The 123,748-nt window shown below is 48.5% G+C and overlaps 1 pseudogene across 1 annotated transcript; it reads right to left on the bottom strand.

The window, feature by feature from the left end:
• Positions 1–5,081: 5,081 nt before the first annotated feature.
• Positions 5,082–107,614, bottom strand: LOC311188293 (patr class I histocompatibility antigen, B-2 alpha chain-like; annotated as a pseudogene). The gene is made up of 6 exons: positions 107,576–107,614; positions 107,376–107,517; positions 106,899–107,174; positions 11,374–11,650; positions 5,477–5,531; positions 5,082–5,109 (listed from the first exon to the last, which is right to left on the bottom strand). The product of its transcript is annotated as a patr class I histocompatibility antigen, B-2 alpha chain-like (transcript).
• Between the last annotated feature and the right edge of the window lie 16,134 nt (positions 107,615–123,748).

The following is a 123,748-nucleotide window of genomic DNA, read 5'->3' as shown; positions in this document are numbered from 1 at the left end:
ACTGTGTCCTGAACTCCTGTACTGACAGGAAAACAAGCATTGTCCAGACAGAAGCATGGAGATATATATATATATATATATATATATATATATATATATATATATATATATTTTAGAAGAGAAATGATAAATCACTAACTGGCTTTGAGCAGATGTCCTAGATGATTGGGGTGTTGGGGGGGTGACTTACCTATGTGTGTCCTTGAGTGTTATTTAAATGTTCTTGTATGTGCATGAAATATGCTTTCAAAAGTAAATTACACTACATTACTCAACTTATAACACTCCTCACACATCACGAACAAATCACGTGTTAAGACCAGACTGGCACGTGTGTTACCAGTGATGGACCCGCACGTCACAGTCGCCAAACTCATGGTTTCCCTTTGGGTTCACTCTGGTGTTGTCTGTTCTGTGGGTGTTGTTGGACAAATGTACAATGACCTGTGTCCATCAGAGTATTTTCACTGCCCATAATGTCTTCTGTGCTCCAATGAAACAAAAGCAAAAAAAAACCCAAAAACCCAATGGAATCACATGAGACTAAAAAGCTTCTACATAGTGAAGCAAACTATCATTAAAATGAAAAGACAATATTGAGTCAGAGAAAATATTTGCACATCATCAATCCAACAAGGAGTTACTATCCAAGATCTACAAAGAACTCCAAAACACGGAAACAACCCAATCAAAACAGGGGCAGAGAAGCTAAATAGGTACTTTTCTAAAGAAGACACACATGTGGCCAACAGGTACATGGATACATGTTTATCATCATGTGCTGTCAGGAAAATGCCAATTAAAACCACAATGAGTTACCACCTCACACCTGTGAGAATGACCCGTTGAAGGGTGTGGAGGGAAAGGAACTCTGGCACATGAGGATGAAGTCTGGTCCTGTTAGCGGGCTGAATGAGGGGTTCCCAGGGCCCTCAAGCCTGTACACTCTACATGGGATCTGCATCAGCTACCTAAAGATAAAATCTAACGCATAACATCTTTGTTATAAAAGAACTTGAACACAATGAGTGTGCAATAGAGAATTAGTGTGTAATAGGGAAAGAGAAGAGAAAGAACATAGATAAATAATTCCCAATTAAGCACCCAAAGCTACCCGTCCCCTCATGGGTAAATGTCCAGCCAAACAGGCTTGGCTCAAAGCAAAACCACTGAGGCCCAAAAGCCTGCCACAATCTATGGCACCTACTGGTGACCCATGGGACAGGGGCAGGAGGGGCCAGGCAAGTCTGGAAGGACAAGAGCAATGTCAAATCCACATCAAGATAACAGCTGCCATTGTCAGGCTCCCCTGGGTCTCTCACCCACATCTCTGTCTCTTTCACGTGTCTCTGACCCTACATAGGTCCTCACACGTGTGCTCACAGGCTGCACCTGCAGAACTTCCTCTTGCACCTGTGCGTGTCCACAGGGCGTCTGTCCTGAAATCCTCCATGTTGCTTCAATAATGATATATTGTATCGCCTCAGTACCCAGGACTCATAAGTATCCTTTTGCTTTAAACTTGATTCCTCATTTTCCCTCTATATCAACATCCTTTCAGTGAGAAGTTTGAAGTGTTTGGGGAGAAACAGGAACCCTCTGCTACATGGTCCCCCTCCTAGAGGATGTTGTCATCAGGGCTCACGGCCTTATGGTCACATCTCCTAGCGCACAGCCCTCCCCGGGCAAGGACTGGTCATGGGAGACAGACTTACAGCTTCCCGTGGCCTGAACTTTTCTCACCATTTGGCTCCTGCTTTTTCCATGAGGGCCGAGCAGGAGGAGGGGAGTGTCCAGCTCCTCTCCGGAACCCTCAGCCTCTGTCCTCCCTCAGGCGTCAGGGCATGAACAAGGACAGGGAGTCGGGGTACCTGCTGTGTCTAGGTTCTGCCATCACTGGCCTGATGCTCTTTTCATTATTTACCCTCATCTACAAAATAAGAATGGATTTGAAGTTCTTTTTAGCTCAAATCCTAACACTCTGGCAGGCATGGATTTTGTTTTTAAGATTTATTTAATTATTTTTAAATGTATGTGTTTATGCATACAAAAACTGGGGAACAGACCAAAGGTGGGGGTGAGAGGGTTCACCAGAGACAGCGGGGAACAGAACAGGCAGAGTGACTGAAATACACTGCTGAGGGGAGTAGTGGACAAGTCAGCAGAGGTCTGCTGGGCCATGTGGGTATCTCCATGGCCAGGGATTGAACTCGTGCTGCAGAGACTGCGGACAGCTTCATAGGTTGCATCTTAAGCCCTTGTGCCACTAGGAGGCCCAAGATTTATTTATTCATGCTTATAAGAACTGGGGTACAGGGCAGAGGTGTGGGGGGTAAGAGGATTCACCAGAGGCAGTGGGGAGCAGGACAGGCAGACTGACTGAAATACACTGCTGAGGGGAACAGTGGGTGAGACAGGCGAGGTCTGCTGCACCATGTGGGTTGCTCCCTGGTCGGGGATCTAACTCGTGCTTCAGAGGCTGTGGATGAATTCACAGTGCTGTGCTTAACCCCTTATGCCACCAGGGAGGATGAGGCATGAATTTTTGCAGCTTCACTTGTCACTTTCTCAGGCCTGAACAGAGAAGGGGGGGTCAAGTGGGCACAGGACACCACACCCTGCAGCGGGACAGTCACCAGTTCCACTCTCAGGTTATGTTAAAACAGGGCAATGTTGGGGACAGTCACTGTCTCTGGGTCCTCATCCATGTGCTCACACTTGCAAGACAACACTCAGGCTCAGGATGTAAAAGCAACAGGGTTTATTAAAAAGGGGAGACTGCAAACAAGGAAGGAGTGTCTAAGCCCAGAAATGGCCATCCGTCCTACCTCAGACAGTGTCCTCAGTGTCCACCGGTCCAAAACAAAGGCTACTCACACAAGCTGTGCTATGACAGCCTGGAGCTGGTGACAACAGGTAAGCAGTGGAGCAGGATCCAACTCCCGGTGGCAGCTGGGGGTGATCCCAGGTGGGGCTGCTCAGGTGACGCTGCAGCAGCCAGCAACGGCTGTCCAAAGGCCGGGCGGACAGCACCAGACCCATGACTGGACAGTGCAAGATGTGATAGCACCAGGAGATGGTGCCCAAGGATGAGAAGTGGTGGACAGCTCTCAGAGGAGGCCAGATACAGGTCAGCAGTGCTGGTCAGCACTGGTCCAGCAGGCAATGGTGCCAGAGATGCCAGTTTACATCTTAATCAAGATGCCATTGTACCAACAGCAAACAGCCTTAGAGAGGCTGGGCATAAGCCACCAGCAAACAGCCCCTTTAGAAACCCTAGGGACAGCCTGAAGATGTTCTCTGCAGGTGGTGTTAGAGCCAGGGCCAGAGGCAGGTGTAGCCATCAGGTCTCAGAAAGGTCTCTGGAAAGGTCTCACACTCTGCAGAGGGCTTGGCAAAGATCTTTCTAGGAGTACCGACAAATCTGACCAGTAGCTGTCTAACAAGTGGCTCAGGCTGGCTGCTGCTCTGGCTTGTATCCTCTTCAGGGTGCCACCTTTCAAGCTTGATTGGCCCCTTTATAATCCCAGCTGTTTGGTTGGTGCCAGTGGAGCTCCAATCAGATTGGTCCATTTAGAGGCCTGGATGGTCTCAAAAACCTTGAATGGTGGGGTGCTCCCTGGTGGTGCAGGGGTTAAAGATACAGCACAATCAAGTATTGCCAGCCACTACAACGTGAGTTCGATCCCTGGCCAGGGAGCAAATCCACGTGGCACAGCAGACCTCTCCTGTCTAGCCCGCTGCTCCCCTTAGCAATGTATTTCAGTAGATCCTCCTGTTCTGCTCCCTACTCTGACTCTGGTGAATCCTCTTACCCCCAACACCTCTGGCCTAAACCCCATTCTTGTGTGCATACGTAAGTAAAAATAAAAATCTCTTTTAAAACAAACAAACAAAACAAAAATATCTTGAATGACACCTGTCAGAGCCTGAATCTGTTTGGTCCATTACAATTCTGGCACTGTGTTCTCAAATGAAACACCTGCCCATGTGTCAGATGCCTGAGGTCAGATAGTCTCACCCTGGAGTGCGGGCTGCTGTCACTCAGATGGCATCAAACAGGCCCGTAGGCTGCACGCAGTAAGGTCCCCTCTCCCCCCAGCATCAGGGATCACAGTGGGTGTGGGCTTCAGCAGGGCCAGATGCTCACCTGAGCATCCAGAGCAGGCACCCCTCTATCACAGCCCACCAGGCTGGTCTCCCACCTGCCACAGCACAGCCCAGGCCAACGCTGCCAGAGCTCAGGGAGGCCCACAGACCGCATGCTGAGTTTGGGCCTAGAATGCCATGGGCCTCTCTCCCTGTGGCTTCTGTCAAGGCTTGCTACTGAAGCGGGCCTCAGCAAAGCTGTTCATACCCCACCACTTGCACCAGGCTGCAGGGATCCAGATTAAATGTAGAAGCAGGAAAATGACCCCTGGGCAAGTCTGCTCCCAGAGGACAAACTGACCAGAATAAAACTAATCCTGCTGTTCCCTCTTGTGGTGGCCCCTGGCAGCGTGGACAGCACACAGGGACCTCGGCGGATCAGAGAGTCACTCAGCTGAGAGCAGGCCTGGCAGAAGCTGTGGCCACAGGAGACGGTCCTAGCGGCCTCCTGTCTCCAGGCAGATGCTGCAGGTCACTTCTTCCAGGAGGGGTCCAGTAGTGACCCCAAGGCCATGATTGTCCTGCAAGGTGGGTGAGGAAGTTGAACAGGGAGGGCAGAGGAGACGCTCATGGAGGAGGTGACCACACCTGCCCTTGTCAGACCACAGGAGCCTCCTGCCTGCCCTGCACACTCTCACCATCTCCAGTCTCTGCTCCTCACGGCGCCCCAGGCCTTTCTCAACATGGACCCTCAGCTGCCTTCTGTGCTCCCCACACCAGGCAGGGAGGGCTCACAGGGCCTGGCATCACCTCCACTTTCTCTCCCACCTCACCTGCCTAAAGCACCAGATCAACATCAGGAGGAATGTTTTTTAATTTAACTTGTCAGTAGAAGGGCGCCTGGGCAGGTAGTGGGCGCCCGTCACTAAGAGGACCCAACCCTCACTCTGGATGTTTCCAGTGGATGTGACCACACTGAGGCCTCAGCCCCCTCAGGTCAGAGACCCTTCCTCATTGCAGCTGCCACAGCAGGGGGGCCTGGGTGGTCAGAACCCTGGGTCGCCCAATGTGTGGCCTGGGCTGCGCTTCTGAGTCTCACTCCCCACAGTCATGAGTTACCCTGGGATCATGGTATCTGACAACTCACAGGGTGTCGTGGGTTAAACTGAATAATTCATGCAAATGTTTCTCTTATTTTCATTGTTGACTTTTTTCCCTTTTTTTTTTGGTTGTATTATGAAAACTCAATTCAACACTTTCTCCTTCTCCCAGGTGTTTTTCTAATTGCACAGCCTTGTTACAGCAACAACCCAAATAAAAGATCTTTTATAGTAAAAAAAAAAAACTTCCCTCCAATCCCGGTAGCAAATATCATAATGATACTTACCTTTCCGTGCTCTCCTCCGGCGCGGCCATGCGGACAAGCAGATGCATCCTGAACACTAGTGGGGAGAGGCGTGGGGAGAAGCAGCCTGGGTTTGACCTGACATCCTCTCCCGGCTGCGCATGGAGGGTTACGCGGGGGAGACGGGAGAGCCCCAGAATGAGAAAGAAACATTAGTTCGCCCTCTAACATTACATCTTCCCCTAAGAGCTGAGGGAGACCCTGGTGGGTCCTCTAAACTTGAGCAGCCTGTTCAGCCGCCATTTGTGTGATCTCAGTTCTGCATTCCTGCACAAAGTCAGAGCTGCCTGGTCACTCAGTCACGGGAGCCAAGCATTACAAGGTGCCTTGCAAATCTTTCAAGAGAGAAAGCTTGATCGCCCTGGGAAGGTGATGCATCACGAGATGTGACAAGGGAGCCCAGAAGCTGACCAGGGGACCGCCTTGTTGATAAGATTAGGCCCATGGTCCAGAGTCTGGGGTCTGGTTTCAATTCCAACACTTGGTCATCAAGCAGATAAGAATTATCTGGCAGACTCCTGTCCCCCTGAAGCCCAAGATGACATTCATTATTTCACCCATCCTCCTCCTTGTCCTCCTACCCCACGTAACTGACGCTGTATGATTATTCTAGCAATAAAAACGGCCCGGATCTTCCTCTTCCGCAGCATCCTGCATCATGTAGCCTGCTCCACGACGCCCGTTTCTTTATCAGTGTGGTGTTGCCTGACGCAACAGACCCTGCTCCATCTCCCTCCCTTCCTGGACTGTGGACAAAGGCTCAGCTCAGGAACTGGGGTGACTCGGCTAATCCTGCCCCTGGGCCAGGCCAGTGGGGGACACACATTCCTCCCTCCCCCTGTGTGGCTCCCTCCAGTTCTGGTCTAGAGAAAAAGTAGCTGAAGCTCATGGAACAACCTCATTTTGAGGCCCGTGGGTTTTCTATGGTGACTCCAAAGAAGATGAACGTCGGGGACTGAAGATGAACATTGGCGACTGGGGGAGGGAGCTGTCAGGGGTGAAGTTACCACCACATCCTAGCAGGGGCCTGGAGCAGGGGTCCTGCCCAGCTCCTTACACCTCAAACCAACCATGAGATAGTTCTAAACCTCAGCCTCTTCTTCAGGTCCAATGCCTTTTCAGTCCTGCTTGGAAACTGCTTCTCCACAGAACTGCATTTACTGAGGTGTTGTTCTCACACTCTTTACTCTGTGTGCGATTTCAATTCATTCATTCTGGGGCTTGATGTTAATTGTCTTCCCATCATCTTGTGTTGTATATCCTGTCATTCTTGTTACACACACACACACACACACACACACACACACACACTCCCCTCTCCTTGGGAACCAGACCCTCACTCAGCACTGGGGTTACTCTGACCCTCTGTCTCTGGTCCCCTCAGAGCCGCCCTCTCTGCAGTGTCTCTACTCAGCGGGGTCTGAACAACCCCAGGAGTCCCTGCACCTCCTGCCTCTGACCTTGTGGGAAACCAGCCCCTCAGCCTGCATGACAGTGACTGCTGGAGGAGACAATTTGCTTTTTTTGTTTCTTTTTCCCCTCATTGTACTACTCAGTTGAGGTAACATTGCTTTACACACCGTATGTGTTCAGAGGCCCAGGGTCACCCCTCTTCAGATGTTTGTTACCACATCACGCCTACCATAAGGGCACCCACAGTCTTCACCATAGTCCACTGGGTCCTCTTCCTACCTTGTTTCCTGCTCTTACCCCCACCCCATACCTTCAATTCCAGAGTCATATTTCTTGAGTTTGTTTTGGTTTAGTTTCACCTGTGCCTGCTTTGTTTCTTTATATTCCATATATGAATGAAATCATCCAGTATTTAACTTTCTCCTTCAAACTTATTTCACTTAGCATAATCCCATCCATATCTATCCTTGTTGCAAAGTCAGTATTTTTCTTTTTCATGGCTGAGTAGTATTCCATTGTGTATATGGTTTGTGTTCTTTATCCCCTCACCTGCCGTTGGGCACTTAGGTAGTCTCCATTGCTTGGTTATGGTAGACAGTGCTGCAGTGACCATAGGAGGCGCATATTCCTCGGAATTAGCATTTTACGTTCTTTGGATAAATACCAAGGAATGGAATGCTTGACCATGGGACAGGTCTATTTTGAATATTTTGAGGAAACTTCATTTGTTTTCCATTGGGGCAGGACCAATGTGCTATCCGTAGAAAAGAGAGGTTCCAGGTTACCGCCCCACCCAAGGAAATGTGGGGCTGAGCAGGGATGAGAAGCTAAGAAAGAGGAGGAAGACGTGGATTGAGATGAGGAAAGAAGACTGGAGGAGGCACATGGAGCAGAGAGACATGTGAAGAAGCAGCCAGGCTTGTTCCTCAGGCTTGGACTTGTGCCAGGGAATTGGGGACACAGAAAGAGACATGTGAAAGAGACAAAGACTTGGGTGAGAGTCCCATGGAGACGCTGACAATGGCAGCTGTTGTCTTGATGTGGATTTTGATTTTGCTCTTTTCCTTCCAGACTTGACTGGCCCCTCCTGCCCCTGTCCCATGGATCTCTACCAGTAGGTGCCTTACCCTTGTGGCAGGCGTTCGGCCCGGTGGGCCTGCTTTGGGCCAACCCTGTTTCTCTGGGCATTTACCCATGAGGGGACGGGTAGCTTTGGGTGCTTCACTTGGGAACTATTCTAACTATATTCTTTCTCTTCTCTCTATTGCACACTAATTGTATTAAAGTTCTTTTCTATTGAAGGTCTTAGGCTTTAGAGTATGTTTTGTCTTAATTCAGATGATGGCAGATCCCATGTAGAGTGTACAGGTTTGAGAAACCCTGGAAAACCCTCATTCTGCCCACTAACAGGACCAGACTTCATTCCCACCCACCATGTACCAGAGAGAGTTCCTTTTCCTCCACACCCTTCAGTGGGTCATTCTCACAGGTTTAAGGGGGTAACTCATTGTGGTTTTAATTGGCATTTTCCTGACAGCACATGACAAACATTTATCCATGTACCTATTGGGCATCTGTATGTCTTCTTTACAAAAGAATCCATCTAGCTCCTCTGCCCTGTTTTTATTGAGTTGTTTTCTTGTTTTGCAGTTCTTTGGAGGTCTTGGATAGTAACTCCTGCCAGGGACCAGCCTCCGGCAAAATGTCGTGTCAGGGGTTCCTGAAAGATTAGACGGCTTCAGCGAAAACGAAAGGACTGAAACTTAGGGGCTGAGGGGAAGGGAATGAGGAGACACCGACACTTGGTGAGGTGCTAGTATCTTCTGCCGAGAGGCTCAGCAGGTTCTTTATTTATACATTTTTTGCAAGCAGTGAGATGACATTATCATGTGCACAGAAACAAAGCAGAAACAATCAGTGCATCTCTTATTCTACGGGCTTTGGGCCACTACGTGCTCTCATAAGAAGGCAACTTTCAAGGCTAATAAAAAACTAAGCCTTACACTAGAACTCATTGTTTCAACCAAACAATAACCTAAGACAGTAGATAGCTGCCAGTACATCCCTATCAGCCAAAGCCTAAGCAAGAAAAGACCTTTTTTTATTCTCATGGCCTTCACAGCAGGAGCTGGCTGCTACTCAGCTATCAGAACTTTTTTTATTTAGAAACTCCTAACTCAAATAGCTTCATTTAAAAACTTCCCCAAGAAACTTCAAGGGAAGGCAAAAGAAGGACCCACTATAATGATTGTATTGTAATGCTTGTCAGGCATGTTCAACAAACCATCTCCCATTGTCAAGTGGGCCAAACTGCCCAACAACTAATTTCTAAACAAACAATTTTTCGTGCTATTTACTTACAGTGTGCTGATACATATAATTTATTGCCTAATATACTTTCTGATAAATTTTTCTCTCTCTATGACCAAGAACAAAAAGCAAAGGGATGCCAGATCTTCAGCCCCACACGGTGTGAGGCCTTTTCTCTTAGCTGCTTGTCAGCATCCTATCTGGCTGGAGCAACAAGGCCTCCTGCAGCAAACTTCTTTTTGGATTGATGGTGTGCAAATATTTTCTGCAACTTGATATTGTCTTTTCATTTTAATGAGTTTCCCCCACTATATAGAAGCTTTTTAGTCTCATGTGATTCCATTGGTTTCTTTTTTGCTTTTGCTTCCTTGGAGCACAGAAGACATTAGGGACAGTGAAAATACTCTGCATGATATTCTCATGATGGACACAGGTCATTATACATTTGTCCAACACCCACAGAATGAACAACACCAGGGTGACCCCTGAGAGAAACCATGACTGTGCAACTATGATGTGCGGGTCCCTCACTTGTAGCCCACATGCCAGTCTGATCTTAATACGTGATTTGGACATGATGTGTGAAGAGTTTTATAAATTGAGGAATGAAGTGTAATTTAGTTTTGAAAGCATATTTCATGCTCATGCAAGAACATTTAAATAACACTCAAGGATATGCATAAGTCAGTCATTCCCTTCCATCCCCCAACATCCCAGTCAGCCAGTATCTGCTCAAAACCAATTAGAAGTTTATCTTTTCTTTTCTAAAAAAATATATCCATGCTTCTGTCTGGACAATAAGGCTTGCTTTCCCGTCAGTAAAGGAGTTCAGTCACAGAGTGGGGGGAAACATTTGCATATTACAAAACTGATAAAGCACTGTATCAAGAATTTACAAATAATGCTTAAAACTCAATGATCAGCAAGATATAACCCAATTTTAATAAGGACAAAAAAATAGTGTTATAAATATAGCAAAAAAAAAATTGACTTCCAGGCCTCCCTTGGTGGCGCTGGTGGTTGAGCGCAGCACTGTGAGGCTGTCCGCAGCATCTGCAGTGTAGGTTAGATCCCGGCCAGCAGGCAAGAATCCCACATGGTGCGGCAGACCTCTCCTGTCTCACCCGCTGCTCCCCTCAGCAGTGTATTTCATCAGTCTGCCTGTTCTGTTCCCCACTCTGTCTCTGGTGAATCTGATCACCTCCCGTGCATCTGGCCTGTACCCCATTTCTTGTATGCATGAATAAATAAATTTTTTAATTTATTATATTTTATTTATTATTATTTATAGACATAGCAACTTATGTAGACATAGAAAAATAAATATATGAACAAATGCTCAATATCACAGTTAAGAACAACAGTGACACCATCACCCTGCTGCCCAGGGTGCGCACAACAGGAGCCTCATCGGGTTCATTGTAAAAGATCCTTAGGGGCTGAGAGACACATCAGAGCCATAGGCACTGTCGCTGCCTGGTTGAGAACAAAACAGAACCTGGTCAGAGATGAGACCACAGGAAGGACTGATGAGGGTGACTCCCCCATGGAGTCCATCTACACTGTCCCCAGGGGCTCAGGGATCAAACCCCAGATCCACACTTACCTGCGGCCTCAGTGTAGCTTCCTCCTTGTCCTACTGTGGGAAGAAGCATCATGGGAGACCAGGGAGCAGTCAGGTCAGAAGACCTAAAGGAATCTTTTAATCCTGCACAACAGGAAGTTTTCAGAACTGGGACTAAAGACCCAGGTCAGGACTGAGAAAAATGAAGAAAGGAGGTGAGGGGGGTCTGGACCAAATGCCCTCTGGGCAACACACATGTGTGTGGATGGTAATTCCCATTAACCAGGCAGGGCAAGTTCTCCCTGGGATATGAAAGCCCCCAGTGGACAAGATCCCCCACTCCCTTCCCTACCTGAGTGCTTCTTCCTCCACATCACAGCTGCAACCACTGCAGCTACAGTGAGCACAGCAACAAGGAGAACCAGGCCAGCAATGATGCTCACGGTGAGGATGGAGGACTGAGGAGGGGGCACTGGTAGGGAAGGGAAGATCATACCCTGAGCTCCAGACCTTATCCTGACCCTCTGAAGGGCTCCAGAAGGGCTCCTGATGGCCCTGAGAACAACATCACTGCCCACATCCTCCTCCTTACCCCATCTCAGGACTTGGGGCTCCAGCAGGCCTTCATGCTGCACGTGGCACGTGTATCTCTGCTCCTCTCCAGAAGGCACCACCACAGCTGCCCACTTCTGGAAGGTTCCATCTCCTCCAGGCCTGGTCTCCACCAGCTCCATCTCCTGGGTGAGGTCCTCCCCATCTCGCTGCCAGGTCAGGGTGATGTCCGCAGGGTAGAAGCCCAGGGCCCAGCACCTCAGGGTTGACCGCATACTCAGAGGTGGGGTGGTGGGTCACACGTGTCCTTGGGGGTTCTGAGGTGGTAAATCAGAAAACTCACTTTGTGTTTCCTCCATGGACACTGAAGACTCCTCATGAGACCATCCTCACAATGGACAAGACAACTGGCGTGGCAGGAATGACAGGGGTGAAGGATGTCCTGAGCAAACTCCATACAGGCTTTGCGGACTCCACCCCCACGACACTGGGAAGTACAAATCCCATATCACCAAAGGGAAGGTTGGGAGGACCCGAGGGTGGATTTAAGCAACTAGGCTCTCCATTTGGGTATTTAACTGGTCATGTGGCCGGGAGTCTCTGGCTTGGCCACGAGGCGAGCTAGGTTTTCACCACCTCTGTGGGTCACTGGAATCACAGAGCAGCAGCAGGAGGGCTGCGCCCCCCATCCCCCAGGAAGCGCCTCCAAGGAGTCCCAGCGGGTGGGTGGGGGCTTTGGAACTGGAGCCGCGGGGCTGTTGATTGGCTGCTCTGGAGACCTCCAGGCAATGGGGAGTGAGCCCTGGGGTGAGTCACCAGTATCCAGGAAGGAGGACCTAACACAGATTGTGAGAAGTGAAACTGGGGAGATGAGGAAACCCCAACAGTCAACTTCCAGTCTGGAACAGCGCTCTGGGGACTGAGACCTTGAGAGCCACACCCCGAGACCCTCCTCTCCTGCACCAAGACCTTTGTCACACTATTGCCTCCCTGAATCTGTTGTAGAGCAACCCCGATACAAAACGGGGTGCCTGACTGTGGGTCCTTACCCGCGCGCTTAAAAGGACTTATCAATGCTCTACTGCAGGCACACGTGAAAGGTTAATAAAAGGTTTATTTACAAGGGAAGGGGAAATGAGGAAATATACAGCTCTGGGAGAAAAGCGGGAGACAAAGTTTTAAATGAGTCCTACCCGATCCGCCGATCTGGAACCCCAAAATGGCGCTCTGAGAGCTGGCCGCCAGCCAGGAGCGGTGAAGCCGGGAGGCGAGCGATCGCGAGCCAGAGAGAGTCCTAGGCCCACGTGTTTGGTTTTTTATATCCAACCTGGCTGCCCAACTCCACCCTCAGGTCCCAGCCACTCTCCCCTTGGTGGTGATGGGATTTGTCTTCCCCAATGTCCTGATGGTTTTAGTCTGGAGTGGGGGTGGAGTCCACAAAGCCTGTATGGGATTAACTCAGGACATCACTTCCCCCTATACCCGCGCGCTTAAAAGGACTTATCAATGCTCTACTGCAGGCACACGTGAAAGGTTAATAAAAGGTTTATTTACAAGGGAAGGAGAAATGAGAAAATATACAGCTCTGGGAGAAAAGCGGGAGACAAAGTTTTAAATGAGTCCTACCCGATCCGCCGATCTGGAACCCCAAAATGGCGCTCTGAGAGCTGGCCGCCAGCCAGGAGCGGTGAAGCCGGGAGGCGAGCGATCGCGAGCCAGAGAGAGTCCTAGGCCCACGTGTTTGGTTTTTTATATCCAACCTGGCTGCCCAACTCCACCCTCAGGTCCCAGCCACCCTCCCCTTGGTGGTGATGGGATTTGTCTTCCCCAATGTCCTGATGGTTTTAGTCTGGAGTGGGGGTGGAGTCCACAAAGCCTGTATGGGATTAACTCAGGACATCACTTCCCCCTAACAAATCCAGGCCAGGAATTGGGTCAGTGATTCTCAAACATTTTTCTTTCAGCATGTCTCTACAGTCTCATAAATCACTACGGATCCCATGTATAATTTTTTCATGTGGGTTATAGCTTTAAATATTTACTTTACTAGAATAAAACCTTTCAAAAGATGTTATTATGCTGGGAGCCATGCTACTCCTGTCGTCTTGTTATAGGGCAGCCCCGATACAAAACGGGGTGCCTGACTGTGGGTCCTCACCCGTGTGATTAAAAGGACTTATCAATACTCTACTGCAGGCACACAGGAAAGGTTAATAAAAGGTTTATTTACAAGGGAAGGGCAGATGAGGAAATGTACAGCTCAGGGAGAAAAGTGGGAGACAAATGCGCCCTACCCTATCCACCAATCTGGAATCCCAAATGGCACTCAGAGCTGGCCTCAAGCCAGGAGCCCTGAAGCCAGGAGGCAAGAGATAGTGAGCCACCCCAGGCCCATGTGTTTGGTTTTTTATACCAACCCTGGCTGATTAACTCCACCCTCAGGTCCCTGCCACCTTCCCTTTGGTGGTGACAGGATTTGTCTTTCCCAATGTCCTGATGGCTTTGGTCTGGAGTGGGGGTGGAGTCCACAAAGCCTGTATGGAATTAGCTCAGGACATCCTTTCCCCCTAACAGTCTGACAAAGGTCCAGGCATGAGGCAGATTCCTGAAAAGTCAGGAATCTCTTTAGTGCCTAGAAATAGGCACTAATTAGTGACTCCTGCTAGAGTCTCATTTGTTTATGGCTAGTTTCTACCATTGTTAAAATACGCATTTAAAAGTAAAACTGCAAATGCTGTTTGATCAATTACTGAATAACCAATCTGACAGCAAATGGCACTGCATAATTCATTGATAACATTGGTTAGTTAGCATACAAATTCTTGACACAGGAAAAGGGGGAGGATGCAGATCTTTGAGACTGGCCCAGGAGAACAACCAGCCTAGCAGGCTGCCAGTCCTTGTTTAGATATGCCTGTTAAGGAAGCAAGCTTGTCTTTTACTGACATTTCCATGTCTATGGCTCTTTAACAGGGAAAGATTAGCTTTTCCTTAACAGTTCCCTTTCAGTGACAATGGGTATGGTAGCTGTTGGAGTATGCATTCATGAATAAGCCAACAACAATTTTGTGACTGGTTAAGCTAATAATCTTGACAGCACAAATAATGCACTTGGGGATAGTCAATGTTACCACTGCTGATGTCACATATTAACCATTCTGAGAACCAAAAGCTATAACCATCTCAGGCCCTGCCTCTGATGAAATATTTGTAGTTCCCTAAAACAACAGTCAGCAATCTTACAGAAAAAGGAATTTTCCCTTGATCTTAAAGTTAGATATGAAAACTAGGCTGATTAAATAAGTAGAGGAGTAATAGGTTAGATTCTGTTAGATTAGGAGAATTCCTCCCTTAATTGAGAGCTTGGGGCTAGTGAAGAGTCAGTGCGGCTTGTCTGGCACTGATGCCCTCCATGCCCTTGGTGCCTTAATATTGAATCAGTATCTTATTAAAACAATATATATTAGATGATGATTTCTGTATAAAAGCCTTCTGTTTTTTGCTTTAATCATATTGTTACAAAGCAGCCCCGATATAAAACGGGTTGCCTAGCTGTGGGTCCTCATGTTAGGGGGAATGGATGTCCTGAGCTAATTCCATGCAGGCTTTGTGGACTCCACCCCCACTCCAGACCAAAGCCATCAGGACACCAGGAAAGACAAATCCGGACACCACCAAAGGGAAGGTGGCTGGGACCTGAGGGTGGAGTTAAGCAGCCTGGGTTGGTATAAAAACCAGACATGTGGGCCTTGGGGGGCTCGCTCTCTGGCTCGCCTCCTGGCTTCAGGGCTCCTGGCTCGCGGCCAGCTCTCAGAGTGCCATTTGGGATTCCAGATTGGTGGATCGGGTAGGACGGATTTAAAACTTTGTCTCCCACTTTTTTCCCTGAGTTGTACATTTCCTCATTTCCCCTTCCCTTGTAAATAAACCTTTTATTAACCTTTCGCATGTGCCTGCAGTAGAGCATTGATAAGTCCTTTTAAGCACACGGGTGAGGACCCACAGTCAGGCACCCCGTTTTGTATTGGTGTTATAGGTCCCAGCAACCTTCCCTTTGGTGGTGATGGGATTTGTCTTTCCCGGTGTCCTGATGGCTTTGGTCTGGAGTGGGGGTGGGGTCCACAAAGCCTATATGGGATTAGCTCAGGACATCCTTTCCCCCTAACATTGGTGCTGCCCTGTAACAGGATCACGGGGGTTTCTTCATTTTATTCAGCAATTGCTACCCCCTCCTGATCTGCGCTTTCCATGTGGGGTTCCCTCTGAGGTGAGACATCTCCTCAGGGGAACGATCTCTCCTATTTCTTGGAGGTAAAGAGGACAGCGGGACGCCGCCTTCCCCTTTCACTCTCCCGCTCGATTCCCTGAGGATCGGGCCAGGGACACTGGGACTTCGGCCTTCCTCCCCCACCCTCCCTTTGAGATCCTAATAGGGACACTCACTATGGAATCAACGGAATCCCACATTCTGGCAGACACCCCCTTGGGGTGCCTCCTAAAGGCCCTGGGCCCTCTACATTTAAAGCCGGATGTGAGACCTAAGCACCTCATTTTTTATTGCACCACGGCCTGGCCCAAATATGAACTGGACAGTGGCTCTAGGTGGCCGGAAATGGGCTCTTTTGACCCCAAAATTCTAACCGACTTAGACAACCTTTGCCATAGGCAGAAAAAGTGGCCTGAAACTGCCTTAAGCCCAGGCTGTCTTTCTCTTGCACTCCACCCCTTCCCTACCTCCTGAAAAACTGCCATATTTTTAAAGTCTCGAGACTCCTCTCAGACTCTTTGCCCTCTCCCAACCCCTCTTCTGTGTCCTTTGATCCCCTAAATTCTCTATCTTCTCCTCCTCCAGCTCCCCAATCCAGTCCCCCTGCCACTTTCTTTTCACCTCCCAGCAGCCACACCCTCTCTCTGCTTATCCTCTTGTCCCTCCCCTTAGGGAAGTGGGTGGGACTGAAGGAGGAGTTAGAATCCATGTTCCTTTCTCTGTCTGACCTCTCCCAGATTGAAAAGCGTCTTGGCTCTTTCACTACCTACAACCAAAAATATCGTTTTCTTACCCAAGCTTATGACCTTACAAGTCATGATTACATGTTATCTTCTCTTCCACCCTGACCTCTAATAAAAGGGAATGTGTTTTTAGGTCTGTCCAAGACCATGGAGATCAGGTCCATTTGACTGACACAGCCATGCCCCCAGGCTCTGTAGCAGTTCCCAGCCCAGAACCGGGGTGGGACTACCAGAGTGACACAGGCAGGACCCCAGGGCTGGGCTCACCTGTCTCCTAGCTGGTCTCCAACGGGCAGCACCTAAACCTATAAGCTTTACTAAGCTCACAAAGATTACCCAGTCTGCCTCAAAAAACCCTGCTGCCAAAAGCAGTAATAAGAGGAAAATATATAGCAATAGAAGCTCACATCAAAAAACAAGAACTCAAAGAAAAAACCTAATCTCAAAGCTCAAAGATCTAGAAAAAGAACAACAAAAAAACCCCCAAAACCAGTAGAAGAAAAGAAATAATAAAAACCAAAGCAGAAATAAATGGAATTGAAACTGAAAAAACAATCCAAAAGATCAATGAAACCAAGAGCTGGTTCTTTGAAAAAATCAATAAAATAGACAAACCCCTAGCCAGGCTCACAAAGGAAAAAAGGGAGAAAGCACAAATAAACAAGATCATCAATGAAAGAGGAGAAATCACAACAGACACAGCAGAAATCAAAAGAATAATCAGTAACTACTATGAACAGTTATATGGAAACAAGTTCAACAATCTAGAGGAGATGGACAAATTCCTACAACTCTACAATCACCCAAAGCTAGATAAAGAAGAAATAGAACACCTAAACAGACCAATTACAAGCAGCGAAATTGAAATGGTAATCAAAAACCTCCCCAAAAACAAAAGCCCAGGACCTGATGGATTTACAAATGAATTCTACCAAACATTCAGAGAGGAATTAGTGCCTATCCTTCACAAACTCTTCCAAAAAATTGAGAAGGAAGGGACAATACCAAACACGTTCTATGAAGCCAACATTACACTAATACCAAAACCGAACAAGGACAACACAAAAAAGGAAAACTATAGGCCAATCTCCCTAATGAACACTGATGCAAAAATCCTCAATAAAATTTTACCTATCAGAATCCAACAATGTATCCATAAGCCCAGTCTCCCACCTGACCTCTCCTCATCCTGTAAAAGCCTGCTTCCCCCTGACAATGTGCTTGGCTTCACAGACCCCGCCTTGGTTCCCTGAGGTCTGCCCTGGGCACAATAAATTTTACCTTCCTTTGAGAAATGTAGCCTGACTCTCCTTTTCTTTACCGCTCCAAACCTTTCAACTACATATTAAATAGATATAGTGTTGATTACTCTGGGATCAAGTTATCAAAAATCATGTTTTACTTTTTACCACAGATCCCAAAAGAAAAAATTGGTCCATACTGTAAGTTGTCAAGTTTATAGTAATAGGACTCAATTTTCCATAATTCTGGTTTTCTCTGGAAGTTTACATTTTATCAAGGCAACAAGTGCCCTCAGTTGATTTTTAAAAGGGACAGACTCACGTTCATTTTCAGGAAAGTGTCTGCCAATTCAATTAGTCTAAGGAACCATGGTTTTAGCCATTCATACTTTCAATTAAAAATGATATTGCCTAAAAGAAGAGGCGAATTCACGTCATACGTTTTTTCCCCCTGGGACACGGCCCTTTGAACTGTACCAGACGTGCCTTATGTGCACTTCCTGGTCATCACTTCAGACCTTTAAAAAAATGTGGATTTCAGGATGATAAATAGAAAATATGCTTTCATGATTTAACTAGGACATTTTGAAGTGAAACTGGTCTGGATTTTTTTTTTTCCTGCAAGAAAGTGGTGGTGAAAAATAACTACAACTGCAGTTGGTACTATAATTTCCATTCTTACTAAGTTTTAACTTAGCAAATGTCAAAATAGTGAAAGGCAAATGGTATCTAAGTGATGTTATAAAAATAGTTTTGACCTCCTGGATCAAGTCTTACTGACTTGAGGAATTAAACATCAGATTTGGTGGCGACATTTGGGTACACCAGGCACAAGGTAACCAACAAGTGAGTGAATGCCAACATCTGGGTAGACATTGTCCAAAACCTTGGTTGACCATTGAATCACATGGAGACAAGTCAAACCCTTTAAGACCCAGCATGAAAATGCAGCAAGTGGAGACTGAAGCAACAGAGCAGGGGCCCAGCTTTGCACACTGCAGGGGCAGATTTTACCAGATTCTGGCAAATGTCCAGCGTCGGTGGGGGAAAAAAGAAATCCCCAGAAAAATGAAAGAATCCAGATGTGTTAAATCTTGTCTTTCATGTATTTAGAATTAAACCTGCTTTCTCCATGGTGCTTTTTTGAATAAAGCCTGACTACTCTCTACAGGGTATCGACATGATTTTCCTTCTTTGACAAAAGAATATAAATATTTAGTGGCCAGATGATGGAGAATAGAAGTTTTTCAAATGTCCACAGGTATTTTTATACACTCCAGAGATCAAGACCAATTCCCCTCCTGTGAGTCCCTGGACTTGCTGGCTCCCTGCTCATGGAAGAGGCTGGGGCGCCTGCACTACTTCACAGTGAGGCTCAAAAGGCGTCTCGATCTCCTACTTGATCTCTCCTGCTCCTCTCTGGGGGAAAGACATTTGCTCTGCTTGGTGGGCACTCAGATAAGGAGATGCTCACATGGTGAAGAACTGAAGCTTTTTTCCAGCAGCCACGTGCATGAGCCTCTATGTAGACCCTTCCATGTCCACCAAGCCTTTTCTTCAGCGTGACATTGTGATTGCATAATGTGAGGTGCCCTGAGCTGGAACCACCACTGGGGTACAGGCCAGAGGTGTGGAGGGTGAGAGGATGCACCAGAGACAGAGTGGGGTACAGAACAGACTGACTGACTGAAATACACTGCAGTCATGTCAGGAGAGGTCGGCTGTGCCATGTGGGTAGCTCCATGACCGGGGTTCGAACTGGTGCTGCAGAGGCTGTGGACAGCTTCATAGGTCGTGTCTTAACCCCTTGCGCCATTAGGGAGGCCCATAAATAAATACATCTTAGACAACAACAAAAGAAATCTTGGAGAAAGAAGTTATGAGTGTGGAAGCCTTGGGCTTGGGTCCTAGGTCTGTGTCATGCTAAATATGGGAATGTTGCCACTCTTGCCTGTAAAATGGGACATATAGAGTCTTGGTTGTCTGCCTCACACAGGTGATAAGAAGATTAAGCTTAAACTTACAGTACTGTAGAAGTGAACTATATATTGCTTGCAAGAGATGAAGTTTCAATATAAAGACACACTGAAGGTAAATTGATGGAAAAAGATAACCTATGAAGATAGACATCACAAGGAGATTGGAGTGGTTCTATCAAAATCAGCCATAAAAGATTTCATAATAGAATTCATTGGCAATATAGAGAACTCCCTCAGAATGATAATATCTAATAGAGTGAGAAACTCCAGAGTATAGCTAGAAAGGAGGCACGTTGCCTGACTGGGGTAGGGAGAGGGATCAAATATAAAGGTGCAGCTATTGACAAGAGCAAAGATATGGAAACAACCTAAATGCCCTAAATCAGATGTCTGGATCAAGAAGATGTGCCATATATACACAAGGGAATACTACTCGGCAATCAAAAAAGATAAAGATGCCATATGCAGCAACATAGATGGAGCTGGAAGGGATTATGCTCAGTGAAAAATAAGTCAGAAGGAAAAGGAAAAATAGTGGATGGTTTCACTTAGAGGAGGAACATAGGGAAACCATACAAGGGATTGGGGGAAAAGACAAAACTAGCAGCAAACTATACATTGGAGACATTCATCTGGGGAGAGGGAGGGAAAGGGATCAAAATGGGAGGGGAGAGCAGCAGAGTCTGTGGTGATGTTCCCAGGTGTCCTGGTGGAGGCACTTTCATGGGGACAACACCTGAGAGGGGAAATCAAACACTGTACAAAAATGAAGAACAATGTAAAAATATATAAATAAATTTCAAAAAACAATATAAAGGAGCAGGAGACATTTTAGGATGAGGGGGCTGTGCTGTCTGTGCTCTATGTCTGTGCTTCCAGGAGTCTATTTATTTAGAATATTTATTTATCTATTTATTCTATTATTTATATTAACCTAACTGTCCATCTATAACTGGTAAATTTTATTTCATGTAAAGATCTTAAGAAATAAAAGCGGGGGCCTCCCCAGTGGTGCAGCGGTTGAGTGCTGGGTTGCAAAGCTGCCCGCGGCCTCTGTGGCGCCGGTTCGATCCCTGGCTGCTCTCCGGCCACAGAGATGGGTCCCACATGGCACGCAGACCTCTCCTGCCACCCGCTGCTCCCCTCAGCAGTGGACTTCAGTCCTTCTGCCTGCTCTGTTCCCCGCTCTGGCTCTGGTGAATTCTCTCACCCTCCCACGCTTTTGACTGTACCCAGTGCATGTATAAACAAAAAACAAACAAACAAATAAATAAAAACATAAAAAAAAAAAAAAGAAATAAAAGCGGGGAGAATGAAGACAAAGTAAATACACTAGAGTTAATTAAAAACAGAATTCATTGCTAGCAGTTCTGTCCCAAGGAATGTTAAAGGATTTCTTCCAGGCCTCGGGAAGTGACAGTAGATGATAACTCACACATTAGAGCAACAACTAGCAACAGAGACATGCAGAATACTCTTTTTTTGTAGCTTGTCTTAACTTATTGAACAGATATGACTGCTTACATTTTGTGTTTTACAGTTTTATTTGGCTTCTGTTTATTTTGGTTTAATATATATATATTACACGAATAACATTAAGATGGTTAAACAGAACTATATTGCTGTAAATTTCCTATATATTATGGAATGTAGTTCAATTAAGTAGATATTGAAAATGAAAGATTTAAGTATTTACAACAATAAAAAGTACTGAAATAAATATATCTAAAGCCACAAGAAGAATTAATTTCACAGAAAACTATTTGCTTGAATCAAAGAAAGGCAGAAAATGATGAAATGGAATGAGAAAGATGCGAGGCAATGAAAAAATAAACATCAAAGTGATAGACTCAAATCTTACCATATCAAATACTGGATGGTCTCACTCATAGCAGGAATTTAGAAAACCTAAATAAGGGATCAGGAAAAAGACTAATTGCAATAAAGTAAAAATCAAAATCAGCAAGCAACTATAAACCAGAGACACACTGGGGAGTGGGGGCGGGAGGAGGGATTAGGGTCAAAATAAGGGGGACGGGAATTGTATGGGGAATATAACCAAGATGAAAATGCACACATTTTGCAAAAATTAAAATGAGAAATGATGTAAAAATAGATAAAATAAAATAATAATAAAAAATAAATTAGGCACTGTGGGTGCTCTAGAGGCGGCCCCCTGGACACACAGCTTTGTGGCCTGAGAGGCTTGGGTGGGGCGGAGTCCAGACCCCGCCAGGAGGGCTTGCGATGAGGCTGGGCTCAGGGACTTTGGCCGCTGGCCTCACAGTGACTGAGGTGATGGGGTCGCGCTGTTCCTTCAGGGTTTCTCCAGGGTCCCCCGTTTGTTCTGCTCCCTGGACCCAACACCAAACAGAGCTCCCACCACCCGTCTTCAGTAAAGTTGTTATTATACTGAAAAAAAAGCTAAATCCTAATCAAAAGCCTGCGATTCTCTGGCACATATTAAAAAACTAGCAACAATAAATGTTGGCGAGGATGTGGAGATAAAGGAACTCTCCTGCACTGCTGGTGATGGTCGGGTTTTAATGGAGAATGTTGGTTATAAATTGATGGAAATACATTAGTGGAAATAATTCTAAATAATTTAATAAGAACTAAAAATTAAATGGGGAAACCATGTGGTCAAATCCATAGACATCTTTTAAGAGATTTAAAGTACATATTATACTTATGATGTAAGTTTTTATATTCTTCCCTCCATATTTAGGTACTGTGACTTTATAATATCTCTAACATTCCTGGAGTGCGGAATTGGGGAACAACCCAAGTGAATGTCCATGAAAGTCAGGTGTCCATGCCACCCTCACTTTAGTTTCAGAGCCAAAGAGTCAAAAATATTGTTATAAAAATTGAATTTCTATGTTCATGCCTGTCATAATATTAGGACCAAAAATGAATAACAAATGGAAGTTTAGCAATAAGGATTTTGAAATTCATCTTAGTTACAAAATAATCATTGTTGTGATTTGATGGAACACTTAATACACACTGATAGAACGCTAAGATCAGTCATGAGACATTGTCAGGCTGATCATAGAAATCTTCCCGTATAATGAATACATTAAAATGGCATAATTTGTGGAAGATCCTCAAATAACAATGTGTTTTCTCTCACCGAGTCTCACCCCGGCTGACAGGGCAGTGGGACATGATGACTTGGGCCCCGTCAGCATTAGTTGTCATGATTTACAAAGTGAATAGTTTAACTATGGAGCATTCATTCTCCAGTCTAATATGAAGCTTGACATCTAAAATTTTCCAAGTGTGAGTGGATTTTCCCCTGCAAATGGCTGGGGGCAGATACCTGCAGTCTGGGGGGAAAGTTCCTGCTGCCGTCTCCTGTCTCTCTCCTGAGGTTTTCCCCATGCACGGGCAGAGGGCGTCCCGGCCTCTCACTCCATGGTCGGGGCTCCTGGGGACGCCTCTGAGCACTCACAGGATGTTCCACCCCGTCCTGCTGCTGCCTCATGGACAGAGCAGGGCCTCAGTGCTGGGCTATTTGAGCTCTGGAGCTGGTGTCTGTGTGTTGGATACTGTTCAGATTCCAGCCCTCAGGGATTCTCCTCCAGAGGGGCAAGTGCAATGTGTTGTTGTCATTGACTGTCTTAATTGGCGTTGTCCTATAGCACATTCAGAGACCATTAGTGCACTGAGTGTGCCAGATGAAGTTTTATTGCTTTGACCCCTGTGAGGACTGGATTGTGTTTCCTCATCCTCAGGCTCCAGCAGCCTCCATTGACCAGAAGGGGGAACCTGGTGTGGCCCTGTTGTCAGAGCCTCAGATAAGCCAAGTCACAGGGAGCAGGAAAGTCGCCGCCACCCCCTGTGAGCCCTCTTGGGCCTGGCAGGTGGGGACAGGCATGTGGAGGCAGGAGGGGGAGGAAGGGGGCAGGGAGGGAAACCAAGAAATCGCCCGGGAGCGAGATGGGGAAGCACTTGGATCTTCTGACACGGGAATTTGTTCGTGTCTCTCAGAATCATTTTATTCAAAAATGCCATTTACTCTCACCACCTGTGACTCTGTCATCATATTTGAACTGTTGTCATGTGTGAGGGAAGCTTGTGTTTATCTTCCAGTGCGGGTCAGTCCCAAGGCAGCGCTGTCGGTGTGTCCTCGGGGTAGTCTGTGACTTGGCTCTGACACAGCAGAGTAGGGGGCTCTCTCCAGGTGTGGGACTCCCCAAGAACCTCATGGCCCCAACAGGTCAGGGTCTTAGACAACAGGGGATACTGGCGGAGGACACAGGGGATGGACAGTCCCGGGCCCACGCACTGTCCCATTTATGTCCACAACATCCACCAGGCCAAGTCCAGAGCTGCCCAGCGAGATGGCACTACCCTGGGACAAGTGAAGCTGGAGGCCTGGGGTGGGCGGTGTTGGGGGGCCCATCCTGGCTTGTGGGTGTGTGTGGTCACTGCTCCTGAGGCCCTGCCGCAACCTGAGTTCCTAGACCCTCCGGCAGCCTGTCCACCCCCTTCCAGGCCTGCCATCCTGAGGCCACGCACCACCAGTGGTTCCGGAGGGGTGTGCACCCCCACCTGGGGTTCCTGGAGTCAGCCTAGGGCAGCAACACCAGCACAGGATACAACATCCACCCCAGCCCTTTGTCCACTGTGGCTGATGGCCAGCGCTGCTGTGTCTATGAACCAAGGCTGGACCCGCCCACCAGCATCCTAGACCTGCCTGGGCCTTTCTCTCCTTTCCCTAGAACCCCAACATGCGGTGCCACAATCCCCAGGACCAGCTCCCCAGGGGACAGGCTGGGCTGCTTAGTGGGCCTGAGGCCATCAGAGAAGCTGGAGCTCTGGCGGCCATCACTCCTCCAGGTCTGATGATGTCTCTCCGGGATTTGGGCAAAGAACAGTTAGCGCTTGTCCCGGACAGGACACCCAGGACACTTGTGCACAGACTGGGTGGACCAGGCTGCCGATGGGAGGGTCAGCACCCTCCTGCAGGACCCTGAGTTTATGGGTAACAAGGTCAGTGTCCTCGGCCCTGCAGAGAGTTCCCAACAGACCAGGGAACTGAGGGGTCCCATGGAACATCCCTGACAAATGACAGATGGGGATCCCGTGATGGTCACTAGCAGGGCCCAGCCCACCTACAGACGCTAGGGCTGATGGGAATTCCGGAGATACAGGGCACTCCCCCTGATACCTGTTTGGGCTCCAGGCCACAAAAACCTGGGGCCCCAACTCAGGAAGCCCCAAGTTCAGAGACTAAACCTGCCTCAACTTCCTCCCCCACAGACACCAGCCTCTGCCCCCGACTCCTGAGGAGGATAAAAAGTAAATCCACTTTTTCTACTTACACCACCATCCACGGTGAGACCTCCAGCCTCTCTGGTTCCCCTCAGGTTCTGTCAACCGTGCTATGAGAAAATTTAAAATAAGAGTGTCTTGATGGAGTCATGACCTCAACTTTCCTATTACTCCTTGGTGAGTCTCCCCTTCATCAGTCTCAACACCGCCGACTTCATGGCTTGGTTCCTCAGACTGTATATGATGGGATTAAAGGTGGGGGGCACCACTGTGTAGAACATAGAAATGACCAGGTCAGACATGGATGAGGTCCCTGAGGTTGGCTTCAGATAAGCAAAGAATCCAGTGAAGAGAAACAGCACCACAACCAGCAGGTGGGGAAGGCATGTGGAGTAGGCCTTGGCCTTACCTTCTGTGGATGGGATCTTCCTGACAGCAGAGAAGATGTGGACATAGGAAATGACGATGAAAATGAAACAGCAGGTTACTAACACCATATCAATGAGCATGGGTATAAGCTCATTCATTAAATTTCCTGAGCAGGAAATAGCCAATAACTGGGGGACATCACAGAAGAACTGGTGGATCACATTGGACCCACAGTAGGACAAGGAGAAGGTCCCAGCTGTGTTCATCACAGCATAGAGACCCCCAGCCAGCCAGGACACAGCTGTCAACTGCACACACCTGTCCCAACTCATGATGACATCATAGTGCAGGGGGTGGCAGATGGCAGCATAGCGGTCAAGGCTCATCACCACAAGGATGTGAAACTCTGCAGCACCTGAAATAACCATCACAAAGACCTGGATGACACAGCCTGGGAAGGAGATGGAGCTGCTGTGCCTCAGAGAGTTGGCAATGGACTTGGGGACCGAGGCTGAGATGAGGCAGAGGTCTGTGAAGGACAGACTCCTCAGGAAGAAGTACATGGGGGTGTGGAGGTGCCGGTCCAGGGTTGTGATGAGGACGATGAGCCCGTTCCCCAGCAGGGCACACAGGTAGACCAAGGAGAAGAGGAGTGGGTGCAAGAAGCCCATAGTACCCTGGGTGGGGAACCCCAGGAGGATGAATTCTGTCACGGCCGTGAGATTGGTCACCCCTGGAGCCATCATCTGTATAAGTGTGGGGAGAAAGAAATCACCACTGCCCCATCTCCCCAGGTGAACATAACTGGGTGCATTAAGTCAATCACAGTAGCTCCTCAGCACCCACACACCTGGTCCTCCTGAGTCTCATCCCCAGTCATTCTCCAAGAAGCACTGTCCTGTCAAACTACTGCATTTTCAGTTCTTCTGAAAGCAAACTGTCATGTTGTCCAAACAATTCATGTGAGAGACACTAAGGATGGCCACATCCCCTCCCCTCAGAACTCCCCAAACTGTCCTCCCCTGTCTGTCACTGACCCGCCCAGCACAGCAGACTGAGCCATCCCGCTGCCCCCACACTCCCAGCCCCTCAGGGTCCCGTGTCAGGCGCATCCAGAGCTGTGGCCACATATGAGCAGGAAACTCACTGATCCTCTCCCTCCACCTAGAAACCTGTAACCCACGTCCTGCCCTCAAGACACTCACTGTAGAGACCTCGAATGTCACGCGTGTTGAGGCTCAGTGGACTCTCAGCAGCCGCATTCCCAGCACAGCCCCCACACGCTCCTGCCAGAGCCGCTCAGGCCCACGTCCTGAGCCGCATCTCTGCTCACTGTCCCCACATTCCTCCTCCGTGCGCCCAGGCTGTGGCGCCGGCCACCAGCTCGTCACATTGTGATGTCCCATTAAAGGATCTTCCTCCCATCTCTAGTGTGTCTCCACAGAGTCTCTTCCTGGGTCACACCCACACGTCCCTCCTGTAGGATGGGCTCGTCCACCCCCGGGACCCTCCCCGGCCCCTCTGTCCCCCTCAGACTCATGCACATCTGTGCAGGGAGGAGGCCGCTCCGGTGCTGAGCCGGATGGTCTGTGCGTGTGGCTGTCCCTGCCGGTCGCAGGGACCTGGGTCCCCCGGGTGCACATTTGTTCCTTACCCCGGGCCCGTGCGTGAGTGGGGACGTCTGGACACGGGGCAGCCCTGCCCTCTCCCCTCCCTCCCCAATCTCACCCTCTCCCCCGCTCTGTGGGGTGACGGAGGGGCAGGGCCTGGGGAGGCAGGACTTTTAGGAGAATGTGCTGATATGAAATAACTGTGAAAGGTTCGTGGAAATGACCTAGATACTTTAATTGAAAAGGGAATAATTGAGGACAGGCTGTGGTCAAGGGCCTGGGATTCTTCTGAGTGACATAAAACACAAATGTCTCATGACAAATACACAAGACCCGTCTCTGCCCTGGCCCTGATCAAATATGGGTCCCCTTCCCGTCACAGTGTGAGACAGTGTCCTGCACGCGGAGGGTGATGAGGTCAGATCACCCCGAAGCGCTTGTCCAGAAACAGACACATCACAGCCACGTCACTTGTTGAAAGATCCGTCTCACCAGAAATTGCCTCAAAACCCCTTGACTGTCGCTCACCAGATGCCACAGCCTGCTGGCGACTGACAGGCCTGGCACCCTGTCCTCAGAGCAGCCCCCTCCCCAGCGAGAGGGGCCCGTGAGAGGGGCCCGTGTCTGCTCCAGGTCTCCACTCCCTGCCTTCCCGTCCCCCCGGGCAGGAGAGGACATTTGGGTCTTGAGGGAACTGGCTCCTCTGAGCCCGGGACCCGCTGTGGCCTGGAGCCAGGCCGGGCTCTTCGCGGCCCCTTCCCCGCCAGAAGCGTCCCTTGACTTTCCCGTGAGTTTCCCCCCGTGGCTGTGCACGTCACTGACTGTCGTGGCTCTTTCACTTTCTGGCTTCTCCCTGTGCTCCGCACCCACATCACAGGCATGAGCAGCGATGGTCACACACACTGTTGTCAGGCCCCACGCACCTTGTTCTTGGGCTGTTGCCTGGTGCCCAGAAGGTTCTGCTGATTATTCAGCTAATGTGGGTCAGGCAGGAGCCTCTCGTCAGGACAGTCTTGGTTTGAGCACACCTGCTGGGAACACAGGCAGACACTGGTGCCAGAGCAGCTTCACCAGCGATCTCCGTGACAGGAAGGAAGTGGTGACAGGGCTAGACACAGGCCATCCTGAGGCAGCAGCTGGAGCCCCCGCAGCAGCTCCTGTTCCCTCCCCCAACTCATGTCAGACATTTAGCATCCCCATCCTCACCCACCATGCACCCCACACCTTTCTTACGGACTCGCCTGCCTTGCCTGAGTGTGACCCCCAAATACAAGTGAGACCTGCCCCGGGGAGCGGTCACTTCCAGACACGTGGCCCTCTAGGAGTATCTCTGCTTGCACTTGGAGTCCTTTTTACGCTGCCCTGTGCCGCCCCCAAAGTTGCCACCCATGCGAGGCAACACTACCTGAAATGCCTCTAATATCACAAATGTGTTGAAGGAAAAATCTTCTAAACACCTTAAGTTAGAGGAAAACATATCTTCTCACATTGCAAGTCATCTCAACACAACACGGCATTGAGAAGTTGAACACATTGTGTAACTTTAGCATCAGTTTTCACAATTTATAAAATGCATAGTTTATGATACTTTCTCAAGTCTGAAATAAAGCATTAGATCTAAAGTCATTCAGATCTGTGTGGATTCTCCCCTGCAAGCGGCTCGGGGCAGATACCTGCAGTCTGGGGGGAAGTTCCCACTGCCGTGGCCTCTCTCTCCTGAGGTTGTCCCCATGGCGTGAACAGAGGGTGTCCCGGTCTCTCACTCCATGGTCAGGGCTCGTGGGGACGCCTCTGAGCACTCACAGGACATTCCACCCCGTCCTGCGCTGCCTAATGGACAGAGCAGGGCCTCAGGGCTGGGCTATTTGAGCTCTGGAGCTGGTGTCCATGAGTTGGACACTGTCCAGATTCCAGCCCTCAGGGACCTTCCTCCAGAGGGAAAGTGTGTGTTTACTTGACTGTGTTAATTGGAGAGTCCTGCAGTGCTTCTCAGGGAGTAATTATCACACTCGGCGTTAGATGTGATTTTGTGTCTGGCTCACACCTCTATGGATGTGAATAGACAAATCCTCATTTCCAGGTTCCATTCCCCACCTGTCGTGTCCGCCGTGGTGGGCACAATCAGTCATAACAGTGCCCTGAGTCCCTGTCTAGACAGTTGGACAGTCGCCCGTCACCCACCGTGTGCCCTTCATGGAAAGGCCCTGGGGATGGGCGTGAGGGGGATGCGGGAAGGCCTGAGGCGGGAGGGAAGGGACACGGAGAGAGGCAGGAGGGATCCAAGGGAGGGGAGTGGGGCAGAAAGACAATGGACGTCCATCAGAAGTGAGTGACCACGGGGGTCACCAGCCCTTCAGGAAGAGAAACTATTCATCTCTGAAATTGTGTCTCCTGTGGTTCTTTTCCACCCCAGCACCTGTCACTGCACTTACATTAGAATTGTCCTTTTGTTGGGATAATTTGCTTTTAATCTTTAGGAAATAGTATTTTAGGGTTTCTGCTCATGGTGTCATATACTTAGGTTTGCTTCATGACGATGGTGACGTCACACATGGAAACAGGCGTTTATCTGTTTGAGTCTATTCTTCTGTAGGGTGTGGAGCAGGACCTGCTTCACTCTGCTGCGTGTGTCTGTCTGCTTTTCCCAGCACCATTTCCCCACTTTCCCTGCTCCAGTGCCTGCTCTGGCTCCTCTGTCATAGAGTCACTCTTCATCCTGATGAGGGTGGGTTCCTGGGCCCTCATTATATTCCAGGGGTCTGTGTCTGCTTTTGTCCCTGTGCCATGCTGTTAACTATTAGAGCTTTATTATACAGTTTGAAGTCTGGAAGTGTGCTTCCTCCTTTCTTACTCATTTTTGTCAAGACTGTTTTGGCTGTTTGTGGTCTTTTGTAGTTCCATATGCTTTTCTGTAATGTTTGTTTCATATGTTTGAAAATGCCATTGAAATTTTCATTTGGATTGCATGAATCTGTAAATTGCTTTGAGTCCGATGGATATTTTGTAATCCTGATTCTTCTTGTCCATGAGGAGGGCATATCTTTCCATTTTGTGTGTGTGTGTGTTTCCTATTTATTTTAAGAATGTCTTACAATGTTCTGTTTATCTTCACTTCCTGTTTTAGCATTTCTCCTAGGTAATTTTGTGATTATATGTAAGATTGCCTTCTCAAATTCTTCTCTTCTGATTCCTTTTTTGCATATAAGAAGGCAATTGATGGTCATGTGTTGATTTTGTACTTTTCAAGTATACTGAAGTGGCTTATTTAATTTGATTTGCTTTTTCAGTGGAGTCTTTAGAGTTTGCAATGTATATTACCTTGGTGTCCACAACAATTTTCATTGTGCTTACATTTTTAAATTCATAGAACCTTGAGACATTTAATGTTTATTACTTAAATATTTTAATAATATTATACAAAGTTGGCAAATAATAGCCTCATAAATGTGTATAATGCTCTGATTCAGGTTCTTAATACACATATTAAATTCTCATTATATCCTGCCAGTGAACCATAACAGTATCAAGAATTGATATTAAGAAATTAATTTATCAGCAGAAAAATTAAAAATACCAATCACTTAAAAGAACAGCATCAAGTTGTCATCCCAGATTTCAAATATCCAGATGTTGCCATTTTCTAAACTCACTAGCAGCCTCTATATATATTTTGTGCCTGCATGGATCTCACCTGAGCGAGGTCAGCCTGAATAGCCTCCTTGCAAGGTGTACTGTTTGATAATGACTTAAATGTCTGATATCCAGTTGGAACTACATTTTTATCATGAAATATTTTGGTGTTAAATTTTCAAATATTGGCCGTCACAGATGGGAAAGCAAAGGGGGATGCAGTCAGCAGAGAGGAGCTGAGGTCAAACAGCAAGTGACAATCATGGGGGCATTTCGCTTCCAAAATTGAAATCTCCTTCAATTCCTTACATGTCTTTACAAGTATACTAAATGATAGTATCATTTCATTGCACATAAATCTGATGAGTTTTTTCATTTCAACGTGCATGTGAAAAATGCAGACATTCTAGGTAAGATTCCTCTTGATGACCTGCCCGGCTAGGCATTGTCCTGCCATTCCCGCCCACTCTAGGGGATGAAATAAATGGGATAACACTCCTGTAAATTGTGGTGTAAGGTCATGGATGACATTCCTAACACTTTTCCGGGAATATTAGATACAAGGCAGGCTGCTAGCTATCATTTTATTTTGACCATTATAACTTGTTAAGTTCTCTTATTATATCTCAAAATTTTTGAAATTTTTTTGATTTTTTTTTTTGTAATTATACTGCACATAACTTTTGTAATTATACTGAACCTAACTTTCTTATTTCTGGTGTCCACCATGGGTGAATGTGATTATGGCAAATGAGGGTGGCACCCACACCAGAGCTTCCAGGTGGGTCTCTACCATATCATGTCTGTGTCCTTATTGACAAAGGTCTTGACTACTCAGATTCTAACTTCAGATCCTCAGGCCTTATTTATGCTGTGAAGGCCTCACTCACTAAGTAAAAGGATCTCTGTCATGCCCGTGGCCCCTGATCCCACATGTGACCAAGATATCAGTGACAATGAAGGAAAAGCCGCCTTAGAGACTGGAGAGGCTGCCCCAGTGAGAGAACTTCTGCTGACACCTGAGATGAAACCCAACCATCGCCTCTCTTGGCCGGGAGCACAGAAATGGAGACCAGCAGAAAGTGTCTGGAATATTGTGACCTCCATTGTACAGAGAATAAAAAAATCACCTAAGTGTAAAAAAGAGGAACAATCAATGACAACAGAGTATATAAGCAGCAGACTATATGAAGTCATCATAAATATAATTTAAAAATGAACATATATTTTTTAAATTATGCATTAGAATTATATGTAATTAGAAAAACATGAAGAGGAGTATAATTCAATAATTTAAAATAAATGTCTCATAATGGAGTCATGAAGTCATCTTCTCTATTACATTTTGGTGAGTCTCCCCTTCATCAGTCTCCCCGCAGCCAACTTCATGGCTTGGTTCCTCAGACTGTATATGACAAGATTAAAGGTGGGGGGCACCACTGTGTAGAACATAGAAATGACCAGGTCAGACATGGACGGGGTCCCTGAGGTTGGCATCAGATAAGCAAAGAGCCCAGTGGAGACAAACAGCACCACAACCAGCAGGTGGAGAAGGCAGGTAGAGTAGAATCTGGCCTTACTTTCTGTGGATGGGATCTTCCTGACAGCAGAGAAGATGTGGGCATAGGAAATGACGATGAAAATAAAAGAGCAGATAGTCAACACCGCACTAATGAGAATGGGGACAAGTTTGTTCATTATATTTTCTGAGCAAGAAATAGCCAATAACTGGGGGATGTCACAGAAGAACTGGTGGACCACGTTGGACCCACAGTAGGATAAGGAGAAGGTTCCAGCTGTGAGCATCACAGCATAGAGACCCCCACCCAGCCAGGACACAGCTGTCAACTGCACACACCTGTCCCTGATCATGATGACATCATAGTACAGGGGGTGGCAGATGGCAGCATAGTGGTCAAGGCTCATCGCCGTGAGCAGGGTCATCTCTCCACCTGCTGAGAGAATCATCATAAAGACCTGGACGACACAGCCAGGGAAGGAGATGGAGCTGCTGTGCCTCACAGAGTTGGCAATACACTTGGGGACTGTGGTTGTGATGAGGCAGAGATCTGAGAAGGACAGACTCCTCAGGAAGATGTACATGGGGGTGTGGAGGTGCCAGTCCAGGGTGGTGATGAGGACGATGAGCCCGTTCCCCAGCAGGGCACACAGGTAGACCAGGGAGAAGAGCAGCGGGTGCAAGAAGCCCATGGTCCCCTGGGTGGGGAACCCCAAGAGGATGAATTCTGTCATGGCCGTAAGATTGGTCACCCCTGGAGCCATCATCTGTATAGAAGAGGAAAGAGAAACAAAATCTTAATTTTTCCAATATTGAAAATAGAACTGGTTATCAATACAAAGTAATAACTCAGTTTATTTTCTACATAATTATTCCTTCCAGTTCTATGGACACTAATATCACCTATGTATGTTGTTTCATTCAATTCATTTATTACCACCGCATGTGAATATGTCATTATTACACTCTCCACATAAGTCCTGAAATTTGGAGAAAACTGAAAATTTCAACTGTCTCCTGCAAAACTTGAAGAAATTAGAATCTCATACCTGTCAAAAAAGTCAGTATACAAAGCTCCCCCACAATCTTCCCCCGACCTGCTGCTCCCACCTCCTGCCCAGGCCCCAGCCTCTCCGCCCAGCCCACCTCCCAGAGGTTGTCCAGGGCATAGTCCCAGAGGACACGTGACCATGCCCAGCACCCCCCACTCTAGAGACCCTGTCCCTGCTCCTCCAGCACAGCCCTGGTCTGGGGAGACCCCACAGTGACAGCAGTTGTTCAGGGTGATGGGGTGTGTGGGTCCCTGTTTTCTTGTTCCCCAGGACGCGACACTGTCCTGGAACTGAATGATCTGGGCTCAGCGTCCCCGTGCGGCATGTCCTGACTCCTCCTCTGTCAGATTCCTGCCCCTGTGGCCTCATTGCTGACTCCTGGTCTGTCCCCTCGTCTCTTCATCTCCCTGCACCTGATTCCCCACATCTGAGGTCTCAGAGACCATGTTTCCCACAGAGTGTCCTCCTGGGTCACACCCACAGGTCCCTCCTGTAGGATGGGCTCGTCCACCCCGTGTCCCTCCCTGGCCCTCTGTCCCCCTCAGACTCATGCACTTCTGTGCAGGGAGAAGGCTGCTCCGGGGCTGAGCCGGACGGTCTGTGCATGTGGCTGTCCCTGCTAGTCGCAGGGACCGGGGTCCCCCGGGTACAGATTTGTTTCTCACCCCAGGCCCGTGCGTAAGTGGGGACATCTGGACACGGGGCAGCCCTGCCCGCTCTGCTTCTCGTCCCATTCCACTTAAAGCAGGAATTTTGGGAGCATGTAGTCATACAAAATATTTGCAGCACATTATTGGGAATAATGCCAAATAATTTAATGAAAACAAGGAAATAAATCAGGATATGTGTTGGTCAAGAATTTTGACATCTGTTTAGTGTTTTGTATACAAATTTAAAATGATGAAATAATTTTTGAAATATATCTCCTCCTGACCCTGTTTAAATACCGTGACTTTGTTTTACAAAATCGCTAACAATCCCTGAGTGATGGAGTTGGCGAAAAATCCCAAGTTCATGTCCATAAGTAGTCACACATCCCTGCCAGCCTCACGTTCGTGTCAGGGCCATGAAGTGGTCTACATGTTGCTGTAAGAGTCACTGATTTTCTACCTGACTCCTCTCTGTCATACTATTTAGGACGAAAAGGCATAACGTTCCGAATTTAACAATATGTATTTTTAACTTCCTCTGGATTTTCTTTTTTTTTTTTTAATTTTTATGCATACAAGAGCTGGGGTACAGGCCAGATGTGTGGGGGTGAGAGGATTCACTAGAGACAGAGTGGGGAGCAGAACAGGCAGACAGACCGAAATACGCTGCTGAGGGGAGCAGTCGGGGGAGACAGGAGAGGTCTGCTGTGCCTCCTTTGGACCTTCTTTGTTACAATCTAATCTCATTAATTGTTGTGATTTTGTTCAGTACAAAAACATACTCAGTGTCCTGAATGCTAAAATCCAGGCATGAAGCAAAAACCGTCACATATCCCATAAATCAAAATCTTCTAATGTGATCAATGTGTTAAAAGTCAATATCTTTGATCATCTTAAAATATATATATATATATTTTCTCTCATTGAGTTTCTCCCCAGGCTGATATGGCAGTGGGACATTGAGTGACTCATGCTCATTTAGAATTCATTAGCTTGTATTATTTTAAAAATGAGTAGTTTACCTACGGCACTTTCTCAAGTCGAAAATGAGGCTTGAATCTGAAAACTTCCAAGGGTGAGTGGATTCTCCCCTGCAAATGGCTGGGGACAGATACCTGCAGTCTGGGGGGGAAGTTCCCACTGCCATGTCCTGTCTCTCCTGAGGTTGTCCCCATGGCACGGACAGAGGGCGTCCCGGCCTCTCACTCCATGGTCGGGGCTCGTGGGGACGCCTCTGAGCACTCACAGGATGTTGCACCCTGTCCTGCGCCACCTCATGGACAGAGCAGGACCTCAGGGCTGGGCTATTTGAGCTCTGGAGCTGGTGTCCATGTGTTGGACACTGTCCAAGATCCATCCATCAAGTGACTTTACTCCAGAGGGACAAGCGCCCTTTTTCAGGTCACTGTCTTAATTGGCGTCATCCTGTGGCACATCTTGGTGATCATTAGTGCCCTGATTGTGCCAGAGGTGATTTCCTTAGTTTTTACACCTGTGAGGACAGGACCTGGTCCCCCCCCTCAGCCCGATCACCTCCCTGACCTCCGCGGGGACCAGGGTGCTCCTGTCATCAGAGCAAGGACGAGCCCCGTCCACAGGGAGCAGGAAAGTCACCGCCACCCCCTTGTGCCCTCCTGGGACTGGCAGCTGGGGGGAGGCACTGGCATGGGTGGGAGGGCAGAGTGGGGGACAGGGCAAGCAGGGCAATGAGCAGACACCCCCGGACCGGGATGAGATGGAGCAGAAGCCGGACCCCGACGAGCGAGTTGTTGGCGCCGCAAGAAGATCCCTGTCCTGACGCTCCTGCTGGCCCCTCTAGTGCCTGAGAGTCTGACTTGCTGCTGACTTTGCCTGGATGTCGCCTTCACATGGACAATCCTGTCTGGGGTGTGGGATGTACATGGCCCGGCTGGGGTACCCTGGGAGGCCGAGGGTGTGGGCATCAGGGAGGGGTGTGTGGGGTCTGGGTCCACCTCGGGTGACCGAGTCTGGGCCAGCAGCCGTGTGGAGGGAGGTCAGGGCTCAGGGGCGCTGAGGCACGCAGGGTGCGAGGAGCTTCCTCCAGATGAGCGGCCAGCAGGAATCACTCTCTGGCATGGGAGCCAATGGGACAGTGGTCAGGCAGAGCTGGCAGCCCCAGGGTAGCTGCATGGACCTTGAGGCCAGGTGGGGAGGGACACGGAGTGACCAAAGTCCGTTGCGTCCCCTGACAGGAGTGACCCCCCATGTGTGGTCCCAGCTGGGCCCCTGGGGCCGGGAGGACACGTAGGACAAACCCCAGAACTTCTCTGATGTGTGTTCCCCTTTGACTGAAATGTGGGTATTTGTGCCCAAAGGGCTCTGCGAGGTGGACGCGGCCTCGAGGTCAGGCGGGGTAGGGTCAGGAGGCGTCCACTTGGAGCCCGGGGCTGGCCGAGGCCTGGGTGAGGGACACTCACTGCCCAGCGGGGATGGGCCGTGGCCACAGAGGGGAGGGCACCTGGTGCTTTTCCCAATTTTGGGGATCTCTGCGGGCACATTTAGGGGGACAGACACTGTGGCCCCGTGTCCGTCCCCCTTGGCCTCGAGGACGAACCTTGCCCTGTGCCTGGGGGAATCTGGCCTGTGGGCACTGTAACCTCTGATGCTCTGGACCCCTGTGACCCCCGGGAGATGACACCCCTTTTGTCCTGCTCCTCGTGGGCGCCAGGGGCAGGTGGGGTTAGCACGCGGGCAGGGTGTCCTTTAGGGGCTCAGGGAGAAGGTCGTGGAGTGATGGAGGAGCTGGGGTGCCTGTTGTGGGGATCACGGGGATCCCGTGTCCTCACTAAAACTTTTCTAGCTGAAACTTCTCAGCCAGTGAAGAGAATGTCCATCCGTCCCGCTGTCCCGGCTGAGCGGCGTCCAGCCCTGGCGCCCACGTGTGAGTCTCAGAAAGCAGACTCAGGTGCTCTGTCTCCCCCAGACACAGTCAGACACTGTAGGAAATGACGTGACAGGATTAATTCAGGACACTCAGATTCTATCCAATGATAAAATCAAAAGAAGCATCAGGAATGCAGGACATTTTATGCAGCACAATCTGGCATCTGTGACTCGGTCACCGGCTCAGGAGCGGGGCTGTTTCAACCTCAGTAGTAAGTGTGAGAGTCTGCGGCCTCCACCTGTGAGGAAAGTGTCTCTGGGGGTCTGAGGCCATGTTGGGTTGGGGTGTCCTTCCTGTTGTTGCATTTGTCAGGTTTGTGTACTTTGGACACTTGCCCTTTCCAGGTGTGTGATGTGCAGTTTCCCCAGGAGCAGGTGTCTGTTTTGCGATGGCATCTTCTGAGGCACAGGAGCTCGCTAGTGTGGTGGGGCCACTTGTTTTTGCCGGTTTCTCTGTCCTTGGTGTTGTGTCCCCAAGTCCACCTGTGGGGGCTGTCCAGTAGGGCTTCCCCTGTGTTCTTTCTGGTGTTTTATGGTTTTGTGTCTTATCCAGACTTTAACCATGAAACCTGCTCTACATAAGTAATTCTAGGGGCAACACAGATCCAAGCCACAGTGAGTGGTCACCCGTGAGCAGGGAGCAATCAGAGACTGGACACAACAGGAGGTGAGGGAGGGAGAGAAAGGGCCTCTCATCTCTTCCTTCTTCCATCCTTCCTTCAAGTGCAGTTTCTTTTTCTTTTAAACAGAAGCATGAATGCCTCTTAGAGGAAGACGCCCCATTAGGAATTGTGAGGGGTGGGGGTCCCCACTCAGATGTCTGCCCCCTCCACGAGGGCAGGACCCTCAGTGGACACACACAGACTGAGGGAACCAATGCCCAGGACTGAGGTCCCTTCCCCATGTGCTCCCCAGGAGAGACGCCCTTCACCACTGTTTCATTTCACGTCAATGCTGGTGATGTGTGAGTTCTAGTACATTCTTTCTACAGCATGTACATGTTTTTAGTCCTGAGCTGGATTCAGTTTATGAAAATCACACAGGGAGGGGTTTGGCAAAGAATTGCAATATTTTTAGAAACTATAGCTTATGGAAGAATATCAGAATAAATTTCTGCCAAAGGATTAAAACCTAATGACAGGAGTCATTGCATTGTAATGATGACGTATCAAAGTTAGAGGGAGAATCTGTATAAATGACGGAGTATAATTGTACAATGTGATATCTCATTTGATGGGGAATGGACCCTTGATCAGTCTCCCCACAGCCGATTTCAAGGCATTATGCCTTAGAGTGTATATGACAGGATTAAAGGTGGGGGACACCATCGTGTAGAACATAGAAATGACCAGGTCAGACATGGATGGGGTCCCTGAGGTTGGCTTCAGATAAGCAAAGAGCCCAGTGGAGAGAAATAGAACCACAACCAGCAGGTGGGGAAGGCAGGTGGAGTAGGCCTTGGCCTTACCTTCTGTGGATGGGATCTTCCTGACAGCAGAGAAGATGTGGACATAGGAAATGACAATGAAAATGAAACAACCCATAACCAATATCACACTAATGAGAATGGGGACAAGTTTGTTGATTTAATCTCCTGATCAGGAAAAAGGCAATAACTGGGGGATATCACAGAAGAACTGGTGGACCACATTGGACCCACAGTAGGACAAGGAGAAGGTTCCAGCTGTGAGCATCACAGCATAGAGAACCCCACCCAGCCAGAACACAGCTGTCAACTGCACACACCTGTCCCTGCTCATGATGACATCATAGTGCAGAGGGTGGCAGATGGCTGCATAGTGGTCAAGGCTCATCACCGTGAGCAGGGTCAGCTCTGCACCTGCTGAAATAACCATCATGATGACCTAGATGACACAGCCCGGGAAGGAGATGGAGCTGCTGTGCCTCACAGAGTTGGCAATGGACTTGGGGACCGTGGCTGAGATGAGGCAGAGGTCTGAGATGGACAGAGTCCTCAGGAAGAAGTACATGGGGGTGTGGAGGTGCCGGTCCAGGGTCGTGATGATGCAGATGAGCCCGTTCCCCAGGTAGACCAGGGAGAAGAACAGCGGTGCAAGAAGCTCATGGTACCCTGGGTGGGGAACCCCAAGAGGACGATTTCTGTCACGGCCTTGAGATTGGTCACCCCTTGAGTCATCATCTGCATAAAAATACCGAGCAGAATACAACATGAGTGAAGCCTTCCAGTCTGAGTCTAGATGACACCTACAAGGACAGTCACAGGCATGTCCCAGCAGTCACTCTCAGGGTGTGGAGTGGAGAGGCTCATCATTGGATTCTGCTCTAGTTGATCTCATAGCCTGACTGACAGCCCCTCCCCACTGCCCCGATCTTGCTCTTCCACCTCCTGCCCAGGCCCCAGTGTCTCAGCCCAGCACACCTCCCAGAGGTTGTCCAGGGCACAGTCCCAGAGGACACGTAACCATGCCCAGCCCCTCCCCACCCTAGAGAGCCTGTCCCTGCTCCTCTAGCACAGCCCTTGTCTGGTGAGGCCCCACAGTGACGGGTGTGCAGGGTGGTGGGTTGTATGTGTCCTTATTTTCCTGCTCCCCAGGACCCGACACTGTCCTGGAACTGAATGATCTGGGCTCCGTGTCCCCGTGCAGCATGTCCTGATGCCTCCTCTGTCAGATTCCTGCCCCTGTGGCCTCACTGCTGACTCCTGGTCCATCCCCTCATCTCCTCATCTCCCTGCCCCTGACTCCCCACATCTGAGGACTCAGAGACCACGTTTCCCACAGAGTCTCCTCCTGGGTCACACCCATACATCCCTCCTGCAAGATGGGTTCATCCACCCCGGTCCCTCCCCAGCCCCCCTGTCCCCCTCCGACTCATGCACATCAGTGCAGGGAGGAGGCCGCTCTGGGGCTGAGCCGGATGGTCTGTGACTGTGGCTGTCCCTGCCGGTCCCAGGGACCCGGGTCCCCCGGGTGCAGGTTTGTTCCTCACCCCAGGCCCGTGTGTGAGTGGGGACGTCTGGACACAGGCAGCCCTGCCCACTCTCCTCCCCTCAATCTCATCCTCCCCCACGCTCCCATGGGATGCCGGATGGGAGGCCCTGGTGAGGCAGGATTTTTAGGGGAATGTGGTGATATATAATTATTGTATGAGACTAGAGGAACAATTTTTGCTATTGTAATGGAAACAAGAAAATAAATTCAGAACCTGCTGTTTTGTGCCCTCTGCCAAAACCTTTTCAGTGACTTAAAATAATATTTATATTGATAATACTATATTTTATATAGCTGTGTTGCTGTGTGGAGTGAGGTAAAATGTTCACATCCATGATAGACTGATTTCTCCATGTGGCTATCACTTCAGTGTGAAGGAAAAAAGGATCAATATTTATCGCCTCAAAAGTTTATGAATTTCTATGTGACTCACGATTGTGTTGTATTCTGGGGATGAACATGTGAAGCTTTCCCTTTTATACTACTAGTGTGAATTTTAACTTCCTCTTAAGATTTTTCCTCACTGTTCCTAAATAGCTCTCGTACGTGTGATATTTAACATGTAATGCACTTTCATCTCAGTGTTCTCAGTGCTGAAATATCATGGCTATGAGCAATAATTGTCAGATAGACCATAATTAAAATAGTATATGACCACAAATATATTAAAAACCCAAGCTGCAGAACTCCTTTAGTTGAAGAAAAGTAAAAAACAATATTTTCCTTCTTTGAAATTCATCCCAGTCTACGGCCATACCACCCTGAACGCGCCCGATCTCGTCTGATCTCGGAAGCTAAGCAGGGTCGGGCCTGGTTAGTACTTGGATGGGAAATTCATCCCAGAAAATATGGCACTGTGAAATTGAACTGTACAGTTTTAAATATTAGCTTTCATTTATAAGATGAATATTTTAACTACTGAGTCTCTGAAATGCAAAATGCATTGTGAAATGATACTGGGTTGTAAAACACATTACCTCAAAAGAGAAAAAATAAAATTCCCTTTTGTAGGACAAAAAAATAAGGTCAGTTGTTCATATTGAAATGCTAACACTTTGAAATGCATTTCAATGGAATATATATTTATACTGAATATAAAACATTTAATTATAAGGGGAACTTCTCCACCTTATTTGACAGATGCGTCCAGTCTGCCGTGACGTGCCTGCGGGCCCAGAAGTGGCTTCCCACAAAACTCGCCCTCAAAGAGACGGGAGGAAACGCAAACCTCTCTCGATGGCCCGGTCACCCGCTGCCCTCTGCGGTGCTGGCCTCTGACATCCGGGGTCCAGGCCTCCTGCTCACTGACTCCACAGACAGGCCGCAGGGCTCTCTCTCTCCATCCCCCCTGCAAACCCCCCAGGCCCTGACACTGTCCCCGGCTCCCCTTCCTCAGGGACCTCACCCGAGGGGCCCGGGTGTCCCTTGTCCCCGTGGACTTCTTGGCAGTGTCCCCGATAATGAGCCTCCTGAGTCAGTGGCGCCATCAGGGGTTCCGAGGGGACTCCGTGAGCAGGACCTGGTCCCCTCTCAGCCCCATCAGCCTCCCCTGATCACTGTGGGGATCTGGGTGCGGCCCTGTTAGAGCCACAGATGAGCCTCGTCCACAGGGAGCTGGAAAGTCACCGCCACCCCCTGTGCATCCTCCTGGAGTCCTGGGAGGGGGGCAGGAGGAGGGAATAGAAAGGAAGGAAGAAGCACGCTGGGGAGAAACAGGAAGGGCAGCAGGATGGAGCTGACACCTGGGACGGGGAATGTTCCTGTCACTGTAGAAACCCTGTGTCACCCCCGTGCTGCTGCCTCAGCGCCACCAGAGCTTGAGTCAAGCTGTGCCTGGTGGGTGTGTCTCCCCTTGGCCAGCGCGGCCTGCGTGTAGGCCCCAGGGTGGCCGTCGCTGGGCTCTCCCTGGGCTGGTGTCACGTCGGGTCCTGCATGCATCTGGATGGGGCTTATTTGTGGTTCCCGCCGTGGGACATGCCCAGGAGTTATCCAGACACTGGAGATACTTGTTGGCTTGGATGGTGACAGGCCCCGGGGTGGTGTCGTGACCATCGGCACCGCGTCCTGCGTGGTCGCCGAGGGCCAGTAAGAAAGGACCTTGTCAGGGGTGGGTCCTGAACCCCAGTGAGCCCTGAGCCATAGTGACCACTGCAGCCCCAACCTCTGAACCCCAGTGACTTCTGCACTCCAATGACCCCTGAACCCCAGTGACCCCTGGACTCCAGTGACCCCAGAGCCCCAGTGACACCGGAGCCCCCGTGACCTCAGAACCTCTCCTGAGAGTGAGCACGCGTGCACTGTGCGTTAAGGCCACAGCTGAATATTAATGAATTTGTAAAATCTTGGGTTCTCTTGCAAAATAATTCTGCAAGTGTCATATGTGCTCATTTAGTTTGGGAAAGGATTTATTTAGCGGAGACTGTTACCGGAATGTTTTAATCCACGTGGAATGAGAAGATATCTGAGTGCAAAGCTGGTGACTTCATATGAGTTAAAATGCAAACTAAAGACTGAGGTACATGGGAAAACAAAGAACTGGCAACAGGACTCTGAGCCCACGCGGGGAGGGTGTTCGTGTCTGGGCTGGAGAACCCTGCTGCGGTGGGCAGGGGGGGCAGAGGCGTCTCCATGGAGACGAGCTTGCATGCAAAGGGCCCAGGTCCCAGAGGACAGGCCTGAGGCCAGGCAGACCATGGGGCCCCTCGGCGTGGGAGGAGACGAGCTGTCAGCAGCGGGGGCAGAGGAGCTAGGGAGGCTCAGAGGCCGGGACGGTCGTGTGTCCAGCTCTTCCCACTCCGTGACATCCTGCAACAGCAAAACTACCAAGACAATCAAAAGGCTGGGTTGGGGGAGGGGGGAGAAATGGGGAGCAGATAGCTCCGTGGGCCTCCTGTAATATTAGGGTGCCGACTAAGGCCAAGAGGGGTTGTCTAAACCCACAGAGAGTGGCACCCCGAGAGGGCGCTGAGTGTGACATGTGTGGGGCCCTAAGACGTTCCAGTGCAGGGACATGCTTGATTCCTCTGAAAACTCTTGATTTTCAAAATTCTGGCTTCTCTGACACCCAGACAGACAGACAGACACAGGGCCTGCAGCGCTCGGCTACTTCACCCTCCTGCTGCTCCCTTCGACCCTGAACACTTTCTGGAACGGCCCTCAGTGACCATGTGACCTGCTCCTCAGGATGGTGCCCCTTGCACCCGTGGGCTGCTCAGTGGCAGCCGCCTGCAGTAAATCTCAGCAAGTGGTTAACATGCAGGGCCCTGCCAGCTTCCTATCGCCGCTGCGCTCTTTCCTGCAGGCAGGTCTGCAGTGGGCCCCAGTTTCCTGGGGCTGCTTCATTCATCCCAGGTTGAGGCCAGACCCTCCCGTGGCACCGCCTCGCAAAACTTACAGTGTACTGTGTCCGAAATGGGGTTGTGAGGTCACCAGAGGCCGAGACCAGGGGGCAGGACAGAATGGTGGGAGACTCAGAGGTGGCCCAGCAGGAGGGCACGGCCGGTGATGGGTGACCCCTGCACCCCGATGACCGCCTCCTGGATGACGTCAGCTTTGGATTTGAAGACGAGAAGTTGGTGCCTCCAGCTTCATCCTTTCTCAGGAGTGCCTTGACATTTTCAAATTATTTATTCTGGATCTGTGAAAGGGCTCAGAATTCTCACAGGGTGTGCCGTGAATTGGTAGATGCCTCTTGGCCTTTTGACACTTTCTTCTTCTGATTCATAAACTTGGGGTCTCTTTCCATGTAGTGTATCTTCTTCAATTTTTTGTTGGTGTCTATAGTTTTTAGCATGTAGATTTTCTACCCCTTTGGTTAAACATCTCCCTCAATATGTACTCTTTTTGAGGTTTGTCCAAATGGAATTGCTTTCTTTCTTTTTGGATCATTAGTATAGAAACATAATTATTTTTTGTAAGTTGGTTTTGTATCCCGTAACCTTTCTGAGTTTATCAGTTGTGATTGTCTTTGGAGGGAGTTTCTTGGGCAGTCTATAGAAGGCTATTCTGCCTCCAAAGAGACACAATTTTAATTCTTCTTTTCTGATGTTGAATTCCTTTTATTTTTTTTTTCTTGCCTTATTGGCCTTCCAGGAAGATACACCACCGGGAAATAACAGTCTCTTCAATAAGTGGAAAAACTGTGACCTCACCTTTTCACATTATTGAATGGCTTTTCCTTCCCTCCCAGCCAAAAAGTCATCTATCTACTTATTTTTCTCAAAGATGTTCCTTATTACAAAAAAGCCATTTCCCTTGTCTGTCCTTATCTGGCTGCGATCCCGGCTCTATTAACACAGGCCTCTGCGAGCAGGACAAAGAATGGCTCCTCGCTCAGTCACAGCAATTTCAGATTGTTGTCCAGGATTATGTCGGCTCATGCTTCTCTTCCACCCCACCCGATAAACGCATTCAATCCCCACAGCTTCTCCCTCGTCATTCCTTCAATGCCGTGGTCAGTTCTCCCATCCCCAGGCTCTCCTGACCCTCGTGGACGGCGCCTCCGCCCCAAGCCGCCAGGTCAGGGTCCGGCGCCCAGGCTGCTGCCCCGCGGCCGACTGCCCGCCCGCGCCTTCCGCTTCGGCCCCACGCGTCTGAACGAGCAGCTGCTATTTTGGCTCTTTCTTCATTTCCTTCAGTCACTTAATATCATTTCAGACTCCTCATCTGTAACCTCCCAGCACTAGACGTCCCCTCTGCTCTGCTTAACACTGACATTGATGAAGCCCCGTTAGGGCTTTTATCTCTTTACAAACTTTGCTTCGTCACCGTGTCCATCCCCTTCTTATTGCTCACATTCGCGTCATTCCGGCCTCCCAGGCCCCTGTCTGGGGTGATGACAGGGCTGATGCAGCCCTGAGGTGTGAAACGTGTTTGCAGAGCCTATACCTTGCCATTCCTTCTGTCACCAAGGAGCTCACAGTCGAGCAAAACATGGAACATCCCCCCGCACAGGCACGGGGCATTGTTGGAGCTCGCCTGTTGGTCAGTGCCCCGGCCCTACTTTTCCCTGGCTGTTAACCCGCGGGCCCCTCAAACCACTGACTTACGGCAGGTGGATGTCACCCCCTTCCCTTCTTTTGGTCACTTATCTTGTCTCCATGCCACAGTAAATACCTTTTCAGGATTTCTATGGGCCACGGCTCAGCCCGGTGAACGTTCTTCTCATGTTATTCGTCATCTCTTCTCGGCATTTGCAGTAATGGGCCGGCTTCCCCCTTATTCAAACTGATAATGGCCCAGTTTATACTTCTAAATCTCTTACTACCTTTATAGCTCAGTGCCACATTCAGCACACTGCCAGGATTCCTTATAAACCCACAGGTCAAGCTATTGTGGAACGAGCTAATGGACTTCTTAAACTTTTCCTTACGAAACAAAAGGGGGAATGATCCTTCCCTCATGCTCAACTTCTGAAAGCTCTATTCAAATTAAATCATCTACAGTATAGAGGCACAGATCGGAACCTAGTCACTCCAGTTACACTCCATTTCTCCACACCTAAAGAAAATGATCATAAACCTTTAGAGTTATACAAACAGTTGCCTAATCCTCACTAGTTAGGCCCAGCTCCTTTACTCTCCTGGGGAGAGGGTATGCAGCGGTTATGTCTCCATAGGGTGTCCAGTGAATTCCCGCCCAATGCTTTAAACCCTACCATGATTCGGCACAACCCCACGAACTATCTAATCCCAAACATGCAGAACCTGAGACTCACCTTTCCATCGATGGAGAACCAGTCTTCGAAAAGGAAGCACAAAAATCCTGATTCTCCAGCCCTAATGGGGAGATGTCAAACGCAACTTTGCTGAAGTTTGCACCTCCCATCCCTATTTGTTTGCTCATCTCCTCCTTTGCCCTTATGCTCACAGGATAGTATTTCTTTTCCAAAAGGTACTACAGTCACCTCATGTATTGATTCTTTGGTTTTATCTAAACATTCAATTTTCTTTATTAAACAACATAAACATGAAGGGATTCCAGTCAATCTGACCCGTCCATGGGACGGTGGCTCCCCTTTAAATCTCTTAGTTCAGGCTTTAGACCGAGTCTGCCATGTGCAACGCTTTTTAGGCACATTGATTGCTGGGATCATGTTCTTAGTCTCCTTGGCTGCTACTGCAGCAATGGCATCTACTGCATTGGCCAAATCATTACAAACTGCCAGTGAGGTACATCAATACTACTCAGGACTTGCTGGAACAGGCGCACATTGACCAGCAGATTTGAACTAGATTAGATGCTCTTGAATCAGCAGTGCTATGGCTTGGTGAACATCAACAAGCCTTATGGACTCATTCTCTTCTGAGATGTGATTCCGGATTTACCCGATTATGTGTCCCTAATTATACTGCTAAAAATTTAGCTTCATATTCCTGGGATATTCATGAAAAGGATTTGTTACGAGCTTTCAGCTCTCCATTGGCTTCCTCTGTTGATGATCTGCAAGAATGATTGTCAATCCAGTTGGACCGGTTTAAAAGGCAAACATCTCAAGAAACCATTGATGGCCTTTTGGCTTTTTCGTCCCTTGCAAATCCAAACACTTGGCTGACCAGCCTATCCCTGCAATCACTTATTCAATTGCTGCTCGTTATTTTTCTTGCTGTTATCCTCTTTTTAATAGGATGCTCCTGCTATCACCGGATACAAATCAGAAGACAAGAACAAGCAATGAGGACGCTTTGCTTGGCCTATCGTCCACCTGGAAGTCCATCCTACTCCCCCTATGCTTGTCTTTCCTCTCTTTAAATAAAATAAAAAAGGGGGACATGAGGGTCTGCTAGACTTAAGCGGCCTGCTCAGCAACCATTATGGTTACCTGCAGTTCTGCATTCCTATACAAAGGTCAGAACTGTCCAGTCACAGTCATAGGAGCCAAAACTTACAAGGTGCCTTTCATATCAATCAAGAGCAGAAAGCTTGATCACTCTGGGAAGTGTGTGCATCAAGAGGTATGACAGGAACACCCAGGGGGCTGAGGACAGATGCATAAACTTACTCCCAACTAATACATCATGAGGTATGACCAGGAATGCCCAGGGACCCGCGGACTAATGCATAACAAGGGACCCCAGAAGCTGATCAGTGGAATGCCTTGTTGATACGATTAGGACTGTGGCCGCAGGTCTGGGGTCTAATCTCAATTACAACACCCGTTTATCAAGCTGATAACATGTTCAGCAGACTCGTGTCCCCCCAAACTCTAGATAACATTCCTGAGTTTCACCCACCCTTTTCTCCTTGTCCTCCTAACACACATAGCTGATGCTCTAAGATTATTCTATCAATAAAAACGGCCAGGATCTTGCTCTCAACAGCATCCTGCCTTGTGCAGTATGCTCCACGACTCCCCTTCTTTATCAGTGTGGTGTTGCACAACGCAACATCCACAATTAATAGAATATATTGGACTCTAATCTCAAACTGTACATAAAAGTCATCTCAAATGAATTAAACACTAAACATAAGAGGTGGAATTGTAACAATCCTAGAGGAAACACAGGAAAGCAATCTTTACATTGGTGTTGGGAATGATCTCTGGAAAGTGCTACCAAAAGCACAATCCGCAAGAACAAAATAAACACTCCGGGCTACATGAAAGTACAAAGTTTCTGCATGGCAAAGGGAGCAGCATCAGCAGAATGTGAAGGCTCCCAGGGAGTGGGAGAAAAGGTTGCAAACCATATATTTGATAAATGATTAATATATAAGTGTAGAAGGATTTTGACAACTCAGCAGGGAAAAGCTAAATTGCCCATTTTGAAGTGACAAGGAATATGAATACACTTTTCTAAGCCTTTTTCTTCTGTTCACTGCAACACATTGTTTCCACTGGATTTCTTCTATCAGTTAATATCAAGTTACATTTCCCTTTACTTTCAAATCAGAAGCTTCACACACTCCCTGTGCAACCCTAGTCTCTCAGTTCATAACTGGAGGTGGGACGTTGGCGGGGGAGTCTGCGTCATGGGCAGAGCTGGTACGCAGCTGAGCTTCCTTGGGAAGGGATGCAGAGGTTTTAAAAGGTCTCGAATACTCATTTTTAAAGGAGTCAGTTTTTTCCAGAAAGGACCTCCACCCATTATTATACCAATTTAATATAAAGCTGCTCATTTGAATTTTGTAAAAGATCTTGAGATGCAACCAAGGGCTTCAAGGTAGAGTGTCTTTTCAATGAAGACCTCTACTGGGGATAACCCACACCTGCCGCCACTTTGCAAAGCCCGGTGTCTCCAAGGCTGCTTTCCGCTGCCACCTCTGTCATTTCGAGAACTGTTTCCCTTAATTGCACTTGGTTTTCATTCCTCTTGGGGAACTTTCTAATTAGTGCTTCAATCTCATGTTCTCTTAATTGGCTTGTCTGGTCCATTTTTCCATTATTCAATGTTGGCACAAAGCATGCTTCAGGGACTCAGGCATTCCTGCCAGGTTTCACGATACATAATTGTTCACAATCAGCCATTATTCTCTTTTTTTATTACTGTGGTAACAGTTGCAATCCCCCTTTCATTTTTTATTTTATTAAGCTCCTGTCTTTTTCCCCCTGGTCTCACTAAGGGCTTACCTATCTTATCTTTCAAAGAAAAGCTCTCATTTTTTGTGGATTTTTTTTCTACTATCTATTTCATTTATTTGTTGTACTGACATGGGGGGTTGTGTCTCTTTATTGTCCAATATGTGTATATCTGTAGAGTGGAATTACTGGGTCATATAACATTTATGTTCTTAATTTTTAAAAGAAACTTCCACAGCTTTCCACATGAGGGCACTGATCTGTACCCTCACCAGCAGTGTCCAGGCACTCCCTTCTTCCCACATCCCTTGACTCCCAGATGACCTGAGGTGGCCTTATGATTTGACTGTGCTCCCTGGGGATGAGTGAGTCAAGCACTTCCTCAAGGGCCTGTTGGCCATGTCTGTTCAGATCTTCTGCCTGTTTTTTAGTCTGATTGTTGAGGCTTTGCTACTGGGTGTATGAGTTGTTAATATTTTTGGAAATTATGTCTTATGAAATATATAATTTGCAAATACCTTCCCCTATTTGATCAGTTACAGTTTCATTTTGCTGATGGATAATACTTCTTTTATTTAATGAGTTTTAGCTATTTTCTTAAAATCAACAAAGAAACTGTATTTATGTTCAATACAGTACTTTTTCTTGAGATGTAATAATTCTCTTAAGTCCCTGAGAGTCCAGAAATGTTATTGCATCAAGAGATTTATCATGCTAAAAACAGACATATTGCCTAAATATACTTAATATACTTAAATATACTTAAATGATATTTTGGTCACTTAGACGGGGGTTTATATTCCTGCACCTGGAGTCGGGTCCAGGCCGCGCTTCCGCATAGCATGAATAAAAGGGGCGTGCTGGGGTGATGCTGCCCAGGGAGAGGCAACAAAGGTCCAGGGGTGGCTTTTTGGGTGCGGGGGGAGCACCCGCGAGCCCCACGCCCTCAGGGGCCCACGCCGGGCTTCATCCTCCTGGGGACACTCTCCCCCGGGGCTGTGCTGTGTGCGCCCGCAGGGCCTCCTGTCAGGGTGTGTGTGGGGGGGGCCTGTGTGTCTGAGCGCACCTGAGCGACCTCCGCGCCGCGGGGCTCCATCCACAGTGTCCACCAGGCGCAGGGCCCGCAAGCATCACGGGGCCTCAAGGAGCGGCCCAGACCCCGCCTTGACGCGGACAGAGCGCGGGGCGTGTCCAGCCGCTGCCCGCGGGCAGTTGGGGCCTGCGCGCTGCTCCTGTGGACAGCCCTGGGGGACCCCGCTGGTCGCAGGCGCCCGCCAGGACGTGTCCCGCAGCCGCGAGCCCCTAAAAACGGAGACTCAGCGGGGAGAGGACATGACCACGTGCTGGACGGGCGAGGAGGCCGGGGCGGTGGCCGCGGGAGCCGGAGCTGAGGCCGGCGGCTCGGAGCGCGTGCTGGCCGCGGCGGGAGCCCCTGGCCGCCGGGAAGGAGGGGGACGCCCAGGATGAGCTCCCCCGCTCGCAGAGGTGCCCCTTGAGCTCCGGGCGCCCCGCCCAGGTGCCCCGTCCAGCCCCTCGCCCCCGAGCCTGTTCCCCCGCAATGCCCGCGGCCCCGCCCAGGGGGGTCCAGGGCGGCTGCCCTCGCGGGTGGTCCTTGTCCACAGAGGCCGTGACCGCGCAGATGCCAGCTTGACCCTCAGCCCCTCTCATGCTGGGAGGGCCCCACTCACCACGTGCAGGGCATCTGGCCTCCCCGGCCCGGGTCCCACTGTGACCGCGGGGGTCGCGACATCAGAGGGGAAGTGCCTCAGAGGCCAGGAGGCTGCCCGTGAGGGAACTTCTGCGGACCCCTGAGAGGACACCCCACTGTCGCCTCTCTAGGCCGAGCACAGAATGGAGAACAGCAGACAAGGCTGAAGCTCAGTGCCCTCCCGCCACAGACTGTCGAAGAGCACCAAAGAGTTAACAACAGGAACAACTAAAGCAACGACTGAAACCAAGACCATATGAAGTTATCTTACTACATATTTTAAAAACGAGCATATATTTTAAATTATTCAATGGAATTACATATAATTATAAGAATATAAAGGGGCGTGTGCCTCCCAGGTAGCAGAGTGGGTTGAGCGCAGCACTCTGAAGCTGTCCACAGCCTCTGCCCTGTGGGTTCCATTCCTGGCCGGCCAGGGAGAGTCCCACATGGCGAGGCAGATCTCTCCAGTCTCCCCACTGCTCCCCTTAGCAGTGTCGTCGGTCTGTCTGTCTGTCTGTTCTGCCCCAGTTCTGTCTCCAGTAAACTCTCTCACGGTCCCATGCCTCTGGTCTGTACCCCAGCTCTTGTATAAAGAAAAAAATCTAAAAAAAATATGAAGAGGCATATAATGTGAAAACTTAAAATATGTGTCTCATAATGGACTCATGAAGTCAACATCTCTATTACATATAGGTGAGTCTCCTCTTCATCAGAGTCCCCAAAGCTGTCTTCAAGGCTTGGTTCCTCAGACTGTATATGGCAGGATTAAAGGTGGGGGGCACCATCGTGTAGAACATAGAAATGACCAGGTCAGACATGGATGGGGTCCCTGAGGTCGGCTTCAGATAAGCAAAGAGTCCAGTGGAGACAAATAGCACCACAACCAGCAGGTGGGGAAGCAGGTAGAGTAGACTTTGGCCTTCCCTTCTGTGGATGGGATCTTCCTGACAGCAGAGAAGATGTGGACATAGGAAATGATGATGAAAATAAAAAAACCCATATCCAATATCACACTAATGAGAATGGGGACAAGTTTGTTAATTAAATCTCCTGAACAGGAAAAAGCCAATAACTGGGGGATGTCACAGAAGAACTGGTGGACCACGTTGGACCCACAGTAGGACAAGGAGAAGGTTCCAGCTGTGTGCATCACAGCATAGAGACCCCCACCCAGCCAGGACACAGCTGTCAACTGCACACACCTGTCCCTGCTCATGATGATGTCATAGTGCAGGGGGTGGCAGATGGCAGCATAGCGGTCAAGGCTCATCACTGTGAGCAGGTGAAGCTCCGCAGTTGCTGAAATAACCAGCATGAAGACCTGGAGGACACAGCCCAGGAAGGAGATGGAGCTGCTGTGCCTCAGAGAGTTGGCAATGGACTTGGGGACCGTGGCCGTGATGAGGCAGAGGTCCGTGAAGGACAGACTCCTCAGGAAGAAGCACATGGGGGTGTGGAGGTGCCGGTCCAGGGTGCTGATGAGGACCATGAGCCTGTTCCCCAGTAGGGTACACAGGTAGACCAGGGAGAAGAGGAGTGGGTGCAAGAAGCCCATGGTCCCCTGGGTGGGGAACCCCAAGAGGACGAATTCTGTCAGAGCTGTGAGATTCGGCACCACTGGAGCCATAATCTGTGTAAACAAAGAGGAATAAAATGCCACCTTCCAGTCTCCCCATGTTGGACCTAAGTATGCGTGTCTATGTGATAACCTCACCATCCATTCACCACTCATCATTCCTTCCTTCCCTTGAGCCTCAGCACCTTTCATCACCTGAGTGGTGCTCTGCTGAGCTATGCACTGTTGCTTGTCCAGTGTAGTCTGCGAAAGGCACTGAAGGCTATGAAGTTTCAACCCACCCCATCAGAACCTGAGCATAGCCTTCCCAGTTCTTTCAATAAAATGACGGGGCGACCACCACTGCAACATTGTGCCCCGATCTTCCTGTCCCCATATCCTCACCCATCTTCAAACAGCTGAGGTCAGCACAATGTCCAAGAAGCTAAACTGTCAACAAGCCTTAGGGACCGTGAGCTATCACAGAACCCTCGGTCTCTCCCCCCAAATCTTTCATTTACTGAGTATCCTCAAAGCTTCAATTTAGAGAAACTCTAACATCCAAAATTTCAAGAGAGATTTATGTAGCTGTGTCTTCCTCATTTGCACCACACAGCCTCTCCTGAAATGACTTGTCTTACTGTCCAGATCCCTGTCACGCTTCTCTGGGCACTGGAGTCCCTACAATTCCACACTCCCTGAGCTGAGATTGCTGGACCCCTGGACACTAAGTAATTCACTTTGTTATTTTGCCATTCAAACAACCCTCCTCCCATCTCTGATGCCTTAACAACTTTTTCTTGCAGAGTCTCCTCCTGGGTCACATCCACACGTCCCTCCTGCAGGATGGGCTCATCCACCCCCGGGTCCTTCCCTGGCCCCTCTGTCCCCCTCAGACTCATGCACATCTGTGCAGGGAGGAGACTGCTCAGTGGCTGAGCCAGACAGTCTGTGTGTGTGGCTGTCCCTGCCAGTCACAGGGACCAGGGCCCCCCGTGTGCAGGTTCTGTCAGTATCGCCCACACGTAAGTGAGGGAGGTGTTAATCCTGTGCTATGTGACATTCCTGCTCTCTCTTTACGGTTTGACCCTCGAATGTTGTGCTCGAGCTCTCTGCTCGATGGAACGTGGGGAGCGACAGTAGGTGCTGGTGGGTGGGTCAGGGGAAGCTGTGACATGAAATGGTTATAATTATTAGAGGACCCAACGGGTCACATTGTACTGAAACAACAAAACAACGTGGGATGAATTCTAGTCAGAGACGTAAAAGTCTTGAATGACTTAAATCTTTTTTGCACCAATGACATGAGACGGGGTGCATCCTTGTTGGACATTGGAACCTATGAGATGACAGCAGCCCTGATGACAGAGCCAGATGCATGTCCACCGGTGGTCAAACTCCACTGCTGACCACCACGTCCAGTGAGAGCTAAACCGAGCAGGAAATGGCCCCTCAGAGAGCCCATGATCTTCTCCCTGACTCACATGTATGTCATTACTGTTTCGGGACTGGAAAGTATAACACCAGCGTTTTTTGTTTTTTTTTTTAAAGATTTACTTATTGATTTATACAAGCACTGGGTACAGTCAGAAGTGCGGGAGGGTAAGAGAGTCCACCAGAGCCAGAGCAAGGAGCAGAACAGGCAGACTGATGAAGTACACTGCTGAGGGGAGCAGCAGGTACAGCAGGAGAGGTCTGTGCGCCTTGTGGGACCCTCACCCGGCAGCCAGGGATCAAACTGGCACTGCAGAGGCTGCAGGCACCTTTGCAGCCCAGCGCTCAACCGCTGTGCCACCGGGGAGGCACTATTAAATATTTTTAATGAGAGAAAATAATCTACATCCAGCCGGGAGATTTGGTAGCGTTTGAAACTCCGCATTGAGGGCCCTGCTGAGAGATGGTCATGCTGAGAGACCAAGAGAAACCAACCTCCTGCATAAACACCAGGGGTGACCTAAGAGGTGACTGTGTCTTTCCAGCCAGTGAATCTGTAACTCATATTGTCTCAACACTAATTTTTAAAAAGGTGGAGAGAAAGTAAATGATTAAGGGGACCAGGTTATGTCCTTTTCTGTTAACCCACCACGTTCATTAAGAAAATCTCATTGTGTTTAATAACACCAAGGCTCAGCACCATAACAAGGAAACACAAACACATGATTCAGGTGGTGCCTGGTGTCAGGAGTGAGCTCCGTCTTCCGTGCTGGCCCGGCAGTGACCACTTGTCATACTTTGCTCACGGGGAAGCCTCAGCATGGCAGCAGGTCTGATAGAATCCAGTAGTGACTGTGCAAGTGACCCACTTCCTAGCAGCTGTGATGACACTGTCATCTCCCTACACACAGGAAGCTTCTTCTCTGATCATTGTCAAATGTTACATGTTACTGATCAATAAATAAACTGGAATTTAAAAAAATATCCATACGTCCAGATGTGGGATTATATAGCTAAAGATTTTGATGGTTTATATTTAAAACCTTTATGTAATAAGCTTAAAATTATGTGAATCTAAATGTATTTTCAAAGGGAAACTTGACGGCCACGTAGTATATTTGGCTGCTGGATTTTTCACTAAACTGATACACTGGGCTTTTGCTATGTTTCAAGGTGAAAAACCTACAATTTTCTATAAAAGGAAATAATTGCCAAATATTTGGGCTTGTCACTGAAGATTGGTTTGGAATTCATAACCTTTTCTCTGAGTAAGATGTGGGATTAACAGACCTTTCTGGACAGAGAGCGACATGGTGCAACTTCTCTTTAGAAGCCTCCGTCTGGCTGCTGTGCAGAATCAAGAGGGGAAGGTGAGAGGTGGGAAGATACATGTAGGAAATTAGCACAGATTCTAGGGTGGAAAAATTTGGTAGCTTTATGGGGTGTGATCAGGAAAATAACAGGAAGTCGTTTGATCTGGATATATTTAGAGGTGGACTTTACAGCACATCCTAATGTAACATCTGGGTTGTAAGAAAGGGGTGAGGATGCCACCCAACATTTCAGACTGTGAAGCATGTGAAGGAGAGATGCGGAGGGCCTGCTACTATCCCTAGATGGATTTCTCACTCATTTGATACAAATTTATGATGCAATTTTTTCAAGTAAAATTTACTAAAGGCATTAATAGATATGTGTGAATGTGTGTATGTTTGTATATAATAGTATAGTGTGTGACACTGACTCCAGACCCCTGGGCCTTACCCAGCTCTGTCCTGCCCCCTGAGTGGTGGGACATGCGGGCTTTGTTCGTGGGGCTGCCCCAGTGGGCATAGCCAGAGGCCAGTGGGAGCAGGAGGCTGAAAGGGCTGGCAGCAGCAGTGGGGGTTTCCTGCCCTGGTACCCTATGTGTGTGGGTGGGAGATGGTGGGCACAGCTCTAGAGGTGGTGGCAGAGGGGGGTTTCCTGCCAGTGGCAGGCAGCCTTCAGACGGCCCCTCCCCCAGAGCAAGCCAGGGTTAAGCACAGGAGCCCCTAGGGCTTAGGCTCCCCCTCCCCTGCCCCCAGAGGAGCTGCTTCTGGGCAGCTCCAAGGCCGCCCTGCAGTGGGTGCCACGGGACAGCTTGGCTGAGGCCACCTCGTGGGCTAGGGATGATAGCTATGGGGGCCTCAGCTGGGTTTGAATGGACCCCACCTGCCCTGGCAGGCTCCAGGAGGCTGCTGCTTGAGGACAGGGCCCAGGACACCCTGACAGCTGTGTCCACTGCAACCAGCAGAGGGAATGGCAGAGGGTGACAATAGGTGGGCACTTCACCACCAGCCCCCGTTAGTGTCATGGACAAAGGCCGCAGCCAGTCTGGCAGCAGAGGCTCTCTGTCCCCCCCACACCACCCCAGGGCATGCAGCCCACTGGGGCTACAGCAGCAAGTTCCCCTTTGAGACCTGTCATGCTGCTGTCTGTCTGGCACCACCTCCTATTGCTGTTGCCTCCTTCTAGTCCAGCCTGGAATTCAGACTGTGGCTGTGCCTGTTGGGGTGTCACCTCAGAGGGGAGCACCCCTTGTGAGCACCTCCCGATGCCACTGTGAGTTGGATCCTGGCCCAGTGCTTGTGGCTGTGCCCCACCTCCAGGCCCTCCCTGACAGGACTGTACCACCTTGCACGGCAGCCTTAATTTGGGACTATTGGACACAGCGGACACTATCTGGGGTGAACAGCAGCCACTGAGCCCTTAGAAACTCCTTATTTCCCTGCTCTCCTGTTCGTTAAAGAAACCTCATTGCTGTTCCCTGAGCCTGAGTGGTTGCAATTGAGCACATGGGTGAGAACCACAGACAGTGCCCTGTGCTCTACCTCAGCTCTGTCCTTCTGAGAGGGGGCCAGGGAGGAAGGGCCCATACCTAGTACAGGAACCTGCAAACACACAGGCTGCACACACACACTACATGACTCATGATCTGTTTTCTTTGAACTAAAGCTCTTGTTTTAAACTGAGATCCTGCCCTGCTGATGCCCCAAAGAGTGCCGGACACTGACGCCCTTTGATGTACCAGGGGCAGGATACCCAGGAGGCTGACGGCAAGTTCTGGGGCTGAACAGGACGGACACCAGGAGGGTCAGCTGTGACGGGCTGTTCTGGTGGGCTGTTTGCTCGGAACATAAAGGTTTGTCAGTGCAGAGAGCACCCGGAGACGCACAGGAGAGAGACGTGTGGAGAAAGCCCCTTGCTTCTTGGCTTTGGACTTGCACCAAGAACTTAGAGACGTGGAAGGAAACACCTGGAAGAGACACCGTGATGGCCTGAGATGGACCCCCTGCCAGGGAGCTGCACACATGGTGCAGCAGACCTCTTCCTACTTGCCCGCTGCTCCCCTCAGCAGTGTATTTCAGTAGATCTGCCTGTTATGTTCCCCACTCTGTCTCCGGTGAATCCTCTCACCAGCCTCCCCACCACCTCTGGCCTATACCCCATCTCTTCTATGCATAAATAAATCTTTAAAAAAAAAAGTTTGCTTAAATCCAGTAAAGTTCTTTTTCCCCTTCTCTTAAATAGACAATTGGAAATACGGATATGTTACCTAGGCTTTGTCTGGAATGTTGTGTTTCCAGAAACCAGACTGATCTCAGAGGCTGCAAGACAACAATAAACTGGCACCTGTTTTAGGGGTACAAGGGTCTGTCATGAGGGTAAAGAAGGCAACCCCTTGGCAGGTCCAGAAACCCCAAATGTCATGGGAGCCTCATGAGGAATTTTCCCAATGATACAGGTACTGCAGGCCAATTCTGGAGGTGAGAACTTGGCGTGGTCCTGAGCCCTGACTCCTGGCTATTAGGAGCTCTCAGTCTGAGGGTTCCTGTATGAAGGTCTGACAAAGCAAGATTAAAAAGTCTGCATAATAATTTCTGTTCCTGATGAATTCATGCAAACTGACTGTGGCAATGTAGTGTCTGGGTGAGGCCGGGGGCTGATAACCAGTACTGGAGGCTGAACATAATGGATACCAGGAGCACCAGCTGTGACGGGCTGTTTGCTGTAACTGACTGTGTGTGACTGATTATAACGAGGCCAGCTGGAGATGAGATGGGGAAACAGGCCCTTCAGGGTGCGATGCCCCCCCATTTTCTCAGATCAATGGCCTGTAATCTGAGAAGTGAAAGTGTTACAGGGAATCCCTGATATAAAATGGGTTGCCTGACTGTGGGTCTTCACCCGCGCGCTTAAAAGGGACCTATTAATACTCCACTGCAGGCACACACAAAGGTTAATAAAAGGTTTATTTACAAGGGAAGGGGAAATGAGGAAATGTACAACTCGGGAGAAAAGAGGGAGATAAAGTATTAAATGCGTCTTACCCGTGTTCGCTGACCTGGAATCCCAATGGCACACTGAGAAGCGGTGGTGAGCCAAGAGCCATGAAGACAAGGGACGCCCCCCCCCCCCGCACCCCGCAAGGACCATGTGTCTGGTTTTATACCAAACCTGGCTGCTTAACTCCACCCTCAGGTCCCAGCAACCCTCCCTTGTGTGATGATGGGATTTGTAGTTCCCAGTGTCTTCACAGCTTTGACTGGAGTGGGGGTGGGGTCCACAAAGCCTGTATGGAATTAGCTCAGTACATCCTTTCCCCCCAGCAATTCCCCCCTTTCACTTTTTGCCACCATTTCCATGGTGATGAAGATCAGTTATATGGATGCTGGGATACAGTCTCAGATGAAAATTTTTCAGGGTTCCAGTGTGAAAGAAAACCAGTCTTTCCAGGTATAGTCCATTGTGGAAAGCAAAAGTCCTCCATTCCTAGAAAAAGAGTTCATCAGTGCAAGCCAAAACAAAAAACAAAAACAAACAAAAAAAAATCTGGAGGCATTAGTCAAAACAAGACAGCAAACATGTCAAAATCACAAGAAAAAAGCTTAAAATTGGTTCAAATTATGTAAAAACCATGTTCTCTCAACCTTGAGCCCAAATTCTTTCAACGGCATAGCAAAAGTTTGCAAACTAAATCTACTTGTAAGCTATATTACCTATTTTTGCATAAAATCATAGGGCAGAATAACTAAACAGCAATTTTAGCTGGCTTTTGGAATACTCCATATAGGATCAGAGTGAACTCTTGACATTTGGTCCATGTAGGCTTCAGGAACAAAGTTGGTCTCATCAGACTCCACCTGGGCTTTCCTCTTCTTGAGGGTACCAGGACTTTTTCATTTGCCAGGTTGTCCAGTCCTGCCAATGGAGGCAAGCTCCCTCACCTTCTTTGGAGGTCTCTGGAACACTATGAACAAAGCAACAGGTTCTCCTCTTCTTGGTTCAGCTCTGCTTCAACTTCCTGGAAGAACTCCACTCAAAGCCACACAATGAAACTCATGTCCAATTTTTTTAGTTTAAGCAGACAAAATCCCTACAGAAGTTATGCAAAAACAGTCTCTGAGATAAGTAGTAAAAAAAATTACTACCACTATTTTTATGCTGTGTTGGTATCAAGGGGAGAGAAAATGTGAACACAAGTTAGCTCTGCTGAAAAAAGAAAAAAATCAACATTGCTGCACATCCTGGTCAGTCAAAACAAAATTTTTGTGGATTCAGAACAAAAGGCAAAAAAAAATTTGCCGGTATTATGTCAAAACTTAGTAAAAATCAGGTGAATCTCCAGATCAATTTAGTCCTTTGTAGGAAATTTTTACACTCAACAATTCCATCACTAGGAATCCGTTGAGGCCTTTTACCCCTATTTTCTCCAGAAACAATTTCTGTCGATAAACAATTGAAGTATACAATATTACAAGGCGACAATCACCATTGACAATTTACATACATAATCAGGTCAAGGTGTTACCCGCTTTCCCAAGTGACAATGCTTCCCTTCTAGTTTTCTCTACTAGGTAAGCCAAATAGGACAAATTCATCTAATACCTTTCCCAGGAGGAAAGGGAGGAAATGTGGAGTGTCTCAGGAGCTCTACTGAGGTTCCACAAAATTTCCTTGCATAGGCCAATGACAGGCTACCAAATTTGTACTTGAATTTAGATTTCTGGGAAGCTTTGCCATAAATATCAGAAAACAGCAAGAAACAACAATATTCAATCTTATGAAGGCACCGGCTTAGTTCAGTTTTATAATGTTGACAATCAAACCATAACCTTTAGCTTTTCCTCATAACTGAAGACTTTTTTTTTTCAATGTCTATAGGAATTATGCATACCAGTTTGTCAACCACTAGAGGCCAAGACAAGGACACAAGGAAAGGACATACAGACATACAACATATAGACACAAAGAGCTCTTTAGTAATGATTTATCACGCATGGGGTATCTTATACAACTGCAGTTTCACTCAGACCAAAGTAACAAAAACAAGCAGAAAATCAACCTTGAAGTTAAAAAAAAAAAGCAAAAAGTTAAAAGGAAATACCAAAATCAAGATTGAAAGTCTATCTGTGTAAAAAAAAAAAAATACTGCCAGCATATGCATGATTCTAGATGTTATTTCACATCTCTTAAATTTTGAAAGGAAGAAGATTGGTTTGATCATGTTAGTCATCTTAGGGTTTCTTCAGAAAAGTGAATCCGGGCCTCCCCTGGTGGCACAGTGGTTGAGCGCTGGACTGTGGGGCTGCCCGCAGCCTCTGCAGTGCCGGTTCAATCCCCGGCCAATGGGGAGGGTCCCACATGGCATGACAGACCTCTCCTGCCGCACCCGCTGCTCCCCTCAGCAGTGTATTTCGTCATTCTTCCTGTTCTGTTCCCCGCTCTGGCTCTGGTGAATTCTCTCACCCTCCCGCACTTCTGACTGTACCCAGTGCTTGTATAAATAAATAAATAAATAAATAAATATTTTAAAAAAAATCCAGAAAAGTGTATCTTTGGACATCCTGCAACAATAACTGGAAAAGAAGTCAGTAACATTCAAGTTTTTGTCTTTTTCTTAAATATACATCTCAAGTCCTCAATGAGTTCACAAGACCAGTGGGACTTTGTCTCTGGGTCAGTTCCTTCTGGTGCTTGCTTAACTCTGGAATGATGTACCCAGGGTTTTATGCCTGCAAGTTTCAAAGAAGTATGTATGCTCAGCAAAACGTCATGTGGACCAGTGCATTTTTCTGACAGCTGGTTTTTGGCATGCCCACTCTGCCAAGTCTTGAGTAAGATCTGCTCTCCATGTCGGAAGAGATACAATGGTTGATCAGGAGGCATAGAGATCCTTAAGGTTGCAAAGTTGTGCCAGAACCTCCTGGCTATGTTTCGCATATTGTATGATCCGGCAATCTTGTGCTATTTCTGCACCGCCTTTCCGAACTGAGGCCTGGAAAGGTCTTCTAAACACAGTTTCAAAGGGGTTTAATTGTAGCCCACTTCTAGGTGCTACTCTTATCTGGAGGAGGGCAAGGGATAGTACTTGGTCCCAACGAAGGTGTGTTTCTTGGCACCGTTTTGCCAAGGTTTTCTTTTAGGCGTGGTTCATTTTTTCCAGAAGACTGTGGTCTCCATGCAGCATGGAATTTCCAGCTGATCTGTAACACATTGCTTACTGCATGAGTAAAGTCAGAGATGAATGTTGGCCCATTATCACTCTGGATGGAGCTGGGCAACCCAAAGCGAGGGATTATCTCCTTCAGCAGCTCTTTTGCCACCTTGGAAGCTTTCTTCGTCTTTGTGGGAGAAGCTTCCACCCATCCGGAGAATGTGTCCACAAAATCCAGTAGGTATTTGAAACTGCCTGTTTTTCTAAGTATTTGTGTAAAGTCCACCTGCCAGTCCTCAAAAGGACACTTGCCCCGATATTGAACCCGAATGGCTTTAGGGTGGGAGTCAGTCTTGGGGTTATTCCTGGCACATAGTTGACAGCCCCAGGTGTGCTATTTTATGTAAATATGGGTCCTTCAAATATGGGCGCACTGTTTCTAATAAGGCATCTCTTCTATAGTGAGATCCTCCATGAAGACATCTTAGCATTGGATATACCAGGGCCTCAGGGAGGAGTATCATCCCATGGGAGTTTACTCTCCAAGTGGAGCTGGGGTCAAACTCAGTAAATCCCCATGCACAAGCTCTCTCCTCATCCCGCTCAGTGTAGTCAGGAGCATACTGAGTCAGGTCCACAAGAGGGATGAGTGCACTCTGAGGAAAGGGGAAATGAGGGAATGTACAACTCAGGGAGAAAATAGGGAGATAAAGTATTAAATGTGTCCTACCCGTTCCGCCGACCTGGAAACCCAATGGTACTCTGAGATCTGGCCGCGAGCCAAGAGCCGTGAAGCCAAGAAGGGGGCCCCCAAGACCCATGTGTCTGGTTTTATATCAAACCTGGCCGCTTAATTCCACCCTCAGGTCCCAGCAACCCTCTTTTGGTGGTGATGGAATTTGTCTTTCCCAGTGTCCTGATGGCTTTGGTCTGGAGTGGGGGTGGAGTCCACAAAGCCTGTATGGAATTAGCTCAGGACTTCCTTTCCCCCTAACACTTTGATGGGCACATGTTTTAATATTTGGTAATTAAGCATATGGCTTTGACAGGGAATTAGCAATAAAACATAAAGCAACCCTATTCAACCCCTTTTGCTGCTTTAGATTTCACCATAACTTACAATTTAATTGTCAGAAATTCTCTTAAGAAAATGTAGCTTCCGTGTTTAGCCTTTGGGGATTTGGGGTTCCCTTTTTGGTAATTTACTTGACACTTATTGATATAAGAGTGTTAAGTCATAAAGTGCATGCTTTGAATTGTTTCTGTCAGTAGAGACTTCCAAATTTAACAGATGCAGACAGGTGAAGACCAGGAAGAGGGAATGTAAATCGCATATAGGAAAGTATCCACTGTGGCAGGAAAACAGAAATCAAATGGTATCTGGTGAGGTAGTGTTAAATAAGGTTAAAATTAAACCCCACACCTTGCCCAGCAGGAAGGTTTGGGAGGCTTGAACACAGAGAGAACTGATAAGGCTGCTCTGGGTCCCAATCCGTAAGATGGATCCCTTTGACCAGGAATGTGGAGGCAAGGCCAGGACACATTCTGGGTCAAAGATCAACCCCCCAGGATCAGACACCCCTGCACTAACAGCCCAAAACTTACTCCCCAAAGCAAAACTGACAAAACTAGTTATAAAAGGGAGCCCAAAATCTTTCTTCACTTGCAGATCTTTCCTGTCTCCCCAGCTGCTTCATTAGCAGTGTATTTGAACAAATGTGCCTTTTCTGTTCTCCAGTCTGCCTCTGGTGAAATTTTTCACCCCTGCACCTCTGGCCTGTCAAAGTATCATTAAGAATTTGAAAACCAAGCTCCCACTCCTTACCCAGCAGGCAAGTAGGGGAGGCTGGAATGATAAAGGGAGTGGATGGGACTGCCATGGAAACATGGTCCTTAAGCTGGTGAAGCCCGGAACTGATGACCCTCTATGCTGATTCAGATCATCAGTCAGGACACACCCAAGACTAGTCACCCTAACCAGTCAATGGTTCTAAAGCGTAGAGACTTGGGACCCAAATTCTGAGCAGTACACCCTTCCTGTTTTGCCCTCTGCTTCTTTTAGCAGTGTATTTCAATAAATTCACCTGCTATTTCCCATCTCTCTCTGGTGAACTCTTTCTCCCCTGCAACAGGGCCTCCACCTTGATTCTTCCCCACAACATTCTATATCAATAATCTTTGTTAGATAGAGTGGTGTGATTTCTTATAAAAGAAGATGGAACCTAACCTCTTCAACTACACCAATCTTCTATCTACCCAAACCTCTACACTTTGTTCTCAGAATTCAGCAAATAGAAATGAAACTTTTAAAAAAAAGCAAATAGCAATTACATCTACCAAGTTGCTCAGGATAGGAACTTTGGCAGCATCTTTAATTTCTGTCTTTCCCTCACTTTCTATACCCATCCACATCAGTCCTATTAGCTAACAACCTGTGCAATGCACCACTCTGACCCACTCCTCTTTGTCTCCTGCAAGTTTCTTGGTTGTTTTCCTGTTGCATTCTTGATCTCCTACAATCTAGTTTCCCCAATGCAAAGAGATTTTTCTCAAACACAAATTATTCAATTCACTCCACTCTCCAACACCTCTCTCCATTTTCACAATTAGCATGAAGTTCTGAGTGACTAGTTTCTGTGAATATCTTTGACCTTATCTCACAATTCTTTCTTCTTTGTCCACATGAAACACTGACCTCCTTTTTCTTACTGCAGGGTCATTCAGTCATTTCTGCCTCTCTGTGCTCCCCTCTGCAATTGTGCTTTCTCCCAAACTTTGCTGTATGCATCCTGGTCTGTCAATAGAGTTCATATTGTCATTTATTGAAGTCTTATAATTTCCATGAAAGAATAATGTTTTCATAGCTTTACAGATACATACATTTTATTAAAAATATCCTTAAGGGTTTCATATTTTGATGTTATCCTGAATGGTATTGAAAATTCAACTGGTTTGTTTCGATCCTTTTTACAGATCCTATAACCATGTGGTATTTCTCTGTTGGATTATTTTAAAACTTATATTGCTTTTTTTTTTTTCCCTGTCACTGAAAAGTCATTTTTATCACATTCTCTCTATATTTTAATCACTAGAACACTATCAATTCTACAAAAGTACAGTGTAGTTTCTCAATAATTAGTCATTGTTTCTTTTGAGTGAATATCATATATAGGTAACCTTGGAAAAAATGATTGACCTCTCTTCTCAAAATCTCCTTCCTCAGATACTTATTAATGTATTTGTAAGTGCACATATTGATATATGTAATATATATAGAATTAAAACAATGATACTTATACTTCCTGATATTTATCACTATTAAATCAATTTTGGTAAAAGTGTTAAAAGCATCATAAAAAACGAAGTATTCTGAATTTCCCAACATTTTTGTTTAGTATTTAAGCACATTGGTATTGTTATGACCTATTGTGTTTGTAGTTTGTTCCTTCTCAAAGGAAATATTGTGTATATAGTATTATTATTTAATGTTATTTTTCTACTAAACTAGACTCCATGACACAATTATAGCCCCCCAAAAGAAAGACATGCTGAAAAAGAAATCTGAAATTACCTCTTGAAAATTTTAGAATTTAAACCTTACTAGTTAACTCCAACAGTAGTAACTGTGCCTCCTTTTTTAAAAAAAAAAAAAAATTTAAGATTTATTTTATTTATACAAAAACTGTGGTAAAAGCCAAATTCGCGGGAGGGTGAGAGGATTCCCCAGAGACAGCCTGGAACAGAACAGGCAGACTGACTGAAATCCACTGCTGAGGGGAGCAGCGGGCGGGGCAGGAGGGGTCTGCGCGCCACGTGGGCCCTCGCGGGCGCGGCAGAGGCTGTGGACAGCTCCCCAGCGCGCGCCCAACCGCCTGCGCCCCCTGTTTGCTGTTCTCCCCACAGTGTGAGCGCGACAGTAAAGCATCTGCACAAGGCAGGGGCAGGATGGGGGCGCCTGGAAAAGCCAAAACCCAGGACGGGATTGCTCAGGACAGATGAAAGGGCCTTCGGGCATTCCAAGGGTTGTCGTTAAGCGGCAGCTTCTTCCTTAAAGCTGAGAAACCGCTGGCGGTTCCCTCTGCCAATGGCTGTGGCCTGTGGCTCTGACGCCACAAAGAGCCCTTGTGACGGCACCGGCACCGCCTGCATCAGGCCCGCCCGGACTGCGCCTGTGTCCTCAGGAGCCGGGAAGCTCTGGACAGTGACCTGTGCACTCCGGACGCCGAGAGAGAGAGAGAGTGAGAGCCTGTTTTGGGGTATTTGGTTTTCTTTGGGTTTATTTATTGCTTTACTTATTTAGTTATTTGTTTAGGCTATTTATTTTAGTTATTTTACTTTTTTTTCTTTGTTTTTTCCATTATTTTCCTTGATTTTTTTTTTTGTATTTGCTTATACTTTTTTCTATTTTTTTTTCCTTTTATTTCCTTGTTTATTTTCCTTTATTGTTTTGTTATTGGCTTTTTTTTTCTTTTTTATGTCAGTTTTTAGTTTTTTGATTTTATTTTTTGAATGATTTCCCCCATTTTCCCTTCTGTTCTTGTTTCATTGCTTGTTCTTTCTTCCCCTTTGTCGTTTCTCTGGTTTTTTGTTCGTTTGTTTGTTTTTTCCAGTTTTTAGTTTCTAATTGTGGTTTGTTCTGTTGTTTATTCTATTGGTCTTTGTTGTTCTGTTTTATTCTTCAATTTAGTGGTTAGTTTGTAATTGGTTTGTTATATTTTTACATTTTTGTCTCATTTGTAATTTTTTTGATTGTGTATTTTTATTTATTTGTAGTGTAGTTAGTATTGCTAGTAAGGTTAGTGAAGTTAGTATTGCGGGTTGAGTTAAGTTAGCATTGTTAGTATTTAGTGAGGTTTAGTGAATACTTTTTGAGTACTGTTAATACTAGTACATTTGTTAATATCGTAGGAGAGTCAGTTGTCAGTGGAGGTAGCGCAAGGGCTGTGAGCACAGTCAGGGTTGGTGAGTGTAGTTGGCGTAGTCCAAGTGCACAGGTGCTATGTGCAATCGCCTCAGTCCCCAGGGACATAAAGTAAAAAGCTACCAGGCGTTGCGGGCGCTGGGGTGGGGCACCCACACCAAGGTTATGCTGGCGCTGCACGCGCTCATGGGCATGAAGGTGCTCATCAGGGAAGTCCGCAAGTCCGAGCTGCCTGACCTCCGCCTCTTGGCCCGCGAGATGGGGTGCATGAAGGCCCTTCACCACCCGAACATCGTGGAGCTCTTCCAGGTGGTGGACACTGGGCCGAAGCTACAACTCGTCATGGAGTACGTGCAGAGGGAAGACCTGCAGGACTTCCTGAGCGAGCGTGGGCACCTGGAGGAGAGCGTGGCCTGCCAGCTCTTTCAGCAGATCCTCGTGGCCCTCAGATACTACCATGCCAAGGGCATTACACACCGGGATGTAAGGCCCCGAGAACGTTGTGCTGATCTGAGAAGGAAAAGTCAAGCTGGCAGACTTCTGGCTCAGCGTCCAAGGCTTCCCCCAGGCACTGAGCACGTGCTGCTGTCAAGAGAACACAGGGCCCCTGAGGTCTACCTTGGCCAATGGTACAACGGCCCCAAGGTGGACGTGTGGAGCCTGGGCATATTGTGACCGGCATACTGCCCTTCAGGGTGCCAAGCCTCAGGGCGATCAGGGAGCACGTCCTGGGCGGGAACGTCCACCTGACCTCCTACCTCACAGTCCAGGGCGGGGACCTGCTGGCCAAAATGCTGGCACAGGACCCCTGGAGGCGCAGCCCCTGGAGAGCATCCAACAGCATGCCTGGGTAGCAGAAAGAGCGAGGGACTCCTGCCCTTCAGCGAGCCGTCCCTCAGCCCCCAGGACTCAGCCATAATCAAAGCTATGGAGTGCCTGGGCTACCAGAGGCAGGAAATTCGGGAGGCAATTGATGCTAACAAGTACGACTAGGTCATGGCCACCTACCTGATTCTCCACTCCAGGAAGCAGGAGGGGGAGGAGGACCACAAAGAAGAGGGGGAGGAGCGGCCGAGGCACATCACCTTCCGGGAGCCTGGTGACCCCGATTCCAAGGACTGCCCCCCCCACCCCCCACAACCTGAGGTTTCGGGGAATACCCCAAGCCAGTTATCCTGCGAAAGTACCCAGTTGAAAAGAGCGGAAAGGATGCCCCCACCCCACCTCCTGCAGCCTGAGGTTTTGGGGAATACCCGAAGGCCAGGTATCCTGCGAAAGCAGGAAGTCCGAAAGAGGGGAAAGGATGCCACCCCGGACAACAGGGTCATCTCCGCCAGGCACCTGAGCTGGAGGACGCCCAGGAGCACACCACTGCTGCAGGTCCTAGCGCCCTGCTAGAGGACACCCCAAAGGGCAGACCCTCCGCGCTAGGCCCAGAGCTGGAGGACGCCTGGGGGGACACCAGCACCTCTGTGGTTGGACCCCAGCAGGAGGACACCAGGGAGCACAGCAGCACCTCGGTGTCAGTCCTCCAGCTGGAGGACGCTGGGGAGCACGGCAGCACCACTGAGACAGGCCCGCAGCTGGAGAGGGACCAGGAAAGCAGGGCCAGCACGATCAGTCCAGCTCCCCAGCCCTCCAGCACCACCCTAAGACCTCCCCCAAGACGTGGCTGGCCTTTCAGTGCAGTGGCCCCTTCAGCAATCATCAGGGCCAGAGACAGGGTATTAGAAATTATCCTGGAATTTTGTTGCTGCTGTGCAGCATTGGAACTGGAGAGCAACAAAGATTGAAAATAGCACCATACCCGGCAGAAGACCCCCACCCCCAAAGCACAACCACTCAGTGGCCATGGGGAACAGGAGTACACCAGGGAAGGTTGAGGCTCTGGAGAGGCTCCGGGGCTGGGCCCAGTCAGATGGGCCAGGAGCAGCATGAGACTCACAGGACTGCAGCATAGAAGTCTGGGCAGCACTGATGTCCCTGGAGCAGAGCAGGTGAAGGGCCAGGCAGGCAACGAAACTGGTGAAGCACCTGGAGGGGAGCAGAGCGGGTGAGGGGTGGGGTGTGGAGGGGTTGGGGAGAGTTGAGCAGGTACAGGACCAGGAGAGGGGTGTGGGGCTGTGTGGGCAGAGCCTCCAGAGGCCCCAGGGCCAGAGGCGGGGAACCCTGGACCACTCTCCCCCATCTTAGGTTCTGCCCCCTTGGTGGGAGAGACCTGCTGCTCACTCCTGGGCACATGGATGGTGCAGAGGATGCAGGAGCTCTTGCGAAAGCTTAGGTCCAGGTAGTAATACGTGCACATTGCAAGGAGCAGATAGAGAGGCTCTCTAGCTCCCCTTAAGAAAGACTCGGGGACCAGTATATTAGAATCCAAATGGGACTCTCCAAGGTGGGCAGAGGTTATTCACAGACCAGCCCTACTCCTCCACAACCTGCTCAGCTGGAAAATCCGCACATCTTCCTGCTCCATGAAGCCTAGGCTATGATCAATCTCAGTCCCGCAGCGAGCACAACTAGGTGTCCAGTGTCCCCTGGACCGAAGCTGCAACTCGTCATGGAGTACGTGCAGGAGGGATTTTGCAGCTTGGGATTCTTACACAGTGTCAGTCCAGCTGGAATTTCTCCTTTTAAAAATCCTCTCCAGATGGCCACCCACCCCTCCTCCTCCCTGGATTCAAACCCCCCAGTGTGACCTTAGCCAAATTGGAAACATATCACCTCATAGATGCAGGCTTTGGACAACATTCTCTGCCAATTAAATCACTGGATACAGGAATGAAAAGCTACAGTGGCTATCTACCTTTTTTCATTATTGTTTAGATGGTGTTCAATTCCCTTATAAAACTAAGGTTTTGCTAAGTCTGGTAAATGCAAGTGAGGTGAGGTATGTGTGTTTGAAAAAAGAAAATATGGAAGCGGGATATTCTGAAGGGCCTTAAGATAATGTAAAGCAGGATGGGTAAAATGAAATGGCATTAGAAAGAAAGCAAGCAAAAGAAAGTGTTGAAGGTCTGAGAGGGAGGTTTTGGTGAGAAATCGTGTGTACTCAGGTGTCTCCCCCTCCTCCAATACATTCATGGGCTTGCTCATCTGACCAGCAAAGCCCCCTCTGACTGACCCTTCGTCAGCCGAAGCTGGGACCAGGACATCCAAACATGGACCAGCTGTCCCTTACTACCATGGATCCTTCCCATAGTAGGCCCAGTGATCATGATCATGCTTTTCTTTGTTTCTACACCCTGTTTGCTCTGCTTTATCCAGAAAAAGCTCTCTGACATGAGCCTTCACTCTCCCAGACCCGGGAAAGCCATTCCTGTTATTGACAGATGAGCAACAGGGCGTTGCTCTAGGGGTTCTAGGCCAACCTGGGCCAGTCCAGTGACCAGTTGCTTATTTCTCTAAACAAATGAATCCCACAGTAAGAGGATGGCAGCCCTGCCTGCGTGCACTTGCGGCAGCTGCTCATCTCACTAGACAAGCCCTAAAACCCACACTGGGCCAACCTGTAAATGTTAGTTCTCCACATCGGCTCCAGGACCTGCTCATTCACCAGGCTCTCTCCCCTCCATCACCCTCTTGTCTGTTAGATTTCTACTCTCTTTGTCAAAGACCCTCTCATCTCCCTCTCCCATTCCTCGACTCTCCATTCTGCTAGGCTTCACGGGTGTTCCACTCCCTAACGCAGATAACACCTTCTTCTTACTACGGTGGACACCATCACCAGTCGCACAATGGACCTGCCTTTATCTCAAAGATTACTCCACAGGTCTCCTCCCTGGGCATCACCTGGAAACTACACATTCCCTCCCGACTGCAATCCTCTGGTAAGGGAGAACGGGTAAATGGTCTGACCAGAGACCACCTAGCCAAACTCTCCACTGAGCCCGCAAATCCTGGGTGGAGCTGCTCCCACTGGCTTTAATGCACCTCCGAGCCACTCTCTGTGGCCCCTTGTTCCAGAGCCCCCTTGAAAGGATGTATGGCAGACCTCCTCTTACTAACCATGAGCTCCCCATCCAACCTACACCATTGTCTGGATATTTTCCATACTTTTCTTTGCTCAGAGAGCTACTCCAAGAACACGCAGACTTGTCTGCCACAACCTGTGCCTCCGTCCCCTGATGCACCTGTCAACCTGCTGTGTCCTGGAGACCAGGTTCTTCTGAAAGCCATCTCTCTAAAACCACTTCCGCCAAAGTGGATGGGTCCACACACGATCATCCTGAGTACACCAACAGCTGTCAAGCTCTTGGGCAACACATTCTGGCATCAGCTGTCCAGGGTCAAACCGGTCCCTGTGGACAAGCAGTATGTATGCAAGTGCTGGGCCCAACTTGGGTTTGCATCAATGCTTCCCTGGTCCACATCCCACTCAGCCTAAAGAGTAGAGGCCCTCTGATTCTCCTTCCTCTGTTTCTTTTCTTTTTTTTTTTTTAAGATTTATTTATGCAAGCACTGGGTACAGTCAGAAGCACAGGAAGGTGAGAGAACTCACCAGAGACAAAGCGAAGAGCAGAACAGGCAGACTTGACGAAGCACACTGCTGAGGGGAGCAGTGGGTGGCAGGAGAGGTCTGCCCGCCATGTGGGACTCTCACCTTGAGGCCAGGGATTGAACCGGTGCTGTAGGGGCTGTGGGCAGCTTCACAACCCAGAGCTCAACTGTCAACCACTGCACCACTGGGGAGGCCCCTCTCCTTCCTCTGTTTTTAATCGCATCTCTTCAAGCCACTTCCCATTCTTCTGTCTATGCCCAGCAATTCCAGATCAGCACAGCCTCGGGCAAAGTATTACCACTCATAGGGCTTCTTATCCTAATCTCCTCATTTTTTCTTTTTGCCCCATGCTTACTCCGTTTCATACAACACCAGATCCAAGAACTGTCCCATACCACCTTTAACCAACTCCTTCTCCACCCATATCCTCACATCCCTGCAAAGACTGTCTCATAACCAGGCCTGAGCCCCCACCCTGGTCTTTGCCCCTGTCCAGCAGGAAGTAGCCAAAGAAAGAACCATTGCCCCTTTTCAACAAAAGGCTGGTATGAAAGGCTGATGCAGGGGCCAGGAATGGGGAAGCCCACATACAAACAAGATGGTCCTGACACCAGTACCCCTGATTCCATCAAACCCAAACTGAATCCATAAGCAGGAGAAAACTACTCGGCTCCATGAAAAAACAACGTTGTTCCACCTAAACCTGTTCCCCCCCCCCCCGCAAACCCAGTTTTCCTGCCTAACCTCTCCTCACCCTATAAAATGACATCTCCCCCCACAATGGGCATGACTTCAGGGACCCCCACCTTGGGTCCACGAAGATCGCCCGGGGGCGCAATGAATTTTCCCTTCCTTTGAGAAAGTTTAGCTTGGCTCCCCTTTTCTTTACTGCACCAAACTGTTACAGGGCAGCCCTGGTATAAAAAGGGTTGTCTGACTGTTTCCTGATTCTGGTAGAGTGTTTCAGATTCTGGTGGAGCTGCCAGGAGAGGGCCGGTTCTGAGATGGGCAGAGTTGGGGGTCCTGGAGGGCGGCATCCTGGTGGTGAAATGCTCTGTGAGGAGTCAGAGAAGCAGGGCTCAGAGGAGAGGAGCCTTGGGGGAATGCCCTGGGTGTGAGGTTTCCAGCTTTTCTCCCCAGGATCCCTCTCTCCAGCGTCTGGATAACAAAACCTGGGAAAGTAGATCATTTTTTTCTTTTACAACCTATTTAGTATTGAGGACATTAAAAAAATATATAACATTTAATGAAAACTGTTAAATTTATAGAAAAGTTGCAAATATAGTACAGTTCTTATTTATTCCACACCATTTCCACTTTGTTAACATCTTACATGAATTTTTTTTGTATTTTTTTTTACAGCTAATGAAGCAATATTGACACAATTACTAAACTCTGTGCTTAATTTCATTACTTCTTCCTAATGTACATTTTAGGTTCGATAATCCAAATTGCCTCATTCAGTTAGAGCCAGTTCTCTTCGATGTGCCTCTTGCTGACTGTTTCTCTGACTTTGCTTGTTTTTATAACGTTGACATTGGTGAGGAGTGATATTTTGGAGAGGTGTTGGGTTCACAGTTGGGGTTCTTGGGTCATGTCTGAGAAAACTTTCACCAGATTCCCCCATTCACATACACAGTGAGTTTCCCCACAAGACAGAGACTTTTAGTCTCTGCCAAAGAGAAGTTTTATTATTTCTTTTTTTTTAAAAAAAGGGAAAGAGTCAGAACTCTGCTACCCTCCTCCACCCACTGAGTAGGCTCTCTCCGACCAACGGAAAGGAGGGAAAAAAAAAACAAACCAGCAAGAACAAACCACAGATCAAGTGGGACACTGAGTAGAGAGGAACTATTTCAGGCACCACACCCCACAAATGGGAACTGTGGAGAATGGTGAAGAAATCACCACAGAGGTGATCTAGCGGCTCCGGGAGCATCAGAGGAAGACAAGGATTCCACGGAGACCTACAAATAGTCTAAGGCCAGCTGAGAACCACTGGGAAAAAGCAAAGGTCAGCAAGGACAGGTCTCTTGTGCCACCTCATGACCAGAACAAAATCACCAACTAACTGACTCCCTGTTGGAACTAAATAAATACAGAGGGAGGGAACTGTAAGGGACAGTGCCCAGCAACACAGCATCAACACTCTGGTGGAGTTTTGGTCTACCAGTGCTAATCCCAGTCTGGTGAACAGTTTCCGACACCCCTAAAGGAGCACTCCAAAGAGATGCTCGCCAACACCAGTGGCACATGTCCCAATGAATAGAACTAAATTGAAAGCAAACAACAGGGAGAAGAAAACATAAATAACCAAGCAAGCCTGCAGGGGAAGGACACACCACAAAAAGAAATACAGTCACCAGAGCTCAACAATGACATGGAAGAACTTCTCGGCCTATCAGATAGAGAATTAATGCTCATCATGATCAAAAACAAAGAAAACAAAAATGAAAAAATGATTTGAGACAAATAATCACTGAAGAATGAAATTGAGACCTCAAGAAAGGAAAGAAAAGAAACACAGGAGATTAAAAGATTACTAGAGGAGATAAACAACTCTGGGAAAAGCAATGAAAACAGAATTGATGAAATGGAAAAATGGATCAGTACTATCGAAGGTACAGAAATAAAAAGAGTCAAAAGAAAAGAGATAGAAGAGCAAATAAAGAAGTATGAAGATACTCTTAGACAATTATCAGACTCCATGAAGAGAGGAAACATAAGAGTTATAGGCATTCCAGAAGGTGAGGAGACAAAGGAACAGAGAAATTATTCAAGGAGACAATTGAAGAAAATTTCCCTAGTATGAAAAAGGAGACGAACATAGACATACAAAAAGCGAGAAGAACTACCAATTACCACAATGAAAAGAAAACTACAGCAAGACACCAAATAGTAAAGCTTGCAAGAGTCCAAGACAAGGAAAAAATAAAACAGGCAAGGGGAAGAAAAAGATAACTTTAAAGGGAAAACCAATCAGATTAACTTCAGACTTCCCCAAAGAAACATTACGGACAAGAAGAGAATAGAGTAACATATTCAGCAAACTTCAACACAGCAAATGCCAACCAAGAATACTTTACCCTGCAAAGCTCTCCTTCCTCTACAAAGAAAAGATATGGACCTTCTCAGACAAACAGAAACTCCAGAAATTCATTACAATTAAACCACCACTCCAAAAAAATTCTACAAGTCCTAAAGCCACAACCAACAGAGGAATGAACAAGAAGAACAGAACAAACCAAGGAATAAAATCACAAAAAAAGACAAACAAAATGGCAAATACAGATGCCAACATATCAATATTAACTCTAAATGTAAATGGATTAAACTCATCAATAAAAAGACAGAGTAGCAGGCTGGATTAAAAAAATAAATCCAACCTTTTGCTGTCTCCAGGAAACACATTTTAACCACAAAAGATAAACATAGACTGAAAGTAAAAGGTTGGAAAATAATCCTACAAGCAAATGGACCAAAAAAGAAGGCAGGAACAGCCATACTTATATCAGTTGAAATTGACTTCAAATTAAAAAAGGTAAAAAGATGCATAGACGGACACTAAATTATGATCAAGGGGATAGTACATCAGGAAGATATAACACTCACCAAAATGTACTCACCAAATGAGGGGGCACCAAAATATATTAGACAATGATTATCAGTTCTGAAAACAGACATGAAAGAAAATACATATACAGTGGGATACTTCAACACCCCACTCTCACCAATGGACAGATCAATGAGACAAAAACAAAGACTATAACCCTAAATAAAGACATAGAACTCATGGACTTGACAGACACTTATAGGACACTGCACCCAAAGAAATCTGAGTACACAATTTTCTCAAGTGTGCATGGAACATTCTCCAGAATTGATCACATACTGGGCCACAAGACAAACATCTACAGATACACAAAGATCAAAATCATTCCAACTATCTTCTCTGATCATAAAGGCATCAAGCTAGAAATAAATCATGAAAAGAAAACAAGGAACATTCCCACTTCATGGAGATTGAAATCCATACTATTGGAAGACCACTGGACTAATGAGGGGATCAAAGAAGAAATTAAAAAATACTTTGAGTTGAACAACAAGGAGGACATCACTTTTCAGAATGTATGGGATGCAGCAAAAGCAGTAATAAGAGGAAAATATATAACAATCCAGGCTCACGTCAAGAAACAAGAAAGAATTCAAAGAAACAACCTAATCTCACATCTTAAAGAGCTAGAAAAAGAACAAAAAAAACCCTAAAGCCAGTAGAAGAAAGGAAATAATAAAAATCAAAGCAGAAATAAGCAGATTGGAAATTAAAAAAAAAATATCCAAAAGATCAATGAAACCTAAAGTTGGTTCTTTGAAAAAATAAACAAAATAGACAAACCTCTAGCCAGGCTCACAAAGAAAAAATGGGAGAAACATATAAATATGATTATAAATGAAATAGGAGAAATCTCAACAGAATCAGTAGAAATCAAAAGAGTAATCAGAGATTACAGTGAACACTTACATGCAAACAAATTCAACAACCTAGAAGAGATGGACAAATTCCTTGAATGATATAATCATCCAAAGCTGGACAAAGAAGAAATAGAACAACTAAACAGACCAATTACAAGCAGTGAAATTGAGGCAGTGATCAAAGCACTCCCCCAAAACAAAAGCCCAGGCCCAGACGGTTTCACAAATGAATTCCACCAAAAAATAAGCAGAGAATTAGTACCTATCTTACACAAACTCTTTCAAGAAATTGAAAAAGAAGGAATACTACCAAACACGTTCTGCAAAGCCAACATTACAATAATACCAAAACCAAACAAAGACAGCACAGAAAAAGAAAATCCTTGCCAACAGAATCCAACAATACATCAAAGAAATAATTCCCCATAATCAAGTGGGATTCATCCCAGGGACACAAGGATGGTTCAACATATGAAAATTGGTAAGTGTAATCCAACACATCAAGAAAAAGAAAAAGAAAACCCATATGATCATATCAATAGAAGCTGAGAAAGCATTTGACAAAGTCCAACATCCATTTATGATGAAGGCCCTTGAAATTCTCGGGATAGAAGGAACATACCTTAACATGATAAAAGCCATATACAACAAACAGTCAATATTATTCACAATGGTGAAAAGCTGGAGGCCTTTCCTTTAAGATCAGAAACAAGACAAGGACGTCCTCTCTCACCACTGCTCTTCAATATAACACTGGAGGTCCTAGCCAGGGCAATAAGACAAGAGAAAGACATACAAGGAATTCAAATAGGGAAAGAAGAAGTAAAACTATCACTATTTGCAGACAATATGATACCATACATAGAGAACCCTAAAAACTCCACAGAAAAACTACTCAAAATAATCAACCAGTTCAGTAAAGTAGCAGGATACAAAATCAACACAGAAGCATCAGTAGCCTTCCTATATACAATCAACCTGAAGGAGAAATCAAGAACACCATCCCTTTTATAATTGAAACAAAAAAAAAAATCAAATACTTGGGAATAAACCTAACAAAAGAGGTGAAAGACCTATACAAAGAAAATTATAAAACACTGTTAAAAGAAATTGAAGAGGACACAAAGAAATGGAAAGACAGTCTCTGCTCATGGATTGGAAGAAATAACATTATTAAAATGGCCATCCTCCCAAAAGCAATATAAAGATTCCATGCTATTCCAACAAAAATCTCAATGACATTCTTCAAAGAAATAGAACAAATACTGATGAAATTTATATGGAACCACAAAAAACCTCAAATTGCCAAAGCCCTACTGATGAAAACAAAGGAGAAAGGAGGTATCGCCCTTCCAAACTTCAAGCTATACTACAAAGCCATAATAATTAAAACAGTTTGGTATTGGAACAAAAATAGACACACAGACCAATGGAACCAAATAGAGAGCCCAGAAATAAAGCCATACTTTTATGAACAACTAATCTTTGACAAAGGAGTAAAGAATATGCAATGGAACATGGACAGTTTGTTCAATAAACTGTGCTGGGAAAACTGGACCTCCACATGTTAAAAAAATGAAACTAGACCACTACCTCTCACTCTGCACAAAAATCAACTCAAAATGGATAAAAGAACTGGACATAAGATCTGAAATCATAAAATATATAGAAGAAAATATAGGTAAAACACTGCAAGACATACATCTCAGAAATATCTTTAAAGACATCACTCAAAGCAGTGATAGTGAAGACAAAGATAAACACCTGGGATTACATCAAACTGAAAAGCTTCTGTACAGCCAAAGAGACATTAACCAAAATAGGGGGACACCCCAGTGATTGGGAAAACATCTTTGCACTCCATTCAACTGATAAGGGACTGATCACAAATTTATACAAAGAACTCACACGGCTCAACAAAAACAAAATAAACAATCCGGTCAAGAAACAGGCAGAAGAACTTAAAAGACATTTCTGCAAAGAGGAAATGCAAATGTCCAACAGGCACATGAAAAAATGTTCAACATCCCTTATAATCAGGGAAATGCAAATCAAAACCACACTGAGATACCACCTTACACCAGTAAGAATGGCACATATCAAAAAACAAGCAACAACATATGTTGGCGAGGATGTGGTGAAAAAGGAACTCTCCTACACTTCTGGTGGGAGTGCAAAGTGATCCAACCACTATGGAAAGCTGTCTGGAGTTTCCTCAGTCTACTAAAAATGGAGCTACCATACAACCCGGAAATTCCACTACCAGGGAATCTACCCAAAGGAAACAAAAACATTGATTCAAAAGAACACCTGTACACCTATGTTTATTGCAGCACTATTTACAATGGGTAAAACCAGAAACAACCCAAATGCCCAAAAACAGATGACTGGATCAAGAAGATGTGGTATATATATAAAATGGAATATTATTCAGCAATCAAAAAAAGATAAACTCATGCCATTTGCAGCAATGTGGATGGAGCTAGAAGGAATTATGCTCAGTGAAATAAGACAGAAGGAAAAAGAAAAATATAGGATGATTTTACTTATAACAGGAATATAGGGGAGCCTAATAAGACATCAGTGTAAAAAAATAATAGCAATACAAAAGACAACAAAACAAAACCAGACAATTATAAATCAGAGACATACTGCAGGAGAGGAGGAGGAAGAAGCATCAGAGGGAAGGAGGGAGGAGCACAGGGGACTGTGGTGATGGTGCACAGGTGCCTTGGGGAAGGAAATTCTGTGGAGACTCAAACTGAAGGGATGGGGGGAAGCAGATCAACTGGACACTTACCCATCTCCCATGGGCCCTTGGCAGCAGACACTTTGCTAGGCGGCAAGGTGGGATGTGGCAACTGAGGGAGCAGTTGGCTCTGAAAGGTCTGGAGGCTGGAAGGGTGGCCTTTGAGACTGATTTGTAGAGGTGGGCAGTGTTCATCCCCGTGGATAGTGGGTGACATGGGAGTCCCAGACAGAGGGTGGATGCAGGAGATGATCAGGATCTGGAGCCCAGAAAGCGCTTGGCAAGAAGGCAAGGTGCCTGGGGTGCCCTGGGCTGGAAGATGACCTCGTCCTGATGTGGGAGGGGACACCGAGCTCTGGGTCTCCAACTGCATTGGGTGGCATCTCATTGTGTCTTCTGTCTGTCCAGTCCCATCAGAACATGGAGGTGACCGGCTCGCTCCAAACAGAGCAACACACCAAGAGCGAGCTGGCCATCAAACTCGGCCAGCTGCAGGAGAAGCTGGCAGAGCTGAAGGAGATGGTAAGTCCTGTGCCAGCTGGGAAGGGCTCAGAGGCCTCCGGGAGGAAGGTCCTTAGGCCAGGACATAGGTAGCTCCAACTCAGGGCTGGGGGGCACTGGTGACCCTGCAGTCCTGCCAGGTCCGTGACCACCTGTGCCCAGGGTTTGACATGGACTGGTGGGTTCCCCGGGACTGCAGGTCACCTGCCCTGCTGGAGGTTGAGCCACTAGGGGAGAGACGAGGAGACGTGGAGACATCCTGGTTCCAGACTTGGCTCCGGGGTTGTGCTTCACTGAACAGGGTTGAGCCTCAGCATCCTTCACTTCAGAGAGCACTGGAAAGCAGTTCTGCTGCAGTTGAAGGAAGGGGCCTGGGCAGGTGGCAAAGTCCCACAGTGCCTGTCCCCCCCCCCCTTTGTGGGTGCAGATCTGGGAGTTGCCTCGGTGGTCTCCACTCTGTTGCTCCACCACAAGTCCGTTGAGACAGTTGCTGCTCAGAACTGCCCTTTTCTGCATGCTTCCTGGGTTATGGGCAGGACCAATCAGGTGGAAGCTATGAGCTGATTGGTGCTAAGTGGTCCAGTCAGCCAAGGATGAAAATGGTCCAGGGCCTCCCTGGTGGCCTAGGGGTTAAGTCTCGGCACCATCACCACTACTGCCTGAGTTTGATCCCTGGCTGGGATCTGACCCACAGGGCACAGCAGACCTTTCCTGCCTTGCCGGCTGCTCCCCTCAGCAGTGTGTTTCAGTCAGTCTGTCTTTTCTGCTCACTCTACACCTCTGGCCAATACCCCAGTTATTCTGCACAAAAAAAGAAAAATGGTCCAACCAGACTTGATGTTGGGACACCCTGAAGAGTGATACAAGCCAGGGTTAGAGGGAGCTGAGGGGCTCTGTTCCAACCTCCAAAGAAAGAAGGGGAAGACTCTGTTCCTGGCCTCTGAAGAAAGGAGAACCAGAAGCTGAAAGAAGAAAAGCAGCATCCAGTAGCTAACCTCTGCAGGAGGAAGAGAGGATGAAGACCTCTGTCAGAGACTGGGCCTCCAGTCCTGTGTCTGACATCACCGGAAAGCAGCACCAAAGGCTCCGAGCCTCGTGTCTGAAAGAGCTGTTTGTTGTTGTTGTTGTTGTCCAGCAACTCACAAAGAATGTTTTAACACTTTGTGTCTCTGACATCAGCTGGGATCCCAACTGAAAAGGGTAGTCACAGGGCATGAATGGGATGCCAGGATAGGCCGCAGTGGCACCCACCTGCCCAGGCTCTAAGACAAGAGAGCTGCCAAAAAGCCCCAAAGCCAAAATCAAAGGCTGGAGCAATACAGACCCCATACGCTAGGGGCCTACAGGTTAGAGCCAATGGAAGGATAGTGCCCGGTAGGGGACTCATCACTGTGGTTCTCAACCATGTGCACAATTGCAAGAGACTTCAGCCTCTGTAAACAACCACCTTGGGGTTTATTTTACAAATGGGAAATGGAGCTTACTGTAGCCACAAGTGGTGTCTACCTCAGCCAGGTACTGTCCACCAGAAGTACAAGTAGGGTTCCAATCCCCTGTCACCAGGAGTGCTGAGCAGCACTGGTCAGTAGTGATGGTCACTACTGGTCTCCCTGAGGTAGCGTCTAGCAGAGGCAGCTGGGTTCCAGTGACAATTTGGAGGCCAACTGCCACCTGCCCTCACCCCTCCGCGTCCTCCCTGCAGGTGGAGGAGAAATATCATGAGGGTCAGGAGCTGCAGCAGCAGCGGAACCACTACCTTAGTCACCTTCAGCAGTACATGGCCGCCTACGAGCAGCTCATGGCCGCCTACCAGCAGCTGGCCAATGAGAAGGACGTCCTGCAGAAGCCGGTGCTGCTTAACACCCAGCTTGGCGACTGGATGCAGCATGAAGAGCAGGGCAAGATGGAGGTCGAGTTGGCCCGCCAAGAGCTGCTGGAAACACAGGTGGGGCAGTTGGAGTGCCAGACACCCGGTGGCCGCCCGAGCAGGAAGACCTGCGAGCAGCATCCCTTCTCACTCTTACCTGCCAGCCCCACTGAACCTCCTGGCTCGGACTGGAGAAAGTGAGTGGGACTTCAGCAGAGGAGGGGTTTGCAAGAGTGGAAGCCACCCTTAGGACAACTTGGATCCTTCTCCTTTGGGGACTTGCTGGTGCAGGGTTGCACAGAGAGGAGGGAGCAGAGCTTGCTGGCTTTCAGGGCTGCTTCAGAACCCAGGTGTTCTTTGAGCCCCTCTGGCTGCCCCCCAACAGTAAATGGACTGAGCAGTGAGGAGGAGGAGGAAGAGGAGAACAAGGATCCCCTGCCAAAGCTAAGCATCCCTGACGACCTAGACAGCCACGAGGCCATGGTGGGGAGAGTGTGCCTGGGGAGACCCACCAGGCCTTTCAGGGAGCCATGGAGAAACTGCAGGTGAAAGTGTGTAAGGCAGGAAGGAATGGCCACAGGGCAGGTTTTCTGATCCAGCAGACCAGGTACAGGAGAAGAGAGTCCTGGAAGCCTCAGTGGCTTTTGCAGGCTTTTATTGGGATTTACCAGGTACATGGCAGGCAGGGGTGCTGGGGGGGTCAGGAGGCAGACAGCCCTCCCAGCCCCCAGCAAGTCTTCACTCTTTCTGGGCTCTCTGGCGTTCTCTGGTGGTCTCTGCTGCTCTGCTCTCTCGGTTCTGCTTCTGCTTCTCTGCTGCTGCTGGCATCCCCGTGACGCCGCCCTTAAAAGCCCAGTCTTGGGCCTCGCTGGTGGCGCAGTGGTTGAGCGCTGGGTTCTGAAGCTGCCCACAGCCTCCGCGGCGCTGGTTTGATTTCTGGCCGCAGGGCGAGGGTCCCACACGGTACGCAGACCTCTCCTGCCGCCCGCTGCTCCCCTCAGCAGTGTACTTCGGTCCTTCTGCCTGCTCTGCTCCCCGCTCTGGCTCTGGTGAATTCTCTCACCCTCCCGCGCTTCTGACTGTACCCAGTGCTTGTATGAATAAATAAATCTTTAAAAAAAAAAAAGAGACTGACTTCACAAAGTTCATTTAAAAAAATAGATAAATAAATAAATAAAAGCCCAGTCTTAGCCCAGGTGAATCCCATCTACCTATACCCACACCCTATTCCAGGTGCCTGCATCAGGCATGCATTTGGGACCACAGGGTTCCGTCATCCATCCTAATGGTGGGAGGGCAGAAAAGCCTGATACTTTTACCTGCCAGACAGTCTATACGAGTTATACACACGTTTCTCTTGGCGAATATGAACACTGCAGCCATGGCCCACAAAAGCAAATGAAATATATCACAATGAAATATAACAGAACACAAATAAGTCCAGGCAGGGCACCGACCTAGGGGCAAAAGACTATAGGCACCAGTACGTGATCCACCACTTCAGCTGCCAAAGGCACTGCTCATGCGAGGGAGGGAACCACTCAGGCATCTGCCGTCACACGCCAGGAGCCCTCAGGCCTCCCGGCCCCCTCCAGCTGGGGTCTCGGCCACAAGCCACACACCGCATCCACCCCAGGATGCACTCACTCTTGGGTTGGCGATTCTGTACTCTTTGGGGGTAATCACCCAACCCTCAGGGTTTCTGTCTGCAGTCACTCCAACACTCGCCTTTCATAGCCACCAATGCGACACGCAGGCCCCTGCACTCAGGCCAGCCCACTGCACAAGCACATGGGTCGGGGATCCGTGGATGCAAGGTCCACATGCAGCCTCTCTTGGGTCCCTTCTTTGGCTGTGGGCCCCACCACAAGCCATGTTCCCTGCCCGTCCCCCAAGGATGGGTTCCTCAGCTCCTCACTCTCACTCAGCAACGAACAGGGCAACACCCACAGGTGATTTTAAGAGACTCACTGGCCTTCTTTAGCTTACGTAGTGCTTAGCAGCCACTCAGGGCTTCCCGAACTTAGCACCAGCTTTTGCCTTCTCAGTTGGCTTTTTCTCCTCTGCCTGGCTGCTGGGCAATACACTGGCTGCTTTTGGCCACCAAGGCCCACTGGCCACCCCCAGATTCCCATCTCCGGGGATGTACAATCCCATCCTCCCCCAGGGCCCCCAAAACATATCAAACTTGCCAAGGTCCTCCGCCTTCTGGCGGGATTGTTAGTCCATTAGTCCAAGTTCATCGGCTTTTCCCTTTGTCCACACTGGGGAGCTCTGAATCGTGGTCCTTTCTTCCCTAACGATTCTTGCTGCCTCGGGGATCATTGGCTGGTCCTCTTGGGAGTCTCCTCCTCCAGGCAAGGTCTCATCCTGCAGCTTCCGGACCTTTTCCATCCCCTGTGCCGCCATGACACGTCCAGCGCTGTCACAGGGAAACAGTCTGCTGCTCCTCAGTCCCTCCCAGTCTTCGGAGGGCTCCATACCCATCTGCATGGATCACCTTGCCGACTTACGTCAATTGTAAGGCAGAAAGGAATGGACACGGGGCAGGTTTTCTGATCCAGCAGACTTTTGGCTTTTGCAGGCTTTTATTGGGATTTATCAGGTACATGGCAAGTAGGGGTGCTGGGGGGCCGGGAGGCTGACAGGCCTCCCAGCCCCCAGCAAGTCTTCACTCTTTCTGGGCTCTCCGGTGTTCTCTGGTGGTCTCTGCTGCTCTGCTCTCTCGGTTCGGCTTCTGCTGCTCTGCTTCTGCTGGCGTCCCCGTGATGCCGCCCTTAAAAGCCCAGTCTTAGCCCAGGTGAATCCCATCTACATATGCCCACACCCTACTCCAGGTGCCTGCATCAGGCATGCATTCAACCGCAGGGTTCCATCTTCTATCCAAATGGCGGGAGGGCAGAAAACCTGATAGTTTTTTCTTACCCTACAGTGTGGTTCTCTGGAGGGCTGGGCGGGCTGGGTGCTGGGCAGGCCAGCACTGCTGAGCCCCTGAGCCCGCTGTCTGGCTGCAGGGTCACTTTACCGAGCTCATGCAGGAGAAAGTGGCCTTACAGGACTGGATGGAGGAGCTGGAGCATCGATGTATCCAGATGTCTGGAGAGACTGACACCATCAGTGAGTGGGGAGGCCTGTGCCCTGAAGCTGGGGTGTTATGAAGAGGCTAGGGAGACCCCAGCAGCTGAGCTATCTACACACCCTCCCCCTAGGAGAATACATCGCTCTCTACCAGACCCAGAAAGCAGTGATGAGGAAGGAGCACCTAGAGAAGGAGGAGTCCATAAGGCAGCTGGCCCAGAAAAAAGAGGAGATGAAGGTAGTTCAGAGCTCTGGCTCCATGGTGGTGCAGGTGGGGGCGGGATGGGTTTCTGAGTGTCTCTGCTTCCAGGTGAAGCTGTTAGAGCTGCAAGAGCTGGTTTTGTGGCTGGTGGAGGTGCACAACGAATGGCGGGTGAAGCTCCAAGCACCTGCCCAGAACCCTGCTGCTGATCCCACTAGCGCATGACTAGCCCCCAAGGAGCTTGGCGCTGCCAGCGGCCAAGGTGAGGAAAGCCCTGCACGGGCATCTAGGCAGGAGGAGCACACTCCGCCAGGCACACAGCATCCTGTCTCTGTCTCTCTAAATCACAGAGTGAGGTGAGCCTCGTCTACGACTTACAGCCGACCCAGGGGGAGGCCCAGCTGGGCCTGACTCCGCTCAAGAACACCTCTGTGCAGCAGATCATTCAGCTGCTTCAAGAAATGCAGAACCCCCAGGAAGGCATCACCATTGGAAACAGCCCATGCCTTCCCTTCTTCTACCAGGCTGATGACAACAAGGTGAAGATAATTGTGGTCTAGGCCACCAGCATGGGCCGGAGGCTCTGCCCCCACCTGGCCCTCACCAACCCATCCCTGTTCCCCAGGCTTTCCCCCCCTGTCCTTTGGCTCTCCTTCCCAGTCTTCATTTTATCCCTTGGCTTAAAAAAGGGGTACAACAACTCCCCTATCTAATAGAGGGAAACAGGTGCAGACCCTAGCCTCTTAGGTCAGGGCAGTGTCTTAATCTCTGGGCTATTCATACTTCCAGAGACAAGGAGCTAGAAACATCCAACTAGTTATTTAGGGGACTCCCTTCTACAACATTGGGGCTCCTTGATGACCAATTGAATCCTTACCAGAGGGCCTAGGTTATATCAGGCAATTTGGGGCCACGTGCCCCCCCACGCTACCCCAACCATGTGGAGTGGGGCAGCATTTTGAAGGCCCGGCACGGGGGCTAAGTCCAGACAGAGATACCAGCTGGGGCAGGTGGGCACCTACACCTGTCTAGAGTGTAGCCAAGAGATAGCAGTGGTTTATTTGAGACCACCCAGATCCACAAAGGGGTGGCCTCCCCTGCTCCCTTTTGAAATTTCCCCACGGCCCTTTACACCCAATTTTTTTTTAAATTTTTTGTTGGACTCAATAATTGTTTTGATTTTTCTTTATTTTTTTTCTTTTTACTTTTTGTTGCACCCAATTATTTTGGAGGTGATCCCTATTTGCAGAGGGGAGGCCTCTCCTACTACCTAGCAAAAGTCCCCATGGGAATGTATGCCCGATTATTTTGTGGGCACCCACCTGTTAAGGGTGGGGGTGCTCTGCTCACTACACAAGTCTTACGGCTTGAGGTTACCCTGTCTCCCTCACAAAAGTCCCGCGAGCATGAGGGCACCACAATCCTCAAAGGGGTGTCCTCCCCTGTCCCGGCTCACAAAAGGCCCGCGGGCATGAGGCCACCCCAATGTGCAAAGGGGTGGCCTCCTCCTTCCCCCCTCACAAAAGGCCCATGGGCATGAGGCCACCCCAATCCACAGAGGAGTGGCCTCTCCTGTCCCGCCCCTCACAAAAGACCCGTGGGCATGAGGCCACCCCAATGCACAAAGGGGTGGCTTCCCCCCTGTGCCCCGTCACAAAAGTCCTGCAGGTGTGAGGCCACCCCAATCTGCAAAAGGGTGCCTCCCCTTCCCTCCTCTCAAATGTCCCGCAGGTATGAGGCCACCGCAGTCCACAAGGGGGTGGCCTCCACTTGCTGTCTTTACAAAAGTCCCGTGGGCCTCTGTGCCTGATTATCTTGGAGGCCACCCAGGATTTGCACAGAGGTGGCCTTCACTGCTTCTTTAATAAAAGGTCCCCATAGAGGGGATGCATGGCTTACTCAGGCAATTTGGGGGTACACATTTACTCCCCCAACCCTGTGGAAAACTGGGCTTGGCCAGAAGCTGGGCCAGGGTGCCTGGTGGAGGCCAGGCGGAAGATGTGCAGGCACCCCGCGGTGTACATACTGTGCTGGGACATGTGTACATGGGGCTGAGACGGCCCCTGTATCACAGCGGAGGCCGCGGTGGCCCCTGGGAGAGGAGGTTTCTATGAATCATTTGACATCGAGGAAACTTATTTATGGGTCGCCCAGGACAGAGGAAGGAGGCAAGGCCAGGGAGTGGTTCCTGGTGTTTCACTTTTGTTTCTGAATAAACGGAACTCACCCTGTGGTCAGGCCCTGGGATCTGGGCTCAGGGGCTGCGCTGGGTGTGGGTCCTGCCAGCAGAGGGCAGACTTTGGGGTGCGAGGTGCTCTCTGCAGCTGCCTGTCAGGGCATCCAACCCAGCTCAGCTCTTAGGCCCTACAGGTGCCACCCATCCACTGCGTGCCACCCCGGGAGGGCCAGGTCCTGCTCTGATGACCAACACTGGGAAACCTGGTCTACTTCTGTGGGAGGAAAGCAGGGTGCCAGCACCCCAGACTACTGGCTTCCAGCCTAGGCATTTCTCCTCTCACCCTGTTCCTCTGGGGCCCCCACCCAGGTCCCATGAGTCCTCCAGGCTGGCACTCTACCCCTGGTGGCCACAGCAGGATTCAGATGAAGACCAGCTAACATCCAGGTGCTTTCCAGGGCAGCCCGGGAAGGACTGGGGCATCCCAGGCACCCCTGCGTCCACATGCTTAAGACTTCCCCTCCCACTGAATGCCACAGAACACAACCAGCACACAACACGTTGCTCCCCATTGTTCAGAAATGGGTTTCATTCTCGGCCAAGAGACAGCAGGACTGGTCACGGCCAGAAGCACACAGCTGCCCGGACAGCACCCCCATGCTCGGGGAAGGGGCAGGAAGGTGGCTGGGGGGGCTGACTGTGCACAGGCCGGGAATGGCAGGGAGGCTCGTCGTCGGAGGTGGCACGTTTTGACCGGAGCAGCTGGGGTGACAGTGTTTGCTTGTAGTTGGGCCGCAAGACTCAGAAGGACAGCACAGCCGGCAGTTCCCAGCACCAGAGATGCATGCGTGTATGTGTGTGTGCCCATGTATTTATAGACATGTATAGAGCAGGGCAGGAGCAATACCACCGAGGGGGCACAAGTGTCACCGAGGTCACGCCTGGGGTGTCAGCTCACCGCCACAACAGACTAAAGTCACAGATGAAGGGGGAGGCTTGGGGGCTGGGGGCCAAGTCACAGAACAGCCACCCAGGCAGGCTTGGGAAGAGAGGTGTCCCAGGAAGAGGAGGGGTCTGGTTAGAGGCTGAAGGGGGCCCTGGGGCTCTCAGGACAGGATGGACTTGCCTGACCCGATCAGCTGGCAGCTGGAGAGAAGCAGAGAGAAAACGGGGGAGGGCAGAGAAGGGGGAGAGCTGGGAAGGCAGGTGCAGCCTGGGCTGCAGCACTGGGGGGGAGGTGGGGAGGGAAGACGAAGCAGGGGAGGGTGTGGGCAGGGGTTCTGGATGAGAGGGGAGGGGGACAGGGAGGGGGGACGCAGGAGCAGGAGCTGGAGCCTCTCCCTGCTCGCTCAAAGGCCTCTCACACACAGGAGACAGTGCACCCATAGGCCAGCATGTGATCGGCCCCCTCTGGCTCCCTCCTCTCTGCTCCCCTGTCTTTCAACCTACCGGCCCAGGGTCACCCTTAGTGTCAGGAGTAGGGGCCCGCGGGCCGATGCGACACCACCATTCCTGATGGAGAAAGACAGGGGAATACCACTGTACCTGGAGGGCAGAGCTGAGAGGATGGCTGGAGGGAGCACTGGGGGCCCCCTGGGGTGGGCAGAAAGCCCAGGAGTCCTCCATATTGACCCTGGGGAGGCAGGGAGGACAGGAGGCCAGATGCCAATGGCCACAGGCTTATAAGTCTAAGAGGGGAGCCTCAGCAGGCTGGAGGACCGCAGGTTGAATAGGTGAGGCTGGGCCCTTCCTGGTGTGGAAAAGCAGAAGAGCAAGCATCAGTGTAGGGGTTGGGGGGGGCAGGCAGGTCTGTGGGGCAAGTTTTACTGACCAGCTTGGGTAGAACTCAGAGAAGCCGACTTGCCCAGGTCAGCCGACACTGAGGTCCCCTGGCTGAAAAAGGAGAGGTGACACTATGGAACAACAGGCCCAGGTCCACGGGCCTGCAGGCAGGCTTCGGTGCTTCACCTGGGGCACAGGGACTGGTTGGCCCTGTGCTGGCAGGCACAGCAATACTGGGCACTTAGAGCAAGGCGCTCTGTGACCTGCCTGGTTGCAAGGTGGCTGCGGGCCGAGGGTGTGGCTTGGACCCTCAGGCTTTCCAAAGCCATCAGACAACCTGAGCCTTCCTGAAGGCGACTCAGTTGCCACAATAAGGAGGAGGGGTCAGACCTCCTCTGCCCTGTGTTGGACCTGGTTCCAAAGCTCCCAAGGCAGCTGCCCTGCCCCAGCAGCACGCTCACATAGGGGGATGGGGGCTGCACCCCCAGGATGAATTTCTAAGGCTCCCTGACGGCCTGCTCCCTGACAGCGGCACAAGCGTCCTATCAGCTCAACACCCTGCGTGACCATCTGCTCTGCGGGCCCTCGAGCCTAGAGACTTCCACAGCCAGAGAACATCCACCTAGGTGGAAGGCCCGGCTGAGACAAGTCGCAGTGACTGTCTTCAGTCAAAGGTACTTTGAGAACTTGGGGTTGGCTTGCCTGTATAAACGTAAGTGTGTGTGTGACCAATATAGGAATAAAAATTCTCTCTGAGAGCCAACTTCTGACTGAAGAATATCTATCACGCTCGCAACAGATGCCTTCTCTCAAACCTCGGTCCCTTGGGCCTTAGGCCAGATATGTGCCCTAAGCGTCTCATCTTTCACTGCAGCGCTGCGTGGCCTCAATACCAATTGGACAATGGCTCCCACGGGCCCGAGCATGGCGCTTGTGACTTCTCGTCCTTACAGACCTAAAGAGTTCTGTCACCGCAATGGAAAATGGTCAGAGATCCCTTAGGGCCAGGCTGGCTTTCTCTTGTGCTCCCGTGCCCCCTCCAGGCCCTCCCTCCTGAAAACCTGCCACACTCTCCAAGTCTTGAGACTCCTCTCACTCTCCCCCTCTCTGGACCCTCTTCAACGTTCTCTGATCCTCTAGTTCTCAGTCTTCACCTCCTCCAGCTCCCCAATCCAGCCTCCCCTCTTTTTTTCACCTCCTAGCCACCACACCCGTTCTGGGTGGTCCTCTTCTGGGTCCCCTCAGGGAAGTGGCGGGGACTGAAGGAGGAGTTAGGGTCCATGGTCCTTCCTCTCTGTCTGGTCTCTCCCAGACTGAAAAGCTTCTTGGCTCTTTCACTAACAATCCCACCACCTACACCAAAGAGTTTCCTTATCTTACCCAAGCCTGTGACCTTACTTGTCATGATTACATGTGATCCTCTCTTCCACCCTGACCTCTGACAAAAGGGAGCAGGTTTTTAGGTCTGCCCAAGACCAAGCAGATCAGATCCCTGTGACTGACACAACCATGGCCCCAGGCTCCGCAGCAGTTCCCAGCCCAGAGCTGGGGTGGGGCTTCCAGACTGACACAGGCAGGGCCCCCAGGGCAGGGCTCACCAAGACCGTTTTATTGCCTGTCTCCTAGCTGGTCTCCAAGCGGCTGTGCACAAAAGTGTAAATTTTGCTAAGCTCAGGGAGATCATCCAGTCTGCCTCAGAAAACCCTGCTGCCTTCCTTAGTCGCCTGACGGAGGCGTTCCAGCCCCATACCAGGGTTGTCCCTGACTCAAATGAAGGCTCAACAGTTGTGGCTACCCATTTTATTTCTCAGTCAGCCCCTGACATTAGGTAGAAGCTTAAGAAGTTTGAGAGGCCTCCCCTGGTGGCACAGGTGGTTGAGTGCCACGCTGTGAGGCTCTCCCAAGCCTCTGCAGTGCCGGTACCATGCCGGCCCGCCAGTGAGTGTCCCACATGGCACACTGTTGCACCCACTGCTCCCCTCAGCAGTGTATTTCCTCAGTCTGCCTGTTCTGTTCCCCGCTCTGTCTCTGGTGAATCCTCTCATCCTCCCACGTATCTGGCCTGTACCCTGGTTCTTGTGTAAATGAATAAATAAATCTTTTTTTTTTTTTTTTTAAAAAAAAGAAGGCTGAGAACTGTCCTCAAACCCTATCCGGGATCTGCTGAGTATGGCCTTGACAGTATTTAACAACCGGAAGGAACAGGACAGGGCAGAGAGAGAACTCCGTAGTCGCCAGAAGGATGGGCTTCAAGCTCAGTCCCTGGTAGCTGCCTTGAGACCGCCAAGCCCTCCTCCTCCAACCACCACAGCACCTGTCACCCCACAGAGTACGACAATGGGCCCCATAGCCCCCAACCGACCACCGCTGGGAGCCTGCTTCAAATGTGGTCAAGAAGGCCACTGGTCCAGACAATGCCCCAACCCCTGCCAGGACCGTGTCCCACCTGCAACATCTGGGGTCACTGGACAAGTGACTATGCCTCCACGCCTGGCTGTGGTGGGCCAGTCCTTCCAGCCCCTGCAACTCTTGCCACTGGCAGTCTTGGGTTTGGCAGCTGAGGACTGAAAAGGCCCGGACTCGTCGACCCCGATAAACTTCAAGGAGCCAAGGATAACAGTCAAGGTAGCAGGTAAGTCCATCTCCTTTCTGGACTCTCCTCCAGGATGTTGCTGGCCTCCTCCTCTGCAGTCCTTCTCCGCCACAATCTCAGCAGCACACTGCACAACTCCTCACCTTCCTGTGCTCAAAAGGAAATTGTGTTTCCCCATCCAAAGCCCAACTTTCAGTACCACAGTTGTCTATCTGGGTCTTCGACTAACTCCTTCCTCCAAACAGCTGACGGTGGACCACAAACAGGCCATCTGGGACCTTCCCTCCCCTGAATCGGCAGAACAAATCCTTTCCTTCCTAGGTTTGGTCGGATTCTTCCATCTTGGATCCCTAATTTTGCATTCCCAGCCAAGCCACTGTACAAGGCAGGAAAAGCCTCCCCTGAAGGACATCTCCAATCCCCAGGGAGGTCCGCAGGGCCTTCCTTTTACTCACACATATCCTCCTTAGGGCACCTGCCCTCGGCCTTCCTGACCCAGAAAAGCCTTTCCTCCTATGCACAGACGAACGTCAGGGTATGGCGGCAGGTGGCCTTTCCCTGCATCTGGGCCCAGCCCTGCATCCTGTTGCTTATGTCTCCAAGCAGATGGATCCCACCGTCAGGGGCTGGCAACCTTGCCTTAGAGCCCTGGCGGCGCAGCTCTACTCACCCGGGGACCCCTCAAATTACTCTGGGAAGACCTGTCCAAGCACATTCCCCGCACCGCCTTCAGGCTCCCCTGTCTCCCCGCCCGCTCTCCACTCTCACTCCTGCCCGCTCACAGGACTTCCACGTGCTCTTTATCGAAAACCCTCTGGCAAGTCTCACTCAGTCAGAGTGAGTCTCACTCAACCCAGCCCCTCTTCTGTCTCTGGCCCCCCTTCTGCCGCTCATTCGTGTCCCGAAATCCTGGAAAAAATGCAAACCTCCAGACTGGGTTTGGCCGACTCCCCTTTGTCAGATGCCTACTGGACTCTGTCTGTAGACGGCAGCTCTTGCGAAGGTGCGCGAGGTCAGCGGAGGGCTGCCTAGGCCCTGGTTACCCTCGATCAGGTCATCGAGGCAGGAAAGCTGCCCGGGGGAAACACCTCCCATAAGGCAGAACTCAGAGCACTTACCGGGGCCCTGACCCTCAGCAACCATAAGAAAATCACCATCAATACGGATTCAACATATGCCTTCCTTATGGCTCACAGTCCTGCTGCGATTTGGCAGGAAAGGGGGTTCCTCTCCACCAAGGGGTCCCCCATCATGAACGCTAAACTTATTCTTAACCTTCTAGCGGCCTTGCAGCTTCCAACTGAAGTCGCCATGATCCACTGTGAAGGACACCACACGGACAGTTCTTACGTGACCACAGGGAATAACAAGGCTGATGCAGCAGCAAGGGCTCCCACCACTGACTCTGCTGCAGACCCTGCCTCTATTCCCAATCTGTCCCCTCCATCACTCTACTTAGGAGCCTAATGAACGCCAAATCCTGAGTCTGCTCTTCACCCCTCCTTGAATGCAAAAGTCTGGCAGATATGTTCCCGTCGTCAAACCTGTGCTCGTGTGTCACCTCAAGGGGGAGTTTGCCCACCTTCTTCTTTTGCAGTTCACCAGCTGCGTGGACACTTACCCGGACAGGATTGACCTCTCCCTACTCAGGCAACTGCTCCAGGAACACGCAGACCGGTACCTACCCAGTCCTGCCTCGGATCCTGACCTCCTCAGCTGACCTTCCCCTCCGTCCACACACGGTCATTCTCCCCACGCCTATAGTGGTAACACTTCTGGGACACCCCTCCTGGCACCATGTCTCTTGGGTCAAACGTGCCCCCGAAGACAAACAGTATGCATGTCGTAACCTGGGTCCTACTCGGATGCGCATTTCTTGTCAAAATCTCCCCTAGCCCAGTGTCCTGTGCATGGATTTTCAAAGTTAGGGAGACCTTTGTCTCAGGATCCATGGAGACTACCCACTTGGTGGGTACTGCGGATGCCCACAGGCCGGATGCACAGCACCCATCACCCTCACCCTAACTCTTTCATCAATTACTAACCCTATGAACATCTTCTTTTGTTCCTTTTACCATCAAACCTTAGATCACTGCAAGAACACCTACAAATGTACACTCATGTACAGTGCACCTTCCAGACAAAGGCCTAATGTTCTCTCCAGTCTGTCATAATACGGGTTTGAATACAAAACAGGTTAACGATCTTTTTCAGATTCTTGGGACCAACGCTGGGTACAGGGAGTCCAAGCAGCAGTGCACACTGGCTGGCATTCCTACCCAGTGGCAACATTGTCCATCTCAAGGGACTATGTCCCAACACAAAATGCCACAGTCCAAGTCTCCCAGGACATCCTCCATTCAGAGCAAGTCCTACAAAATCAGCTAACATCATCAGAAAAGACAGAGACACCCTCAACCTGGATTCATATAATCCAAAGTGCTATACCCTTCCTAAATGACTCTTTTGGGACTAATACCTCCTCTTGTTTCCTCTGTGCTTCCCTTCAGAGGCTTCTACTGGCGGCAGCTCCAATTAATCTCAATACCACCATGACCAAGATAATGGACGCTGCTTGCCAGACTCCCCAACTCTCAGTCCCCCTATGGGACTCTAATCACAGCTACCCCTGCTAGCAAACTGGCGCCCTTGTTGGCTTTCATTCCTGCACTTCTAACATTTCGGTTAATGAATAGATACCTCCTTAGAAAAAAACTCTGTGTTTTTAGCATTATCACAAAGACAGCTCCCCTCCCTGGCACAGGCCATGCTCCAAAACCGACGGGCTCTCGACCTGTGAACGGCTGCTAAAGGGGGCACCTACCTGTTCCTCAGGGAAGAATGTTGTTACTATATCAGTGAGTCAAGGATTATAGAAGAAAATGTGGAAGCCTTCATGAAACTACGCAAGGACATGGCAAGGGAAAGCGGGGGCTCCAAGTCTCCACTCACATGGTTTCAAAATCCTGTAGCCTCATGGATCCTCCCACCCTTGGGGCCAATACTAATGATCACCTTATTTTTTTTCTTTTTGCTCCTTGCCTCCTAAAATTCACACAGGCTCGCATTCAGGAAATGTCTCCTACCACATTTAACCAACTCCTCCTCCACCCGTATTCTCGCATCCCTGCAGAAGACCCTCATAACCAGGCCTGAGCCACCCCCTCGGCTCCTGCCAGACCAGGGAGCAGTGATGAGGGAGGAGTTTGAGAGTCCATAAGCAGGCTGGCCCAGGACAAAGAGGAGCAGCGAATATGCAGGGGGGTGGGGGAGTGGGGGGACTAGGGGTGGAATGTAGTTAAATCACAGTCCCCTAGGAATCATCCTTACAGTCACCTAAAGAGCTGGGTGCTTGATCTGTTGCCCCAGCCCCCCAGGACTAACCCCCTTTCAGGTTTCCCTTGTGGCCTAGAACACCAACCTGAAGGGGGACTCAAGACCCTGGAACCCAACCCTGGGAGAGGATTCAGGCTCACTTGCTCTGTTCTGTACCCCACCTTTAAACACTGAGCGCCTACAAAGCCTACGCTTCCCTAGTAAACTTGAAACGCTGGCAACTGCTCTGGGAGACACTGGGAAGAATTGTTTAGTTTGGTTTTCTGCGGGGTTTCTACTTCTCCACGGAGACTTTCCAATTTTTGTCTGACTTCTCCATCTCACATTCTAATTCCTTATGAGCCTGGGGCCAGAGTGCCCCCCAATCAGTGCTCTTTGGAGTGATCTGTTTACCCTCTGTGGATCAGACCCCAGCAAACTGACCTTCCCAGTTGGGAATCTTCCCCCAGTCGTCTCAACATGGGTTGCTCAGCTCACCACAGGATAAACAGGCGACTGAAGCATCAATTCTGCTTGAGTCTCCTGAGAAAAAAAAAGCCTTCTGTGTTAATGCACGTATGCAGACATATGTGAGATTGTAACAGATTGCTCTGAAATGGGCCTGGCTGTGCCCCTGGCTGTCCCCTCACTGCCTCCTGCCATCAGCATCCACTGGTGCAGGAGCTTGAGCAGCGCTGTTAATGGGTAACATGTACAAGAAAGGGCCCTGACGTCTGAGTACTCACATGCTTGCTTTTCCACCCCGCGCTGGCTTTGCCCGCTGGCAGCTACTGATTCATGGCATCCCAGAAGTTGGAGTCTGAAGACTGAGTGTAAATTCCTAAATATTTTTTCTTTAAACCATGTTATCAGTCCATTTCTTCTGTCATTGGGAGGGAGGTGGGGGGGGACTACTCACAGCACCTGGTAGAGGTGTTGGTGGCATGAAGTCAGATGGCAAATCTAACTTGTAAAGTGGGGTGTGAGTACAGGGGCTTGCCGTTCTTGTGAGCCTCAACTCTCTTTTTCCTCTCTGCAGTTGAGAGATTACCAAAGGAAAAACATCTTGGGTTCTCCTGCAGGAGTTAAGAAAAAGAAGAAGAAACATGGTAGTAAGCCAGAGACAACTGCATCTGGTGGCTATGAGTCATCAAAAGATGTAAGTCTTGCTCTGCCAGGCTTCCTGGGAGAGGGGTGCTCCAGGGCAGCTGAGTGAGAGGTGAAGAGCATGAAAGAAGTGGGTAAGAACCCTGCGTCTGAGTGCGGCCTCTCCGTAGCTCTGCTGGGGATCTGATTTGGGGCGACACTGTTTAAGCTCTTTGTACACCTGTGAGTCAGGGTGCTACAGCTCTACTTAAATCTAGGCAGCATCCTGAGATGATTGTGTGGGGGCCTGGTTCGCAGTAAGCCTTCAGTACAGGACTTCTTGCTCTGGCAATTTCCCTCATCCCCAGCCTCAAGGGGAAGCCAGTCAGCGAGGACATCCTCTCCCTTTAGAGCTGCACAGATGAGCTCTGGGTGCTTGGGATTAGGTGACCTCTGAGATGGGAGTCTGTCTTTGCCACCTGCTTGCTGGGTGATCACAGGGAAAATCATGTCCTTCCCAGGTCTCAGTTTCTCACCTGGAAGATAATATTGTTGGGCCAGATCAGTGTCTTCCAGACTGATTTGGTAGCTTTGATCATCTTTTGGTTCACGTTGCTTTCTGCCTCAGGCGAGGCAGTGAGTGGCCATTTGGAAAGATGGCACAGGCCGTGGTATGGATCTGTCACCCTTGTCTCCAGCATCCATCATCCACAGCTGCTCTTTTTCCTTCTCTTACCTTCCTGTCTTCTCTAAGTCACTTTTCTCTTTCTCCCCTTGCCCTTGTTTTTCCCTTTTCACCTGTAGATTCAGGATATTCTGCAGGTGTTGGTGTCTGACCTTAACCGCTCCAATGGGGTAGCGCTGCCCCCATTGGACAGGAGGCCGTTCTGAGACCCCCTCTCTTGCTTGCCCTCTCCCAGCGTGCATGCTGGAGGCTTGTCTGGTTGGGGTACTTGGCCTCTGGCTGATTTTATGTTGCCATCATTAACTCTTGGTGTGTCCATATCTGCAATTTCACCTGCTGGGTTGGTTGTTGTTTTCCTTCCCGCACATCTTTATCATCTTGGAGAAGATACAATACACCAAGAAGCATGGGAGGTCATTTGGGAAGAGCTTCCAGAGCAGGGGTGTGAGAATGGGCCTTCCAAGCCTCCAGGGTGAATGCTCAGGGGACCGTCCTACTGGGAGAGCGTCAATAAACGCCTCCCCCCAAACATAGGCTTGCCCTCTGGGCATATCCCCCAAAGACCAACAGTCCACATAGGAGTTGATTGGGCAACATAATGAATTTAGTTTAGCTTAAGAGTGGGAAATGCAGGCTTAGGAGAAAGGGGGCTTTTGTTATAGGTGCAAAGATTAAGGTGAGTTTTATAGAAGAAGTGCAAAGTACATGAGGTTCACCAGAGATGAGTGACTGGGATATTCTCCCTCACTGTCTTTCAAAAATCAACTGGACACTTACCCATCTCCCATGGGCCTTGGCAGCAGACACTTTGCTAGGCGGCAAGATGGGATGTGGCAACTGAGGGAGGAGTTGGCTCTGAAGGGTCTGGAGGCTGGAGGGGTGGCCTTTCAGACTGATGTGTAGAGGTGGGCAGTATTCATTCCTGTGGAGAGCGGGTGACGTGGGAGTCCCAGGCAGAGGGTGGGTGCAGGAGATGATCAGGATCCGGAGCCCAGAGAGCGCTTGGCAAGAAGGTAAGGTGCCTGGGGTGCCCTGGGCTGGGGGATGACCTCGTCCTGATGTGGGAGGGGACACCGAGTTCTGGGTCTCCAACTGCATTGGGTGGTGTCTCATTGTTTCTTCTGTCTGTCCAGTCCCATCAGAACATGGAGGTGACTGGCTCACTCCAAACGGAGCAGCACACCAAGAGCGAGCTGGCCACGAAACTTGGCCAGCTGCGGGAGAATCTGGCAGAGCTGCAGGAGCTGGTAAGGCCTGCGCCAGCTGGGAAGGGCTCGGAGGCCTCCGGGAGGGAGGTCCTTAGGCCAGGACAGAGGTAGCTCCAACTCAGGGCTGGGGGGCACTGAGGACCCTGCAGTCCTGCCAGGTCCGTGACCACCTGTGCCCTAGGCTCTGACATGAAGTGGTGGGTTCCTCGGGACTGCAGGTCACCTCCCTGCTGGAGGCATGAGCCAGTAGGGGAGAGACGAGGAGATGTGGAGACATCGTGGTTCCAGACTTGGCTCTAGGTCGCGCTTCAGTGAACAGGGCTGAGCCTCAGCATCCTTCACTTCAGAGAGCACTAGAAAGCAGTTCTGCTGCGGTGAAGGAAGGGGCCTGGACTGGTGGCAAAGTCCCACAGTGCCTGCCTCAGGAAGAGGGGCCTGTGCCTGTCCCCCGCATCTGTGGGCACAGATTGGGAGGTGCCTCGGTGGCAGGAACCAGCAGCAGCGGTGGTCTCCACTCTGCTGCTCCACCACTAGTCCATTGAGGCAGTTGCTCCTCAGAACTGCCCTTTCCTGCATGCTTCCTGGGTTATGGCAGGACCAATCAGGTGCAAGCTATGAGCTGATTGGTGCTAAGTGGCCCAGTCAGCCAAGGATGAAAAATGGTCCAGGGCCTCCCTGGTGGCCTAGGGGTTAAGTCTTGGCACCATCACCACTACTGCCTGAGTTTGATCCCTGGCCGGGAGCTGACCCACAGGGCGCAGCAGACCTCTCCTGCCTTGCCAGCTGCTCCCCTCAGCAGTGTGTTTCAGTCAGTCTGCCTGTTCTGCTCACTCTACACCTCTGGCCAATACCCCAATTCTTCTGCACAAAAAAAGAAAAATGGTCCAAACAGACTTGAGGTTGGGACACCCTGAAGAGTGATATAAGCCAGGGTTAGAGGGAGCTGAGGGGCTCTGTTCCAACCTCCAAAGAAAGAAGGGGAAGACTCTGTTCCTGGCCTCTCAAGAAAGGAGGACCAGAAGCTGAAAGAAGACAAGCAGCATCCAGTAGCCAACCTCTGCGGGAGGAAGAGAGGATGAAGACCTCTGTCAGAGACTGGGCCTCCAGTCCTGCGTCTGACATCACCTGAAAGGACCACCAAAGGTTCCGGGCCTCATGTCTGAAAGAGCTGTTTGTTGTTGTTGTTGTCCAGCAACTCACAAAGAGCTATTAACTCTTGGTGTCTCTGATACCGGCTGGGATACCAACTGAAAAGGGTATTCACAAGGCATGAGGATGGGATGCCAGGATAGGCCACAGTGTTACCCACCTGCCCGGGCTCTAAGACAAGAGGGCTGCCAAAAAGCCCCAAAGCCAAAACCAAGGGCTGGAGCAATCCAGTACCCATACGAGAGGGCCCTACAGGCTGCAGCCGATGGAAGGATAGTGCCCAGTAGGGGACTCATCATGTGGTTCTCAACCATGTGCACAATTGCAAGAGACTTCAGGCTCTGGAAACAACCAACTTGGGGGCCTCCCCTGGTGGCGCAGTGGTTGAGTGTTGGGCTGCATAGCTGTTTGAAGCCTCTGCTGCCCGCAGACTCTGCAGCGCCGTTTGATCCCTGGCCACCGACGAGGGTCCCACATGGCGTGACAGTCCTCTCCTGCTGCCTGCTGCTCCCCTCAGCAGTGTACTTCGGTTTTTCTGCATGTTCTGCTCCCTGCTCTGGCTCTGGTGAATTCTCTCAACCTCCTGCACTTCTGACTGTACCCAGTGCTTGTATAAATAAAATTAAAAAAAAAAAAATGAAGAAGTTCTGTTTGCAGAACTTCTAACCTCCTGGAACCCCCTGTGCAGAGTAAGCAGGTGCTCTCAGAGACTCCAGCTCCCTTTAGGGCGGCAGGTGCCAGCACACCAGCAGAGGACCTTACACTACTTCAAAGGAAACCGGCACCCCCCTGATCACTGCAGCACTATTTACAGTAGCCAAGCTGTAGAAGGGATGGTACATAGATAATAGGATACTACTCATCAAGAAACATAAACTCATGCCATCTGGGGCAACATGGATGGAGCTAATGGAAATAAGCCCAAAGGAGAAAGACAAATACGTCACTTAGATATAGAAAAATTAAACAAAGGGCTAGTTTAAGCTATCCTTTGAGTCTCCCCGGTGGTGCCTGACTACTGGCTGGGGCTGCAGACCAGCCCAGACTTTCTGGCCTGGCAGCGCTGGATGGTGGACTGACCCTCTCTAGTTTGACATCAAACTCATTTGACGACAAAGCCTGACTCCAGCTGACTGAATCCCCCATTGTGTCTTGTTTCACCTGCACCACCGCTGGGTCCCCAGCCTCTGCTGTTTGCTGGGTCTGAGATGGATCTTGTACTTGATGCTGCTCGTAATTTTTTGTTTGTTTGTTTTTAAGATTCATTTTTTATTTATTTATGCATACAAGAACTGGGGTATAGGCCAGAGGGGCAGAGGGTGAGAGGATTCACCAGACACAGAGTAGGGAGCAGAATAGGCTGATCCACTGAAATCCACTGCTGAGGGGAGGGGTGGGTGAGACAGGAGAGGTCTGCTGCCCCCTGTATGTTGCTCCCTAGCCAGGGATCAAACTCAGGTCTAAGCAGTGATAGCACTCAGACTTAAACCTTATGCCACCAGGGAGGCCCTCTTTTATATATTTTTTACATCTTTTGATATTATTTAAAATAATAGACGTGCTCCTACTGCTCTACTTTCATAATAAACACGCTCCTTCCTCCCAGCCCTTGGCTCAGGTCGGGTTTACACGTGTCTTTGTCACCTTTACTCAGTGTCCATCTCTCATGACAGAGCAAGCTCCACGTCTCCGGGGTCCTCTCTCTGCTCCCCATTGTATCTGCAGGGGAGGCTGCTTGGGGAGGCAGGAGCCAGCCAGGGAGAGGGATGCTGGCAAGTGAAGAGGAGGCAAAGGCAGAGAACACTTGGGAGATGCTCCCTGGTTCCCTGAGAAAAGCATTTCTCAAAGTGTGGTTGTGGAATCCTTGAAGTCACCCAGAGCCTGTCACAGGAACCACGAGGTCAAAACTATTTTCAAAACGTCACTTAGACACCATTGGCTTTTTCACTACTTCGCCATCTGCTGAGGTAAAACTTACTAAAAATGGAGCTTAAATTACTAACTGCAGTTATTCTTCACAACTACCTACCACAGAAACACAGCTCCAAGCCAGTTTCACTTCAAAGTGTTTTGGCTGAAGCATTAAAAATTATCTTCATTATTCTGTCATCCTCAAATCCACATTTTACAGCACCTGATGCGATGACACGCAAGTGCACACACAACACTCCTGCTGCGTCCCCAACTACCATGTGCCAAGGAAAACATTTGCATGAGATGAATTAGACTGAGAACTGGGGAGGAGTCACAAGTGTCCAGGGCCCAGCACAGGTGGTGGAGACAGAAGGGAGGCCCCCTGTGCTGGGCCCTGGACACTTGTGACTCCTCCCCAGTTCTCAGTCCCCAGTGCCTGGAGGTTCCCAGAGAACCAGTCAGCATCACTGCCTGTCCAGGTAAGTCTCCACCCACCAGCCTAGGGTCAGAAGCTCCCCAGACCCCAGCAGTGCTGATCATGGGGCCCCCAACCCTGCTCCTGCTGCTTCTCTCCAGGGCTCTGGCCCAGACAGACACCTGGGCTGGTGAGAGCAGGGTGGAGGGAAAAGGCTTCTGCAAAGGAAGCTGCTGCCTTAGGCCCCTCTGTCACCCCCGTGGCCCCCTCAGTCCTGGTCCCTTTCTGTCCCCCCACCCTGCCTCCTCCTTTTGTCCCCTGAGTCTTGCCCCCTCTGGACCCGCTGCCCATGTTCAGTCTCTGGAGCTCCCTCCCTCCTGGACACTTTCTCCCCTGCCCCATCTCCCTGGGACTCAGGACCTGCCCTGGGAGGAGGGTCCGCCAGGCTTCACCCCTCCCCGCCCCCAGGGTCCCCTTCTCTGAGGGTGTTAGAAATGGTGATGTCCCGCCCGGCCTCGGGGAGCCCCGGTGCATCGCGGGGGGCTACGTGGACGACCCGCAGTTCGGGGGCTCGGCAGCGACTCCCCGGGCCAGAGCGCGGAGCCGCGGGCCCCTGGGCGGGCGGGCGGGGCGGGAGGGTCGGGCGAGGAGACGCGGCTCCGCAGACACTCGGCGCGGAGGCTCCAAGCGCTCCTGGAGGCCCCGCGCGGCCGCCGCAGCCAGAACCGGGCTGGGAGCAGCGCTGGCCGGGGCGGGTCACCGCTCCCGCCCCACCCCCCGCCCCGAGTCTCGGGGCCCCGTGACCCCCGAGGCCGTGGCCCCTGCCAGGCCCCTTGACCAGGGAGGAGCCCGCGGGACTTTCACCCTTTAGGTTTCTTTTAAGTTTGGGATTATTCAGGGCGGGAGATCGGGTGCGGGCGGGAGACCACGGGGTGACTGCAGGGCGGGCTCAGGGTCTCCCACGATCCAGAGGACTCTGGGCTGCGCCGCGGGGCCCGACGGCGCCTCCCCCGCGGGCACGACCAGCTCCCCACGACGGCGCCGGGGACGCGCCCTGGGCGGGGACCTGCGCGCCTGGACCCGGCGGGCCCGCGGCTCAGCTCCCCGGCGCGAGGGGGAGGGGGAAGGTCGGGCAGAGCAGGACGGGAGCAGCCTGGGGGGCGGTTGCGTGGAGGGGCCCCCAGACTCCTGGGGATGGGGAAGGAGGCGCCGCAGCTCAGAGGTGAGAGGGCTGCGGGGCCTTTGATCTCCCTGAGGCGCGCACCCCGCAGGGAAATGGAATCATGGTGAGGAAGCGCCCCCTTCTGGCCAGAGAGGGAGCTGTCGGCCTCGTTTTCCAGCTCTGGGATGGAGACTGGCCCAGAGGCTCCTACTTTTTCTGAAGGACAATTAAGGAATCCAGTTCCTCCTGAGAAAGAGGGGAGACCACCCCTGAAATCACCCTACACAGGATCCTTTTGACCGGCAGCCATCTTCGGAACAATGAATTTCTCTCTCGAGATCTTGTTTTTTGGTGAGAGAGCATTTTTGGAGATCTCACTCCTGCCTGTCTGTGTCATCACCCTCCACCCAAGTCAGCAACAAAATGCTCAGAGACCTGCATCCCACCCTGGGCTCTCACCTGCTATCCCGGACTCCCAGACCAGGCTGTTTTTGGGGGTTTGTGCTCCTCCCTCCAAGCATAGTGTTCTGTCCACTGGAGTATGGTCACATGAGGCTGCTTCAGTGTCCATGGAGGAAACACAAAGCATGAAATGTCTGATTCTTCCTACTCAGGCCCCCAATCGCCCTATGTGACCCATCACCCCATCTCTGAGCATGAGGTTACCCTGAGGTGCTGACCCTGGGCTTCTACCCTGCGGACATCACCCTGACCTGGCAGCAAGATGGGGAGAACATGACTCCAGGAAATGGAGCTGGTGAACACCAGGCTGGGGGTGGCGGGGTATGGAAATTACCAGAAGTGGGCAGCTGTGGAGGTGTCTTCTGGAGAGGAGAAGAGATATACATGCCATGTGCAGCATGAGGGGCTGATAGCACCCCGAGTCCTGAGATGGGGTAAGGAGGGGGATATGGGCACCCGGCTGACTCAGGGGCATCAGAAGCCCTTCTGGAGACCTTCAGAGGATCACACTGAGGCCTCAGGTTCAGGGTCTGACCTTCTCTTCCATTCCAGTTCCCCCTCCTCAGTTCTCCATCCTTGCTGTCGTCCTCATTTCCAGCTTGGTTCTCTTTGGAGGTGTGCTCACTGGACACAAGGTGGCTTCATGTGAGGGGCTAGAAGAAGTGCTCAGGTAGGGAAGGGAGTGGGGGATCTTGTCCACTGGGGGCTTTCATGTCCCAGGGAGAACTTCCTACCCTGTTAATGGGCAGTACCATCCACACGTGTGTGGCCCAAAGGGCATCTGGTCCAGTTCCCTCTCACCTCCGTTCTTCATTTTTCCCAGTCCAAACCTGGGTCTTTACTCACAGTTCTGGAAACTTCCCTGTGGTGCAGGATTAGAAGATTCCTTTAGGCTTCTGACCTGATTCCTCCCTGGTCTCACATGATGCTTCTTCCCACAGGAGGACAAGGAGGAAGCTACACTCAGGCTGCAAGTAAGTGTGGTCAAGGGTTGGATCCCTGAGCCCCTGGGAACAGTGTAGATGGAGTCCATGTAGGAGTCACTCTCATCTGTTCCTCCTGTGGTCTCATCTCTGACCAAGTTTTGTTGTGTTCTCCCCCAGCAGCCACAGTCCCAGTGCTCTGAAATTTATCTCAGCCCCTAAAAGGTGAGACCCTCGAAGACTGCTGGAGGGGTTGGGGTTTGTGGCAGAGAGGCTGGGACAAGATTTTGGGGATGCTTTCAGGAGGACATCTTGAGAATGCAGTGGACCATTGATATTGTTAACACTGAGGTAATTCACCTGAATTTCTTCCTCATTATTTTCTTTTGGGGTATTAGACAGCCTTGTGTGGGCCTGAGTGTTACAGGATTTATTTTTGCCCACATTTTGTGGCTTTATGATCCCCTGGTTTAAACCACTTCACACCTTTGAGAACGGCCCATATCCAAAAGACCAGAAACAACAAGTGCTGGCAAGGATGTGGAGAAAAGGGGACAGTCCTGCATTGTTTTTGGATATAGACTGAGCCAGCCCTTCTGGAAACAGTACTGAGGTTTCTTAAAGAGTAAGTGTGGTTCTGTCATTGGACCCAGCAATTCTACACTGAGGATCTCCTCAGAGAGGATAAATACTCTCCTGTGAAGGAATCTGCACTCCCGTCACGCCACCAGTGCAGCAGTATTTACAGTAGCCAAGCTATGGTAACCACCTAAACGCCTCCAAACAGGTGACAAATCAAGAATTTGGGATTATATGTATACATATATGTACATATACAGGTGACTCCAAAGGACATGAACGTTGGGGTTTGGGGGAGGGAGCTGTCAGGGGTGAAGATGCCACCACATACTAGTAGGGGCCAGGGTGGGGGGAGGGGAGTCCTGCCCAGCTCTCTACACCTCAAGCCAACTATGAGATACTTCTCAACCTCCTCCACTTCCTCAGGTCCTGTGCTTTTTCAGTCCTGCTCAGAAGCTGCTTCTCCATGGAACTGCATTTATAGAGGTGTTGTTCTGACACTCTCTACTCTGTGTGCAATTTGAATTAATTTATTCTGGAGCTTGATGTTATTTGATTTCCCATCATCTTATGTTGTGTATCCTGTCATTCCTGTTACACACACACACACACACACACACACACACACACTCACTCCCCTCTCCTTGAGAACCACACCCTCACTCAGCACTGGGGCTACTCTGACCCTCTGTCTCTGGTTCCCTCAGAGTCGCCCTCTCTGCAGTGTCTCTACTCAGCAGTTTCTGAGCAGCCCCAGGAGTCCCTGCACCTCCTGCCTCTGACCTTATGGGAAACCAGCCTCTCAGCCTGCATGACAGTGAGGAGGCGAAGGCAAAGTCCTGAGGTCAGTGACTGATGGAGGAGACAGTTTACTTTTTTTTCTTTTTACCTTCATTGTATTATTCAACTGAGGTTAGCATTGGTTTACAACACTGCATGTGTTCAGAGGCAAGGGTCACACCTCTTCAGATGTTTGTTACATCACACCCACCCTAACGGCACCCACAGTCTTAACCATAGTCCATTGGACCCTCTTCCTACTTTGTTTCCTACTCTTACCCCCAGCCCATAGCTTCCATTCTGCAGTCATATATATAGAGTATGTTTTGGTTTAGTTTCATCTGTCCCTGCTTTGTTTCTTTATATTACAAATATGAAATCATCCAGTATTTAACTTTCCCCTTCAAACTTATTTCACTTAGTATCATCCCATCCATATCTATCCATGTTGTTGCAAATATAATATTTCATCTTTTTCACGGCCGAGTAGTATTCCATTGTGTATATAGCTTGTATTCTTTATCCCTTCACCTACCGCTGGGCACGTAGGTTGTCTTCATTGCTTGGTTATGGTAGACAGTGCTGCAGTGACCATAGGAGGTGCATATTCCTTGGAATTAGTGTTTTTACCTTCTTTGGGTAAATACCAAGGAATGGGATGCCTGACCATGTGACAGGTCTATTTTGAGGAACCTTCATTTTTTTTTTTTTTTCTATAGGGGCAGGACCAATCTGCTATCCATTGAAAAGAGAGGTTCCAGGTTACCGCCCCGCCCAAGGAAAGGTGGATCTGAGCAGTGATGAGAAGCTAAGGAAGAGGAGGAAGATGTGGAGTAAGATGATGAAAGGAGACTGGAGGGGGAGCATGGAGCAAAGAGACATGTTAAGAAGAAACCACACTTGCTTCTCACTTGGACTTGTGCCAGGGAGTTGGGGACATGGAAAGAGACATGTGAAAGAGACAAAAATGTGAATGAGAGACCCATCAGGAGGCTGACAATGGCAGCTTTTATCTTGATGTGGATTTTGATTTTGTTCTTGTCCTTCCAGACTCACCTGGCCCTTCCTGCCCCTTTCCCATGGGTCTCTACCAGTAGGTGCCTTAGCCTTGTGGCAGGCGTTCAGGCCCCAATGGGCCTGCTTTGGGCCAAGCCTGTTTGGCTGGGCATTTACCCATGAGGGGGACGGGTAACTTTGAGTGCTTCACTTGGGAACTATTCTAACTATATTCTTTCTCTTCTCTATCTCTATTGCACACTGATTTTTTATTTTATACTAATTGTATTAAAGTGCTTTTCTATTGACGATCTTACACTTTAGAGTAGTTTTGTCTTTATGCAGCTGATGGCAGATCCCATGTAGAATGTGCAGTTTTGAGGGCCCAGGGAACCCCTCATTCTGCCCACTAACAAGACGAGACATCATTCCCACCCACCATGTGCCAGAGTTCCTTTTCCTCCACACCCTTCAATGGGCCATTCTCACAGTGTGAGGTGGTAACTCATTATGGTTTCAATTGGCATTTTCCTGACAGCACATGACCAGCATTTATCCATGTACCTATTGGCCACGTGTGTGTCTTCTTTAGAAAAAGTATCTATTTAGCTCCTCTGCCCCTGTTTTGACTTGTTTTCTTGTTTTGGAGTTCTTCGTAGATTTTGGATATTAACTCCTTGTTGGATTGATGATGTGCAAATAGTTTCTCCGATTTGATATTGTCTTTTCATTTTAACGATAGTTTCCTTCACTATGTAGAAGCTTTTTTCTGATGTGATTCCATTGGTTTCTTTTTGCTTTTGCTTCCTTGGAGCACAGAATGCATTATGGGCAGTGAAAATACTCTGTATGATATTCTCATGATGGACACAGGTCATTATACATTTGTCCAACACCCCAAGAATGGACAATACCAGAGTGAACCCTGAGAGAAACCATGACTTTGTGACTGTGACATGCAGGTCCATCACTTGTAGTTGACGTGTCAGTCTGGTCTTCACACATGATTTGGACATGATGTGTGAAGAGTTTTATAAGTTGAGGAATGAAGTGTAATTTACTTTAGAAAGCATATTTCATGCTCATACAAGAACATTTAAATAACACTCAAGGATACTCATCAGTCATTCCCCTCCACCCCCAACACCCCAGTCAGCCAATGTCTGCTCAAAACCAGTTAGCAATTTATCTTTTATCTTCTAATACATATATATTGGAGATATATATATCTCCATGCTCCTGTCTGGGCGATAGTGTTTGTTTTCCCATCAGTAAAGGAGTTCAGGTCACAGATGCGGGGAAACATTTGCAAATCACGAATCTGATAAAGGACTGTATCTACAAATAATGCCTAAAACTCAATGATCAGAAAGAAATAACCCAATTTTAATAAGGACAAAAATAGTGTAATAAATGAATGGCAACTCATTTGTAAAAATGTACAAAACTTCCACACAAACAGCAACTTTAGTCATAGAAAAGTAAAAATATGAACAAATGTTCAATATCACAGTTAAGAACAACAGTGACACCATCACCCTGCTGCCCAGGGTGTGCACAACAGGAGCCTCATCAGGTTCATTGTAAAAGATCCTTAGGGGCTGAGAGACACATCAGAGCCCTGGGCACTGTTGCTGCCTGGTTGAGAACAAAACAGAGTCTGGTCAGAGATGAGACCACAGGAGGGAGTGATAATGGTGACTCCCCCATGGAGTCCATTTACACTGTCCCCAGGGGCTCAGGGATCAAACCACTGATCCACACTTACCTGCAGCCTGAGTGTAGCTTCCTCCTTGTCCTCCTGTGGGAAGAAACATCATGTGAGACCAGGGAGCAGTCAGGTCAGAAGACCTAAAGGAATCTTTTAATCCTGCAGAACAGGGAAGTTTCCAGAACTGTGAATAAAGACCCAGGTCAGGACTGGGAAAAAATGAAGAAAGGAGGTGAGGGGGACCAAATGCCCTCTGGGTACCATACATATGTGAGGATGGTAATTCCCATTAACCAGGTAGGGCAAGTTCTCCCTGGGACTTGAAAGCCCCCAGTGGAGAAGACGCCCCCAGTCCCTTCCCTACCTGAGCCTTTCTTCCTCCACATCACAGCTGCAGCCACCGCAGTTCCAGTGAGCAGAGCTCCAAGGAGAACCAGGCCAGCAATGATGCCCGCAGTGGGGATGGAGGACTGAGGAGGCACTGGAAGGGAAGGGAAGATCATACCCTGAGCCCCAGACCTTATCCAGACCCTCTGAAGGGCTCCAGAAGGGCACCTGAAGGCCCTGAGAATGGCCTCTGTGCCCACATCCTTCTCCTTACCCCATCTCAGGACTTGGGGCTCCAGCAGACCTTCATGCTGCACATGGCATATGTATCTCTGCTCCTCTCCAGAAGGCACCACCACCGCCGCCCACATCTGGAAGGTTCCATCTCCCCCAGGCCTGGTCTCCACCAGCTCCATCTCCTGGGTCAGGTCCTCCCCATCTCACTGCCAAGCTAGGGTGATGTCCGCAGGGTAGAAGCCCAGGGCCCAGCACCTCAGGGTGACCTCATGCTCAGAGGTGGGGTGGTGGGTCATGTGTGTCTTTGGGGGATCTGAGGTGGTAAATCAGAAAATTCACTTTGTGTTTCCTCCATGGACACTGAAGAATCCTCATGAGACCATCCTCACAATGGACAAGACAACTGGTGTGGCAGGAAGAAGCATAAAATGTAAAAAACAGGATAATCTGGGGAAATCTGTGAGATTCTCCTATTATTAGAAAGTTCTAGAATGAGGAATTAAACCCAGGGTAGGATGAAACAGATGGAGAAGAACAAAGACTTTTTACTCCTGACCTGGGTGGAAGGTGAATGACACAGAAAAGCAGGAATCACATAAATGAAAATGTTCTCAGACCAGAAACAAGACTGAGAGAGAAACCCGTGGTTCTCAAACAGGCCCCTGGTCAAAAGGACCCGGTGACATGTGATGTCAGGGACTGTCTGTCTTTCTCAGGAGAGACTGGATCCCTTCACTGTCCTTCAGGAGAAGCCGGAGTCTGTGGGAGTCTCTCTAGTGCAGAACATGAAACCCAGGGGAGTCCCCCTCTCGGGACTAGAGAGAGGACTCATTTCCCGCAGTGACTCCAGGCAGGGGGGGACCGGGAGCCTCCAGGCCCCTCTTACCCGTGCGCTGCAGAGTCTCCTTCCCGTACTCCAGGAATCTGTGCAGCCACCTCAAGCACCTGCCCTTCACATAGTTCCTGATGTGATTTGCCATGCCCTGGGCCTCCCACTGGCTCCGGGTGGTCTGAGCTGCCATGTCCACTGCGGTCCAGGAGCTCAGGTCCTCGTTCAGGGCGATATAATCAGCACCGTCATAGGCGAACTGCTCATACACACGGAGGAGGCAGCCGTCGGGCCCCACCTCGCAGCCAAACATATCCTGGAAGGTGTGAGACCCTGTCCCCGCCCGTGTCACCCCATGGTCACCCCGCCCGCACCCCCCTCCCGCCGGGAATAAACTAAACAGAATGAAATGGGATGAAAGTCCTGCTGGCTGTTCCCAGGCAGGTTGCAGAGAAGCCTGGAGGGGGAGACCCCGAGCGACCCCCGTCCGTGGGGATGGGGGTGCTGACCGGGCCCGGACCTGCGCCAGCTCACCGGTCTCGCTCTGGTTGTAGAGGCCGCGCAGGGAGTCCAGCTGCACGCGGTACCACAGTGTGCGCTCCCTTGCGATCTGTGTCTCCCAGTCCCACTCCTCCTGCTCCACCTGCTCCGCCCAGTGCGCCCGGGGCTCCACTCTCTGGTCGGGGGGAGTCGCTGTCCAACCGCCCGAACAGCATGTCATCCACGTAGCCCACCGAGATGAAGCGGGGCTCCCCGAGGCCGGGCCGGGACATAGCGGTGTGGAAAACCCTCATGGAGTGGGGGCCTGGGGGCGGGAGGGGAGACCCAGGCTATTCTCCCTTTCCAGGGCTCGAGTCCCAGGGGGCGCCCACGAGACAGAAAGTGGGTGAAAGACGAGTGAGACCGAAAAGCGGCTGCGGGATGAAAATGGCCGGGACTCGGGGGGCCAGAGGAGGCTGGGGTCTCGGGGGGACAGAAAGGGGCCAGGACGGGGCGGGGCCGAGGTGGGGGGACAACTAGGGCTGCGGCGAGGTCGCGCCTTTCCCACGCCCGCCTGCGCCCTCGCTCCCGCCTCTGGGAGCGCCCTGTCCCCTCCCGACCCGCACTCACCCGCCCGGGTCTCCCTCGGGGCCGCGGCCCCCGCGAGCAGGAGCAGGAGGGCTGCGCCCCCCATCTCCCAGGACGCGCCCCCACCCGGGCTGGGGAGATGGAGTCCCGGCGGGCGGGCGAGGGCTTTGGAACGGGAGCCGCGGGGCTGCTGATTGGCTGCTCTGGAGACCTCCAGGCAATGGGGAGTGAGCCCTGGGGTGACGCACCAGTATCCAGGAAGGAGGACCCGACAAGAGCTGTGAGAAGTGAAACTGGGGAGGTGAGGAAGCCCCAACAGTCACCTTCCCGCCCCAGACAGCGCCCTGGGAACTGAGACCTTGGGAGCCACACCTGAGACCCTCCTCTCCTGCACCAAGACCTTTGTCACACGGTCTTCCTGAGTCCAGGCCCAGGAATTGGGTCAGCGATTCTCAAACATTTTTCTTTCAGGATGTCTCTACAGTCTCACAATTTATTACGGATCCCATGTATAATTTTTTAGGTGGGTTATAGCTTTAAATATTTACTAGAATAAAACCTTTCAAAATGATGTTATTACTTCTTTACTTTAGAATATTAATAACCAATGTATGCTAACAAAGCATTTTTAAGAAAATAACTTTCTGCAAATGTAAGGATAATTGCACAATTGTATGAATTTTTTTTTTAAAAGTTACCTATTGTTTCACTACACTTTATATATAGTGTTAATTACACTGGGATCAAGTTATCAAAAATCATGTGTTTTACTTTTTACCACAGATCCCAAATGAAAAATTAGTCCATACTGTAAGTTGTCAAGTTTATAGTGATAGGACTCAATTTTCCATAATTTTGGTTTTCTCTGGGAGTTTACATTTTATTAAGGCAACAAGTGCCCTCAGTTAATTTTTATTTATTTATTTTTTAAAAAATTTATTTATTTATACAAGCATTGGGTACAGTCAGAAGCATGGGAGGGTGAGAGAATTCACCAGAGCCAGAGCGGGGAGCAGAGCAGGCAGAAGGACCGAAGTACACTGCTGAGGGGAGCAGCGGGCAGCAGGACAGGTCTGCGCGCCATGTGGGACCCTCCTCCGGTGGCCAGGGAGCAGCCGGGGATCGAATCAGCGCCCTAGCCCTGCAGAGGCTGCGAGCAGCTTCACAACCCAGCACTCAACCACTGCGCCACTGGGGAGGCCCTCAGTTGATTTTTATTTTTATTTTATTTTTTTATATAGGCATGTTTTATTTATTTGTTTGTTTGTTTGTTTGTTTTGTTTTTTGTTTATACATGCACTCGTACAGTCAGAAGCACTGGAAGATGAGAGAATTCACCAGAGCCAGAGCGAGGAGCAGAGCAGGCAGAAGGACCCAAGTACACTGCTGAGGGGAGCAGTGGGCAGCATTTTTATTTTTATTTATTTTTTTTGTATTATCTTTTATTTTTACATATGTAGCTGCTTTTTTTTTTATAATAAATTTTATAGTTATATTCCCCATACAATTGTAGCCCCCCCATTCTGACCCCAATCCCTCCCCTCCCGCCCCCGCCCCCTAAAAGTGTCTCTGGTTCATAGTTTTTTGTTGATTTTGATTTTCACTTTCTTATAGTTATTCATTTTCCTGGTCCCTTATTTAAGTTTTCTAGATTCCTGCTATGAGTGAGACCATCCGGTAGTTTTCTTTTTCTTTCTGGCTTATTTCGCTGAGCATGATCCCTTCCAGCGCCATCCATGTTGCTGCAAATTGCATGTGTTTATCTTTTATGAATGCTGAGTAATATTCCATGGTATATATGTACCACATCTTCTTGATCCAGTCATCTATTTTTGGGCATTTGGGCTGTTTCCAAAGCTTAGCTATTGTAAACAGTGCTGCTATAAACTTAGGGGTGCAGGTGCTTTTTGGAATTGATGTTTCTGTGTCCTTTGGGTAAATACCTAGGAGTGGAATTGCTGGATCCTAGGGAAGCTCTATGTTTAGTAGGTCCAGAAATCTCCACACAGCTTTCCACAGTGGTTGGACCAGTTTGCACTCCCACCAACAGTGCAGAAGAGTTCCTTTTTCTCCACACCCTCGCCAGCATTTGTTGTTGCTAGTTTTTTTAATATGTGCCATTCTCACTGGTGTAAGATGGTATCTCATGGTAGTTTTGATTTGCATTTCCCTGATGGCAAGTGATGTTGAACATTTTTTCATATGCCTGTTGGCCATTTGCATTTCCTCTTCAGAGAAGTTTCTTTTTAGCTCTTCTGCCCATTTTTTGACTGGATTATTTTCTTTGTTGTTGTTGAGTCTCATCAGCTCTTTGCAGATTTTTGTGATCAGTCCTTTATCATTAGTGTTGGGTGCAAAAATGTTCTCCCAGTTGGTGGGGTTTCTCTTTGTTTTTGTTATTGTCTCTTTTGCTGTGCAGAAGCTCTTTAATTTGATGTAGTCCCAGCTGTTTATCTTTGCCTTCACTATCACTGCTTTGGGTGATGTGCTTGTAAAGATGTCTTTGATGTGCAAATCACGTAGTGTTTCGCCTATATTTCCTTCTATATATTTTATGGTTTCAGGTCTTATGTCTAGTTCTTTAATCCATTTTGAGTTGATTTTTGTGTATGGTGTGAGGTAGTGGTCAAGCTTCATTCTTTTGCATGTAGCGACCCAGTTTTCCCAGCACCATTTATTGAACAAACTTTCTTTGCTCCAGTGCATAGTCTTTGCTCCTTTGTCAAAGATTAGTTGACCATAAATCTGTGGGTTTATTTCTGGATTTTCTATTCGATTCCATTGGTCTGTATGTCTGTTCTTGTTCCAATACCATGCAGTTTTGATGATTATGGCTTTGTAGTATAGTTTGAAGTCTGGGAGTGTAATGCCTCCATTCCCTTCTTTTTTTTTTCAGGAGAGCTTTGGCTATTCGGGGTTTTTTGTGATTCCATATGAATTTCATCAATAATTGTTCTATTTCTTTGAAGAATGACATTGAAATTTTGATTGGAATAGCATTGAATCTGTATATTGCTTTTGGAAGGATGGCCATTTTAATGATGTTTATTCTTCCAATCCATGAGCAGGGGATGTCTCTCCATTTCTTTGTGTCTTCTTCTATTTCTTTTAACAGTGTTTTATAGTTTTCTTTGTATAGGTCCTTTACCTCTTTTGTTAGATTTATTCCCAAATATTTGATTTTTTTTGTTTCAATAACAAAAGGGATGGTTTTTTTGATTTCTTCTTCTTCAGATTTATTGTTTGTGTATAGGAAGGCTACTGACTTTTGCGTGTTGATTTTGTATCCTGCCACTTTACTGAACTGATTGATGAGTTGAATTAGCTTTTCTGTGGAGTTTTTGGGGTTCTCTATGTATAATATCATATCGTCTGCAAATAGTGATAGTTTGACTTCTTCTTTTCCTATTTGGATTCCTTGGATGTCTTTCTCTTGTCTTATTGCCCTGGCTAGGACTTCCAGTATTATATTGAAAAGCAGTGGTGAGAGTGGACATCCTTGTCTTGTTCCCGATCTTAATGGAATTGCTTTCAGCTTTTCACCATTGAGAATGATACTGGCTGTTGGCTTGTCATAGATGGCCTTTATGATGTTGAGGTATGTTCCTTGTATCCCAAGAATTTCAAGGGCTTTTATCATGAATGGGTGTTGCACTTTGTCGAAAGCTTTCTCAGCATCTATTGATATTATCATATGGTTTTTATATTTCTTTTTGTTGATGTGTTGGATAACGTTGATTGATTTTCGGATGTTAAACCATCCTTGTGCCCCTGGAATGAATCCAACTTGGTCGTGGTGAATTATCTTATGGATACATTGTTGGATTCTGATGGCTAAAATTTTATTGAGGATTTTTGCATCAGTGTTCATTAGGGAGATTGGCCTGTAGTTTTCCTTTTTTGTGTTGTCCTTGTTAGGTTTTGGTATTAGTGTAATGTTGGCTTCATAGAACGTGTTTGGTATTGTCCCTTCCTTCTCAATTTTTTGGAAGAATTTCTGAAGGATAGGCACTAATTCGTCTCTGAATGTTTGGTAGAATTCATTTGTAAATCCATCAGGTCCTGGGCTTTTGTTTTTGGGGAGGTTTTTGATTACCATTTCAATTTCGCTAATTGTAATTGTCTGTTTAGTTGTTCTATTTCTTCTTTATCTAGCTTTGGGTGATTGTAGAGTTGTAGGAATTTGTCCATCTCCTCTAGATTGTTAAACTTGTTTCCATATAACTGTTCATAGTAGTTACTGATTATTCTTTTGATTTCTGCTGTGTCCGTTGTGATTTCTCCTCTTTCATTGATGATCCTGTTTATTTGTGCTTTCTCCCTTTTTTCCTTTGTGAGCCTGGCTAGGGGTTTGTCTATTTTATTGATTTTTTCAAAGAACCAGCTCTTGGTTTCATTGATCTTTTGGATTGTTTTTTTTTAGTTTCAATTTCATTTATTTCTGCTTTGGTTTTTATTATTTCTTTTCTTCTACTGGTTTTGGGGTTTTTTTGTTGTTCTTTTTCTAGATCATTGAGCTTCGAGATTAGGTTGTTTCTTTGAGTTCTTTCTTGTTTCTTGATGTGAGCTTCTATTGCTATATATTTTCCTCTTATTACTGCTTTTGCTGCATCCCATACATTTAGGATATTGGTGTCCTCCTTGTCATTCAATTCAAAAAATTTTTTAATTTCTTCTTTGATCTCCTCATTAGTCCAGTGGTCTTCCAGTAGTGTGGTTTTTAATCTCCATGAGGTAGGAAAGTTCCTTGCCTTCTTTTTATGGTTTATTTCTAGTTTGATGCCTTCATGGTCAGAAAAGATGGTTGATATGATTTCAATCTTGGTGTATCTGTTGATGTTTGTCTTGCGAGTGGGCGGCATTTTTAAAAGGGACAGACGCACATTCATTTTCAGGAAAGTGTTGCCAATTCAACTAGTCTAAGTAAACGTGTTTTTAGCCATTCATTCCTTCAATTAAAAATGATATTGCCTGAATTCACTTCATACATTTCCCCCCCTGGGACACAGCTCTTTGGACGGTAGCAGACACACCTTATGTGTACTTCCTTGTCATCGTTTCAGACCTTTATAAAAATGTGGATTTCAGGATGATAAATAGAAAATATGCTTTCATGATTTAACCAGGACATTTTGAAGTAAAACTGGTCTGGATTTTTTTTTTTTCTGCAAGAAAGTGGTGGTAAAAATAACTACTACTGCAGTTGGTACTATAATTTCCATTCTTACTAAGTTTTATCTTAGCAAATGTCAAAATACTGAAAGGCAAATGGTATCCCAGTGATGTTATAAAAATAGTTTTGACCTCCTGGATCCCGTGAAAGGTTCTGGGTGACCTCAACAGTTCCACAGACCAACTTTAGAAATGCTTTTCTCAGTGAACAAGGGAGAGTCTCTGCCTTTGTCATTTGTCAAGTGTCCTCTACCTTTGTCTCTTATTGAGCTCTCAGGATGCATCTCCTTGGTTTGGATTTCCAATTTCCAAAGTTTTTCTTAGAGTTTTGTCCCTGGAATCTCTGGATGAGCACTCATTCCTCAGAGATGATGAGAGAGTGCTCAGTTTGAGAAGGGAGGTGGAGAGACAGGTGCTTCCCTTTGGAAATGGGACAGTTTATGTCTGGAGGCACCAGACCCACTTAATATACATTTCCATCCAATGACCTTGCCTAATCTTTAAGAGAGATATAGTATTGACCCCTTGATTTTACATGTGTTTAATGCATCTGACTTGATGCTCCCAAAGCATGAAGAGCAGTGCTGTCCAACAGAATGTTCAGGAAGAAAGAAATGTTCTATATATGCACTGACCAATATGGTGCCTCTAACTGTTGAATACTTGAAATGTGGTTCATGAGCTGAGATGTTGCATATTTTACTATGTATCATTTAAAATTAAGAAGCCATATGTGGCTAGTAGCTACCATATTGACGGTACCTATCTAGAATGTTCTTAACTTTCAATACTTTGAAAGTATTGAAATACTTTACTGTCCCCCAATACTGCCCCCCAATACTTTGCCCCCCAATACTTTGTTGTATAATAAAATAGTATAATAAAATATAATGTACAATAAAATTACCTTCATGTGGAAATCATGGATTTTTCTACATGGGTTTTAGGTATATCCTTAAAATATGGCATGTCCAAATAGTTTAATTAACATGTGTTTTAACAACAGATGGAGAGGTGAGATCCCAAATCTGAATACAAACTCTGTCAAATCGATGGCTGATGACTAAACTGTGCTGAGGTGTGGGACGTTCAAGAGAAACTGTCAGAAAACCAGAAGGAACTTAGAGGGCGTTCTACCCTTGAGTGACAGACTCATCCTGGTGCAATCTTTGAGTCTGCACCTATGACTGACGACTTCCCCAATCCACACAAGCTCAGAGAACCAGAAGAAAAATCTTACTGACTTGAGAAATCAAACATCAGATCTGGTGGCGGCATTTGGGTATTTGGGTACGCCAGGAACAAGGTAACCAACAAGTGAGTGAATGCCAACATCTGGCAGACACTGTCCAAAACCTTTGTTGACCACTGAATTCCATGGAGACAAGTCAAACCCTTCAAGACCCAGGATGAAAATGCAGCAAGTGGAGACTGAAGCAACAGAGCAGGGGCCCAGCTGTGCTCACTGCAGGGACAGATTTGGCCTTGTTCAGGCAAATGTCCAACTTCAGTGGGGAAGAAAAGGAATCCCCAGAAAAATAAAAGAGTCCAGATGTGTTAAATCTTACATCTTTCATGTATTTAGAATTAAACCTGCTTTCTCCATGGCGCTTGTTTGAATAAAGCCTGACTACTCTCTACAAGGTATCGGCATAATTTTCTTTCTTTGACAAAAGGATATAAATATTTTGTGGTCAGATGATGAACAATAGAAGTGTTTCAAATGTCCACAATTTTTTAATACACTCAAGAGGTCAAGACCAATTCCCCTCCTGTGAGTCCCTGGACTTGCTGGCTCCCTGCTCCTGGAGGAGGCTGGGGTGCCCGCACCACTTCACAGTGAGGCTCAAAAGGCATTGCGATCTCCTGCTTGATCTCTCCTGCTCCTCTCTGGGGGAAAGACATTTGCCGCGCTGGATGGGCACTCAGATAAGGAGACGCTCACATGGTGAGGAACTGAAGCTTTTTTCCAGCAGCCACATGCATGAGCCTCTATGTAGATCCTTACATGTCCACCAAGCCTTTTCTTCAGCATGACGTTGTGATTGCATAATGTGAGGCCCTGAGCTGGAACCACCACTGGAGCACAGGCCAGAGGTGTGGAGGGTGAGAGGATGCACCAGAGACAGAGTGGGGAACAGAACAGGCAGATTGACTGAAATACATTGCTGAGGGGAGCAGCAGTCGAGTCAGGAGAGGTCTGCTGCGCCATGTGGGTAGCTCCCTGCCCGGGGATCGAACTGGTGCTGCAGAGGCTGTGGACAGCTTCATAGGTCATGTCTTAACCCCTGCGCCACCAGGGAGGCCCATAAATAAATAAATCTTAGACAACAACAAAAGAAGTCTTGGAGAAAGAAGTTATGAGTGTGGAAGCCCTGGGCTTGGGTCCTAGATCTGTGTCATGCTAAATATGGGAATGTTGCCACTCTCGCCTGTAAAATGGGACTAATAGAGTCTTGGTTGTCTGCCTCACACAGTTGATAAGAGGATTAAGCTTAAACTTACAGTACTGTAGAAGTGAACTATATATTGCTTACAAGAGATGAAGTTTCAATATAAAGACACATTGAAGGTAAATTGATGGGAAAAAGATAAGCTATGAAGATAGACATCATAAGGAGATTGGAGTGGTTCTACTAAAATCAGCCATAAAAAATTTTATAATAGAATTCATTGGCAGATATAGAGAACTCCCTCATGATGATAACATCTAATAGAGTGAGAAACTCTAGAGTACAGATAGAAAGGAGACACGTTGCCTGGCTGGGGTAGGGAGAGGGATCAAATATAAAGGTGCAGCTATTGACAAGAGCTAAGATATGCAAACAACATAAATGCCCAAAATCAGATGTCTGGATCAAGAAGATGTGCTATATATACACAAGGGAATACTTTAAGGCAATTTTAAAGGGTTTAGAATCCCCAAGAGCTCAGACACAGGGAGCCTGCACCTATCCTTTGGCCCTTTTCCATGGACCTTCACAGGACAGTTTGAGGGGGCAGGGAGATAACTGAGAGACCTGAACTCAGGCATGGAAATCCTGCTGAAGTCAGAGAGGAAGAACTAGGGGAAGTCCCGAACACCCACGTCATGGTGCTGCTGATGAGCAGCATGTACCTCTGGGTGAGGAGCTGCAGAACTGAGAAAAACATCTACTTTCTGTCCCCAGGTACAGATGGGAGTCTAAGGAGAACTGAGAGTGATTCCGGGAGAACTCAGAGTCACCCCAGAGATACACATGGGCCTTACCCTGTGTTAGGTTCTTCTCCCCACTGAGGGAAGGACCAGGAAATGGAGGTAGACAGCCCACCCCAAACACAACTACAAAAGACCCCCTGAAGACTAAGGGCAGAACAAGGATCTGGAGAGAAACCCCAGACCTTGCACTGAGTACTAGGAAGGGACCATGTACAGTTGGTAGAGGGCAGGAGCGTGGATACCTGTGTTAAGATACAGGGGGGAATTTTTCCCCACCCCCCTGGGTTCTTCTGACACTAGACAAATACATTTATATCAAACAGATAAGTAGGAGAAAATATCAAATTTAATAACAGATATGGAGCATTTACATTATAAATTCTAAAATAAATGATGCAAGTCAGCGGTTTATATTCTGTGTGAAGGGATCTAAAGTATAAGGTGGTTGGGGGTCATTTCACGTGATGAGGAGGGAACAATTTCATATGACAAAATCTTCCTTCTGGATGTTTGCCCTGCCTTAAGGTAGGTTCCTCTGATTTTAAAAAGGAAAAAAAAAAGGTTGTTTCTGGAAATATCCTTAATTTAGTAAATCTAGGTAATCATTCTTGAAGAAGTAGTAACAGTTTCAGTTGAGGATCTCAACTGATCCTAGTTCTACATATCAAGATAACATATATGCGGGGGGGGGGGTCTAGATATCTTAGGAAAAGTCTATGTGAACCTTTTTCAGGAGACTACTACCACAGAGGAATAAAGCAAAAGCAAACAGATCCTGTTAAAAATGAAGGTATGAAAGAAGTGATTGGCCTCCCTGGTGGCGCAGGGGTTAAGACATAACCTATGACGCTGCCCACAGCCACTGCAGCATGAGTTTGATCCGGAGCCAGGGAGCAACCTACATAGCACAGCAACCTCTCCTGACCCGCCTGCTGTTCCCCTCAGCAATGTATTTCAGTCAGTCTGCCTGTTCTGTGCCGGGCTCTGTCTCTGGTGAATCCTCACACCCCCCACAACTCTGGCCTGTACCGCAGTTATTGTATGCATAAATAAATGAATCTTGAAAAAAAAAAAAAAGAAGTGATTAAATACTCCCAGGTGTTCACATCCCAGTCTGTAAGTGTTTTAGAAGAGGCTTGATGGAGATGTGTCAATTTGGCATGTGGATTATTTCAAACTAAGGTTAATAAAGACCCTGCAGGTTCTCATAGCAGAAACCTTTACCACTCCCTTAACTATCTTGAAAAATGAAAATTGAGACTATTACTCAGAATTAGGCTTTTTACCAGAAAGAACCCTTCAATGGTAGAAACCTATCTACAAGGCAGGGCAAACATCTAATTCAAAAATCTGGTCTTTGTCATATGAGTCACCCAGTCCTCATAATGTGAGTTCCCTTCCTCTCTCCTTGAAGGCCCTGGCCTCTATCTTATTCCTTAGCTAAGGACGTAGACCCTCATTTGCCCCCACTGACCCTGGAATTCACCTCCACTTAAATTCTCTATATGTGGGCCTCCCCAGTGGCTCAGTGGCTGAGTGCTGGGTTGCTAAGCTGCCCGCAGCCTCTGCAGCACCAGTTCGATTCCCGGCCGCAGGGCGAGGGTCCCACATGGCTTGCAGACCTCTCCTGCCGCCCGCTGCTCCCCTCAGCAGTGTACTTCGGCCCTTCTGCCTGCTCTGTGCTCTCCTCTGGCTCTGGTGAATTCTCTCACCCTCCCGCGCTTCTGACTGTACCCAGTACTTGTATAAATAAATAATAAATCTTTTAAAAAAATTCTCCATATGTATGTAACTCAATTTTTTTTTTTTTTTTGTCCTATTGATGTATCTGACATTACTTTGTTGTTCAGTCAGTCTAAAAGAACCCAAAGGGGTAGGGAGAAACTTCCTCTCTTCCCCTACAGAAAGTTGTGATTCCTCTACCATGTAACATGAAACCTATAATGACCTAAATAACTAAAGCCACAAAACCTTACAGGCCTAGCTCCACTACTGACTAGATTGTCTCAAATCGTCTCACTAATGGTGAGCCAGATAACAAAAGTCTGCCCTTTCTCTAGAGATGATTGCTGTTTTCTTCAGACTCTACTATTTCTTTATAATTGATGATGTCTGAATTTAATCTTTATCAAAATCAAATTATAAAACACATAGAAAAAGTAAGAAAACTATTATGTCCTCAAAGAGGAAACAGTAAATGAAACCTTCCCTACAGAATAAAATTGTTGTTGGAATTATAAGGCAGACACTTTAAAATAATGTTTATAAATATTTAAGATGAATGAAATAGAATAACTGAACATGTTTGGATAATTTCAGAGTCAAATGCAAATGCTAGAAATGAAAGATATATTACAGATAAATAATACTGTCAATGAGTTTATTATGTTGCATACAGCAGAAGAAGGAATCAGTGTCATTGAAAACAGACAATGTGATTTTAAAACATATTTGCTTTCAGGATAAACATGCTAATAAATACATAACTTGATTCCCAGGAGAAATACTTTAATGGCCCAGAACATATGAAAGCCATTGACCCAAGATTCAATAGACTCAGAAACCTAAAGAAGAATAAATACAAAGAAATACCAAAATTATACATCACCGTCTAACTGCTTAAAATCAAACATGAAAAGAAAAATCTTAAAAGCCACAAGAGAAAACAAAACACATTCCAGAAAGGAGAAAAACAATAGAAATTATATCTCCTCATTGGAATCAATAGAGACCAGAAGACACGGCCATGACAAATTTAAAGTGTTAAACAGAAAAACGTATTAGTCTAGAATTCTAGAACTAGTTAAATTATCTTTCAAAAATAAAGATATTTCCCCAAGGAAAAGGTGAAAGAAATTGTCTTAAATAGACTTCAATAAGGAATACTAAAATGTATTAGTTCAAGGAATACTAAAGGAACACTAAAATGTTTAGTTCAAAAAGAAAAATACCAAGTAGAGACCCAGTTATTTGCGAAGGTGTGAAGAACACTGGAAAGAGAAAAGACATATCAGTAGATATAAGTGACAAACACATACACACACAAATACATACATTTTAAAGACTATTAATCTTATAAGGTAAAAACAGTAACAAGGTAATGTTAGGTTGTACCATATTTAGAAATAAAAAAATGTGTGGCGGGCCTCCCCAGTGGCGCAGCGGTAGAGCACTGGGTTGCGAAGCTGCCCGCAGCCTCTGCGGCTCCAGTTCGATCCCCGGGTGCTCCCCGGCCACCGGAGGAGGTTCCCACATGGCGCGCAGACCTCTCCTGCCGCCCGCTGCTCCCCTCAGCAATGTACTTCAGTCCTTCTGCCTGCTCTGCTCCCCGCTCTGGCTCTGGTGAATTCTCTCACCCTCCCGGCTTCTGACTGTACCCAGTGCTTGTGTAAACAAAACAAATAAACCAATAAATAAATAAAAACATGCCTCTATTTAAAAAAAAAAAATTAAAAAAAAATGTGTGGCAAGACAGAGCACAGGGGAAGAGAGAGTGATCATTAAAATATGCTATTTTAATATCTTTACATTGTAAAGTAACAGAACTTTGTTATTATATACATATGACAAGTTAGAGATATATAATGTAATCTTTAAATCAACCACTAAGAACATAACATAAAATGATATAACTAAAGATAATACCTAACATAGAAAATGAAAATAAAAGTAAAGACATAAAAATACTTAATTAACAATAAAAAGGGAGGAACAAAGAAAGAGCAAATGCAACAATAAAAATCAAATATCAGCATTGTAGTTTAAAATCCACATATAATAATAATAACTAATAATAACTAAAAAAAGAAATTAAAAGATGCAGATTCAGACTGGCTAAAAAATGCAACATCAAAGTAGATGTTTTGACAAGTAACACTCTTTAAACATAGCAACAACAGAAAAGGGGGCCTCCCTGGAGGCGCAGGGGTTAAATACACACACTATCAAGCTCTCCCCAACTACTGCAGCATGAGTTCTACCCTCAGCCAGCCAGGGCGCAACCCACATGGCACAGGAGACCTCTCCTGTCTCGCACACTTCTCCCCTCAGCAGTATATTTCACTCGATCTTCCTGTTCTGCTCCCCACTGTCTCTGGTGAATTCTCTCACCCTCCCCCACCCCCCGCACCTCTGGTCTACACCCCAGTTCTTGTGTGCATAAATAAATAAATCTTAAAAAAGAAGACAACAGGGTCTCCCCAGAGGCGCAGCGGTTGAACGCTGGGTTGCAAAGCTGCCCTCAGCCTCCGCAGCGCCGGTTCGAGCCCCGGTTGCTCCCCGGCGACAGGAGGAGGGTCCCACATGGCGCGCAGACCTCTCCTGCCACCCGCTGCTCCCCTCAGCAGTGTACTTTGGCCCGTCTGCCTGCTCTGCTCCCCGCTCTGGCTCTGGTGATTCTCTCACCCTCCTGCGCTTCTGACTGTACCCAGTGCTTGTATAAATAAATAAATAAATCTTTAAAAAAAAAAAAAGACAACAGAAAAATTGAAAATGAAAGAATGGAAAATATATAGCATTGAAATACTAATCATAAAACATCTTCCATTACCATATTTTATAATAGAAGTAGACCTCAAAGAGTATTACCAAGATAGGCATTTCATAATGATAAAAGGGTTAAGTCATCAAGAAAACTTAAAAAATTTAAAGCTGTCATGTTATTAGCTCTGTTATGAACTAATAAAAAGTATAGACAGATCCAAATTATTGTTGCAGATTTTAGCACCTATCTCTCAGCAACTGATAACAAGACAAAAATTTAACAAACACATCGGAGATATAAATCAACCTAGTTGAAAGTTATAGAACACTACACCCAAGAACTGAAAAGAATTGTATAATCTTCTCATGTGCACTTGAAAAATTCACCAAGGTAGACTATACTCTGAGACATAAAACAAGTCTCAATAAATGTCAGAAGTCAAAATCATACAAACAAAGCATGTTCTTAAGCTGTAACAGTATTAGATTAGAAATCATTAACAAAATATTACAATAGAATTTTCTGTAATGATGAAAACATTCTATATCTGTACCGCCCAAATATGGTGCCCATTATCCATATATGACTTTTAAGCAATTAAAATTTGGCTAGAATGCCTTAGCCACTGAATTTTATTTTTTTTTTCAAAAAGACACTTCAGTCTTTTTTTTATAATTGCTCTTTTTTTTGTTTGTTTGTTTTAAAGATTTATTTATTTATTTATTTATACAAGCACTGGGTACAGTCAGAAGTGCGGGAGGGTGAGAGAATTCACCAGAGCCAGGGCGGGGAGCAGAGCAGGCAGAAGGACCAAAGTACACTGCTGAGGGCAGCAACGGGCGGCAGGAGAGGTCTGCGCGCCATGTGGGACCCTCCTCCTGTGGCCAGGGAGCAGCCGGCGATCTAAGCGGCGCTGCAGAGGGCAACTCAGCGTTCGACCACTGCGCCACCGGGGAGGCCCTGAATTTTAATTTAAATTCATTTAAATAAATTAAATATCCACAATTGAGTAATGAATATCATATTGGACAGTTCAAATCCATTAAATCTCCAAATATTCAGAAATTTAAAAGACACATTTTTAATACACTTAATACACAAAACCACATTTTCTTGGGTCAAACAAATCACAAGTAAAACTAGAAAATATTTTGAACAAAGTCATAATAAAACACACGATGTCAAATTTCATGGAATACACATAAAGCAGTTCTCAGAGGGTACTTCATAATTTGAAGACTTGTAGATATCACCTAACTTCTCTGAACCTCCATTCTGATTTCTTAATGGGGAAAATAATGCTACCTACCTAGATACTTTTGTAGGAATTAGATGATTATAAGTGCTATTACTTTAAGACATACCTAATAAAGATAAGATAGCCAAAAAAGCATATTTAGGAACAAAATATCACCCATGTTTGAATTATTATCTCGCCATTACCTAGTTGGGTGACTGTGGATACTTTCCATAAGGTCACTTGACCTCAGTTTAAAAAAAAGATACAAACAAAAGCAAGGTAATTTTAAAGTTATTTTCAAACTCTAATTTTTAAGAACTATGAAAGTGTGACATTTCCTTTGTAATGTCTACATGACTACAAAGTGCACTGCGTTATCATCACCAGGATTCCCTTCTTTCCTGTGGGATTAGGAAGGAGAAAGGTGGAACCATCTCCTGACAAACACTGCACTCACTTCTTCACACGCATCATTCCATGTCTTCCTCACACTCCTCCTGGGGGGCTGGTATTTTAAGAAAAGTGTTACTGAAGAATCTGAGGTTCAGAGAAATAAAATGATTTGCCTAAGTCTGCACAGTTACACAAGAAGGGGCAGTTCTCAAATTTACCCCCCCCCCTCTCTCTCTCTGTCTCTAACTTCACATTCACCCTGGAAAGTGACCTCGAGGACCCGCCAAGCTCACCAGGGAGCAGGACCCAGGGAGCCTCTGCCCCAGAAGTGGACACGCCCGTCCAGTCACCCGCATCCCCGCGGGGAGTGTCCGGGCCTCGCGCTTCCCCGTCTGTCTCGGGCCCAGGCCCGGGGACTCGCGCTGGGCGGGGCGGGGACGCGAGAACCACGAGGAGCCGCGACCCGCCGCCGGGTGACCGCGAAGACGGTCACGAGCACCAGCGCGGGCGCGTCACGCAGAGACGGGAACAGGGGTTTTCTCTGAGAGAACGTGTGACGTCCCCCAAGGACACCTTCTGTTGGGGCAAATGTTTTCTTTCTAAAGATTTATTTATTTACACACGCAAGAACTGGGCAACCCGCCGCCCCGGGGAGGTTCATTACCGGCTCCAGCAGCCCCGTTGGTGTCGTCACGCTTTCCGCGCTCAGCCGTCGCCGCGCTCCGTCCGCTCGGCCACTCCAGCCCCTCCTCCGGCCTCGGCACCGCACCACACTGCGCTGCGCTGCGCCACGCCACGCACGCCACGCCACGCCACGCCACGCACGCCACGCCACGCACGCCACGCCTGTTACGCATGCCACACACGCCACGCCACGCCACGCCACGCCACGCATGCCACGCCGTGCCACAGGGTGCGCCACGCCGTTCTGCCGAGTGCGCATGTGCAGTGGGAGGGCGGCAAAGCCTGAAGCTTCCCCCTCTTCTTACCGGCACACCCCTTCAGATGCATATTGTTATTCCACACCAACCACCAAAGCACCCACAACCCTCCACCAGTCCATTGTGGTTCCCCCCTTTCTCTCCCCCAACACGCCCTCTGGTAACCTCAATTCTATAGTAGGATTTCTAGGGTTTGATTTAATTGTGTCCATTCCTTGGTTTTGATGTTCCGTATATGAGTATAATCAGCCAGTATTTGTCTTTCTCCAACTTACTTAGTGTAATCCCCTCCAGTTCCATCAGTTCGCTCCATGTTGTTGCAAATGGCATGACTGCATTTTTTTGTGGTAGTTGAACAGTATTTCTTTGTGTAAATTTACCATAAATTCTTTATTCACCCATCAGTCCTCG

The sequence above is a fragment of the Talpa europaea genome (genome assembly GCF_964194135.1).
Source record: "Talpa europaea genome assembly, chromosome: 2".
Taxonomy (NCBI): Eukaryota; Metazoa; Chordata; class Mammalia; order Eulipotyphla; family Talpidae; genus Talpa; species Talpa europaea.
The sequence above is the reverse complement of the archived record's forward strand: the minus strand, read 5'-3'. Positions and strand labels throughout refer to the sequence as shown.